General features: G+C 39.3%; 4 protein-coding genes across 4 annotated transcripts; 2 read left to right on the top strand and 2 right to left on the bottom strand.

The window, feature by feature from the left end:
- Positions 1–23,085: 23,085 nt before the first annotated feature.
- PPID (peptidylprolyl isomerase D) lies at positions 23,086–39,093 on the top strand. Its single transcript, XM_074147912.1, is given in 14 exon segments — positions 23,086–23,199; positions 23,201–23,269; positions 23,271–23,383; positions 23,385–23,457; positions 23,459–23,681; positions 25,592–25,732; positions 26,183–26,289; positions 30,305–30,493; positions 31,258–31,380; positions 32,984–33,090; positions 35,677–35,818; positions 38,120–38,206; positions 38,298–38,340; positions 38,863–39,093. Coding segments are annotated over 14 exon segments (1,620 nt in total). The 3' UTR covers positions 38,952–39,093.
- On the bottom strand, positions 38,388–59,855 carry ETFDH (electron transfer flavoprotein dehydrogenase). Its single transcript, XM_074147910.1, has 13 exons — positions 59,746–59,855; positions 57,547–57,693; positions 56,519–56,748; positions 55,532–55,613; positions 55,136–55,254; positions 54,746–54,823; positions 51,913–52,059; positions 49,976–50,116; positions 47,847–47,990; positions 42,956–43,124; positions 40,925–41,107; positions 40,352–40,573; positions 38,388–40,049 (listed from the first exon to the last, which is right to left on the bottom strand). Exons 1-13 carry the CDS (start codon positions 59,777–59,779, stop codon positions 39,886–39,888), a joined length of 1,860 nt encoding a protein of 619 aa, XP_074004011.1. The 5' UTR covers positions 59,780–59,855; the 3' UTR covers positions 38,388–39,885.
- Positions 59,856–60,123: 268 nt separating this feature from the next.
- C5H4orf46 (chromosome 5 C4orf46 homolog) lies at positions 60,124–62,950 on the top strand. The gene is made up of 2 exons (XM_074148089.1): positions 60,124–60,296; positions 60,401–62,950. The coding sequence occupies exons 1-2, from the start codon at positions 60,141–60,143 to the stop codon at positions 60,554–60,556; spliced, it is 312 nt and encodes a 103-aa protein (XP_074004190.1). The 5' UTR covers positions 60,124–60,140; the 3' UTR covers positions 60,557–62,950.
- A 553-nt stretch (positions 62,951–63,503) lies between these two features.
- On the bottom strand, positions 63,504–107,020 carry RXFP1 (relaxin family peptide receptor 1). Its single transcript, XM_074147584.1, has 18 exons — positions 106,975–107,020; positions 94,816–94,971; positions 81,973–82,077; positions 81,065–81,170; positions 79,743–79,814; positions 78,567–78,638; positions 77,312–77,383; positions 76,407–76,478; positions 74,975–75,049; positions 74,621–74,692; positions 73,604–73,675; positions 72,784–72,855; positions 71,473–71,544; positions 69,009–69,080; positions 68,551–68,780; positions 66,852–67,262; positions 66,136–66,354; positions 63,504–63,805 (listed from the first exon to the last, which is right to left on the bottom strand). The coding sequence occupies exons 1-18, from the start codon at positions 107,018–107,020 to the stop codon at positions 63,504–63,506; spliced, it is 2,298 nt and encodes a 765-aa protein (XP_074003685.1).
- Positions 107,021–109,454: the final 2,434 nt, after the last annotated feature.

Raw genomic sequence — 109,454 nt, 5'->3', positions numbered from 1 at the left:
AGCTGGCAATTATGTAGTCACAAGACTGAACCATATGGCCTCTTAAAAAAAAAAAAAGCATAGTTGCTTTTGCAGTGACTCGCCCTTAGTTGCAAGGCTGTTCTAACACTGGCTACAACACCCAGTTAATGGCTCTCATGTGAGCAAGTGTCATCTGACAACCCCTAGCAACCTCATATAGCTTAGAAGCACATAAGAATCTGTCATCTTTGCCATATGGTTATCAGTTTAAAAAAAAAGACCAACACCAAGAAACACACTGGACATTCTGCACTGTAATGCTTTGACTTTTAAGGACAAACAGTGCACTTGGCCAAGAATCTGAAAGTACAATTTTGAAAAGCTTTTTTAAAAAAGTAGAAGGGAAAACAACCACTAAAATAAGTTTGTCACAGAGACCAGGCTGGTTGATGAGAATTTATAGTCATGTGCCTATTAAAACAATTCAATGTCAATACTGATGACAAAATTTCTAATAAAATACTTCTGACCAAGAAAAGTTAAGTTTTTAAACAGAACAAAGCAACCTGATGTTTCTGTTCAGACTCGGGTAATTCCACTGCAGAACAAAGTCCTCTTCCCCATGCCTGCTTTAAAAAAGTTATCCATACACGTCTGCTCATAATTCATGTCTTACATAGCTTTCTTCCCACCCATCAGTAAAATTTTAGACATTTTATATGACAGCAATAGTGGTATTGCCCTCCAGATTAAAAAAGGGAAAATAATTTCACTAATGGTCACCCAAAAATACAGCAGAGTTAGAAAACACAGTAAGATTTCAAAACTTAGTGCTACGTGCTACCTGCTAACTACCACAGCACCCTTCTTCAAGGATTTTGTAATATCAGTAAAACCCAACCTCTAAACACTGGACAAAAGTCAAGCAGAAAACTAGAGTGTGGTTAGATTGAACAACTTGCTCAGTTGCAGAAGGAAGCCTATAGCAATAAAAAAAAAAAAAAGCTCAGTTTCCATTCCCAGAGTAGTGACAAGTACTAGATCACAATCACTCTTCCTCCCAAGCAATAGGAAACAAATGAAAAAGCTTTGGCCTATTCTCAAGCTATCCAAACGATCTAGGAGAGAGTGACTCCTAGCCCTCACCTCATTGAGGAGAACAACTTCAAACATCAGTGCTCCTAGTCGTCTTTGAAGTGTAAATGAAACAAGCAACTAATGGCCAGGTTTCTACACTTAGACTAAGATCAGCAATTGATAACCTTCACTTCTGTTCTATCTTTTCCCCCCAACAAAAACAAAAAAGTTCTGAAACATTCAGTTAAATGACCACAATATTGGATTCATGTCAGAGACCAGAACTAGGAACTCCTGTAAGCTCAGTAAACAGATGTGCTTCACAACACTACCTCATGGGTAGATGAGGTCATCTGTAGAATACTAGAAACCCCAAAATACCTCAGGAATTACCACCAAAACCTCACAGAACAGTTCCTGAACTGGGGGGGAAGGGGGGGCGGCGCAAATGCACACATTTCTCTCCTTCCCTCTGAGTCCAAGGAGCAAATAATACAGAAAAAGGAAGAAAGTGTCCTGTTCTCCAGATATAATCCTCTGGGAAGCAGAGTTTAATGACTTTTTCTAGGCTGTGTGACAGCATATCACCTGCTCTGTTTGTAGGTCATTTCCTGTCCTTCATCTCCACTGCAAGACAATTGCCTAAATGATTTCAACTCAAGGTAATACTTTAGCAAGAAATTTTGGGTGGGGGAAAAAAGAAATATATATGATGGAGTGATCTAATTAAGAATAATTTTCTGTATGTTACAGTTGCCCACTGAAACTTAAGCACTGTTTTCAAATCTAACAGAATATTTGCAGAGCCCCCCCACAAGGTTTTATTTTCTAAACAGCTACTAGAAGCAGGCTAGAGTAGTGTAGGAAAACAGAAAATTTGAATCATACCTGCTGTTTCAATAAGCATTTGTTTTTGCAAAACATACACTTAGCAAAATTGATACACAAAAAATGCCTATGACCCAGACATTCAGGATGAGTGCCAAAACACGTTTAAAGGTGAAGTGGAATCTATTTTGGATTGCTTAATAATGAATTTCCCTCTTTTAGTCTGTTGAATAGCTTATATAGAAGATGTGGGTTCTCTTCTTTCCTCCCAATTCTAAGTATTTACCCTGCATTGCTCCTCCTCTTTTTAAAACCTTGGATATGCAAGAATTGTGCTGATGCCACACCGCATTCTTTTTCCACAATGATTTAAAGTAGTCCTAACATGGTAAAGCTCTATTAACCTCAGATGAACCACCTTGTTCAAGCATGATACATAGTTACTAGTTTCACACAAGTCTGGCAGGATACATTGCAGATTAGTCATGCAACAAGTGAAGGAACATGTTATTTGCAGCACTTCTCTCAGTTTATATTTTCCTGTGGAATGAGATCTGGTGGAGACAAATAAAGTTCTCTGTATTAGATCACTGTACAGAAAGAGATAACTGTCTTTAAAAAAAAAAGTAGTATGTTACTGGATGAAAAGCAAAACAACATTGGATACATTTGCTCACTGAAAGGTTAGAATTCCGCAGATTCCCTGCTTAGAGAAGGAGAATATACTGAATTTTTTCAAAGTTGAAAGCATTTTTCATCATCTTTGTTGCTAGAAAGCAATACCATCACACACGTGCACAAAAAAAAATGATCACAAAACACACACACACCTGATAGAGGCTAACAGACAGATCTATACAAGTTAAAGTCACCTTAAATTGCACACATCAGCTTTTTACAAACACCAGGAACAGCCGATTAAACCAGTGTTTCACAACTCAGCCAACTTTCATAAGTTTGGATTCACTGTTCATTGTCTTATCTACAAGCCAGAAGTTTGGGAGCTAGGTTTCATACAGTGTCTCAGTGGTAATGTAAACCACACAAAAACCTAACCAAACAAAAAACCCAACAACAACGTGTTTGTAGTCCCATAAACAGCACAGAGAGCTCTCTCAGTTGCTAGCCCCAGCAATGGAATTCCTCATTACCAAAAAAATAAAAGAGCTCAAGACTTGCAATTGCATGTTTTACCATTAAGAAAAGTGTGTTTATTTTTGTTAAACTAGGACTTTAAAACAAAGAAAGGTAAAGTATGCAATAAGGTTAGCAACCTAGATCCATCACCTAAGTCCTCTCCTCAGTCCAGAAAGCCTTGCTTAGTCTTAATCAACTGTCCCCCTTCCATCCCCACTCTCCCCCCAACCCCCATAGTTTTTAACAGCTAGGAGAGCTCAGTTGATCTAAATTAAAACTATTTTACAGAAGTTGTTTCATAGTAATAATCTTTATCATTTCAAAGAACTGAAGGTTTACTTGTTAACAGTGTTTCGGGTTTGGGGTGTGTTGTGTTTTTTTTCTTCTCCTGTTTATCTTTTTAAAGGCCTCTCCAGTAACCAACTTCCAGCTTTCACTGGAGCCAAACAGGTTGAGCCAAACGGCAGCAGCCGGCCGGGAGCAAGCGGTGCTGGGTCCAAGTGTCTCAGCCGGGGCACAGGCTGCCCAGCCGGCCAGGCCACCCCACCTCCTCCGGCATGCAGCACCGGCTCCGGGCTAACGCATCATTCCCATGTCACTTGTTCCAGCGGCGCCATGTGACTGGGCCAGCGTCCAGGAACACAGTTACTAAATACAGACACCGCCAAGGCACGTCCGAGAACTGCCTCTGCCAGAAAACGAGATGAATAGAAATCTCTTATCCTACCAGCTTTACTGCCTCTGCCTTTCCCCACCTTCCCTTCAACAGAAGGCAGAGCTCCACATTGGCACAGCTGAAGGAGAATTTTAAGCAATAACGCAAGGCAGAATCTGGTACTTCTAACACTGTACCAGCTCTTGTTGCATTTCAATGCTGAATGAAAGTACTGACAGATCTCAAACGCTAATATCTCCTACGTAAATGAGCAGACCAGCACCGACATCACCGCCACACCTTAGGGACAGTACCCTAAGGCATGGGTTTGGTTGCCTGATCTTTCCTGTTCCTTCTCCCCCTTCTCTATAAGCCCTATTTTTTAAACTTATTTTTGTGTATGCAGCTTTAAAGTCTCTGTTCAAAGGAGTAGTTTTAGAATATGAAAATAAAAAACATGACTAAACCAATATTATTTATTAGAAATAAGTAAACACATACTAATGCCAGCTGATACAGAGATATGAACATTTGATGTTCAACACTCACCACCCTCCCTTGATTTTTTCTAGTTAGCTGAAAAATACTGCTGTTGCTAACACATACAAACACCAAAGTAACTAAACACACCTGCATATAAGCAGAAACAATTTCTTTACAAGTTTCCTCCACTCCTGCTATGAAAATGCTACATTCACAAGAGGGCTTTATAAACTTCAGAGGACACGGCATTCTCTCTCAGACTTTACAGCCAAAGTAGTTTAGGGTATTCGCTCCAGGGATGTGGAAAGCATTCCAAATCCCCTCCTCGTCCTTGTTCTGAACACACACTCCCACCACACAAGAGAATGCTCTCACGCAGGGATAGAGGCAACTGCTACCCAGGGACTCCATGCCCTTCTTCCAAGGGACATTTCTTCATAAGGGGTCAGTTTTAACTAACCCAAAAATGCATATTCAGCAGCATAATTTCACTAAAAAAAATAAAATTAAGTTACCTGGTTCTAGGTGCATCCTCCCAAATTCATAATATATGGAATCGAAGTTATCATGTGTGGCTCTCTAGCAGTGTTGAGAGCTGAAGCTGCTCAAGTTTTTTGATCAACTAACAACCATTTACAGGAGGCTCACAGATATTATGTTAAACTGTTGTAATAGCAAGATAGTTTTTGATTCTTTAAAAATAGAGATTGTAACTGAAAAGTTAGTCTTCAATAATCAGGAAGGGAATGAAAAAACTAAGTATGCTGAATATTTATGAAAATTTACTGATTTATCCAACTGGTAAGGATATAGGAAAGAACACATACACGAGAAGCCATGCTTGATCACCCAAAAGTTGCTGTAGCATGAACAGCTAAGTCCATCGCCTCTGTCTAGATGAATGCCAGGAAATCCTGACTTAGATTGAATGAAGTGATAACATGGACGGATATAACGTCAGCTCCGGCATTTTTCACTGGTTATAGCCAAAAATATGTTTTGCTCCTCTTGTTGTTGTTATGATAATTTGTCTATTCCATCCAAAACACTTTCCTTAACCCTCTCTTGTAGACAGCATGGAAGGTAGCTTTCCAGTAACTAGCATTGAATCTTGAAGGCTTACATGCATTTATTTTCAAGTTTCACTGGAAAGAGAAGGAGGAGACACATCTTAGGACCCTGTGCAGAAGATCAGGGTAATTAAATCACTCATACCATAATACCTTCTCAATGAAAAACACTACACACAAAACCAAACAAACAAACCACAGTCCTGCAGGTGACTGGCACAGGCAAACCTAACCTTGCTGCAAGACACTATGCAAGAAAGGTATGTTGTGTTTACCACCAATTGCGTAGGACTTTGAATGTATAAGTAGTCATTAAGTTATGAAATAGCCTCCTCCTTAAAGCAGGCCAACCGCTCTAACTACTCACATAGGATCCTAAACATTTTCTCAAAAAAATACTGGTATTGTACTAGACTTAAAAGTTTATACTGCCAGGTTTATACATGATTTCAGTTGACTGCACCCAGTAACATGCTAAAATTTGGCTGCCAAGTAGCAGTCTGTCAATCATGAAATATCACAACAAAAAAACTAAGAGTCACAGAAAAAGGATGAACTGCAACCTTGTCATGCAACAGGAAAATGCTTCACACATTGAAGATTCAGTGATAGGAACAAACTAAAATTTCAGTCAGCAATCTTACAGAGCAATTATCTATTTAGACAAACTTGAAATATTTCTCCTCGTGAGAATGTAAGGATTGGTCAAGCTCCTTCAGTGTTTCCCAGTAAAATACTGTATAAGAAAGTTCTTTATAATGGACCTGACTTTCTCCCAAGATGAAGGCTACCAGAGCAGAGTCACTAGCAGACTTCTTAACAATTACAGATTCAGGACAACTTCATTAAAAAACAAAAGTCTCACTTTCTTTTCTAGTCAAAACAGGGCCCAAGGATACAACTCTAATGAAGTCTATACTCTCGCCAACTTTTAGTGCTTCAGTAATGAAAAGGAAACACCACTGCTTCAATCAGATTTCCAGTTCACATGTCAACACCACATTTCAATACAAATATACAATTATTTCTTTAAGCAGTAAACAAAGTTTAATTCAGAGGTTCAAGTCATCTTTTACATTCCACACAGGTGTATTTTGCTTAAAAAGACAGAAATCAGGCAGATGTAGTATCAATGTCAAGAGCTTCATTGGTTTGACTAATTGTTTTGAAAAACCCATGTTCACTACAAATACAGTGTTCTTTTCTCATTTGCCCCCCCACTGCATAGCTACCCCTGGACCCATTATCCAGTCCAGCTATACATCGGCATTTTACAGTTACCAAGTGCCACCATAACTTGGAATCACATGTGAAATTATTTTAGCGCTTAGTAAGCGTGTTATATATCCACAGCCAGATGTCATAAATATCTTTATAATCAGAGAGGGTTAGTTTTTCCAACTCTTTACTTTGATGTGATTGAGAAACTCTTTTAACAGTTGGTAAGGCAGAGGCTGGCACACCTGAAGCTGGCTACCATGTGAGAGCAACCTTCCTCCAGGCTAAAAGCCAAGATCAACTAAGAGCTCATATGCATGTCACTACAGTTGTCTGCCAAGTGAACTGAAGTGGTTACCAGTTCCCAGCTCTTTATTCCAGTCTTCTCAATACAGATGAGGACTGGAACATATAAGCCCTCTGTAACCATTTCTGCATGAAGTCTGACAGCTTAACACAAGCTACTGCAAGAGATGTTTATATCATTGACCTTTACACAGTCATGACCAAGGAGGGCTCCAGCACTCTCTATTCTATCAACAGTAGCGTGGAAGTGACAAATGGCCATCAATTTCAGCACATCATGGGAGAATCCAATAGCATCTTGTACCACTGCAGCCATTTGCCAAGAGCAGAGCCTTAACACACATGGACTTACCCCACTGTGGACAAAGTGGTTTCTGCACCTAACTCGCTTCTTCCTTGTGTCTGCACTGGAGGTCACCAACCTTCCTTTCCAGCAGCTTAACAGGTCTCTGCCCAGCTTGTTTAACCCAGTCATGTTAAACAAGCCAGAACTTCAGAAACAAAAGGCCCATGACCTTTCCTATAGCAGGATTTGTCTTAAAAAGCACAACCCATTTTAGAGTGCAAGTTAGAGCACAGAGTGTTAAATGTGAAGATTCTAGGTAATTTTGTGGGAATGTGTAAGGAAAAAGCAAGGAAAGATGACAGATATAATCATTCAGGTTATCAGCAATAGTTGGGCCAAGCTCACATGCCCACATAGAAAAACAGAAGACAGACACAAAAATTTGGCTGAACATAAACTAATTCCTTTGAGTTGTAGAGTTTAAAAAAAAATATCCATAACTGTCTATTCCAGGCCACAGAGGACTTTAACATTACATTATACTAAATTGTGCAAAACTATTCACATTCAGTGAAAGAATAAAAATTTAAGAATAACCTGTTTAGAACTATGTATTCAACAGTTTGTAGATCATTCTCTCTGGGGTTTCCTTCAAAAACAGCATCTGATGTACTCTGCTCAGATTTTCAGTACCCCTGAAGCTCTGCATTCACATATCCAGGCCCAAAAGTTGAGCAATTTCAGACATCGGATAATCTACAGATCCGGAATTCAGTGCAGAGACACCACACACACCCCCCCCCCCAGAACCAGAGCACTGAGTTCATTTGAGCCACTGTTTTCTTTTATGAAAATCAGTAAAATTAATGACAATAAAAGCTAAGAGCTATTATGCAAGAAACTTCTTGACTTCATTATAAAATATAAAGTACTATACTACAGTAAAGTGTTCAGGTTTCCAATTTGAAGGTGCTAATACCAAATGGAGCCTGTTAGCACCTCCATTAGAAAAGTAAATAAATATTGTCAGATTGTTTACTTAATACAGCTAATTTCATTAGCATGCATGAAACTCCACTGAGCACCTTAGAGGAGAGAAGCTGAAGAGTATTGCACTGAGGTGAGAACATGCTGCAGAGAAAGCTCCACACTGATGCAGTAACTGCATCACACAGCTCAGGTTTCACTTCAGCACGGTCTATGGAAGGAAAATCATGAGTCAGTTTTAGCAGCAGCACGTGTGATGTAAAACCTACATGCCAATTTATCAGTGCAATGCTAAGAATCTCACTAATATCCAGGAAGCATACTGACTGGCAAAACAGAGAGACATTTTGGCTGTTGCTCATGTAAAAGCCCCAAACTTGCCCTAACTGAAGTGGGGAAGGCACCAGCACTCCAACTGAAACCTCTAAGCTAGTCCTCTCGGTGCCTCAGCCAAATGCTTTGCCTTGCAGTCTGAGCTGAGGTTTGTCTTGTGACCTTGGTCTTGTATATAAAAACATGACATTGCTACAGTATTCAAGTGACAAACGCATACAAATAGGGCAAACAGAGCAAGGCAAGAAAGGCAGCAAGCACTGTTAAGACAAAAAGGAAAGCAGAATGGAGAAGAACCTGAAGATTAAAAAGTGGAGGCAGAGCACAGGCAGAGGAGATGATTCACAACAAGCAAAGTTGCACAACCACGTCCATGCCTGTTAGTCAGATCAGCAGCATCTGACACTATCACAGGAAATGCATGCAAAGGTGCAGACACTTTTGCTGTCTTCACACAAAAAGCACCCAAAAGACGACCCAAATCTTTTTCTCGCCTGTTAACCACCATCCTACAGAACTGCGTTCCTTATCTTTTGACTAACAAGTGTACCCATGGAAACCTTCACATAGCAAATACCGATCATTAGGATAGCATAAGAACATTCTTCTTATAAGACTTTGTCCAAGCAGCATGCAAGACAACGGTGTGCTCTTAATCAAGGGTGTCCTTAGTAGAAAGAACTGTTGACAAATATAAAACACAACACACACCTCTAAAACAGAGTCTTCTCTTCAGAAGCCAGCCTTGAATGTCACTAAGGTTGCAGGTGAAATCACATGATCCTTAATGTCAGAATGAATATCTAAAGGAACAGGTATGTCACCAGGGTTTGTAACACATATAGTCAGTATTAATCCAGAGAATTCTCTTTGCAAAAGAGGTCCTCAGCAGCTTCAATATTACTGAAATCCCAGAATAAGAAATAAATTGCTTTTATGTAAACAATTACTCCATTTTCTGCTGCCTCTGACCCTAGCTATTTTATCACATGATTCTCTCTGGGCTTTCAGTCTGCTGCTACTCGCTGTTCAAACCAAAGCTACAGCGAAAGGCCACTACCATGCACTGGAACATCTACATGCCACATTGTCAAAGTGGGATGACAGGACGACTAATGATCATAAAATTTTTGTCAAACCTCTTCCAGCTTCCCTTCCTCTCAAGTTTAATAAAGCTATTCTGCTACTTCAACTAAGTTTACGTAAGAAGAGTTACAAAGTTTATGTACATAAAGTTTACATGAAGCCAGCCTCTACAGGCAATAAAGCTCTGCATCAGCTTTTAAAAAGTTTCTCTACAAATTCAGCTTTTATGAATCAATGTTTTTCAGCCCCAAGCAGCCCCACATTTTTCAGCCCCAAGCAGCCCTGTTCTCACTCACATCAATCCATTTACATCAGACGTTCCCCTACAGCATGAGCATCATAGCTTTAGATTGTAGTGTATTCTGCTTTACATTGTGGTACCAACACAGGGAGGTAGCTCCAAAACTTTCTGCACCAATTATTCCCCAAATCACTTTCTACATAGGATGTGGCAGAGTACTCACCTACCCAGTTTTGGACATGTAAACAGTAGAAATAATGAAAAAATAAAGAATAAAGCACCTACTATCCACCTGAACATGAATATAAGAGTCAGGTATGTAGAAAACACATTACTAGCTGGTTATGCCACATGGATAAGTTACTTGTAAATCAGAAATAAGACAAGCCAGTGGCAAAACCGATTTGATCAGTCAGGCAAGAATGCATCTTTTCATGGACTTAAATGAAATAACCAAGGCACATATCTGTCTCTCAAAACATCAGTTGCTTATGCATTTCCACACTGTTTTTTAGCCACCGGGAAGTTGGGGGTGTCTCCTTGCAACTTTAAGAGAGAACAAGAGTTAATGTCAGAGCAAAACTAGAGGAAACCAAGAGGTTGTTCAGTGACAGAAGTGTGTAGGGGAGGGGAAATCAAACAATTTACAAGGAAGAACGGCCTTGGCTCCTGCAAAGCTCAAAAGCCAGAGGACTTAGGGTTGGTTTGTTTTCCTTCAAAACAGCCCCAGGCTAGAAGTGTGGTTTCCACGTCAAAACACCATACTTTCAATCACTTCCTAAGCTGTTTTCTTGAGTGAGACCATAATAAATCTCTTTCTGTAGAACTTGCTCTTTAGCCTTTCCTCAGTAATGAAAGTTAATGACAGAGCAGAGGTATAATACTGCACCTTAAGGCTCACCTTCAGCTGTCTGTGAAGAGGTAGGTGGCTTAAACTTGCTGTCTAACCTTCCCTTCCCCCTATGCTCAGATCTGGCCCTGGGCTGCATTGCCCTTTCTACAGCATATAAAATAGTGATTTTCTTTCAAATGCTTTTTAAAGGGTTTACAAACAGATGTTTAATCATATTTCCATATGTAAAAATGTACATGGGTACTCAGTAGCATTACTGCTGTGTGGATGCCTACAAAGCTGCAAGAAGAGAAACCAAATTAGGCTACAAGAATTCACTGAGGTGTATTTCATTTTAACAAAAATATAACAAATTGACATGCAAGCAGACTCAAAGCTCACTACCACTTTCTTTCCTTATTCAGAAGGTGGAACATTGCCAGGCTGGTAATAAATGCTGTGAAATAATGCTTAGCAAGTAGGATCTCACCAAGCATTTCAGTGCTATGACCAGAGGAATTACTAGTATCAGCTGCCAAACAAATGATCTCATACCAAAGCTAACAAACTGTTACCAGATAGATATCCTGCAGTTACAACATGACATCCGCTCCATTATAGACACCAGAAGGAGCAGCTGATACTTAAAGCTGAAGAAACAGTCCATTTGCAAGTTTCAGACACAGCCAAAATAACACAATCTTTTTTTTATAGAATCCACATAAAATGAAATTATTCCCTGTTTTACAACATTCCTTCACTAAACATACCAATATCAAAGAAATTTGATCAGAGGTTGCAATGCAGACATTCCACATTCAGCAGAGAAAGAACAGTCTTCCAAAAACTCCAGGGCATTTCTTTTCATTCTTACATCCCTGGATACAGGTACTTCATTTAAAAAAAAAGACAAACACAACAAACTAACAAAGACTGAAACTAGTAGACTGAAACTAGTATGAACTTAGCCCTCAGTTTATGGACAATACCAATCTTTCATGTTGAAAAGTACAGCAAAAAACACTGATGTGAAATCTCATTCTATCATCAGGTGAACACAGTTACAGAGGAACTGCTATAAATTCAACTACAATCAAACTATCTGCAACCCATACTCATTTCCTTAAAGTCATACCCCAATACATGCTTAGCACTTGAGATGTTCTAGCCTTCAGATACTACATGCTTATAAAATACTCTACTTAATCCCCAAAATTTAAAATTTGCGGGGAGTAGGATACTTCGGTTTTGCAGTAATAGTCACCATTCTGCTGAGCACATGACCCTGGTGGCACTCCAAAAATCTGTACAAACTACTCTAAATCAATCTTTAAGGGAAATAACACTTGATACGGAAATAAGAAATATTAGGGGAATTTAGCCACATAAATACACATTTCTCACACACAAAGTAATTAGGATTTCCTCAGTCTTCGAAGCTAAAAAGAAATATATTAAATTACAGTCACTCAAGTGTCTCTTGAAAGGTATGCGCATGTGTATGTACATACATATATTTTCATGCATGCACTAAACACATACACACAAACACACATACAGATATTTTTAGTTAATGGAAGCAAAGAGCAGTGGTAATAGAAACCAGAAGCTGAAGATCTGTGTACAAAACTGCTTAGAACAAATACAGTATCATGTCACTAATACCCATCTGTTCTCCAGCTGGTTTTATAATTTCTCTTTTTAAAAAAAAAAAAAGAATTAGCATATTCTACAATTCTAACTACTACCCTTCTACCACTTCATACTTCCATTATCTTGAAGGGAGGCACAGGGCAGTAGAAAGTCCTACTATCCTAATAGCTCTATATTAACACCTACACCTCATGTTTACTTTCTCCTCACCCAGCAGCTAAGGGTTGTATGAACACGTAGCGCAGCCCAAGAGGACTGGACCAAAGAGTGAATTAGTTGGCACTAAGGACCTGACACCCACACTATATGTGTTCTGGGGTTTTATTTTTCACCAGCTGTACCCTGGTCCCAGGGACTGCATGTCCATTAGTGGTTGGAGCACACTTTCTAATTTTATTCAATCCAACAGGAATCCAGTTTACGCACAGAAGCCACTTGGTTATGTGAGCCAAAGTGCAGTAAGCGCAGACAACTGAGAGGTTTTCTTTAAAAGAGCGCTCCTCTTGATCCAAATTAAGATGTTAATGCTCATGCATCCAAGAAACCATTTCCTGTGGCTCCACATTCAGCTACAGGCACCATGTCTCTTCTTCTCTGAAGCTCTACAAGTTCATTCTAGTAAGCAGCACAGACCTTGTAGCTTGCTGTCTTCTTCAGAGCCCATGAGAGGAAGCAGCACCAACATTTGGTAAAGATGTAGCTCCCATTAATGGAAAGGAGGCAACAAAACAAGCACACGCAGTACTTGATACAGGCAATCTCAAGCCTGGTTGACAGCCCTCTGCAACAGAGCTTCTCGGGGTGTTCCTGGGAAGACTAGAAAGCGCAAAGCCTCCTAACAACATACTTGAAAAAAGGTGTCAAATTAAGTTAATTTGAGGATATATTACCTACTAAAGAGATTTTTGGTGATTCTGCTATTGTTCTGGGTAAGGTATATGAAGACAGACTTTCAAGACTTTCATAATGATTCAAAGTCCAAGCACACAAACTGTTATTGGTCTCTTAGGGCCACTTAAGAAAGCTATACAGGGCAAGACATACTGAACATGGAGGGACCTCACTAACCAAAACATGAAGAGGTAATAAAAATAACTGAAATCCTTAAAAATATAGGCTTGCCATTAGAACAGAAAATGATCCTGCCACTTTGCCTCTAACAGTGGCCAGCAGCATATGCTTAACACAGAAGCTACCAAAGGATTAAATCTTCCCTTTTACTTAGGTCCAATCACTTCTCTCCATTCCAACAGAGATTACTGTTCAACAGAAAGTCCATTAGAAGTGTTGTAGTAGGGCTTCTAAGACCCAGTAAGTAAGCTCCTGCAGGTCATCAACAGATCACTAGGAAGAAAGAAAAAGCAATGCAGCACATGTAGAAGTCATAAGAAAGAAGCTTAATGCACTATTAACAGGTGAAGAAAACCTCACATGCAAAATGCTTCACATAAACTTATTAACCTTAAATTCACCAAAAACTAATCAGATAGCAAGGGAATGGGGGAAAAAATAGGGGATAAGAAGTGATGGGTACCTACAATAGTATTTTAATGATAACAAGTTTTGTTTGAAGTGTCACATCATTTAAATGTTCTTCAAACTGACAACTGAGTGTCTCTTACCTAAGGAATAGGAAGAAAGAGAAAGCAAATACAAGCCCTAACCTCATAAAATACTCCAGATGGAGCAATCTTACGGATTTTAATGGGAGACACACTGTGCAAGGAATCTGCCTTCGTGAAGACTCTTGGTGAATCCAATATCCTTAAAACTAGAACTAACAGCATTGGTCCCTGATACAGACTACTTGGTAGGACTTTAAGTACAAGGCAAAACAATAGAGTTAGTCAGGAATCGTCACTCGGTTTAAATGTGGAAAATATATTTGTTTCCTTTCAAATTAAATGACATTTCACTCATAAGGTGAATAAATGCTATAAAAAGTAAACAGCAAGTATAGCATACAGACTTTACAGCCTCCCAAAATTCATCAATCCTGTTCTCTGGTATGAATGCAACATCAGTACTGTGTCCTGCCACTGTCAAAGGAACCACCTTATAACCCAAATATCCTAATGCCATTTTTATGTTACTCCATTTTTCACCATGATCTTGCATCTTTGGCCACACATATGGCCACAACCCACAGAGACCACCTTTGAAATCATAATAGCTGTATAATTATGATCTTTCCTACTTGGCACTACAGCACTTTGTGGATCAAGATATTTTCCACCCCTCTCCCTTACCATTCTTAGCAGCCTCAGCAGTGAAAGCCCATATTCCAATTAAATCCTGTATATTAGCTGATCACAAGACTAGCCAACTCATGCTGAGCAGAAAAAGAGACACAGAGCTTACCGGACACACATGTGACAGTCACTGTGCTCACCAGGACCGGTTTGGTCTTGTGAGCGGAACAGATGCTAAAAGTAACAAAGCTCCAAACCACCAGCCTGAGCAGAATGCTGTCCCCGAGGGTTTAGAAAACAGTAACAATTCAATATCAGACAGGGATTACATATTCAAGTCCTGAAGTAGCAATAGCTACCAAACCCCACCGTTAAGGATTTGGGATATCACAAACGGAGCGAGCAGCAAAAAGTACCTGACGCTCAGGGGGTCACCAGACCACGCACGTGTATTTAGGTCACAACGATTAAGCCATTTTTTGATTTTCCCGTGTCGGCTGAACACGAGTTACCACAGCAATCACCGGCGAGCGCAGGGACTGGGAAGGCCCGGCTCCTCTCCCCCAGCGCTGCCGGGGGGCGGCCGCCGAGAGCCCCACCGATCCCCAGCGTGCCGCTCCCAACTCGGGTAGAAAATGGCTGAGACCCCTAATGGCTGAGAGGGGAGACGGGGGAAGAGCTCCCCCTGCGCGGCGGTGCCTCCCCGCGGGCCGCTCCTCCCGGCCCCTGCGGGAACTCGGCCGACGGGGAGCGCCCCGGCGGGCTGCGGCACACCTGCGCCCCAGCCCCTCCGTCGGCGGCAGCGGTGTCCTCCTTCCCTGCCGGGCTCCCCGCCACCTCGCCCGCTGCCCGGCCGCCCCTCTTGTGGATCCGGCTGCGGCGAGCCCGGACCCGCCCTGCCGCCGCCGCCACTCACCTGAAGGCGGGCCCCTCCCCCGGAGCCCGGCCGTGGGGGGCCGCCGCGCTGCCGCCCCTTTTGTTGAAGAGCTTCTGGAGCAGGGTGGGGGCCATGCTGCCGCCCTGCCGCTGCTGCCCCGCCGCCGCCCTGCCCGGCGGCAGCCCCGCCGCGCCTCTCGCAGCGGCTCAGCGGGCGGCGAGCGGCGGCGGCGGCGGCCGCCGCGGCAGCATCCTCCCCGCCGCCGCGGAGCCGCCCAGCATTGCGCGGAGGCGAGGGGAGGGGAGAGCCGGACCGCTCAGCCGCGCCACTCCTGGTGGCCGCCCGTCACCTGACCGAGGGGCCGAGCCCGCCCGGCGCCACTGGCAGCCGCCTGCCTGCCTCCCGCCGGACGGTGCACGGCGCGGCACAGCGGGGCGCGCCGCCAGCAGCCGGGCGTCGGGAACGGAGACGCGAACGCGCCGCGCCCCTCCGGCCTTCCCTATTGGCTGGGGCCGTGCCCTCCGGTCCCGCCCCAGCACGTGGTAAAGGCGCCGGAGGCAAGCTTAAAGTGGCAGGCGCCCTTCCTCGCGCCGGGCGGTGGCGGTTGGGGGCGGTGGCGGCGGGAGAGAGGGGGGGCGCGTGCCGCCTGAGGCAGCCGGGTGGGCCCGCACGTCCGTCTGTGCACATAGGTTACCCGTATTTTATATCTACATGGTAATAACGACCCGTCCGGAAAGTTTTAATCGGATTCTTTTTCTTCTCGTCCTGGTTTCCTGGTAGTGGAGGGACAGAGCACCGGCAGGGAGCTGGGAAAGTCCTGTGATTCCCTCCAGGAATCTGAACTTGGATTTCAGTCCCTGACCATCAAGCGAGAACATTTTTGCAGGAAGGTGGCTCTGCTGGGACGGGGCCTATTTTCACTCATTTCTCTTTAATCGATCTATTTCATTCAACAAATAATTAGATAATGCTGCAGTACCTGGGGGTCGTTTGGAGGTTTCTGTTTCTTTAATTTGGGAGAAAGGGTTGTTTGTGTGGTTTTGCCCACCACCGATGACACCACCACGCACCCACCACGAGAACTCAGCTTCAAATGCCCCTTTTTAACCAGCTAAGTAGCTGCAGAGCGTGGTGCAGCAAAAGAAACCCCAACCATAAACACAATAGCTTCCTGCTCTTTTCAGGAAACTTGGAGACAAGACATGGAGAATGGCGATCATTGCAATAGTTGTAATGGATCAGTACAATAGTTGGTTGCAAACTCAGCATGCTGTAGTGGCAGAAGAGGTAAAGGACATGCTAGTGCTTCAGAGACATCTTTTCAGTGGCTGGAGAAGATGAATTCTCTTTAAAATAAAAATCAAGAGATGGCTTGTCTCCTAGCCTGACAGTCTGATCAGCTGCTTCCTCTGTAACATTGGATTGAATCTTGTAATGCCTGGCTGACCCTGTCTGGAGGCCCGTTCTCAGAAGGGATCACCATTTTGAAGGCTCTCAGCCACTTCCTCTGTGAGACTGAATACCCAGCGTAAATCTTTCAGCTTGAATGTTCTTACTGCTTTTGATTCTTTACTTCCACCATCATCACCAGATGACCCCAGTCATTAAGGTCAATCCACTCGACCAAAGCTGAAGGACAGAAAAGTGAGGGGACAATGATGACACTACACAGAAAGGGAAGTGAATAGCAGGGTGTGGCTGGACAAGATGAAAGACATCATGGCTGACATAGTAATCAATGTGAATGACAATCTAGGCATCCAGCTCCAGAAATAAGCACTGGACGGTATTTCTCACAGAACAGTCTTGAGAAACTTAAAAGTTGCAAACACTATGGCTGCCACTCTGTGGCTACATCTGCCTTAGCAAGTAGCGCTGGCCAGTGGGGGCAGAATCATAGACTCTTGCCACACAGAGCCCGATGTCCACATCAGGAACATTTTACAGGGTTTTATTTTGGACTAGATGTAATCTGGTCCTGTCACAGAATCATATAATAGTTTAGGTTGGAAGAGACCTTAAAGATCACCTAGTTCCAATCCCCCTGCCATGGGCAGGGACACCTATTAGACCAGGTTGCCCGGTCTTGAACACTTCCCCTCCAGGGAAGGGGCATCCACAGCTTCTCTGGGCAACCTGTTCCAGTGTCTCACCACCCTCACAGTAAAGAATTTCTTCCTAATATCAAATCTAAATCTCCCCTCTTTCAGTTTAAAACCGTTACCCCTCATCCTATCGCTACACTCCCTGATAAAGAGTCCCTCCCCATCTCTCCTGTAGGCCACCTTTAGGCACTGGAAGGCTGCTATAAGGTCTCCCTGGAGCCTTCTCTTCTCCAGGCTGAGCAACCCCAACTCTCTTGGCCTGTTTGCAGAATAAGTGTCAGTGGTTGGAGCACACTGAATGTGTTTCTGAAAAACATCTGGTTTAGTATCATCTGAAAATGATCCACTTTGTATGCCCAGATGCCACTCCAAAATGTGAAGCAAGACAATGTTAGTGAGGACAACTGGGAGACCAACTTCAAAAATGCACTTCTGATCCAAGCAAAAATGGCCGTGACAATGCACCCTACATGTTGGCTGATGCTCAGTGCAGTATTAGTTCTCAGTATTTTCTGTTAATGTGTGTGATGGCCACTATGGTCTGAAATTGATAACAAAACATTCAGACACTACTGTTCTGAAGGTTATTTCTGGAAAAAAAAATAATGGGGATAACACAGCGGAATCAGCAAAGGACTATGAAATAACTTTCACAGTCAGTACACACTGTGCAACCCCAGAGTTTGGCTATAAAGAACACCTGGCAAAGCAAATGCGATGATTTTTCACTAACCCATGAGTGCAAAATATGTGCAGATGTAAAGAAAAGAGCCATACCACCTGTCAAGCAAAGACCATTCACAGCAAGATAGTGTTTCTACAGCCCTCACTCTTCTAGGAAATATAGACATATGAGAATCAAAACCTTTTTCGTAATATTCAGACTAAAGGTCAGAGTCTTTATGTGGAGGGAAAGAATGTAATTGATGAAACTTCAGACAGAGAAAGAACCAGATTCTCAAAGTAGAAATGTATGGGACTTTCTAACAAAGTTGTCAATACATAAAAATGATTATTCAAATCCTGGAATACCTGAATGCTTGGATAAGTATTTCTGTGTTTCATAAATCTCTCTGAAGGTTTTCTCCCGAAAATGCAGGAACTAGGTTTTATAGCCAGGACAGGCTGGGTTAAAAGCCAAGTCTCCTAAGTCAGACGTAGCTTCCCTGTAACTTAGACCTGGATGAAACTTTGAGTTCCATTACAGTTGCTTCCCTTCCACCCTGCTCAGTCCTGAACACACAAATCCAAAATGCTCCTAAACCTCTGTTGTCAGAACTAGGTTTTGGAAGCCAGAGCCCAGAAAAGGTAAGCTCTGAAGATTTAACAGAAAGTTTGTTAATCAAGGATGTTCATTAATGACTTACTGTTTTGAGTGTGGTGATGCATGCTGTGTAAGTTACACAAACATGGATATGTCTTGCCACACTTCCCAATGCATCAGCAACAGTTTGGATTCTGTAAAATAAATAAAATCTGATTACTATTGCCACTTCAAACGTGCCAAGTAAAATGGGATATCAAGACATGCCTAGAATTACTCAATCTCCATATTGTTATTATTATTTAGCACAATAGGTCTAAATTACACTTCACAGAGAATTTTAAAACCTATTATAAAATGTATTCCACTTTGCAAGCAGGGACAAAAACTGAGAGCAATGGAGAGTTTGGGACTGCAGCCCCCTGCAAACCAGCTTACTCATCCTTCACTGAACGGAGCATTACCTAACTTGTGCTGTTGCTGCAGCAGCTTTTCCCAACCCGTGAACAGTGCCACAAAGGTGCTGCCTTAATATAGATAAGTAGTTTCACTGTCTTTTTAGATAGAAGATACAGTCAGTTGAAAACAAAAGACAGTTTAAAGGGAAACTTTAATTGTTTCAAAATCACTGGGAAGTACTGATATATGTAATGAAACATTTGATTTTTAACAGTCTTTCATGTTAAAAATAAGAGAGAAAGGCCAGATAAGGGGTGTCTTCTTTTAATCACCATAATATAAATACCAAGTAATATGGTTAGAATTGGATTGTCTGAAGGTAATAGCTATTTACAATGTTCTGAAGTCACTACTTTTAACTTATGTATGTTGCCCAATTTCCTAAAGTAAAGGTACGCTACTTTTCCTCCAGAAGACCCCAAAGACATACATACTTGTAAATGTTCAAATGCTTGTTTAGAACCTGGTTTGGTTCCTCTCTACAACAGAGTTGTTAGCATTGGGAGATCGTATTTCTAACCCTCCTGCCTGGGACTCCATCCAAAGCCTAGCTGGAAATCCTCATGTCCCAGATTTTCCATGGTGAAATCTGTTGGGGTGGCGGCACTCTTGTCTTTAAATCCATGCTGATGTAGTTCACCTTGGAGTCCATCCTACCCACATTAGATGCAGACCAAAATGGCTTTTTACATAACAAAGAATACAGTCATCATAATTGATATTTTAATGATAAACAGCATTATACATTTATATGACATTGCAGTAATATACAGGCCATACATTTGTATCAAAAGTGAGGGCAGGAATTTAACAACAAAACTGACATCCCATATCAGCATTGTGGCAACAGCAGCCAGAGGCTACCTAACAATTTGGGTCTGTCCTTCTTGCTAGCCATGGCTTGCAGTGTTATCAGGAGTCATAGGCACTCTCTGCCGTGCTTCCTCATGTCCCGAAGTCCTAAATGCTACACTGGTTATTTGTCTCTAAAACATGTTCTAAGCAGAGCTAAAATATATAGCTAAAAAGTCTGCTTTTTCTTGCTTGGTTCTTAACTAAATCACTTCTTTAGGGATCAGCGTATCTGAAAATTGGCGATGAGTAAATGCATGACTTTTCTTTCAGTTTCTGACATATTATGTCAGCTCTGTGTAGACAATTTTCTTTTTAAAACATCCTGAGACAAGAACATATGGTTCTTTCATTGTTTAATATTGCATTTTAATTCAGCTTAGAGGAATCGGCTCAGAGTCAGTAACTGCTCAGTATGGCTTTAATCTGGGACCTCTGTATTCAGATTTATGCAGAAAAAGACTTGGTGCAGATGGGGAACAATAAGCCTGATGATGAGAAAACAGATTTATTTCTCTCTCTCCTGTCTCATGTCTCTCTTGTGAAGGTGACATGCTTGACATGCGAGGTCACATGGGAAGAGCACATGATGCATCCTGTGTGTCACACAGCAACAGGAATGGCTGAGCGGCTGCTCTATTTCACAGCAAGCAGTGAAAGCATCCTTACCAAGGCTGTTACGGAGAAATTGCATATTGGAAGCTTCTTGATAGCTGTTCTGAAAAGCTGGTGAGGTATGTGTTTCAGTCACTTGTCATCTAAATCCCATCAATAGTCCACTGGACCATATTCTGAAGCTACAATTCAGTCCAGTGAAAACCCCACAAACATACAATTACTCCTATACAAACTAAAATGGCTTTTAATATGCTCAGACAAGGCAGCTCTGCACTGAGCCAAAGTACTCACCTTCTGGAGGAATGAACATGTTTAAGCTTCTGTTTTCTTCACACTGTCAAATACGGATTTGGAGGTTAAAAAAAGAGTGAGAAAATTAAACAAAAAGCAAAAAATCCTAGTCTAAAAATGTAGATATTTGCCCATCTTACACAATTAAATAATATTTATTTTCTAAATTATTCTTTTGTGAATGCCATTTGACAGGCTAGAATGATTATGAAATAAATTTGCTTATCATGTCTTCCATCAGAGTACAAGTTTTAGAACGATATATGCACTTCTGTGCATTTATCAATAATAGCTTCTTTAGTCAGAGAGGGAAGGTGAAACTGAAGATTTTATAACTGGCTGGACATAGAAGATCCACATCCCTTTCTCTGACGATCTTTGAGTTCAATTAGGCTGGAGTGTCATACTCCTGCAAGCATTATGTACTTAGTGGAGTGGAGACCTGTACTTGAAGCCAAAGGCTTCAAGTTTTTAGCACGCCCAACACATGTTTATCTAATCATAATACTCAAACTAATTCTACTGGGTAGCCAAAGCTGTATGTGCAGAAAAATAAATATCTGAATTAAAACCTTTAACAGACAATTCACACACAGTTATAGTGCCTATTTTCAATGTACTGCTTTACAATTATTTGCTACGTAAACTATTTGAAGTGTCCAAATATAAGATATATTTTGGTGATGGGAAATATTTTTAAATTACAAGATCACAAAGCATTAGAGGATCAAAAAGGCAAATTTACTGCTTGAAAACAGAGATTTTAGAGGACTTTATAAAGTAAGTCTGACTGAAAGAGATTATTTATGTGTCAATTTAGTGTGTAACAATATACTAATTTGAACATAAAATCACTCAGTAAATTCTTGACAGTAGTCATACTATACATGTTTTTTACAATCTGTCAATGACTACAAACAAATCTGTATAGTAATTACACTACTGCAGTGCTTGGGAGATACACATACAGCTCACATATCTTCCAGAATCTCCTACTGGCACTGAGGAAGTTACTTGATTTCTCTCTTGTTCAGCTCACATCTCCAAATTAGCACAGGGATTGCCTCTTCCTTTGTACCTCTAAAGTACCTTGCACATAGAGACTTCCGAGCAACTACTGTGATACGAATTACTAATCTAGAATCTAGACTATTCCAACTTGGCCAGGAAAAACACTGCAGGGACTGCGTAAGTCTGCTCCTGGAAGTATGAATCACTGCTTCTCTCTGAGAGGAAGCTGCCAACAGTTCTTGCGGGGGACACACACCAACAAAACACACTTTACTCTGATGTCTGCTAAAGAAATCTCTTCTAGAGTGTACTCAACTTGGCTAGAAACTGCCTCACTGAGATCACTTCTCCTACAACCACTGCACCTCACCTATGCTCGGCGTAATTATAAAAGTATCTCCACCAGTGACCATGGCCAGATGCCTGGTGACTTACAGATGACTCAAAGCTCTGGTGGCCTCTGACATTGTGGAGCATGTGAAATCCCTGACACAGCTGCGTGACCTGGCTCAGAGAAAGAAATGCCTTAGCATGGTTCCACAGATTCCTCGCTGAGTGTTCCCAGATGGTAAGAGATGGATTTTCCTCCTGTTAAGGGTTCCCAGATGTAACATGCAACAGCACTCAGTGCTGATCACCTTTTCTATCCAACATCTGTACAGAGGCTGTGGGAATGATCACGATGCACTATATGGACTGCAGTGTTATTAATATCAATGCTACTTTATCTTTTCCTCCAGTCTGGGAGTTACAACTGCCCTCTGACACATTGAGAACATACTGAAAGATGAAAACCCAGCTTGATGAAGCTCAAGTCCAAACATATAAAGGTGACATGAATAAGAGGAAAAAGCCTTTGGAAGATACAATGAATCAAAGAATGAATGTAGCTGTTTCTGGGATGAATTAGACAAATCCAGGGAATAGAGAGGCTCATTTAGACCAGTAGCATTCCCACATGGATTGTTAAGTAGTCAAGAGTCAGAGCCCAGTGCTCTTTCTGCCCCTCCTGCTGTTGCCTCAACACACACCTTGCCTTCACAATGCCAGTGAGCACGGGATGTGTCCATGTTGCCCCTTCATCTGCTTGCATCTTGAGAAGCCCCGACAAAGTTTGTTGATGGTTTTCACATCCCTTGGTCCACACAAGAGGCTGAAAGAGATTGTTTGCCTTGGAGCATTTACTGCAATATTCATACTTGGGGAAGAAACATTTTGCTTTCTGACCTTAAGACCGGAATTTTTCAGTGTTTCTAAACATTTATGTGGCAATAGTAACTTTTGACAATTTGCCCGTTTTTCAGTGCTCACAGCTTTTCAGAAAGCCTGCATTTCTCTCATAAAACTACAAACCCAGGCAAAATCAAAAATCCCTCTCTCCTTAACCGCCTTTCCAGGCCTCTGCGTGTGTACACACCCTCAAGAAAGAAACCTTTTTTCTTTGCAGATTACCTCCAAGTCATTTAAGGCTGCCTCGAGGCCGCACGCAGAGCCAGGCCTTCCCCGCAGCCATTTGCGGGGGCCCAGCTCCGTCCTGCGGCACCCCGCGCTCTGCCGGCCGAGGCGCCCAGCCTAGCACGGCCCCGGCGGCCCGCCCCGCCATTAATTCGGGGGCCGGTTTCTTCCCCCCCTCCGCGCCCCGTCAGACGCGGCCCGCTCCGCCACCCGCCCACCCCCGGCGGTGGGAGGAGCGGGGAGCGGCCCCGACCCCGCGGCGGCCGGAATCGCGGGCGACCGAGCAGGCGGAGCCACCGCGGCGGCGCGCAGCTGCGATATGTCGCACCCGTCCCCTCTCGCCCGGCCCAGCAAGCCCTGCAACCCCCGCGCCTTCTTCGATGTGGACATCGGGGGCGAGCGAGGTGGGGAGGGGGCGGGAAGGGGCCCTGGCGGCGGGGACCTGGGCGAGACCCGCGCGGTGGGGCCGGGACCGGGGGAACCAGGGCAGCCCCGTGCGGGATGCACCGGGCCCGGGCCGGGCCGGGCCGTGCGGCGGGGAGCGGGCGGGCGGGAGCGGCGCGGCTCATGCCCGGGCCGGGCCGCGCGGTGGAATGTTCTCGACGGGGAGGGAGCGTTGGGCTCCGGTGGCGCCGCGCCGGGCGCTGTCCCCGCGGGCTGCCAGCACCCACACCGAGGAAGGGGACGGGGAGAAACACGGCCCCGCCGCGAACAGGCCTCCTCGGGGGCGGGAGGGGCCTTCCCACCGGGCCCTCCGCCTCCCCTCAGAGGTTTTCCCGCCGGGCTGAACAGGCCCGAGGAAACGGAGAAGGCGGCAACATGGCTGCATCGGCGCCCCGTTCACTGTGGGTTCCCAGCTGAGGGAGGTATCCGTGGGTGATGCTGGGGAGCATCACCGCCATCAGTGAGCCCAGCGACGTGTCCCCACGCAGCCTCGCCGTACCGAGCGCGGCCGACCGGCACAGTGCCCCGCACCGCGTGTGTCCCCGGGGTGGCTGTGGCGGCGGCTGCGCCTGCACGCGTGCTGTCGGTGTGTCCAGCTCGGCCCCGATCGCAGCGACCCGCTGGTCGGGCTGCGGCTCCCGCCTTCACACCGGCCTGGGGTCGTGCCACAGCGTCGCCGGGCCTCGCCGGGCGGCCGGCCTGGGGTGCAGTAGGCGGTGGTGGTCTGCCCGGGGAAAAGCTCAGGCAAACCAGCCGTCCCGTCCCAAACTTGGCATCGCCAGTGTTGCCAGAGGTCATTCAAAAATCTGGGGAAACGGTCAAAGTGGAAACAAGTAAACAACAACAGGGAAGCTGGAGTGGTATTTGGAAGCATAGGTTTTCAAAATTTCCATAGACGTTGCCTTTTTGTTAGGGTATTGCCTCTCATTTATTCATTCTGCTACTCAGAAGAATAAAAGAAGAATGTCTGTAAGATGATTTGCTTTTTATTGACTTTCAGTTGTCTAATTTGTTTTCGTTCCTGTATTAATTAGAATTAATATATTTACATTTAGCTTCCGGTAGGGTTATGTTAACTAATTGACTGTGAGGCTGATGAAAAACAGGAGCATCAGCTGGTGGCTGAGATGGTGGTGAGAAATAGCTCTCCGAGAAGCCAGTTTCTGAAAAGACGAGAGTTTGACACAGAATCCATTTATCGACTATTACAGGATCTGTTAGCTATTCAGGTTTCACTTCTCTAGCTAAAACACGTACACTTTTTGTTTTAACAATTGTTTGTAGCGTGTGTAACTCTTAAATAGACTTTATTTAGATGCACATTAAGTGTTACTGTGTCTTAGTAAAATTGGGGTTTAAGAAAACGAGGAGTAAGGTTGGTGTACATATTTGGCATAAGCTTTTTGATCAAATAAAAGTTTCCACAAAAGAGCTTTTTTTTAATTGTGTATATTTTTGATTGAGCAAGCTACATGTGTATGTTAAAATAGACATGAAATAAATATGCATTTTATTGCATATTATATGCCACATATTTGGCTTTAATATATGTGTGTGTGATTTCCCACACAGTTTTTTTGGCAGAAAATGCATTTGGCGGTTTTGGTGGTTTTTTGGCCGAATCTGTCTTTATTCTCCCCAAGTTATTCTTGATAGTGGAATTAATTGTTGGTAATAACCTTGCTTAAAACCTAATATAACTCTGCCAGCAATTGCCATGGAACAACCCTAAAATGTAAATTTAATAGTAACCTAAATAAAAATAATTAAATCTGAAACATTAATTTCATTTGCCCTCTAATGCTTGATACATCAACCATGCCAAGGACAGGACTTAAAAATAGGTCTCATTCTCTCTTTGTCATTTCAGTTGGACGTATTGTCTTCGAATTATTTGCTGATGTTGTACCTAAAACTGCTGAAAATTTCCGTGCGTTATGTACAGGAGAAAAAGGAACAGGGCCTACTACTGGAAAACCTCTCCATTATAAAGGATGTCCTTTCCACCGAAGTAAGTTCTATGAAATCCTCTGTTTTCTTGCTGGCAACAGAAGTCTTCCATTATCAGTATTTGAAATATTGTTAAATAATGTTTTGGAGCACTTGTTTAAGAAACGACTGCAAGTAAGTTTTTGACTATTTGATCCTCCTGATGACTAGATGCTTTTACTATGCGTTGACAATAGTAAATTATAAATTTACTTGTAAGTTAGTAATAGTAAAACTAGTTTACTATGAGTTGTGAATAGGTTGAAATTGATGTCAGGTAAAGGATTAAATATCAAGTGATGCCCACTTAACTGAAAAAGAGTACTGAGGGGAGACTGGATAAATAAAAGGTAGGTTTCAGTTTTATTTAGGTGCAGGTGCTGGTGACAGGGATTGCTCTTTATCTCTGAATGGTTTTTCTTTATGCCTTTCCTGCCTTGCCGCTGTAGTTTATAATTATTTTCTTTTACAGTTATTAAGGAATTCATGATCCAGGGTGGAGATTTCTCAAACCAAAATGGCACAGGTGGAGAAAGTATATATGGTGAAAAATTTGAAGATGAAAACTTTCATTATAAGGTACTTTATTGGAGATACTAATTGTATTCAGTTTTTGAGGTTTCAGTGATTTTTATTTTTCTTCAAGTTCAGAATTAACCCTCTTTAGTTCAAGGTTAAGATATTTTTAAGCATTGGAAAGAATGCGGCAAGAAAGTCCCAAACTAGTTTGTACTTAAAGTCTTCGTTAAATACAGAACAAATACATGTGTGAATACACACAAAGGGAAGTCAACCTCATTAAGACAAAGACAACCATAGTTTAAGTTTTCTTTTTAATTGCATCATCAGAAGTTCATTTTAAACAATTTTTTAGTTCTCATTGAAGTAGGGCTACTATTTTAAGAGTGGCAGATTTTGTCACTTTGAAGCATATATAGTATGTTAGCATTAAATGGATTTTATGCTTTTTTTTTTTTTTTATGTACTAACAACATTCATAAGATTAGATGTGAGAGATAACTTTCTGATTTAAGAAGTGTGGAACCCATGGTAAATTGAACAATTAATCTAAGGGAAAATTTAGAAGAAAGCATTTTCCCCACTACAGTTATTTTCAATGACATGAGAAGAAAAAGGCTGTTTATGAATGGCTTTTTTTTCACCAAAAATGTTGGAAGAATGTGCTGTGAACAAAGCAAGCTTTTGAATATGCAAGGTCTCGATTTGAGGATGTTATTTTAAGAGATGCTGGCTTTGATGGCAGAAATTCCTACCCCTCCCATTACTTACTCCCACTCCTGTATCAGAGCTCACTATTTCATTACTAGCAACCATTTGTGCAGTCCCACAAGCAGTTTTGTCAGCCCAGTTGCAGAAGAGAGGAGGGAGCTGTGCTGCGAGAATAGGAAATTCTAAAACAGTCTTTGTCCTCGAAATCAACATCTAGTGACACCAGGAAGACTGCAGGTGCATGTACTTTACACACACAACTTAACAAGTACAATTTTTGAAAAACAGTTTTCTCAGGATGTGTCCTGTGTCTTCTCTTATTTCTTTTGCAAAGGCATAACCTTTAAAATGTCTGTTACCATTCTTCAGGCTTCTCTTTATCATCAAAATCAAATGCAGCTGATGTCTCTAGGGTCTGTCTTTTGACATAAGATTGACTTCTCTTTTATGCTTTTGAAGAAGAAATGTTTGCCTTCTGTATTTTCAAATTTTTTTTTAAGCATTTTAGTTCTACCTTTCTTTAAAAATGGGTATTCCAGAAAGGGAAGAAGACTGTTTTTCACCATACTGTACAGCAGGTCTGTGTATCTTAAGCCTACAATTTATACAGTATTTGAAGATCTCCAAATTTAAGTACTACCTGTGCAGTGTGACTTACATTTTTTGGCTAGCAGACTTAGCTACTCTGGAGAAGAGTGGCAACAGCAGTAATTGTTCCGAGTGCTCATTTATGTGCTCAGCTGTACATAAAGGACTGTGACTGGAAGAAAACCCCTGTGCTTGAGCTGTCAGTAATCACATCTTGAACTTGGGTGGGACTACTACCTGGAAACAACACAAATAACATGTTCTGCAAGTATCCCGTGCGACAGCTGTAGGTGTAACAATTCTCAGCACCGGCATCGACCATTTTCATATTGTGTTACTATGTGATAGCATATGAATCGCTCCTCAACAACACTCACTAAAAAACTTACCGACATCTTTGTCCTGTGGTTAAAACAAAGCCCAAACTGCAATTATGCTTGCCTCCAAACAGTATTTTAGGAAAATAAAATATGGCAATCCTCCACTAATCAGGCGTTGCAGTCCATGATCAAGTTCGGAGCAATAACTGGAAATGTAGCTCCAGCATTCATCGTAGCGTTAATGACAGTTGTGAGAGATGTTCCCCGAAGTCTGGCACTTGCTATGGTGGTGCCTGTTTGCATGGTTTCCTGTAAATTGCAATAAACTGCAAGATTTTGTCCGTAGTCAGTTTATGATGTCAGATCAATCCCAATAGGCTTTTTTTGGTGTCACTTCTGCAGCTAATGGCTGCGCTGTTGTGGAACACCCAACTTACACAGTCCTCAAGTAGTGTTGTTACCATGGCGTAGTGTTGCATGCCTTGAATCTGTCAAAAAATCTGATTATGTCTGGACTTTTTTACTCGCTTTGTAAGTTTACAAAATGACAAGCAGAAACCATCATGGGAAAGACACTCAATCTATCTGCAGTATTTTTCCAAACACTCACAGCAAGAAAATGCATGAGTGTCAACAGTTCCGTTCATAAATAGGGACTGTCAGCATGGGACTAATGTTGAGAAGTGGTCCCAAATGAATCGGGGTTGCATGTGAGTATCAGAGCCACCAGACTGCTGTCTGTAACTTTCCAACTTGTCCTCCAAATCTTTACAGACAATAGGTAAACTTGCAGGTGTAAGGCAACACCAGAGCTTATTGTTACTTGGCTCTTTGTTTACAAACCATTGCTGTTTAGCATTAGTTGTAACCTGAAAAAAAAAAAAAAAAAAAAAAAAGTAAGATTTACGGGTCTTATTCTGCCTCTTGAGCAGTGAGTCAGTGACCTGCCTCACATGTTATTTGCAAAAGTCTCCTATGGGGGAACCCTTTCTGATTAACTTGTCAGCAATTACGACACCTGCATTCCTGCAGGCTTGCTACCAGATGCCTTTTCTTGCTGTAGAACACAGGATTCCTCTCTGTTGCTTGCCATCTCTGGTTCCCAGGATGAGTTTCAAGATTAGAAGAGACAAAGATTATTATTATTCCGGTAGCCTTCTGCTGGCTTGGTGCAATTCTAGCTCTCAGCTGTACAACCTTTTCCCAGAGTTCCTGAGCCAAATCCTGTTTGAGACTCATTGTGCCTTATGACCAAATGAACACCTCGGGCAAGGAGTTCTCCCTACCACCATGGAGATCCAAACACTGCGTGGGAAAACAGTTTTCAAAACAACGTTCTTCAAAGTGGCAGAGACAATAGGGACAAAACAGAGGCTTAAATACAGCTGTCTCATACTGTTGTCTCAAACTAATCAGCCTCCCGTTGAGCTCAAGGTCTACTTCACAGCAATTTCTGCTTTCATCTCCTCTGCGCTGCTATACTTTTTTTTTTTCATCCTCCGCTTCTCCCCACAGTATCAAGTTTCTTAGGAATACCACAGTTTGCATGCTTCAGTCATACCATGTCTTGGTGTAACATACTGACTTGGGTTAAACAGAGTTCCTTGCACTTAATAACCAGATCAACCTGGGGAGAGTAATTTCTTAATGACTGTGTCATGCCAGTTTAACAACAAGAGTTCACAACATATACGAGAAGTACATTTTTGCAGTAAGTGAAAATGAAATAATCTGTGTGATGGAGCAAGATAATTCTTATTTCAAAGAAGGAAAAAGTACTTACGGGAAACGAGATAAACAGTACCTTCTCATGTTGTGCCATTTAGTAAATTTTTTTTAGTTTGTAGCCTGGTAGCATAAGCCAAGACAATTAGATGGTTAAAAATCCCAACAGAATAAAAACTGTCTCTCTAGAAAAGTGAAGGAGTTAAAAAGAAAACCACCAACCTTTAAATAATAAAGACCACAGTCCCCTAAACCCCATAGTTCTATGACATACTTTGTGTGAGTAGCCCTTATAAAATAAACAATACATACCCATCTTGACAGCTTAACATTAAAGTTGGTTTAAGTGATGTTTTGCTTTGTTAATCTTGAGGCCAGTGGTCCTGAACAATCCAGTGAGGAACTCCAAAGTTCTCTCAGGTGATCTGTCTAAAGTCAGCAGCTGTGCAGGGGATTGAGTGTACAAGAAGCAGACAGAAGTTACAGCATCGAGTCCCATGTGTGGCTCTGCTTGCTAGCCTGCTAGGTGGCAAGTAAAGATGCAGAGCTGGGCAATTTTCCCTCCTCAGTCACAATGCATAGAATTAGTTGCCATCTGTATGTAACTGGTTTACCGAATTGTCATTATGGCTGTCCTTGCTATATATATTAATAGCCTTACCGAATCTTATGTACGGGTTTTATAACAGACCTTTTATACGTTGGTTGTGATCTTTTTTTCCCCAATGCAGCATGATAAACCAGGGCTGCTGAGCATGGCCAATGCAGGACCTGGTACTAATGGCTCTCAGTTCTTTATTACAACGGTGCCTACTTCTCACCTGGATGGCAAACATGTGGTGTTTGGCCAAGTGATCAAAGGAATGGGTGTAGTTAAAATATTAGAAAACGTTGAAGTAAATGGAGAAAATCCTGCTAAGGTAAGCAAAATCCAAAGCACTTAGGACTTATGTTTATTCTTCCATTATATTGTGTATATTCATTTCTTCTAAACGCTTGGTATAATGTTTAGAACTATTAAATGTTAACCGGTTATTTTTACTAGCAGTGTTAATTTCCATTTTACTATCCTTCTTAAGAGGCTTTTGTTCTTTTGCTGTAAATTTCCACAAATGATTTATGCAACACAGCTGTGAGGGTAGAAGCCTTTCTCAGGGTGAAGGTGGAACTGCACAGCTAGAAGTGTAGGATGAGTGATGAAATTAAAAGGTGGAATTCACAATCCTACCTAAGTGATAGGTAATTATTATGAATTTTATGTCAGAAGTTGTATTTCTGGAAAAGCAATTGATGTGTAGGTCACGTCAGTTTGTGGTGGTTTGAAAAATTAATACCTCTGTAACTTTAAAAGACTTACCAGTTTGAGAAAGAACCATCTTCTCTAATGGAGTAGAAATTCCATGTTTTGGCAGCTCAGCTTGCTGCCAGTTCCTCTTCCAGCCTTTCCATGGAGCATGGGTATCGTGTTCTTGGAATGCTGCTCCTCTGAAGGCAACACTTTCTGTGATAAAAACCTTTTGATGAAGATAGGCTAATGATGTGATGGGTTTCTGAAATCAATGTACCCAAACAAGAGATGAAAAAGCATCTTTACTGAATTTCGAAGAGCACTCAGAAGTTGTGGCTTTTTTGGGGGGAAATTGTCTTAATAAGCAATACTGCTATTTACATTTTATTTTTTCAGTTGTGCGTCATTGCAGAATGTGGAGAGCTAAAGGACGGAGATGACTGGGGCATTGTTCCCCAGGATGGATCTGGAGATGCTCATCCAGATTTTCCTGACGATTCAGATATAGACCTGAAAGATGTAAGTATTTTTCTTTTAAGGTATTTTACAGAATGCAAGACTTGTAGGTAATCTGAGTTACATGGTGTCTATGATGATGTTCACTAAGCCTTTTTTCTTAAGAATTGATCAAGGTCCTGATCAAATGGTGACATCCAATTTTAGGAAAGAGAATGCTGTGGGAAGGGATTGCTGTCTCTTTTTTCAGTGCTAATTGCAGCTGATGTTTTTTTTCCCCCAGTAACTAAAAATGAAAATACTTATAATTATTACACTTAATTTCTTTCTGTTCTGTTTCTTTTTTTATGTTGTAGTGACAAATTGCGATTACTAGAACTCCATCCTGCAGATGGCTAACAATGTTGCATGTTTTCTGTGCAACTTTTTAAATATCCACCCTTAAAAAGATTTTTTCTCACTAACTAGAAATAATAAAAGATCAACCTTTTAAAAAGATTTTTACTACCTCAGAGCTAGTCGTTCTCAATTCCCAGTAGTAGTTTGCTTTTCAAGTTGTTCAGACTGAAGGAAGACCTTTTGTTGAGAATTAGGGAGCAGACTGGTGAAAGCAGCTCTTCTGCGGGTTTTACTTTATTGTAAAGTGAAATAGACAAATAGTGTAAGTCAAACAGTGTTTTGTGAAAGGGGAAAAAAAGGGGGCTGCATGTATAGATTCCAAATACAAAATTAGAAATAGACTAGTAAAAAAAATTTACAGCTAGAAATCTGAAACTCCTCGTGTCTGGCTATTGAGAAGCACTTCAGCTTGTGAAAATGTTTTTGGATAGCATTTGATGTGGTTCAGAACTGAAGCTGGCAGGTGCTTGCCTCCTTTAACCTTAAACTTGTTCATATAAACTAACTACAGAAACCGTGGTGGCATTGGTGTCAAGCTGTGATCAGTTTTTTTCAAGGTCATTAATTCTAGTTTTACAAATGGCAATATATACATTTGACAGAGCTTGAGCTTAAGACAGCTGTGGTATAGACAGCAGTAATTATAAACTACTTATTGCCAGTGGAAAAGTAACTTAACACTTGAAATGTATGCCAGTCTGGAAACAGAAATGATGGATTTGATAAAGACAGGCAGTTATTCTTTTTTTTCCTTCCATAGAAGTTTTAAGTGTTTTGAGAGAAGGAGAATTGTGTTGGTACGACTTCTAGTTTGAGAGCGTGCAGAGTTCCGGTGACTAATAGCATTTTGAGAAGCAGAAGACAAAATTGCCTCAGGAATAAGGCAGTCTTGGTTGAATGCTTTGATTGTTAACATGTCTTTTCTATGAATAATGGTCAACACCTTTATATATAGCTCTGTGTGGGTAGCAGCATTTAGGGGAAGGAGTTGAACTGCTGTGTCGTCTCTGTTATTTTCTCACCCTTTATACTGTAGAAAACTCATTAGGAAATTCATCTTTCAGATTATCGTGTTACATAAAGTAGAAAATACTATAGGAATGGTTTGAAGCTAGTATTTGTCTAAAATCGGAATATTTTTATTTTGAGATTTTATAATAATCTTTGAAAGAGGATGGACATGGGATCCTACTGTTAAAACATTAAATAATTCAAGACTTATTTCCTAAGTACATTCATACTTTATATTTTCCATCTATTTTATTAGGTTGACAAGATTGTGGCCATAGCAGAAGACATAAAGAATATAGGAAATACTTTCTTCAAATCGCAAAATTGGGCAGTGGCAGCTAAAAAATATAGTAAAAGTTTACGGTAAGGCTATCATCATTCAATCAGGTAGTTCCTATAACCCAAATTAATACTGCTATCAAGCAATGATATGTGTATTTAAGAAGTGCCGGTTGCTGTGCTCGTTACTTTTTCTTCCTTTTTTAAAAAAAGAGCCTTCTGAATCTCAAAAATACCTGGTTGATTTTTAGCTACTTATTCAGGTAGGTCTTGTACTGATTGCTAGGTAAGAGCTATAGGCAGGAAGTATTGTTTAAAACAGACTAAATTTACTTTTTTAATACTCTTGCTGTGCTGGTGCATAACTGGGAAGAAAAGCACAATAGTATAGTCAGGGTAGTTAATGGACAGGAAAGGAGGGATTTCTCTGATTTCTGAAAACAAGTAGGTTTAGGAAATTGTTACGTTCAAGAGAGAGCACCCCCAAATGTGACCCTTATTAATTTTTTTTTTGAGGCTCCATACCATCATCCTGACTCCATGTATAATTCGGACTTACCTTTAAAATCATTGTCGTTCTGCTTTTGTTTCTATACTGCTCCTCTGCTCCTTTCTTCTTTTCATGCTTTTTGCTTTATGTATATGAGCTTCTTGTGAAAAAATAAGTTATACTGACCTTTATCATGGCCTTCTTATTGATCACTGGTTAACTAGTGGTAATTATAATGAAAGAAAAATAATTCAGGCGTATTTAATGCTTCAGCTGACTGGGTTTCAAACAAATCATGTGTTTTTGAAGCATAAAAATGAATCCTTTAATTACAAGTGTCAATCCAAGATAGAACATCTCCCCCTGCCCTCAAAAAGCCTGTCATAGACCCAACAGAAACCCTGAACTAAACAGGATTTCTATGTAAACCTTTTAGAAATCATACAGAAAAAAGGCTGGGATGGCTGGAATGGATCTTTAAGGAGCTTTGTGTTGTATCTGTCCACTTCCTCACCCCATTCTTAGGTAAATACCAGGTATAATTATGCCATCCCTTGCAATCAGTTGTCTTGCTTACTCTTAAGCACACCCAATGAAGGCTTTTCCAGTTTGAGCAGGTGGCTTCTATTTGGTGCTTATTTGTCCTTGTGGATGGAAAGGACAGTAACTTTTCTAGACTAAACAAATCTGATCATTCCAGCTGTTCTTTATAGGTCATACTTTTGTGGACATGTCCTGTTGTTGTATCTTAAAATCTAATACTTTGTGTGGGGTGGTGTACTTCAGCTGGCACTTTGCCAGGACTAGTAGGAACAGAATAGTTCTTATCATCTCCCATGTCTTATGTACAGCTCACCTAGCAAACCCTCTGGCGATGTTGGTTTTTTCTTTTTACAAACCATAACCATTATAACCTTCTGTTCTTTTTCTTGTCTTATTGCTGCTTAACCGTTTTTTTTAATATGTAAGAATTGACACCTTTTTGTCAAAAAATTTATTACGTCCTACTATCTCTCTTGATATTCATCTTACTGGTTTCTTTGACTTGGAAGCTCTAATTTTATTTCCAGAGTGGTTGCAGTCTTTAATGTTTTGGTGTGATTTATAAATATTAGTAGTGTATTCTGTTTGTTTTGAACACAGTTTTGTATTATAACTCTCCTTACCTTTTTACCGAATTCTCTCTCTTCTGGTCCTTGTTTTTTGCATGATGCCCAGCAAGTGGAAGACTCACTGTGACTGTCTAATTTACTTATAAAATATTGCTTTTTTTTTTTTCTGTGGTCCAAAGTTGTATACAAACCATGCAACACTCAAAAGACAAGGCATGCAAAAATTGAATTTACATAGGCACTGATCTGCAAAGACTGCATCGATCATGGCATGCTTAAAATGTATGCAAACACATGGTTTTTATTTTTTAAATAAGAACACAAAAGTTGTATCAAGTAGGCCAGTAAAAGTGTTAGAACTTATATATCCACAACAGACCTTTGCCCTTGAAATAAAAAGTGACAGCATTAGCACATTGTAAATGAAGAAGAATGAGATACAGCTTGCCTATCAATTTGCCTGTGAAATAGAGATGCAGTAAACAACGTGGCTTAGCCCTGAGCCAGTGTCAGTTTTGAACTTCAAGAAGAAAGTCATGAAGACATGAAGGAAGACAGTGGAAAAGAAGTGGGAGTTACTAATGCTCATACAGTGCCCTTCTTTACAAAGTGAAGTTAGCTTCAACTTTTAGCCATAAATGCCTAAATTAATTAAAATATTACTGAGGGAACTGAAGAAGAGTTGAAGGTTCCCATGAATGAGGAAGCTGCAGTGGTGGTGTTGACTTTTTGCCACTTATGAACAACATTTTTTGAGAATAAAGTCATTGAGAGAAATCCTAATGCTTTCATGCCATACAGAATAGTCTTAAGAAAAATAATGCTGTTAGTACAGTGGAGGGAAAAGAGTTACAGGAAGACATTTGCCAGTGAGTTCATCTTTTTTTTTTCAGGGTAGATCTTAAATATTTAGTTTAATAAATATTTGTAATAGTGGAATTGAAGCTGCTTTAAAAATACCAGTTTGGCGAGGCCAGTTCACACCTATCTGTGGAAAGATAGCTGAGGGAGAACAGAATGGAAGTTGCAACACTAATACATGCTCTTCATAAATCTGTTTTTCTGCAGGTATGTAGAAGCTTCTGAAGCAGTGGCAGAGGAGGCAGACAAACCAAAGTTAAAGACTGTTGCTTTGACCTGCGTTTTAAACATCGGCGCTTGTAAACTAAAACTGTCAGATTGGCAGGGAGCTATTGAATGTTGTTCAGAGGTAAATTTACTGTTCAGTATTTTGATTAACAATTGGCCTATACAGAAAATGGAGACTGAAATGACACGTTTTAAGAGTTTTCTGACAAGCTTATGATTTGAAAGTAAGCCAAGTAGAAGGCTGATTGTGAAGTTATTACTAACTTTCCAGTATGTTATGTGGCTTTTTAAAAAAGATTTTGGAATTGAAATGACTGATTGGAAACAAACAAAAGAGGGCTGTTGCTTATTGCCAGAAAAAGCGCACACTGTCACCATCAGTTTTGTTTCCTAAGAGCAGAGCTAATTTTTCTATTACAAAGAGTTAAATGGTCTTCAGTGAAAGAGGAATGCTTTTTGCTGGCAGAGTGGTATGAGCAAAATCTTTTACTTGCTTTTAGGTTTGATGGTCTTGTATTTTATTCACTGAAGTGACTTTTCTGACTAAAGCCCTTTCAGGTAGGCTTAGTGGTGAAATGAAACCGGTGAACAGGAAGAAAGGAGGAAGGAAACAGTAGATACAGAAATACTGAAAAATAATAGAACTGAAGAAAAAAAAAAAGGAACAGTGATATAGACATACTGACAGAATTTAGTACTGTTGAGGAAACTTTAAATAACTCAGTAAAACTCTGAGATTTTGAAGGAAACAGAGTAAAGAACGCTCTTACCTGTCCACAGAGGATCCTGAGCAGCATCTCCTAGGGCTTCATGCTGAAAGCAGGAGTCTTGGCTAATCTGTGTGTGAGGGAGAAGTCTTTGGAGAGCTGGGTTGCTTTCTAGCCTGCTGACAGCATTACCACGTGGAAAACTTCCATAAACCTATCTTCAGGACGGACGAATGGGGGATGGGGCGAGAAAAAAAATACACAAAACCTGTGTAATGTGATATCTGTCATCTAGAAAAAGGTAAAAATGGAAGCACCATTTGATTTAAGTGTTACAGATATAAATTATTAATCATAATACTTGCCATTGAGGAAAAAAAAACTTTTTTTTACCTTTAAGATTACAGAATTGTTAGGTAAAGGCAACTCCATAGCTGTAACAGACTTTGGTAATTAGTTAGCTTATGCCTCATCACAAGTGTTAAACAGAGTATCAGTGCTTTAATCAGAACACCAGTTTCCTAAGATTAACTAGTAGAGTTCAAGGTAAATGCTAATGAGAAACAATTACTTTTATGATTTCCTAAGGCCAAAGGTGTTTTAAATTAACAATCTGTTGTTCATGCATTATTTGGTGCAAATAAGGGACTAGAATGGCTGAACCTGTTCAGACAAACATTGCTTTAAAATAGCTGTAAGCACGATGGTTGAGCCAAAACCAAGGAATGAGACCTGTGCGTACACAGTACAGACCTGATTTTCTAATTCCTGACACAGAAGAGGCTCCAGGCTTTAGAGCAGACAGATCAGAACGAGTGCCCAGAGTAAGACTTCCATTGTATGAACAGCCAAAACTGAAATGATTTAAAAAAATCTGGGTGCATTGTCTGATGTCTATAATTCTTAATGAATTAAAGTTAATAAATGAAATTAATAAAGCCACACATTCATTCAAAGATATTTAATCACTCAAAAACTGTATTCTTTATAATAATTGAAAAAAAAAAAAGGGCATGCTATAGAATTATCATCTGCAGTAAGAAAAAAGAATGTGATCTTCGCAGGCAAGAAAACAACACCTAGCCAGCCAAATTAACTGAGGTACTTTGAATAATTTAAGTAATCAAATAGCGGAACAGTCTCTTTGCCCAGTCTCTTTGTAATTCCTATTTTGATGCTGGCATATACATGTTAGTGAACCCATTCAGCTCAAAAAAGGCATAATGACTGGAACTTGGCAAGGTTCCCAAAGCCTGAGCTGCGTTGCCTGCATGTATCTTTCTAGCCTTCAGTGAAAAAAGCTTTACAGGAAATCTGCGTGTTTTCTTTATGATGCCATTTGAGGGTTTTTTTTTGGTGAAGGAGCTGCATTATAGAGTTGTACTATGAGAATCAAGGTTAGGATAATTTGAAGTGCAGCACCACCTCTGCCTTGACAGAGAGATATGTACACACACACACAGAGGTTCCATTTTATCCTCATACATGCTCATCCTTCACAAAAGACCACTTCTGGTGCAGTGGCATTAAAACTGATTAGCTAGCTATTCAGTGTGCTACAGTACACCATTCCTTTTTTACACAGTTAATGTTTTGACAGCTTACCCTCAAACCAACTGGGGAGATTGTCTGCTGGTGTGAACTGTGCCATTTGTGGAGATGGGAGGCTGTGAAGTATGTGAAATGTTAATGTGACAATTTTATTACATTTACAGGCTCTTAAAATAGATCCAGCAAATACTAAAGCTCTCTACAGACGGGCTCAAGGATGGCAGGGAATAAAAGATCTCGATCAGGCATTGGTAATGATCACAATATTTAATTTTTTTTTTTTTTTTAAAGAAATCTTAACATTTAATCAGAAGATTAACTTATATTTCTCTTTCATTTAAGGCTGATCTTAAAAAGGCTCATGAAATAGCCCCTGAAGACAAAGGTAAAATAAAGCTGTTTCTTTATAAATTCCTTTTTTTTTTTTTTTTTAGAATGTAACAAAGTAACCAGGGTAGTATTTAGTAGGAAATCTTACCAGTGTGATGCCTAAAATGCTGGCTTCTAACAGCTTAAATGCTGATGTGCAGAGCCCACTAAGGTGGAAAACCCATTTTTATACAGCAGTGATGCTTCTGCTCTGCTGGGAAACCTGCTTATGTAGGTCAACAGCATGCCTCTTGAACCATCTCCCTACCTCACAGGGGTCTTTCTTACTAACTTTAATTTCCTGGTGCAATTGGGTAACTCATAAATGCTGTGGTGGCACCAATACTATGCTTGCTACACCCTCCTCTACCTGGCTAAGGGACAAGGGTTTGTTGCTGCTAGTGTCTGACCTAAGAGAAGATTAAACGCAGTTCTATTAAGTGAAATAAGTTGCAGCAGTGTGACCTGGTCTTGACATATTAGGAGAGCTACCGTAAAGAGATTACTTACCTGTATCATGGATTTTCTTTCTACGCAGCTATCCAGACGGAAACACTCAAAATCAAGCAGAAGATAAAAGCCCAAAAGGAGAAAGAGAAGGCAGCTTACGCTAAAATGTTTGCTTGATTTTTTTTTTCTAAACTTTTAAATCTATGCACTAACTCATGCAAAAGGATAAATGGAGCTGCTTCTTTCATTTGCCCTGTACTGCAGTTTTCAGTGTTTACAACTCAAAAGTCTAATAATAAAGACAAACTGTTCAAAGGTGATGCGCTTTTCTTTTTTTAAGCTGTAATAACTTGTGCTTTGTCACTCAGGTGTGTTTCTAACGAGTAAATCAGTAGGGGTTGTGTTTTTGCAGCTTAATAATTGGTGCTTCCTAAGAAGCTTGGTTTAACACTAAGACAATTCAGGCAGTTTTTATTAGAGTTTTTATTAGAGCAGGCCTGATTTCTCGTAAGGAATAAAAATGTTGGTAGACATACAACGAAGGTGTATTACACTTTTTTTAACCACTTCACAGGTTGTACTGCAGATGGGCTCCCTATTATCATCAGGAAAAAAAAAATCTTAACTGTAAATTTGATGTAAAATGCGTAACACTTAAAAGCAGTGACAATTTTCTAGACTGATGTATTTTCCCTACTGCAAGGTAGGATTACATCTAGCAAATCACTCCAGATAGAGAGAGAAAAATCCTTTTTTTAAGGGTAGCTACTAAATTCTTCCACCATACCCACAGTTCTGGATATGGCTCGTGTTATCACTGAACTTCAGCAATAAATCCAGGATCCAAAGTTCCTTTGTCAGTCCTCAGAAGAACTTTATTCTGCCTGCCACACAACTCCTGTAAAGAAGTTCTATTTAAATAAGGCAAGGGTTTAACCAGAAGGCACCAACTTTCCATTTAATGCAACAGTCATACCTAAAATTCAGAACGGCACATTAGCCTCAAACTCTTTAACATTCGAGTCAGTGCTGTACTGTAATGACAATGCAGCATAAAATACTCCAACGTTTTGGTTGGCAATCAGAAGTCACTGAATAATTTCCCGCCAATTTACATCCCATTATAAGCTGGTCCTCCTCCACCTTCAGGCACTACCCAGTTAATGTTCTGACTTGGGTCTTTAATATCACAGGTTTTGCAGTGGACACAGTTCTGAGCGTTTATCTGCAGTCTTGATCCATCTCCTGCTTCCAGAGGAATATATTCATAAACTCCTGCGAAGAGCAAAAGAGAGCTATCACTCCACCGAACAGTTTTTCCCTCTGCACGTATGCTCAACTACTTACCAGCACGTGTAACGAGGGCAGTGTATTACCAGTGTGATTTTACTGCCTGCTTCCGTGCTTGTCATGAAAGTACTGAACATAATATATTTTAAGACCTGCACTTGAACCCTCTTCTAGGCGGAAGATTGGATGGAATGCCTGAAGTAAATAGTAGACCAGGTGGACTCCTCTTAAAGTTCTAAGACTTCCGTCGTGCAAAAACAGCTCAGACACACATTTTTATTACCTACCTGCTGGACAAAATCTTTGTTCCGGTCCATCGAATACAGCCAAATTCCTGCTCACGGGGATGCTGTCATCTTTGAGAGTTAAGTGAGCAGGCTGGTCGTGTTCATGGTTTGTACCACTTAAAGCCACAGATGACAACAGATCAAAACTGATTTTTCCGTCAGGCTTTGGGTATTCAATAGGTGTGCAATCTTTGGCTGGCTTGAGCTGAGCAAAATCTGGTCCTAAATAAATTTTTAATAAATAAGTTTCAGTATAGAATTACTATAATTTACACTTATTCACAAACAATTTAATTAAGATATTTTAACTTCCCTTGTCATCAGAATAAAGTATTTATTAAAAAGTAGCTTTTTCCATGACAGGAAAATTATGCTAAGTATAACAGTGTATTAATGTCTTCATTTACAGTATATGCTAGGTAACAGGCAAGGTCTGCTTTGCTGCCTTATCATCGATTTCTTTTTTACACTATGTGGCCTCGCCTCTTGACCAGATGTGCTCCAGCTTCAACTAAGACCAGAAAAGGTTGACATACACATTTAGGATCTTATTTGAGGAGATAATGAAATTACCTGGATGTTTTAGTGTCCATGGTTCCATTCCTCTCAGTATCCAGTAAAATATACCTGTGTAAATCATTCCTCCGTACACACCAAGTATGCTATGGCAGGAGGGTCGGATGTTTCTAACCGCATACAGCTCTTTCCAGACCCAGGACTTTTTCAGGTTCTCTTCATATTCTTGCACATCAAGTCCTAAGGCAGTACATTACTTGTTAGGTACCTACAGTACATAAAGACTATCCTTGAAATAAAAAATAATTGCTGAATAAAGGCAACTGGTAGCAACGAAGGCAGCAAAATGAGAATTTCAGAATAACAAGCTAGGAATACACTACACAACATATTTCAGCCCCTTGAAGAGATGTGTTTTGTTGGCAGTTACCGGCAGTTATCTACTGCTCCTTTGTAGCTTCTATTAAATGACCCACAAGCAGCATTAAATTGCCTCAAACCTCGGCAAAATATAAACATAACCGGCCAGGTGGCTACACTGACACCTCTATGGGAAAACAGCTACTCGCTCGTGAAATCCAAGAATCGACCGGGAGAGTTCACCTGTGATCCAACAGCCAGGTTTGTAATTTTAATGTTATCAAGTTCAAAACTTTTTCCTTTACAAGTTACGCAACCGCAAGCATTCTGATTTCAGTAACTACGACTATGGCCCAATGGACGATGCCAGTGCTAGAGAACAAGTTCTCTCCCCTTGTAATCAGCAAGTTAATGAGATCTATTAGACTACAGACTTTTGATTTAAACCCTTTGATCGTATTCTTTACGAATACTAGACATTGCACACGACATATGACACATCTACTGCAGTGTAGTTAAAGTCGAGTAATTATCTTAGAAAAAAACCAGGTTTTTTCAAATGAAAATTTTCGGAGAGCTTCCCCTTTATCATTCTCCATTACTACTGTATAGGAAGAGATGTTCTAAATACTAAGTTTTAAGCCTTGTCTACACATGAAAACATACTTCAGTCCGTATTTTCTGTCTCATAAGGCTCTGAAAAAAGTTCATTATCTATGCACAGAGAAGAAAAGTGGGCTGTAATAGTCTACTGTCTTGACAAAACTGGAAACAGCTTATAAAACCTGTCTGTAATCTAGCAAGAGCGGCACACTGCCCAGTTAAGAGGGTTTATTGTTTCAGGTGGGTTCTAAGCATTTTAATGCATTACACTAGTTGAAGTTTAAAAAAAAAAAAAGCTTCAAAATTTGAAGTTCAGCAAACCCTCTGTGGTAATGTGTACTGCATGTTTCAGCTGAACGAGACCTCACTAGGACTGAATACAGGACTAGAGAAATTTCTCAAATAATAACCATGTGTCCATCTCCAGAATGACTGAAATTCTAATTGGCTTCTCCCTCTCTGTACAGTCTTTGTTAACAGATGTAAGGGAACAACCAAGACTTAAATGAATCGCTACGATGTGGTCAGGATCCAGGGATTACTATAATTTGCTTGCATTACACTTAATGGGAAATTCACATAGTCTCAAACGGAGAAGACTGTAAAATTATAAGACAGAAAAAGAGGACTGAAGGAAAAAAAGTATCCTAGCAATTAACAAAATGCTGCAGAGCAAACTTGAAAAATATCACCGTTTTGCTTACATTTAATGTGTTCTTTTTAATTGTTTTCTCTCTGATTCTGTACTCTTTCAGTAACATCTTCTAAATCATAAAGTTCTCATTTTCATCATATTTGTAGGAAGAAAATGTGCTATTCTTCTCTACTTACAGAATAAGTGCAAGCTTAGTTTTCAGATGCTCGTTAGAGGCATATTTTTCTTTTAGCAGTAGTATCAATACTTAAGAATAACTAAGCAAAACTTATTCTTTCTTAAATCATTTAACAGTATAAATCATAAATAAAGAATAGGTATCTTTTCAAATCACCACACTCGTTTCATGATTTATTTGCATTCCCAACTAATTCCTTCAGAGACATTCAGTTACTGCTGAGCTGTTGGTGGTTCCAATTGAACACAAGGTAATTACAAATCAACGTACAAGTTACAGGGTACTGTCTTACCTATTGTCTTTGACTGAAGATTTTCATTGATTAGTTGGCTAAAGATGGCTTCTGAGGCCAACATGCCACTTTTCATTGCGGTATGTGTCCCTTTGATCTTGGGAACATTCATGAGTCCAGGACTGCAACCAATTAATAATCCACCTGGGAAGGTGAGTTTGGGTATCGACTGAAAAAGAAACAGGAAGAAAGGTGGTTTGTTTGTTAGCTTTTGTGCTTTTTTAAAGTGAAAATAACATTCTGGAAATAAAACTGGCATGAAGCTTGAGTGTCCTTTACATTTTTAGACCTGCATGTGCACTATCTAAAAATACACCAGGGTCACTTCCCTGTTTTTTTTTTTTGCATAGTAAGCAAATACAAATACAGCCATTGTACTGCAGCTGAGTATAAAATAACGACAAGACAACATTTTCCTTATACCCCCTTTCCAGTTGCTTTGTCTGCAACTGTGGTATGTCACACACCAATACCGTTTTCCTCCTCCAAGCTTAAGTGAATTCTTTTATTTTTAAAAAAAGACATTTGTGTTCCTGTTTTCCACTCAGGAGTTATATGTTTCTCATCTCAGAGTTTATTATCAGTGCTTTTTTCCTCAAGTCTTTTCTGTCAAACTACGTGGTGCCCTCCTTGTCTCCCTCCAGGTCTCACTTATTTTAGAAGTTGATCAGCAGCCAACAAGTGTATTTTTGGTGCAAAATTGTTGTCTTACTCCCATTCTGTAAGAAGCACAATGTCATGGAGGGCAGTCAAGTCACAAACCTAAGACAGCCAGATGATCTGCAAACATTCAATCTATAATATTAATGTACTATGTTATATGCCTATGGATATATGGAATGTATCTAACTATGGAATACTTCAACTATCAAGACAGTTACTCTCACCCTAATCCAATGAGATTAAGATTTTAGACAGAGAACATCTTCAAAACATGGACTGACTGCAGCACTTTGAGCAGAAAGCTGTGACCAAGTCCCAGGTCTGACATTGCTGAAGGCAAGTTATGAACATAGCGTTCCTCCAAAAGTCTTTAGTACTGAGCAGTGCTTGTGAATCTGGCATCCTGCTTTTATTAAAGCTGCCTGAAAGAATTCAGTTTTTAATAGCATAAGTAATTTGACCTCAAACAAGTAGTTTTATTTAATGAAAAATATATATTAAAAAGTATCCTTTGGAATTCAAGATGATCCAAAACAAACATTTTGTTTCTTCTGCTTCTTCACTTGTTGTCTGTTTACTGTTCACCCAGGGCTGGCCATTTTTGAATATTCATATAGTAGTCCCTAAAAAAAGTTGTACTACACAGCATTTCCCCTGTGTTTTGGGCACTTTGTTTAATCACAGACTTAGTGATTCAGTTCATAAGAAAGGTAATTTAGGCTGAAAACAGAATTACAATTTATAACCTACTTTTCAGTGACCAGAAGTCGTAAGTTCAGCTATATAACAGTATTTCAAAGGAATTAATGTCCTTTCCTTTTCACAGGACGTTTGGCTGAAAACAGTTATTCTGTCATATCTACTAGGATGCAATGACGCAGCACTGACATAGGCATAAGGACATGGACCTGTTGGAGCAAGTCCAGAGGAGGGCCACAAGGATGATCAGAGGGATGGAGCACCTCTCCTATGAGGACAGGCTGAGAGAGTTGGGATTGCTCAGCCTGGAGAAGAGAAGGCTCCAGGGAGACCTTATAGCAGCCTTCCAGTACCTAAAAGGGGCCTACAGGAGAGATGGGGAGGGACTCTTTATCAGGGAGTGTAGTGACAGGACATGGGGTAACTGTTTTAAACTGAAAGAGGGTAGATTTAGATTAGATCTTAGCAAGAAATTCTTTACTGTGAGGGTGGTGAGGCACTGCAACAGGTTGCCCAGGGAAGTTGTGGATGCCCCATCCCTGGAGGGGAAGTGTTCAAGGCCAGGCTGGATGGGGCTTTGAGTAACCTGGTCTAGTGGGAGGTGTCCCTGCCCATGGCAGGGGCTTGGAACTTGATGACCTTTAAGGTCCCTTCCAACCCAAACCATTCTATGGTTCTATGACAGAAAGATTTCTTGACTAACGCTTCGAATTACATAAGAAGATGGTGATCAGGTATTTTTCTTCTGCAACAACTGTTTCACTTAATAGGTACTTAGTGACCAACATACTGTCAAAGTATGTCACATTAGTCATATAACACAAAAGGTTACGCATACTGCAGCTTTGTTAGTAATTCTCATTATTAGTACTGTGGCGCTTGGTGCCTGTTTTCACAGTCAGTTTACTGAGTTGAAGGAACACATCATGCCAACATGGCACAAGCCCTCGCTGCCCCTGAGATACAGGGTGAAATCCTTTCAGCCTTGAGCACCTGAAGAACCCACCACACTCCTGGCAACAGACAGAACAAGGCTGGTTTGGAGGAGGGAAGAAGGGGAGACTCCTGCTCCCTGCAGAGTCCTCCCCCACAGCAGACAGGGAACCCCACATTCTCCTCCCCTTTGCTCAGCTCAGGGTTGGAAATCTGTTAAGTGAGTCTAGTGTTTGATGCTTGCATGGGTCATCGATGTGAAGGTTTCTTTCCCCTGATATTCTTAATATACATTGCCCAAGAACAGCAACACTTTCTGGTTTGGTTTTTTTCTTTTCCACAAAACTCTTACATCTTTTCAAAGTTTTTGATAAAATGGAGACAAAACAGAGGTTGCATGGGAATTTTTTAAAATTGTTTGATTTTGCAATTTTAATAAAAAAAAGAAATAACAGCTATGTAGATGTAGTCTATTCAACTCTGTCCTGTCCCGTCCCCCCACGTATCCCAAAAAGATATGAAATCCGGGCAACATTCAAGAGCTTTCTCTTTCACCAACTTGGCATCACTGTATGTTAAAGACTAAAGAACACAGAATCACAGAATGGTTTGGGTTAGAAGGGACCTTAAAGGTCATCGAGTTCCAAGCCCCCTGCCACGGGCAGGGACACCTCCCACTAGACCAGGTTGCTCAAAACCCCACCTAGCCTGGCCTTGGGCAACTTGGTCATAAGGTTATCTATAACAGGCAAAAAAAGTTTAGATTGATGGTAATTTTAAACACCTATTTGATGCAATACTGTCACCAAAATGAAAACTGGTGCTACAGAACGACTTACATAAGAAAATATTCCTGGACTCCAGTGATGCAAATGAGTCAGACTGCTACAGTTATTAATCAAAGCAACACATGCAAAAGAAGAGCTAAATCTTCCTAAGTGACTCATGAATAAAGCTTTTTTTTTTTTTTACTGAAAGCATGTATTAAAAAAAGCCATTTAAAAGTGTGACTTCATGATTAACTAGACAATTCTACCTACAGGAAATGAAAAACCCCCACCAACTAATAAACCCCATGGTTTTATGTTAAGAACAGTGCAAACTAAGTGACATGTTTTAAGTCCAGCAAAGAAGTCCAAAGACTACGCAGAGATGCGCAAGAGCTGTAGTCCTACTGTCTGCGTAACTTAGCACAAACAACGTCTGTAAGTGACTTAAAAAATACCATGTTCTTTCAGCCATATGTTTCAAGCAGAATAAGGAGTATGCAACTGAAGTCACAATCTGGCTGCTTCATCAAAGCCAGAAATACAATAATGACTATCTGTGATAGAGAAACCAGTGCATGGGGTGGAAAGAGAAGCCCCTCTTATGTAAAAGTCTAGATTGAAACATCTTGGCATTTTGTATCTTATCTGAGTTAATAATGGACTGACAATGGCTTCTGAAATAAGCTAGTAACACAGGTGTGTTACAACATAATATGACATACTCCCACTTGAGAGTGGACAAAGGGATCAACCCGCAGACTGATTAAACGTGTATCACATGCATAACCAAGAAGCTGCTTCATGAACCTTTTTCCCAGGCACACACACTGGTGTCAAAACTTAAGTGCACAGGACTGTGACAAGAGTTACGCTGCTGCTGAAATTCTACTTGTATTGCAAAAGCTGCACAAAGCCACATTTACCCCAAAGAAGAGGTTCAAAAAAGAAAGACAAAGTAGTCAAACAGCAGAGTGGAATGGCTCCACATGCAGGTTCTGGATCATGAACACTCAGGCTAGTTTTAAGTTCCAAACTGAAAGGAACATCTAGAAGATGGATCTGGGAGTCCAGGACACACAGCCACGTCCCGTGTTTCAATATTCCCACGAGAAGCCAACAGGTTGAAAGGACTTTAGTTGTTAAATATAAATTCTAAACTATTTCTCCTGCAAATCGTTCCAACCCTTTCAACTGACCTTAAGTCCTGATTAATACATTTTTAAAATTTCACCTTTTGGACTCTTTAAGGGAACAAAATGAACAAGCTATTCCATCTCCCAAGAAAGTAGAAATTCAAAGGTGTGCATTAAAGATACTGAAGGTATCTGTACTTGAGGAGGTGAAGACTTTTATCTGCCAAGCTACGTAACAATTTCAGCACCATCACTGACTTAAGGGTCAAGCACTGGAAAGAAGTTCCCTCTGCTAGGATAAACAAGTAATTTGGAAAATATGCCACCTTGCCCCAAAACCCACAAATAAAGCCCTTTGAGTGGTCCTACCTTCTCTTCCCCAGGGTTCCAGGCACAAAAAAGAATTATCTGTACCTTCTTTGCTGAACACATTTGATTGCAATCTAAACTCTACTTTGTATTTCATTTAGAAAGTAAAGTGACTAGGTTTTTAGTATGACAGAGTCTAAGTCTAGCAAATCTCGGCAGCCAGTATCCAGCAAGACAACAAGGCTTTTCCGTCCAGCAAAACTTCTGGCTTTATTCATCTTTGTTATAGTTCAATTGTTTCCCAACAACATGCAACTTGAATCTACAGCACTAAAAACATGGCTATAGAGAACTCAAAATAAAAAAACTTCATGAAAAAGTTACCTGGAAACCACCTTCATTCAATGCTCTGGCACCATACGCAATCCGTGTTCCACCCTCCAAAGTAGGCTGTACGCTAGGATGGTGCTTCCACCTCTGAAACTCCCTAAATGGATTCAAATAGGGATTTTGATAATCTAAACCAACCTTTGGAAAAAAAAAAAAAGTTGCAACATTAATGAAAATAAAAGTATGGAATTTCAACAAAAGTTTGAAAAGAAAACAATCACACATTACCACATCAGCTCTTTAAATCTATTTTATACTCAACCAACCTCAGGATCTTTCTACTTGGAGAAACTACTGCCAAAAATACATTCTATTAACAGTATAGTAGAAGCAAATCTGAGAATTTGCTGCTATAATACTCTTCTCTGCCCTACCTGGAACCTGAAGCATGGAAAACATTCAATTGCACTGTAACCATCTTCCATCTGTCTTTGAAATAAAATAGTGAAATTAATTAAGTATGGTTTAATGGGCACAATAAGCAAGAAAACTTGTTTTAAATTTGTGTTTCAAAACCTCTTTGCCCTAGAAAAGCTTGAAGAAGAGGTAAACAATTATTTCTAGATAATTATGTCCTTGTGCTTGTGTATTTTTAACAATTCTTCACTTCTTTAGCAGAGTGAATTATCATTTCCAATTAGGTGAGCCATTGTAATAAAGCACAGGGGAGCAATGATGAAAGCAGAAAATGGGCGAAAATGACTTTGCCAAATGGCTGGATGCCTAGGATTCTTATCTTATTTGAGAGTTTGCTGAAAGATATACTCTGCATTTCCCATCTTTAATATACTCTTAAAAGGACCTATACTGACCAATTTTCTGTTTGGGAAAAGGGTTATTTCTGGTTCCTATAAGCTTTATTTGAGACAAATAGCAAAATAAATCATGAGTCAGCAACAAACAGTACTTTGATTTCTCTGGCAGCTCACTGCTTTTTGACCACTGCTTGCATCTACTATCTTTGCTGGATAATGAATGATATTCAAAACAAGTGCAAGATAATCCTACTACAAGAATCAGCTCAGACTGACATGGGTGTAAAGTTCAAAGACAAAAAAGTGCTTGTATGTTCACACAAAAGCTGATTTTCTCCTATCTAAACTGGAGATAATATAAACATTACTGACTACCATCCTCTGTAAGAATCAAAGTCCTCTACCCTTCTAAAAACAGAATTTGAATGTCTACCGTCCATACTTATTAATTCCAATATTGGAAACCTGCACAGGACAAGTATGCATGTCTGAGAAAATCTAACAAGTTTTTTCAATGTTTCTTACAAAACAGCTAAACAAAAACACAGCTTTCACCACACACACTCTGGAATCCTTCTGAAATCTAACAGCCCAAAGGGTCACCTCAGTCCCATGCTGCTAAAAGTCCAGATTGCGTCCCTGACTCTTACAACTTTTCTGTATAAAGCACATGCACAGGATAAATAGCGCATGCTTCATTTAGGACTGTAGGTGCTAGAAAAACATTCTCTACCTTTGCTCTTTGCACCACTGGCTGGCAGAACGACACAGTTTCTCCCTAGTGATCTCAATGCTTCCGATAAAGAGGCAGTAAGAAGGAAGAAGCTGCCGGTCCAATTCAGAAAGACAGTTGCTAAAGAGGGCAAGTCAAATAGGGGCGTAGAATGATGAGAACAAACTGAAGATCTCAGAAATGGAAGGGATGCTACTTGTGGAACCACAGAGTGCTTCTACTTCATATGCTTCTCTCAAAAAGTCCATATGTACCCAAGGTTGTCACACGAATGAGGAAACTGAATTGTACAAAGTATATGTGATTTAGGTATTTCCTAACCTGCAAAAGTTTTGTGAGCACAGTTTTGATTAACCATGTGGTGTTCACTTGGCTAAAATTTGTTTGGTTTGCAAGAAGATGTATGTGCAAGTTTTCCATTTTGTTTTTAATAAAAGACACTGGATTAAAGGCAGATCAATATGACAAATTAACCTTCTCTAATATGAGAATAAACATACTTAAGACTGAGAAAATACTAAATTTGGTCTGCTGCTATTCTTGTTTCTTCATCTTCACATTAAAACAGAGAAAACAAATCGCATAAATATGAAGGCCAAGCAACAAACAAGCATGAGAAAACCAACTTCACTTACCACAAATCCAAGAGCAACTAAAGGTTCACCCTCATTTAAATGGTAAAGAAAGGATCCTCCATATGTATGTCTGTCTAAAGGCCAGCCTACAGTATGTTCTACTCTTCCTGGTTTCCATTTCTTTTCATCGATAGTCCATAACTGAAATGAAGATCAGAAAAAAAATTACTTTCTATTGCAAAGTAATGGCCTTTCAATAATATAATAAAAGACAAACACACAATTAAATACACAAGAAAGTTAATTTACTGCTACAACCAATGCATAAACTCATACAGCAAAATATCAGGTAATAAGTAGAAATACTTGTTTTGGATTACCATTTAAGAATTTCCTAATACTTCTCTTTCTTGAAATGTTGTGCATCAGAAAACACGACTGAGACTCCAGCATTATGCCCAAAACTTTCATTCAACCACATATTAGTGACTTTGATAGATACCTCTGCTAAGGAATGCAATGCTTACTCTTTTCTTTAAAAGCTTTATGTTTTCATATGAATCACTGCAACTTCTTCACAAGTGTTTCAATGTCAATCTTAACAATATGTCTGAGATGATCCAAACATTTGCTGTCAAACAGGTTGTCCTCTCTCTGCTCTGTCCTACACATCTCCAGTACTCATGTGACCCATGGTGAATTCACAGAAACGCTTTCATGTTTCCCCTAGCCTGTCAATTTTCTGCTCATTTCACAAAACATCTCTTCACCATGGAGTTATGTGCCAGGTGCAGTCTAATGACAGAGGGCAGTCGAGCACCCTTAGATCAGCTCAAGCATGGAGGGCACATCTATGTTAATGTTCCAGCTTTGATGAAGAAGCACGTTGTTGAGTGGGACTCCTGATTGCTCCCACTTACCGTGCTTTGGGTTCACATCGTACAGCAGCCATGGAAGGCACAAACTGGATTCCTTTCACATGAAACTAAACTGTAAGACAAGCTCCAGAAGCCGATCTAAAGCATTCCAGTCACAAAAGTGCACTCAGTCCATGGGACTAAACCAAAGCTAGTACAAAGTAAAAATAACCCTGAAATGTGCATAGTATGCATATCAGCTCATCAGGACCAACTATTTCACTTTACAGATCCATTCCTATTGGACTGTACCATTTGCTAAAGCAGACCCAGTCTCATCTGGAAGCAATGGAACTCTACAGCAAACCCCTGCTTTAATGACAATTTAGGTATTAGAAATTGTAACTAAGACTATATCATATATAGGAACATCTACAGAGTGGTTAGTCTGTGCAGAAGTGTAAACTGAGTATTTAACAAATATTTTGTAGCTGGAAGCACATGCTTAAAGTATTAAGTAAAGAGTATGCTATAGTCAAACTCTGAACATATTATAAATAATACAGCTCTTTCATGAATGATATTTTCCAAGTACAAAATATTTCAAAAAGGAAATCTGATCCTTATCCCAATTTTATAAGAAGGTACTTTAGGGGAAAAAAAGGTCATCCAGGGGTTTCAGAGAGCATGAACTGCCATTTTCTCTTTTCTCTCTCTCTCTCTCTCTCCCCCTTATGAATATATAGAAAATCCATAGAAAGCCCCTCCTCCCCTCCGCAGGTAGTGAAGCCCCTTAAAATTTGGCAGCATGAATCCCTCTCTCATTTAGTAAAAGTACTAAAAACAAATTTCAGAAATAAATGTAATTTGAAATCAAACTAAGATGATAACAAAGTGAATTCACAGGTAACTCTAGTAATAACACAGATATAAGAGAAGAAGCAGCTGAAACAAAACAGTCACAACATTCAGGGAGCATCTTCTCTGATCAGCTTCAGAACAGCAAAGATTCTGAAGTCTGAAAGCATAACTCAAAATCTATCATTCTAATGTCTTACATAAATTAGCTTGAAGGCAAACAGAAACTACCTTACAGATTCACAGTACTTTCCTTAATTGTTAAAATTAAGCAGTTGATACCTCTTTCAGTCCAATGCCATAGCTCTGGGGTTGACATTTCTCCCTTAGATTGTATTTTTTGTACAGCTGTTTGGCTAGATGCCCATGACAACCTTCAGCGAAGACTGTGACTTTAGCATGGAGTTCTAAGCCTCTTTCAAAGGTAGCCTGCAAAAGTAGAACATTTCATCAGCACTTAGATCTGTGCCACACCAAACTCATAGCAAGAAATTGGGGGGTAATAAAGTGATTTTACACTACTCTATGGCACTGTCCAGAACCTGCAAACCATTGCAAGGTATGGCTCTAGTCCAGTTGTCTTTTCCACCCAACCACAATGCACCCCTGGCAAATCTTGTAAGGGGTTCCAGTAGAGCAGCACTACAGTGAACTGCCAGTCATTACTGAAAAAGAGAATCTTTTCCAGATCGAAGATATTTACATCGCATCTGCTTGTTCATGTGCTGCAAAGGAACCCTGACAGGACAAAGAATCTTAAGCAAAAATTAGAGTGAAGTTGTAGGTTATGAAGTCACATTCAGTAAAATATTGTGTGCAGCCCCCCTCCCCCCATATGACAGACACACCAGATCAGAAAAACCCGCATCACCCCTGCCACCAAGAGAGCCCACTACCTCTGAATAAAGTTACTATAACATTACACCAATCTAACTTGTTAAAACGTACAGTAAAAGTAAACTAACATTAAGTATGATTATAAAAAAAAAAATTCTCATTAAAAAATTCCAACAATAAAATTGAGAATAAGATAAGTGGAGCCAACATACTCACATATGAGCATATCAACTGCATATTTAAGTGCATTGGATGAGAGTATTACTATACTGTATTTGCAATGTTGCAATGTATTTGCAAGATTCTAAATATACATAATCTTGCAGGGAAAAAAAGAAAATGCTTGATTTGAGACAAAGTTTAATGTTGAAAAAGATAATGAAAACAGTTTTGGATTAAGATATCCAGCAGTACCCAATAAAACCATCCAAAGGTAATCCAGCATATGTCCAGGAGAAGCTTATTGCTTTGGCTTTAAATTGTCTCTCAGGTGAAATCTTTTAACTCACTGGTTGGAAACCTCTGAAAAAGGCTAGCAAATAAAAATGTTCCAGCTGGGAATTACCTTTAAATAGGAGCTACAAGATTTTGCCAATTTTTTTGTGTATTCTTTGAATTTCTAAATGTCAACATGAAAATTAATCTTACAAATTACTAAGAGACTTACAGGGACAACTTATTACTTGATCTAAGGATTAAAAATACATACTGTCTAATTTGAAGTAGATTCATATAAAATAAATCAGTTACTACAACTCCATGTTGTAAATGTCAGAAATTCATTAATTTGAAATGTTTCAGTAATGAGACAGTTGCTTTTCACCGTTAACATCCTTCTCCAGCATCTACACAAGAATCAATGTGCAACTTTTTACTACGTAATTTTACCATTGACATTTTTGTTTGATTGGTGCTGACTGCAAGGTGAAACTCTATTGATTAACCACAGTCTATTTGATTAAGCTCTGTACAAACACATTGAAGATATTCTTGCCTTGAAGGTTATACAAACTATGTTTATTTACCTGAACTTTTACATTCTGGAGGTATTATCAGCTGACCTAACTGTTTGTTAAAAATTTTTGAATACTCAAAAAGTTTGCAGTAGTGGCACAATAATTATGTACATTAAAGAAGGCAATAGACACATTCTTCCAGAATAAATGAAAAAAAGTAAAAATCTAGGTTTTGAGGATGCTTAAAAAAAAAAAAAACAACAAAAAACCAAAAGACATAGTTCCTTCCCACTTTAAAACAAAACTAACCTAAACCCCCAATTAATCTTCATTACCGTACCACGCTGTACGCGTGACTTGCGCCTCCTACTGGACAAAATGCATATCTGAAAACAGGAGCCTGTGTGTCCCCTACGGGGCACAGACAACACTGTATTGTAAATATATTACTTTTTCCTGCCATCACTTCCTCCTCTATTGACTATATTCTCTCAAAACAAGAATGAATCTTTTCTTCTCATCCCCTGCCTTAAATGGGAAAAAAAGCCCACACTTTCATGTGAAAGTAAACACCTCTTCAAAACTCTACGTAACTAGTAAGAAACCTTATAAAAGAAAGTAAATCTTAAGAAAAAACTTGTACCCATAACTTATGTAGCCAAATAATTCCCTGTAAAGTTCCTCTGAGTTATTCTGAGGTGCCAAATTCTCCATACATATTGCACAGTGAAGCGACACGCTTACCACAGGTTCTAGATTCCACTAAAAATCAGCCAAAGTCCGACACTTAGTGCAGGGAGTCACCTTCTGGATACAGAAATGTGACCAACCAGCAAAAAGGTACAAAGATTCAATGTGTACCTTGCCCCAACAAGGTAGACAGACTGTCAACAAATGTGACTGCAGTTGTCAATATCAAAGAAAACAGATCAGCCAGAAGCACACTCTCTTGCATGTTGCTAGTTACCAGCTGGACAACAGCTTCCTATTTCACCTTCTCACCTTTTTTCTAGGAGTTCCTGGAAACCTTTCCTTTGTTTCTGGATTTTACACATGCCAAAGCACCCTTGCAATATTTCCTTAAGTCACCCTCAAACAAACCTCCTTCCTGCAAAGGCTTTTTCTACTAATCTCAGAAGAAGTTCACAACGTTCTGAGACCAGAGCTTTCACAGGTAATCCATTTTATATACAGAGAGAGAAGACAGGTACTGAATTTTACACTTTTTCTCAGGCTGCAGCAAGACTACTGACAGCAGTAGAAGCAGATATACCACAATTTCCATAATTAGACCTCTAGTTATGGGGAAGAGAGCTACTTACTTTAGGTGCTCCATCCTTTTGGATGCCTACATCATTAGTTGCTATCCCTTTCACGCTACCATCTTCATGAAAAAGAACCTTTGGAAATATTTAAACAAACAATTGAAACATTTTAATGATCTGTCATTTGAATCCATTCATAAAAAGTGTTAATGCAGAACTTCTAAGCACTACGCCTTTAATGGTCAAACTTGAAAATTATGTATTTATTAGCATACTGTATGATTCACTTGCACTTTGCTGGATCTGGGCCAGGGAATTTAGACAATGAAACAATTTCCACAATACGCTTCTTTTAAGAGGAATGTTGTGAATGTACAAGTAAACTGGGAGTTGAGTGAATAGGGGGTCAAAAAAACCTTCTCATATACACATTGATGTGATTATTACCTCAGCTGCTGCATAGCCTGGATAAATTTCAACACCCAAAGCTTCTGCTTGTTCGCCAAGCCAACTCACAAAGTGGCCCAGACGTACAATGTAATTTCCATGATTAACCATTGGAAGTCCTAAGCAAAAAAAGACACATACACAGAAAAAGCAGAACACTAAGCAAAATAACAACAATTCTATACATCAGATGTCATATCTTCTTCTACAACTACTATCTTCACAGTCATGTCACATGTTATTATAGCCATCACCTACAGGGACCCTATCACTGGAAGCGACTACATTCTCCATACACTTGCTATACTACATTGAATCAAATCAATTGTTTCATTCATGGAAAAGCTGAAAAAGACACTGAGAAAGATGACTTTTTACCACTTCACCAAACTTTACCTGGAAGAATTGGCACTGGAATTCTAGATTTCTTTGTTAAAATTCCAAACTTGTCTTCAGTTACAGGAGTATTAAGCGGAGCCTACATAAAAAAAGAAAATAGAAACAGTACAGAAAGTTATGTTTTTCTTGCCAATCCAACAAAACCAACAACAAATAAAATAAAATAAAACAATAAAACTGGCAGTCAATTGAAAGTTTAATAAAGCACTTCTATAGGAAAGTATCATAAGTACTTTATGAGGCAGTCATCAGGCAAGAATCAACACAACTATTGAGGTAAAAAAAAAAATGGAACAGAGCCTTGCAAATCACTTCTATACTTTGTACTATATCAGTATTCTAGACCTTTCTAAAGAAAGTAGCTCAACACGCATATTTATCCTGGTAAGACAAAACAACTAGTCAGTGGCGCACTTGCAGCTCCCAGATGACAGCTGGCTGCAAGTCAGATGGCTGTTCTGGCAGAGATGGCAGCTCATGTCTTGCTCTGTCCTAAAAGCATCTTAGGCCTCTGTTACACCACTATGTCCGCACAGAAATCAGCATACTGTGCACCTTTTCCTGAGACTATGAAAAAACTATTGTACAGAAGCCCCAAGTCTGGCATTGCTAAGAATCGACCACCTTATTGCTTGTGCATAGGAGCTGGATTCTGCACAAATGCAGTAAGCGCAGTGCATCCCGGGAGGCACCAGGCACACCGCACCTCTGCAGTAAGACTACTATATAAAAGAGCAAAGGCCACAGCATACCTGCGTAGACGTAAAACTTCAGCATTGTCAAACTAGGAAAAAGACTAAAAAGAAGGTAGGGTTTTTTTTGTTGGTTTGATAGATCAACACATTTTAAAAAGGTACTAAGTACCCATTTTAAAAAGGTACTAAGTACCCATTTTAAAAAGGTACTAAGTCGTATCAGAATGAGTCAGATACGGAGTTCATTACAAGCTACGATTAACTGCAGCGTTTATATGCTCATACATACCCCCCGCTCCTTCCAGTCTGGAAAGAGCTCTTCTAAGGACCTTGGCTCAAGACAAGCACCAGAGAGCGTATGCGCACCAATTTGAGAAGCCTTTTCCACCAGACAAACACGTATTTCTTTGCTGTGCTCAGCGGCTAACTGTTTGAGTCGAATAGCTGCAGAAAGACCCGCAGGGCCTCCTCCAACAACAACAACATCAGCTTCCTCCGCAAATCTTTCCATGTTCACCCCTTTAATAGAAAAAAAAGATAGTAACATAAGTCAATGTCCAATTTCCCCCAGCCTCTCTCTCACTAAACCTTATTCTGCGATACTGGCTACTGGGTATCCCAGAAGCGTTACTTGGCATAAAAGGAGGCTAAATATTCAACGGAATCCCTACTTGGAAGACTGCAGAAGGACATTAGTATGACAATGTAAAATTAACTCTTTTTAAATTGTAACGAGATATACTATAAAAACATATACTTGGTCTCTATGCACCATAAGTAAACATCGTCTGAGAATGTTAAGTTGGCTAGCTATATCAAAGGTACTCAGCGAAACCCTACATAGGGGAGAAAGAGAAGAAAAAAGATGCTTAGTCATATCACATGACTTTATTTTACACTGATTAATCAGTATCTTTTCTAGAATTGAAGCCATTAAAATTGCTGAATGTAGAGACTGGGATGCCCAGAGATATATATTAATCTTATTTTCTCACAAACTCTCATGGTAAGAACAACTGAAAAAATCCAACAGATATATACCTGACAGAATTAAATCTTGTTGTGATAACTAAAGCAAAAGCTGCTTATAAATTTTCTTTAAAGAACTAGGATCAAGTTAAATCTGATCCTGTTATACAGCACTAAAGACACTCATTGTGAGATAGCAACCACAACAATTCGTTTGGAATATTAGTATTGTATTTAAGAGTACAGAACTTCTGTAAAAAGAAGAAAACAGCAACACATTTCAGTGTCTTTAAAACTGAGCAATAATAACAATAAAGAAACATTGAAAGAATACATTTTTTCACTTACCTTCCCATCGTTTGTCTTTGTCCCGAGGATGAATTGTATAATGCGTAGTTATGCGAGGCACAGAGGCAGTAGATGCACATCTTGCAATATGCAGTGATGGAAGGCAGTCTCTCTTTATCAACTTCAGAGCATGAAAGCACTGACGTACTGTAAAAACAAGAAACAAATTTGTCAAATGAGTAATTTTCCAAATTTTTCGACTTTTCAGACATGAGTGGCACAACAAATTTGACAGCACCCCCCAAGCCTACCAGGTGATGTCAGGATGAGGAATCATAAACACAGATTTTTAAATTTTCAAGTTAGGAATGCACTGTATAATTTTATATCAGAAAAAAAAAAAAAAAAAAAGGAGTAAAGCCCTTGCCCTGTAGCATTCTTCACATAATACCACCCACTTCTGCGAGCTGACATAGGATAACGTGTGTACACAGGTGAAACACATTTTAAATTCCCATTTCACTTCGAACTTCAAAAGATTTAGTTCAGACTTCATTTAAAGTTACCAAACAACGTAGAGATGGGACATGCAAGTTCATCCCTTCTGACATCTCAACGCATTTTGAGGCACAATTTGGGCTACTGATAGTAGACAGTTCATCTAAAGTAAATGTCATGGTCCGCTATAAAAGCTCAGACTCAAAACCAAGTATACATTAGTCAAAGGTAGGAACAGGAGATACAGTGAATCTCTACCTTTGCTGCAGATACATTAATTGTTGCAAGAACAAATTAGAATTTCTTTTTAAGCAAATGGACCAAATGGAATTTTAAAATTATCAAAATAAGACTCTTCAAAAGGGCTATTACATGTCACATCCTTGTTCTAATTTTCCTCTTTCACAAAAAAAAAATATGAAGATGTGTGCAATTTATACTCAGAAAACTAGTATGGTTAGCACCAAAACTAGTTATAGTTAAAAGGTCTGTCAACTAATGCACCATGACAGGTATTTTTCCTTCCTTTAAGGATTCCCTTTCTCTAATTTCAGGGATGAAGGAGGAGAATACTGTATTTAAAACAGAGTATTTCTGCAAAACTCATAAGCAAAATCACCAACATTCTAGGACTGAAATGTTTTATTGAGAATGGTGATTGGCAAGACCAGCACAAACACTCTCCATTATAACTCCACACAGTGACAGTCAGGATACTGGTCTCTATGTGCAAGGTAATAAGTATTATCTACGTCGGTTTCTTAGCAGGAATTTTGTATTTAACTGACATAACATAAAAGCTATTATCATACCATCTCATGACTCTTAATGATCCTTTACCTGCAACGAGACAGGATCTGAGAAAAAGCAATGTATCTTATAAGCATAACAACTACACCTATATGTCTACATTTAAACGTAACACCCAAACTTAATTTTTGAGATATTTTTATTTGAGCAGACCTGATGGTACTATGAGTTACACAGTATAGTTAAAACATGTCAATTAGCTCACACACACAGAAAAGAAGCGATATTCAGCTCAGAATACATGAAATAACGACAAAGGTAGGTCCAAGCCCTGGACAGGTAGGTTCTTCCCAGGGAGGGAACTGAGCTTGTGCTACCACGCTGCTGAGAGAGAGCTTGGTGACCTGAAGTTCAACGTTTGCACGAAGCAAGCAATCTTTAAGAAACTTTACTCTTCCGCAGCTCTTCAACAACTGCTGCCAGCACGCTCGCTGGCATTACCATTACTTCGTCAGTAAGGGCACGGGTACAATCGCTTTATTTTTATCCTTTGAAACGGGTGACACCTAGCATCACTCCAAAAAATATTACATTTTCGACGCACCCCGTTACAGACAGGTAAGAGGCACCGATAACCCGCGGCTGGGACCCGGCCGGCGCTCACGCCGCTCCGCCCCCGCCCCGGGAGCACCTTCAGGCGCACGGACGGAGGCCTCTGGGCTGGGACGGGGGGCCCCGGCCGCGCCGCCGCTGACACCCACTGCGGGGCATGGCCCCCGCCCACAGGATCCCCCACTTCGCCCACAGGATCATCCTCCCCACGCCCGGTCCCGGTCCCGGTCCCGGTCCCGACCCCGCTGCCGCCCGGACGCGCCCCAGCCGCGACCTTTGCTCTCCCTCGGCACCGCGCCAGCCGCCGGCCCAGCCCGTCCCCGCCCCGCCGAGCGGCGGCCGCCCCAGCCCCAGCCCCTCGGGACGCCCAGCCGCCCCCGGGGCGAGCCGCCGCGTTACCTCGGCTGGAGGACGGGCAGCGACACAGCAGCATGGCGACGGCAGCAGCGGCCCCACGACCCCCCTCAGCGCACTCCGCTCCCCGCGACCGCCCCCCGACCAGACCGCGCCTGCGCACTCGAGTGCCGGCGAGGGGCCGGGCCCGCCCCGTCCCACCGGCGGGACTACCGCTCCCAGAGCTCCCGGCGGCACGACCCGCCCCGGCTTCCACGGCGGCGCGAACCGGTTCGCTCGTCTGACATCTGAAGGGGCGAGGCCCGGAGGAAGCGGGACGGCGGCGGGAGAAGAACTACCGCTCCCGGCGTGCAGCGCGGCGGCCCCGTCCCGCCCCTCACCGGTGGAAGCCGGGGCGCCGGGGGCGGGCTGGGGGGCGGGGCCGGCGAGAGGAGCGGGAGATGGCTGAGGCGGGGCCGCCGCCGCTGCTCGCAGCTGCACCCGGGGGATCGCCTGCCGCCGAGCCCCGGAGGACCAGCGAGGGGTCGCGGCAGCCGGAGCTGCCGGCCGGCGACACGCGGGAGCTGCTGGAGGAGGTGGAGATGCAGATCGGCGACGTGAGTGCCGGCGGGCGGGAGTCCCCTGAGGGAGGGCGCCTGCGGGGGCAGGGTGCCGGGCGGGCAGGCACCGGCGACTCCCAACCTCTCTGCCGTTCCTGCAGGCCGCCTTCTCGCTGGCGAAGATCCTGGAGGCGACGTCTGCCGTGTCGGCCCAGGTGGAGGAGCTGGCTACCAAGTGCTCGGAGAACGCCCGGTTCCTCAGAACATGGCGGGACCTGCTGAGGGAGGGGTACGAGTCCCTGAAGCCCAGCGGCTGAGCCGGGTCGCGCCGCGCTGCCCGCTGCTGACGGGCTGCGGTCCGGCGGTTTTGCCGTTGTTTTGTGTTGGGTTTTTTGTTGTTGTTTTTTTTTTTAAGCGACCTTTTTTAGGGAGTTCACGTGGATTTTTTGTTTTCCCTCGGCAGCTCCCCTCGGAGTTCTTTCAGAAATACTTGATGACTCGTGTGGATGTTGTATGTAAGTCACTGAGTGAAATAACTTTGTTTAGGGAATCAGTTGTGACTTTTAGCCTCTTCCACTGCAGCTCAAGCGATCTCATACACGAAATACTCTCATACTCTCCCCCCCCGCTTTTTTTTTTTTTTTTTTTTTTTTTGCTGATGTGGTGGATGCAAAGTTATTATGTGTGGTACGCCCAGAACTCATTACTGGTGGGGAAGTGGTGTCCTGCCAGGAGGTATTGTCAGCCCTCCTTTTTAAGAGCTGTCACCAGCAGAAACCCTGCCAACTCCAGAAAAACTTGCTGAACTAACTTCAGGTTTTCTCTATGCACGCTTTTTCTTCATGTTGAGGATGGGGTAATATACCAAGTTGTGGCTTGCTTACGAGCTTTAAATAAGCCCCATATCCCAAACCTTACTATTTTTAGCAGTATTGCAATATATTTCTATAAAGCTGCAGACTTTTTGCAAGATGTTTGATTACTGCAAACAATTTTACACTATCTTGTGTTGTAATAAAGTGCCTTATGATGGATCATATATCTCTGCATGATAGAAACTTAATAGCGTTGTTTACTGATAGGATGGATTATTTTGAACTATACGTAAAGGCTTCCGTCAGCTAGAAGAGAATCTGTGAAATGTATTCTCCCATCTCTTGGGAGGGATGTTAGAGCTTTTTCAGTATTTGGTCCTATTTTATATCTTTGCCTTAAGCAATTACTAGTTAATTGGTCTCAAGCTTACTGTTAACATAACCTTCTGGTCTGAAAGATCGCTAATCTGTAATAAATAGCTGTACTGAAACTCCTGTACCTTTACCAGAGCAATGTGAAAAAAGTAACGCTAAAATGCAATGGGAGGCTGCAGGAGAACATAGCTGTACCATGATTTATTAGTCAGACTGTTTTTATTGGTAGAAGGACTTTTTTAAAAGACAAACTGTAGTTTTCTTATCAAAACAATAAAGATGTTACCAAAAAAAATCTGACATAATGAATATTCTGGTGTTAATCATAGAAAAAAAGATTATATTGAATATATCCATAATCAACTTCAGTGAAAGACAGAAGTAATGGTAAGGACAGGCATCCTTGCATATCTCCTCAAAAGCAGTTACAGTCATTGTGAGGGCTTGGCCCCTCACAGTACACAAGTTCTATTAAATTGAGGTTCTAATTGCCGCAGTTAAAGGCAATCCACTTGGCAGGATTTCACTTAGCTGTTTTTAATCCCACAACCCAAAATGTTGCTAATTGATTTTGAAAAGAAGTCGTTTTGTTCAGCAGATAATCTTTTATTTCAATAAAACATACAGTAGTGGAAACAAGATGCTTAACAATCTTCAATTTCAAGATAATCCAAAGTTCTGTAAACAGTTGAAGTGTGAGTCACACTTTTTTAATTCTACTTCTTACACTGTTAAGAAGTTAAGTGCAAACATTGGAAGTGTCTTTTAACTTCATTTTAAAAAGCTTCAAATCATCAATGCAAAAGAAGGATTTCTTTTACCTTTGTGGACTCCTAGGCTATCGCTCTGTGAGCACAGTACTGAAAGAACTAGAGAAGCTGTAGTAATTCATGATGGAAAAGATTCTCTTTGGTAAGTGTATGTGAAGGAAGTACCTTTAGAAGATTGTTTCAGATGAGATTTTTTTTTTTTTTTAACCCTTGTAACACTGGGAAGTAAAATAATGCCCTAAAAGTGCTGAGTGGCTGTGCTCCTTAAATTATTTTAACTGTAGTGCATCCAGTCAGATGCACAAGATGATTAAAATGTAGGTGTCATGACATCTACTAAGTCTTCTATTTGGTCGTCTCCCATTATTCCACATACAGAGATACACACCCTAAGACTGAAATGTTCTGAATTCTGCAAGCTGTGGGGAGCTACTTATGGTAGCCCAGTAAGAAACAGTCAGGAAAAGAGCAGCATCAAGTTGGGATACTTAGTCCGGTTTTTCCGGGGAAGGATGCTCTTCTGAAGGAGGAAACTTCCAGCAGGTACAGCTGGGGGACACTCAGTTTTTTGAGGAAAAAACCTTCCCTTCTCCCCCCCCCCCGCAGTTCTGGTTCTATCTGAATAGAACAATCATCACAATTTCAGGATTGTCTTTACATGAGTGGAATTGTTGGTAATTTTTTAAAAGGAATAAAATTTTCACTTGTTTGGCTTTGACAAATATAATAAACTGGTCTAATTGTGAAATTTAAATATTTTTCTTAAGTCTCTTACTCCCTAAAGACTTTAAGAGCTGCTGCAGCCTAAATAGAGCCAGTCAGAAATTTTAAGGAGGGGAAAAAAAAATTCTTAATGAGGACACCAATCAAGTCTTTAAAAAAATTCAACTGTTGAAATAGAGAATTTAAAAAAAAAAAAAAATTTAATTAAAATAATCCTTTTTCCCCCCAAAGACAGATGATTTTGAAACATTCTGCTTTCTGGGTGAGGTATTTTAAATAACAATTCATTTTTTTTCCACACTCCTAGCTTCTGGGTGGAAAAAAATCAAACAACTGACTTCTCATCATGATCTAGGATAAGTTGTCAAAATGTCAGGTACCGTCGTGAGTTGGTAAAATTATTATTGTGTCAGTTCTACCTGCAAACAGACACGCTGCTCCCTCTTCTTCCTGCTTTGGTTCAGGTGAGCCCAGGCGTCATACGTACCTCCCTCATTTTTCCTCATTGCTGTAAAGCAGTAAGCCCACAGGTGTGAAGCTAACAGTGCAGATGTCACCGTGAAGATTCAAAATGTATTTATTTACGTGTATGAGTTTAGTCTTGTTGACTGTGTAGTCACCGAAGCGTCAGAGGAGTCTGTACAAAGCACAGGCTTCGTTAGCTTTGGTGCGATTTCATGCATTGGCCACATCTCTACCCAAATGAATGACGGACCGTACATTTTCCGATTGCCTTTACCTCTTTTGGATCTTCTTTGTCTGTAATTATACCAAACCTGATGAATCATTTCTTTGAAAGGTCGTGTAGTCAGAGTGTAGAGAAGAGGATTCAAAGCACTATTTATTGGCAATATAAAAATCACCACCCAAGAAGTTATGGTACCTTAGGAAGGGAAAAAGAAAGGCAGCTGTAACATCCATTCCAGCCTTTGTACCCGTTAATTAATACAAGCACTTGATGCCTGTGCAGCCCAGCTTCCTGGCGAGAGGGGGGTCAGGCACTCCTAGGCTGAGTTCATGTCACAGCAGGGGCTTTTCTTTTTCTTCTCACTGTTATGCTTGCACTGCTCTGGTAGCCCCCACTCTGTTTCCAGGACTCCCTGCAAAACTAGACATTTTTCACTCTCCCAGTAGTTCCATTTATCCCTCTTACTTTGCTGCACCATAGCTCTCTATTAGCCCTGGCACGCTTCTTGTTCTGGCCGAGTCCCATTTCTTTCCCCCAAAACTTTTTGTTTCTGCTTTGCTCCCTGTCTCTTCCTGTGACTAGTGACATCCAATCCTAATGATGTCCCTGATGTCCTGTCTTCCTGCAGAGCGATATCCTCCAGTCCCTGTATCCCCTCAGAGGCTGGTTTTCTCCTCTGCACAAAGAATTCAGAGAAGGGAGAGGATTAAAGTGCTGAAAGATGTTAGCGGGTGCCCTCTGTTGCACTGTTTGATTTCTAAAACATAGTACTGTTCCAAGCCACAGAAAAAGCTTAATTCTCTCTCCCCTTCCCCACGGTTTTTCTGGCTTTACGACTTTTGTTGTAATACCAATACATTCCTGCTGGTGCCTGTAACATTGGCTACAGTTTGGGAAACAAGCAGATGCTTAGTTCCAAAGTTGTCACAGTGTATCCCCAAGGAAAAATAAATGCTATCAGATGGGGCTTAAAACTCTCCGTGATGACATAGACAGTGAGACCAAGTGCACCCTCAGCAAGTGTCCCGACAACACCAAGCTCTGAGTGGTGCAGTCAACACGCTGAGGGAGGGGATGCCATCCAGAAGGATCTGGACAAGCTCAAGAAGTGGGCCTGTGTGAACCTCCTGAGGTTCAACAAGGCCAAGTGCAAGGTCCTGCACCTGGGTTGGGGCAACCCTCGGTATCAATACAGGCTGAGGAATGAAGAGATTGAGAGCAGCCCTGAGAAGGAGGACATGGGGGTACTGGTAGATAAAAAGCTGGACATGAGCCAACAATGTGCATTCACAGACCAGAAAGCCAACTATATCCTGGGCTGCGTTGAAAGAAGCATGGCCAGCAGGGCAAGGGAGGTGATTCTACCCTTCCACTCTGCTCTGGTGAAATCCCACCTGCAGTACTGTGTCCAGCTCTGGAGCAGAAGAAGGACGTGGACCTGTTGGATTGGGTCCAGAGGAGGGCCACGAAGATGATCAAGAGGGATGGAGCACCTCTCCTATGAGGACAGGCTGAGAGAGTTGGGGTTGTTCAGCCTGGAGAAAAGAAGGCTCTGGGGAGACCTTATTGTGGCCTTCCAGTACTTAAAGGGCGCTTATAAGAAAGATGGGGACAAACTTTAGCAGGGCCTGTTGTGATAGGACAAGGTAATGGTTTTAAACTAGAAGAGGGAAGACTTAGACTAGGTCTCAGGAAGAGGTTTTTTACACTGAGGGTGGTGAAACACTGGCACAGGTTGCCCAGAGAGGTGGTAGATGCCCCATCCCTGGAAATACTCCAAGTCAGGTTGGATGGGGCTCTGAGCAACCTGATCTAGTTGAAGATGTTCCTGCTTATTGCAGGGGGATTGGACTAGATGACCTTTTAAGGTCCCTTCCAACCCAAACTATTCTATGATTCTGTAATGTATTTAACTTTATGAAATGAGTAATTACTGTTTAATCAGGTTTATCTAATGCAGAACATTCATTTGCTGAATAAAAAATAAGGTGCAATTTTTAGTCTTTTAGGCTGTTTCCATATGCTGATATTTCATAGCGTAAAGAAGGTAAGCACAGCTTTACCTAACTTGATGTATTGAACTGTTAGTCCATAAAATACAGTTATTTCAGGGTAAGAATTGTATTATTAAATCAAGGTAGGGAACATTGTATTGTCCTGAGCCATATTTAGGCAACAAAACCAACAAAACTGAAGATGAGAAAAGCCAATGCAATTCAGCCTTGGTTTTCAAATACATTTTGTACATTTTATAGATATTCTATGGAGACAGACTTTAACAATTCGAATTTTGAGGTTTGTTTTGGCAGACTAAAAGGTGACCACTCTTTGATTATAGTGATATAGCTCAATGCAGTAGTAAAACTATATAGTTCATTATGTTGTGTGAACATATATATAGATATGTAACATAAAGTTCGTTATACTAACATAGTTCAATATATTCAATTCTTTTTCTTCTAAAGTACAAACAACGCTCTTCATACACACACAGTTGAAACAGCGTCACAAAAGAAAGGACATACCTGGTATTTCTACTTGGAGTAGAGAAAGGAGTTTCAAAATAAAAATGGGTATCCAACATAGTGCATCAGTAAACACAATGAAGAAAAAACGTTTAGCAAGGATCATCTCTTTTTTAATATGATTCCGAATTTCAGTAGCCGTAATAGCTGTTTGGTGAACACTGTAGAACATACTCCCATAGGAAAACACAATGATGATAAAGGCTGCCAAGTTTACACCTGTTTAAGAAGTTGAAATGCGTTATAATTTAAGAGCATAATGGCAATTTCACATCACGTATTTGCAGGCTGGGTAGTAAAAAAACATGTTTCATCTAAACTGCTGGTCCCATAGAATTAAGCGGCCCGAAGATCTGAGTCTGTATTCACCTGAACACTGAATTTTCTCCTCTACTCAGTTATTTATTTAATTCTGTGTCACCTGATAAATGGCTGCCATATGATCCAAACCATGTAGTTCTCCTCTGGCCTTACCAGAGGAGAAAGTCTGTTCATTCAGGAACTTAATGGTCATTAGTTTCATTTTACTTTTTCAGCCCTTCGTGCATCCAATATAGTGAAATATTCAGGCTGGAAAAAGTCTGTAAGTGCTTACTACTGGAGCATCTAAATATGAGGTGTGAATATCACAGCAAAACTATCTTATTTGTGTTAATTTGTTGAAAATTAAGTTCATTTGGAGCTCTAATTGTATATAAAGAAGAAATGCAACTTACCTAAAAAAATTACAACAGAATAAATCTGACTTCCTGAACTTTCTGTTTGTTCTGAGTGAAGAGGAAAACAGACGCCGTTGGTGCCATAGTAGTTCCTGAAAAATTCCTTATTGCTCAGTGGGATAAAAGCAACAGCAAACCCAATTATCCAGATAAGAACCAAAATGGAAATTGTCCTGCATTTTCTGGGCTTCAAACACCTAAAAGGATAAACTATGCAGATGTATTTTTCCAAAGTCAGGTAAGTCAACAGTAAGACTGACACCTCTGTTGACAGAATAGCCAGCGATCCCACCAATTGACAATGAATACTGTCCATCCACAACTGAGCGTGCTTGTTGTATTCTCCACGATATTTAAGATCAAAAGCTCCAATCACAAATAAATATATTCCCATCAGACAGTCAGCACCTGTGGGCACAGTGCTTAACATCATTATTCACACATCTGAATTTCCCATTCTCTGTGTATACGTATATTGGAAAACAGACATACGCACGTATATATGAGTACATATTAAAAGCCAGCTAACATATAGATATAAAAATCAATAATATAGTTGGAATGATAGAATACTATTGTGAATTACAATTAAGGCAGTATAATTCAGTGCCATTCCTTTTTTTTTTTTTTTAAATTTTTAGTTGGACTGATGACCTATGGTTCATACTTGTTTGCAACCTGCTTTTTTGAAGTTCAGATAAAATTGGTTTGCAAATAGAAAAATATATGGCTTCATTTATAGCAATACCCTTGCAACCCTTTTTTTCATTACGTCTTACTCCTTTTGACATTGACATTTAGCTTGAGATAATTTGTCTTGTGTAAGGCCTCTCTGCTGGATTCAAAGCTTGGTTTTGGTTTGCTCACCTTACGCTAATTCAAAACTGGGGTGCACAGTCTTCTAAGACTGGTAAGGGCAGAGGAACTGGCAACACAGAGCTGAAGGTTTCTCAGGTATTTTGGCTAGAAGTTCTGTGTGGTGGTGTTCAGATCGTTCCCATGGTTAAACAACAAAGTTTCAAAATCACTGTCATGCTGCCTTTAGAAACATTGCAGTAATTTTAAACACTGTTGACAATTACCTTTCAAAATGCAACTAATAGCACCTGTGAAATGCTCGTAGACTCTCCTGTATTGAGACAGGGCTCTTGAGATTATGGTGACTCTGCTGCCAACTACTTAACCCATAAACCTGTCTTGTCTTTAGGACTAAAATAAAAGAGACCCTAATTCTTAACATTGGGGAACTGGGAATGATTGATTGATTTTCTATGTTTGCATAAGTAACCTTTTTCTTGTGCGAAAAATAGAGTATCTGTGTTGAACACAGTGTTCACATGTGTAAATCGTTATTTATTCAAAAATGCATAGTAAAATTTAAGTTTATGGGCCTTTGAAAAATTTGGAATTTTATTTCTCCTTGCTGACGAGAGTGTGACGCAATACCCACAGCATTAAAATCGAACATGAAACCTTTGGAATTTATCAGCTGCCTGTTGGTACAGAACAAAAGCAGCATCCAACGAGACCTCCTGATGTATAAGGTAGACAGCATTTTGTATCGTCGTTTGCAACAACATGAAAATTCAGTTAATCCAATGCTGGAAATATGTCACTATATTATAACAACAAATATTATATACGCTATGAGCAGACTAAAACAACATTCTTTTACTTTTATGCATGGATTACTCACAGCAGAGAGACATTATTGAGATGGCGTGAAGCTTATTCTCTGATCTGATGTAAGGCCTCATGCAGATAACAAAAATATTTCCAAAGCAGGTGATGGCAGATACCACCCAGACAAACACTCTCTGGATGATGCTAGCTAAAAGATTCTCAAGGGATGAAATCCCATCAGTATTGGGCTTGCAGCTGCGCACATGAGGGGCATATCCACAGTACTGGAATTTCTTAAAATATCTGGTTGTGAAAAAGAAAAACAGATAAGAAATAGTTCTAGTTTGGTTACCAGAATATCAAAACTGTCTAGTTACTACTCAGAAAACATATTCTGAAAGAAGAAAACTTAATTCAAAACTGTCAAAATCTGACAACTGTGCACATGCTGCTTTTCATACACTTTTGTTTTCAATTATCCAGTATTCTGTAAATTGTAAAATTCAGACCAAAGAAAGCAAATCTACTTACATGTGGGAAAGGTTTCTCAGGGGCTCAAACATTCTTCTGTGGATGTTTGCAATTTCAATGCCCTCCAAGCTGCTGTAAACAATATACTCTCAATAAAAAGGCCATAGAAACTCAGTAGTAAATGAACAAATTTTATGAGCATTTAATTGTGCTTCTATGAATATAGGAAGCTAGAGATGAACTTTAACTGCACGTAATCTGTCATCTCTTTGAAACTTGAACAGAAAGTCTGTGTAAAAGCTAAACTGTAATAAAATAAATTGCAGTTAATTCTAATAAACTTGCTGTTCTTCCAAAATCACAAAGGTGGCTCTTTTAGTGCTCCCAGCAGTTCAATCTCTGATTATTGTGTTACCCTTCCAAAGTATTGTTCTACTGATGTTCTTTCATCATCTCAGAAAATAATAACTTGTTCCAATAGTAATATTTTACATGTCTCTTTTGTCTTTTATCCCAGGGAGTGCTTTACTACACAAACAAACCACTGCAGGAATTCAGTCCTCATTGTGTGAAGAGCAGCAGGAAGCTGGGACACAGAACATGGCATGTAAGGGAAAACGCTGGGTTTCTTGTAACACATAAATGGGATTTCTTATTTTAAGGCTTATTTTTTAATATATAGAAAATGGCAGTATTGTTCCCCCCTGAAGTGCTAGATCAGTAAAGTGAAACTGTGTAAGTTGTTCTTTTAGAACTCCTGTATTTTTCCAGTCCATCTCATCCAGTGGTTAAATGTGCAACTGGTCAGAGGTCTTTAGTTCTCCTTGTGGGAAGCCTTATTTGAATTCACTGTTTAATGCTTGGAATGCAATATTCATGTGAATTCTGAGCACATTTAGGCAAAAGTGGAGAAAAGTACTAGGCTTACTGGTTAGTTGCTGTGAGCTGGCGGGCACTTTTGGTAGGAGACAAGAAAAAAGCCCCCAATATGGAAGTGTACTAGTTTTATTTAAGCACTGTAATAAATCTTAGGATGGTCTTTCTCCAGCCATTCTTACTATTTCAAACTAGCAAAGATGGAACTGGTGTTCTACAAACTGGTGAAATATACAGTTTCCTATAGATCTGTCTCAAGACTTAACAACTTAACTTAAAAACATAGAAGGTCACGGTCACTGAATTGCATGGGTTCTTTGATGTTAAATAATGGATAAAGTATATGCTGTAGCCTGACTGTTAGGGAGGTAATTAGTTATTCTTTTCTGTGTTCAGCTGCTTATTTTCATGAAACTTGTACAGATTTAGTATTTAGTTGAATTTGGCCGCTAGATTCCAACTCACTGGGAGGAAGCTGGGCTGATCAACAGAGGCATATGCACTGCTGGCTACAGCTCAGGGGTCAAATCATAAATTCCTATTACACTCCTATCCAAGGAAACATCTCTTTTTCTATTTCCACAACCATTTTTAGCAGGGCCTGTTGCTATAGGAGAGGGGGCAATGGCTTTAAACTAAAAGAGGGAAGAATTAGTCTAGATATAAGGAAGAAATTTTTTGCACTGAGGGTGATGAAACACTGGCACAGGTTGCCCAGAGAGGTGGCAGATGCTCCATCCCCGCAAACATTCAAGGTCAGGTTGGACGGGGCTCTGAGCAACCTGATCTAGTTGAAGATGTCCCTGCTCACTGCAGGTGGGTTGAACTAAATGACCTTTAAAGGTCCCTTCCAACCCAAACTATTCTATGATTCTATGATTTTGAAATGGTGACCAACAAGAGCCAATGCTGTGCTCTACCAAGCTGGTCATTGCAGACCTGCAGTGTCCTGTGAAGATGTACTTAAAGATGTACTGCAGGATAATTTGCAGAGATTGTCACTGCACTATCACAGTTTTAGGAAGAGCTCTGCTGGCAGAATTCAAGTTGGAGCTCCTGTGTTATTGCACCCACAAAAACTTCCCCTAAACTCTTCAAAAACGTTTATAGAAGTCCCACCTCCCTCTGAGATGGCAGCTTAATTGTACTTGGTTTATAGTGTTCTTTTCATGGTGCTAGCAGTAAATTCTGTAAGAAGGGAAATATGACCCAAACTTGTACATGTACCAAATTTATTTATAATTCTTGTCTTTACATGTCCTGATGGTACTGGCTAATGTCATTAATAGCCCAAACTGGACTTTGCATGACCCTTAAGCCCTGTGAATAAATTGTGCAAGGTCAAACGAGAGTTACACTAATCTTGTTCTGTAGTAGCAGAAAAGACAATGTCCTCCTCCTCTAAGCTGAATTTATGATCTCTTTTTGTTGGAAAAGAATCCGTTATGAAACTGGTATTGTCAGGAAGGAAAGTTTGAGTATTGCTAGTAATTATTTTCCAGGCTTAAATTGTTGAGGATCATCAAGAAAACTATGAACTATTTCAAGGGCAATTTCTTATAAAACCTATTCTGGATCATGTCCTTCTGAAGGAGATGTGCATAATCACAAAGAAAATATAGCTAAAATACAAAAACTTGATACTTACAGGGATTTAAGTTTAATTAGAAAATCAAACTGGTCTATTTGTATTTTCTTGATTGGATTGTAAGAAAGGTTCCTGTAAATACAACACAGACATAAGTAACTTTGAACATCTTCCTTACAGCTTGTTGTAAAAATAAAATCAAACTACAAAACCCATTTGCTTTTCCAGTCGTGTAGGGAGGACAATTGGCAGTTCCAACTGCAAATGGTAACATTCATTTAGTGTTATCCAGCTTGGTAAGCCAGTGGAAAGAGTAGTCAGATGCTTCACAGGCATGCTATTGCCACGTGTACACACACAACCCCCCCCACAGCCCCAGCCACCCACCCCTGCCTCCCCCAACCTGATGCTTAAAGGTTTTGACTATAGAAAAATTTAGTTATTAAACTTCCCAGACTTGTCTTTCCAGTAAAAGAACCTAGCTGAACTGCATGCATTTAGAAATAAATTACAATTGATTTTGCTATTTGCTGAAATCTATTTTTTGTAATCATTTGTGTGAGTTTAAGAAGAGAGAGAGGCAGTGGAATGTAAAAATAGATGTTAGCATTAGATGCTTTCACTCTGTGCAACAGTGTTTCTAGGTACCCCCTTTTTCTTCTCCCTTTCCTTATGTTTTCATTTTGATATTGTAACTAAAATGGTCAAACTCAATAAATGCAACTCTACACACTTGATTGCCCCAGTGTATTTTGATGGATCCCAAGGATGCTGGAAAAGCACAAAAATAAGTTATTTCACATACTACATCCTCTCCTTCAGAGAGGTCTTCAATTTTGTGACTAGTGCGTCTTTCAGATTACGTGAGAAAGATTGGGACTTTCCAGCAGCAGCATTTGAGAATTTGCCCATATATGCGTCATGGGAAAAAGAGAGAATGTCTTTCTGGTTTTGTGATACCTAATGCTTTTTTGGAACTCTTTCACAAGAAAAAAGCAGTTTCAAACAAGGCATCTGTATGATGCTCTTATGCATGTTTATTATCTATTTTTAGTTCCAAACCCTGATATCACATTAAACATTCCCATCAAATCATTAATTTCTCATTATATAGCTAGCATAGCTCATTTTGTATATACAAAAGATCTAGAGAATGTAGAATTTGAACTTGACACCTTTTGGGACATGACAATACACATCTTCTACAAAACTGTTCTGTTATATAGAATTACTTTTGGGGTAAGTATTTTTTAGGCAGGGCTTAAATGGTGCATACAAATATGCTGTTTTCTTTCCCAGTATTCATGACTGAAACCATCATATCAAATGAGTAATATACAGTAATATACCATAATAATCAAGAATCCTTACAGTTGTGAAAGCTCCTTTAGATCCTTAAATATATATGGAGAAAGTGATTCAATCTTGTTGCTAGCCAAATCTCTGCAGAAAGAGACACAGGTAGGATACAGTAAGTTCTAAGTAGGGTCAGTAATTTTACCAAATAATTTTGCAATTTCAAGACAGTTTTATTCTGTTTGCCAAATATTATTTATTATATAGGGTATCGGAAACTTTTACTTTGAAAGAATGCTGTTAAAGCTAGGTGGGAAGCTAGATCCACCAGATTTCTCTTTGTCTAGTTAGTTCAGATGAGTCAGTTAGAGATGTAGTTTATTATTATTGTATTTACATCAAAAAGAAAGTAGAATACCCTTAACTTGAGTTGTAGGAGCTTGGAAATAAATTAAATTTACTGTTTCACGATGGGAATTTTCTCACACGGGCTAGCCAGCACTACATCTTTCCCTTAGTTTTTCTCTTTAGCTATGTGTTTACTTTCACTTAACAGATTTTAATAGCTGTGGACAGAGGAGTAAAAATCTCAGTCTGACTGAAACTGGCAAACCAGTCTAAAAGATACTGTGGTGGTCTAAGGTTAATTAGTATGATTCTACTCAGGGAACATAAGGATCTTTTGAGCAAAATCCCCAATATCCTTGATGTTCATAGAATATGAATTATTATATTGACTATTTCTTCCCTGCTAAATATACAGAATAAAATCCTGAAGATGGGTGCTATCTCCAGACATGTTATATGAAACCGAATTTATGATAAATAATGTTTGTAATATAAATTATAAAACTTTGTGACTTGTTAATAGAAGTAAGAGAAGAAATTAACTCACAATTCATCTAACATCTGGAGAGAAGAAAAGCTGTTTTCATTTAAAGAGCTGATTTTATTTCGTCTCATCACCCTGAAAGAATAAAACAAAACTTACGTTGCTGCTTCTTGACATCTATTTGGTTTTGGAGAAAACTTTTTATAAACTTTTAAAATTCTCTCTTCTCTGCATCTTCAAATGTCTGCCTAATTCAGTTAACAAGCTAATCAGATGTAGAAGCTTACCGTTTTACCATTTGATAAATAACTTTTATTGCCTATGCACGTATGTGTTTGTGTGTGTGTATATATATATCCACACACCTATAGGAGGCTGGTATAAATTGGCTGAGGGCAGGAGGAAGATTAAGTGGACTGGAAGGCTTGCGACCTAGTCACATCTTGGACACAGGCACATGGCCATGCAAATTTTCCTTCACCCCTATTTTATCTGCCACTGAGCTTGCTACTTAAATGAACAACCTGGATTTTAAAAGCAAAGAGAAAGCTGAGAATATGGGTACTGCACAAGCGTTAAAAATTGAAGGCGACAGGTACAGTGGACCCTGCTAATCTAGCAAAAGGTTGAAGGGATTTTCTGAAGATGATTACAACACCATTGTAATCAGTCAAACTTTGGGGAAAATTCTAAAACTGATGAGCCAGTCAACCCACCAACCAACCAATCTCGTTAAAATGAAGAAACAAGCTACATATGTTGTATGTTTTCTGCTTTTCATTATGAGATTTTTGCCTCCTTTTCCAAGTAAAAAGTCAGAATGAAAATGTCTAAATCTTATTATCAGTCAAAATCACTTCAGTGAAGTTTAGTTGCATATATTAATGCTGAACTTTGCTATAAATGTAAACAGTGGTTATTCTATATGGCGCTCATTTGAAACCGAACATTTTAATTTAATCTCCTGAAATCTAAATAACCATGATAGTCAGGAAACTTTAGTATTAGCTGTAACAAATCACTTGACTGTTCAACAGAAGCATATCTCACGCCGGCTGGCTAGCACATCCTATTACTTACAGTACAGTTAGAGTGTGGCAGGAGATGAAAGTGACATTTCTTACATGATGGATATGGTTGCCTTCAAGGTCTCTGGAATATAAAAACAAAACATCAATCACTGAAAATAAATTCAGGCAGTTATTCGAAGATAATTAAAGAAAAATACTACCAGAACTTCATGATTGCACAAAAGGGAGTGGGAACCAGACATATAGTATTTCTGCACACCTAATAGATGCCTTCAGGTCATCAGCCCTGCAGTGACCCAGCAGGCACTCTGTAGGATTCAGTGTCCCATTAGAAAAAGTGGTGTGGAAAAGCCGTACAAAGACAACAAAATAATATTTTTATAGTGACATAAGGTAGACTTACAGCCAGTTTAGTCGTGGCATATATTGGCACAGAGGTTTTTCAGGCAAACGAGCAAGAGAATTATTCATCATCTCTCTGAAAAAAAGAATAGTAGAACTATTTATATTTGCCAAAAATTATGTTACAGAAAAAAACCCTTGTCTTTTATATTTGTGCTTTTGAAAAAAAGGCAGTCAAAGCTTTAATCGTTTCTCATAGTCTTGGAGGTAGAATTTTTTTCTTAAACTTCCACATATTTTCCTTGTGGCATTCTGAGGAGCAGTGTTTTGTCCTTAACTTGTTAATTACCAGGTAAAGGAAAGATGTTCACTTCAATGCTTTTAAAATAAAACATAACAACTCAATATAAATGTTTTGACTGTTCTGTCACAACAGGTAACTTCTATTTACGACAGAGGAAAGGGGAGATGGAGGGAGGTTTCCCTCTGAGCTGCAGAGGTAGGGGGACTCTCACCTTTGGGGCTGGAGAGGGCAGCGGCAGGTTACAGAGAGGGTCTCAGGGACAGAGACTGGGCTGCTGCTGGGGGCAGGAGCTTTGGGACCCCTGCCTCCTGCACTGGGGCTCTGGAGGACATCTGCCACCTATTACTGCAGCTGCCGTGTCCTTTCTCTCTCAAGGACGCTTCTTTTTACCATTTCCCCCCATTTTTCTCCCTATACTTTTCCAGACACCGCATGTCTGTTGCTGCCAAATCCTCCTACGCCAGCACATCACACCTGGGGGTAAGAAAAAGCTACAGGTGTACTGCTGGCACTCTGTGCTGAGCAAGCACAGCCATTATAAAAAGATTCTTATGTATATATTTGCCCTTTCTGTTCTGTTCTTTTAAATAACTGTTGTGGTTTAGGCTGGGCTGGCCACTAAACACATGACAGAAGGCAAAGGAAGAGAGAATAAAGGAGAAAGATTTATGAGTTGGAAACCTCCCCCTAAAGCAGCTTTAATGACATACTAACAATAAAAAGTTAATAATATTAATAAGAAAATAATGAAATATATAAAAATATATACAAAGCCAATATCGAGCCACCAGGATGAAGATCACATCACTGGCAAGCACTGGGACTCAGCAGCAGGTGGGCACTGGATTCAAGAATTGGGTTTGGGATCAAAGGCCGAAGACCAGACAAGAGCCGCCTCAGACGCCAGCTACTGAAGAAGAGGCTTGACCGCTTGATCCTTCAGCTTTATACTGAGCATGATGCAGATAGGATGGAATACCGTGTTGAACGGTTTTGGGTCACCTGTCCTGTCCACTCCTCCCCACAGGTGTGACCCTGCTACACACTTCTGCTTCCAACCCTCCAACGGGGCAATTAACAAAGTGAGCGGACCTTGGGTGTAATAGCAATAAGTATACTGGAAAGAAAATTGGTTTCGTTCTACCTCAAACCATGACAATAATGCTTTTGGTTCTTATTCCATACTTACAGAAGAATAAGTGACTTGAGTCCATAAAATGTTAATGGAGAGATTCGATTTATCCTGTTATTTTCAATTATCCTATGAATTACAGCAAAGCATGTATCAGATTGATAATTGACTGCAGTCTTAAATTGAACAGATGAAAAAAAACAACAAACACAATCAAAGTGGTTTTCTTCAAATGCCCAAACTACTTAAAAAATTAATTCACTATTCCGTAACAGGTCAGGGTATACATTGAATTAATTTCCTTTCAGAAGACTTTCATTTTTAAAGAAATAAATTTTAGCTCAGAGAAAGTAATTGTTTTCAATTTAAAAAAAAATATTTTCTTGCCAGTTTTCAAAATTCTTTGATCAAGAATTTGAATTAATTCCCTGTGAAAACAAAGTAGCACCACATAATGGTGTTCCACAGCAATCCTTCAGTTCAAAACACAGAGAAATATGTTAGGTATATTATTAATTGCTTATTTTTAATAACTTTACTCAGTCAAAACAGTATTTAAATTTCATCTGTCTGGAAAGCAGTAATAAACAAATATTTCAGGTTATGACAGTCATTTTGTCTGGAATATTTCAAGAACTATTTACTGCCCCCAAAAAATCTTTCTACTGTTTTATAATATCTGAGTTATTGAATATATTAATTTGTAACAAACAATTACTAATAAACATTATTTAGTATTGTAAAAGTCATCAGTCATTGGAACCATTAAGGCCCCAAGAACAAATTTCTGCTCTTACCAAAGTCAATCAGATTTTTACCTTGCACAGTGCAACAGGAGTTCCTTAGTTATTATCTAGTATAAAGTATCGCTCTGCACAAAAATGAAAGCAATCCAAATATTTCTTTGTCTTGCTTCATTTAGTCCTTAAGAAAATAAACATACAAATAAGAAAACAACATACAGCCATTCAAGCCTGTGTAGATCTTCAAAGACACCAGGCTTCAAACTGGTTATCTTGTTGTTGCTCAGGTATCTGAAACAAGACCAAGATAAGATAAATGAATAGAATGACTAACTAGCATCAGATGCATGAAAATGAGTTCTGAGATTTTTCCTTTATAATTTACCAGAACACTGCTAAATTTTTTCATAATTATGATTTTTGATTAGGGTAATTTTTCATGCTTTGCTTTGAAAAATATCCAACTAAGTAAGCAAAAAGCCCCTTATACATGATTCCAGTCTCTTTCTCCCCAAGAAAGCCCATTTTTTTTGTGACAGAAGGAAACGTGCAGGCTTGTGTCTTTCATAGAAATGCCAGAGCAGGGCAGGACTCTCTGTAGTGAGGACTTACAGAACAATTATGGTGAACATTTTGTCTTATCTGTAGGAAAACACAACAGGCTACATATTTTCACTGTGTCGTATTTTAGGCCCTTCCCAGTTTCCTTCTGTGGAGTGATTCGTTCCACGAATGTTCCCAGGATCCCGTTCAGTCTCTGCTAAGGATGTCGGTCACATGTAGATACCAGAATCATGGAAAAAGCAAGCCTGATAAATGAAGTGAGGGGCTGTACTATAAATGGTCTGGGAAGGCAATAACAGCAGCTGTAATAACAGATAATCAACCACACTCATGTGACGGAAAAAGAAGAGGTACAACATTGTAAAAAAAATTTCCTTTCAAAAACACTGCAGAGATGAAAAGCTGAACTGAACAACACGATTTATGTATCGTCTCTTTCACCAAGTGTTTTCCTCAGAAGTTAGAAACACCTTTCAAAAAGCTGCTGCAAAATAAGGGAAAGAGTGTTCTTCTCATTACACATACTGGTTACTTTTCCTTGCTTCTGTAAATCAAAATATAACATTAAAGAGTTTTGATTCATCACAAACTATTGCTTTTGGTTTATTTTCTTTTTCATTCTTTCTGACTTTATGCAGGTAACTACCATACTGTCTCCTTCTTCTACTCTGCAGGTTTGGGGAACAGGAATATGGAGCCCACTCGTATTTTGAAAGTATTGTCCTGTCAGATAAACTTGCACAGATAACTCTTAATCTGTGTTTGCTTTCTCAATCCAATTGTTGAGTTCAAGATTTGGACCATTTTTGCAGCTTCCTAACACTGAATCAAATAAGAGCAAGACGTCCATAGCGACTCTCAGAGCAATTCCCCTCGCTCTTTACTTCAGTATTCAAAAAGCAATACTTACAGTTTTGTCAAGTTGTATAAACCTTTGAAAGCATGTTCAGATACAGCTCTGATTTTATTATTCTGAAGGTACCTAAGAAGATACAACTGTTAATTCTCTAAACATGCAAATTCAAAGCTAGTGTAAATAACCAATTAAAATCTTTCAATGAAACTGAATGCATGTGTGATACTTGAAAAGACACTGTCAAACTTTGTACATCTTAAATTTGACAATACAGTCAGTAAAGCGTCCAGATACATTTCTGTTAAAAAGCATAAGAAATCTGACATTGGCTTTTACAAAATGGGTTTGCACCAAACACTACTCAAAAGCTTTCTGAAAATGTACAGTTATCAATCAGAAATGTGCGAAATTTAATATTAAGTAATCATAATTAATTAACATTAAATAATATCAATACATATTAACGATTATTTCTTTTGATGAGAAGGTATCTTTCAATACTTTAAGAATGGCACTTAACTCGTTGAACACAAGGTGGCGCTGCAGTACAGCGCAGTTTCCAGAGAAGTTACAGCCCAGTAAGTTTTCTAGACTACGAGCACCTCGAATTGGTGACATAAGAGCCCCGCTCTAGACTGTTGCATTTAATTGTTAATTTCCCTAATTCTATATAGAGAAAACCTGTTAAAGGTTATGATTTTTGAACAACATATATGCTACACATCACAAAACATATCACAGTATTGCACTTCTGTAACAATTTGACTAGTTAGGGCATTGTGAAATTAGTACCAGACGTAATTAGGAGTAAAACCAAATGCCATGTAAGTAAGCTCCCCATGATAATAGAAGATTGAGTTTCTAAATTTTTGTTCTGCAGAATAAATGGATTAAGTTAATTTCTTTTGGAATATTACTGTTCATTGTAAATATAACTTCCTTCAGATATGATGAAAGTTCAGCAATTTGTTGGTATAAAATAGTCAATGCAAAAAAAGCCTAGATATGCAGAAACTATGGTTTTGCAAAAATGGAGATGTCAAATCAAGCTATTTGAGCCAAACAGGTTACACAATTAGATGAAGTACTGAAGGGTAAGACAAAACAGAATTTTGAGTATAACCCGCAGGTTGTCACTTAGATGTTAAGCTCTGTGTGTGCATATGTGAGAGGGAGAAGGTAAATATTTAAGGCACTGAATAGATATTTTAAGTGGAAATGCTCCCTTACAGATTCTTAAGGTCTTGGTATTTCTTGAAAATGTCAGCAGAAAGTTTCCTTAGTAGATTCCTCTGAAGAGACCTGTAGGAATGAATGCACACAGTAAAATTACTCTCCCAGCTTCCTACAGTACTGCCACTTTCGTTATTCAATAAGGACAGCTTTCACAGTGTTAAATAATAAAAGCAACATGAAACCATCTGAATATGTTACCTCTACTTGCCTCAATATTTGTATATATTTAAGCCAAATACTTTATCATCAAAGAATATTCTTCCATGTCCCCAGGGCAACTAACAAAATAATAAATAGATAAGTTAAGAAAATACGAGTATAAACTAAATCACAGATTTATTTCAAACTTCAAATGCATATAGAGTTTATTTCCTGGTTGCATGTGTCCATATGTCCCCATCTCCATTGGGCACCGACTGAAGTGTCCTGTCAAGAATAGAAATTGTGCAGGTTGGATTAAAGCAAAGCCTGGCCTGAAAGCCGGCTGAACCGACTCACTGTTTTTTTCTACAGCTAGAACTGAGGCATTGTTTTTGAAGTCTTTGTTGACCCCGAGCCAACAGCCAGTTTAAATACATATTTGACATTCCACATCAGTCTTTGTTATGAAGTATTGCGGTATTTGAACACGGACCCAGTAAGAAGAACCTCGGAGCCGAACAGAAAGGTTCGTACCCCTGCTCTATGGAGTAGATCCTCAGGTAAGGACATGTGATGCTACCCTCTGCTCACCACACAGAAAATGGCCTCTCAAACAGTGATGTGCAAACTAAAAGCAATATCAACCATTCCCTGATCTCTTCTAAAAGTTTGACTTACACATACGTAATGTGACCCAGCCCAGATTAAATCCTTTTAAATAATGGCATATTCAGAGACATCGAATGAGAACTAAAAAGATTTGCTCAAGCAGGTAGTTCCATTGAGTTCAAGGTTATTGGCTTTATTGCCAGGAATATAGACTAGAAATATTGGCAGAATCACAGAATAATAAAAAGGTCCTGAGCATTGTGTCTTAAAAAGAAACATTTCCTTTGAAGATTTCTTTAGATTTCCTGAAACTGTTGCTAGCTCAAGTCACTGTTACAAACATGAAACAATCACTTCACAGAGTTTTTTAATTCCTTTTCTCTCCTTTCATGCAGTGAAAATCTGTACTTAAAACATTAAAGGACTTGTCAGCAGAGAGACACTTTGCTTTCACAACCACCTTCTGAGCCAACCGGTCATAATTATAAGGCTGTAATTGTGAAAAGGTTGTAGGATTGACAGTCAAACCTGAACAGAACAAGAGACCACTTCTCTGCTCTACTTACATTATGGTTATGTTTGGAGAGACCGACGGGACAGCACGCAGCTTGGCAGCATCGCAGAAGATCTCCAGCCCTTGGCAGGTGCACTCTGCTGGCACAGCACCAGCCACTGCGTGAGAGCAAGAACGTGGTTGTGCCAAAAGGTGGGATGGGTGGTGCGGTAGGACAGGGAGAAAAGAAATACCGTATAAAAGTGAGCACAAAGTCAGATATACCAGGCTGTGTTAAACAGAAATTAAGGCATGTGTTTTTACGTAATTGATTTAGACTTGGGATGAACCTAACAATAAAGTGACACAAAACGTTATGTTACCTGCTGACCTCTGTGAAAGAGCTTGTAGAAGCTCTTGATTTTAGGCTTGCTGTACAGGAATCTGGAATGGTAGCAAGCAGTTTTTCATATTTTTTGTGGTGCTTTTTTAGATTACTCAGTCCTCTTATATTTACTAGAATAAGCACAATTCTGTCTAGGTGAAAATGGGGTAAAAATGGGTCAGGAATTCTTTGCTCCCTTTTCCACATCTCTCTGCTTTAAGTTAGTCAGTCAGAAAATCTGTACAAAGGGACAAATATGCCCAGAATCATTTGATGTATGAAGAAGTGAATTTGGAGGAATGCTGCCTTCATTTCACTCTGAAAGATGTGTGTTTCATGGTCTTTCCAGCTGCATTAATATATTCAGATAAACATTTATATTGCCTTCCTAATTGGCATATGTTTGACCCTTGGCCTACAGGAAATGAATCACTCTTAATGGAACTGAAATTATCTTCAATGTATTTGTTCATATGAGATATTAATTCTGTTTTACTATCAATGAAACTGAACTACATTTCTCTTTCTGATATTTGCTATATACTTTCTAGGTATCATCTGTAATAACCACACAAATAATATCAGTAATTACTCACAGCACTCCGGTGTCTTTGCCTGAAATGCATACAGAGATTTCAGTTTATTGTATTTGTCCTTTGTATAATGTTTATCAAATTGCAGAGACCATCCATTGTTGTCTTCTAATAAAATAAAACACAAATAGAAGACAGGTTAGACTAGAAATAGAAAGTATAAAAACCCTCGCTAAATTTAGTTGCATCAAGTTTTACTAAATAACAGGTTTTTTCCAGAACGTTTCATAGATTATTAGGTGATCTTATCTTTATACAGCTGCCTAATCACATATACATACAGACATTATGAGCTGAATAGTAGGAACAGCTTATTCTGCCTTCAACAACAACATTCTCTGTGACAGTTGCACCAAAAAAGCACAATGTTTCGCTTCAGAACATTTTGGTTTTGTAGGACTCTAAAAACAAGAGACAACCATATTTTCCCATCTCCTTAAACATGCAGGTTTGTCCAGGAAAGCTCAAATGATTGCTACGACTCCAAGCACTTCTTTCAGAGAGCTCTCTCACACTATCACAGCCTCTAATTTCTTTCCTGAAAATCTAGAGGAAGACCAAATGAACACCGCTTTTCAAGAGAATAGGTGATGTGATGTAACATAGCCAAGTCAGTACATTTGAGATAAGCTTAATATGCATCTTCTTAAACAAAGCATTATTCCATATTACCAATCTGGTCACTGTGCATAGATGTACTGGAAGAGAGTGGTTTATGGCCATAAAGGTGAAAATTGAAGAGCAGATCTTTCAGTTCCTTCCCACAAATGGGCATTTCCGGATACAGTGGTGCTGGAAATAACTACAGACCTGTTTCTTGGAAGCCTGTCATCTGTAAACTAACTGATCAAGTAACCACTTCCAAAACACAGCAGGAATACTCAGCACCAGGAAAAAAAGTAAAAAAAAAAAGAAAAAAGAAAAAAGAAAAAAAAAAGAAAAAGAAAAAAAAAAAATGAGTTTGCCTTTAAAAGCTGTGATCTGATTCTAGTTTAATTAGAGTCTGACCTCTCTTCAGCTTTGACAACACCCACATCCTTTTAGTTTAAAACATCTCATGTAATGAATATGCACCAGTCGCAGAAATACTCCTTAGGATGGCACTCGCTAGCTGGTGAGTCAAAGCATCAGTGATAATTGAAAGCATTTCTTTGTAATGATACCTGCTGTCAAACCACGTTTATATCAGAACTCCGAGGATGGCTCTGCTTTGTTAGTCATTACAGTCTCAGTTTCTCTTTTATGATGTGCTAGCCACAATCTTTCCCCCTGCAGTTTCACATGGAAATTGTTTAGTTAAATACAATTCCTCACAGACATGCCTCTCTAAATCTTTATATTCAAGTAAGCATTACTACTATATCTATTGGCTTCAAAATAGGCAGGGAGAAATAAAATATATTTACTTCTTTGCAACTTTTACCATTCTGAAATGATGTCTCATTTTTCACGTCCCGTTGCAACTCAGTTGTTTTCTCAGCCAGGTATGGAAACTGCCTTGAAAGCATCTCCTGAAGCCTGCATGGGAGCGTCAGCAGATGGAGCTGTTCTGAGAGATGCCTGCCTCTTAGTTGCCTGAGCTGCAAAGATGTACTGGACATGCTAATTAACAGATATTATGAAACGCTAACTGACTTCAGGCAAACTATCTTTTATCTAGTTGTTCATTTGTTACGCATAAATTGAAAAGATAAAGGATTCAAAGTAACCCAAAGTCTCTCTTTTCAGGAATTGCCCCATTAAGAGACAAGACGGACTTGAAAAGTGCCTTCTTCGCTCAAAAATTAATGTGAATTAATTTATGGCCTGCAAGAATGCCAGCTTCCCACTCAGAGAAGGTTTTTAAGCACATTTAAATAACTTCCTCAAGAGCACCTGGTATGCTCTGATCCATTAGCAGTTTTGCCAGTTTAAGTCATTAAGCTGATATTCAGAATCTGCCTAATGCATTTTGGACAAAATGAAGGATGTTGGCAAACCTGCAGAAATATTGCTGCTGCCTGTTTTAAATGCTCAGCAGAAGCTCAGTTTTAGGACTACCTGCAACAGGGAATCTGTAACTGATGAAGCGATGAGAACAGATCCTTTGCCAAGTTGTGAGTGCCTTATAAACCTGCTGCTGTGATGAGGTTCCTCCTGTCACTGAATATTTCACTGGAGCACATCCATTGGCTTTCATTTGCAAGACTGGATTCAGAAACTGGGACCTGAAGAAACTAGTGGGAATACAATGTATGTGGAGAAGGCGAGATTTAGGGAGAATGGAGTCTTTCATTGAGGGTTTTTAAACAGAGATTTGTAAAGATGTATTAAAAGTGAGATTATTTTTGGAGTATAATTCTACCAAATAAATATTTTGCAGTCAGAAAGACAGTCTCAAAACATTTCTGGACTTTCCAATTCATAATTACGTTCATAGGAAGTTTTAGACAACTTGCAGATTCTGAGTACATAGTTAAAAGCCGTAAATTCTAATCCTCCTGCAAGCCAATGACTAGATAAGGTATAATTTTCCTGCATTTCCCTGCTTCTGACACTGAAGAGTGGATAGATGAGATTTTATTCCACCTTTTAGTATTTTTAAAATGCTTTGCTATATGACAAAGCATGTACAACAGGTGACACTACATCACTGCAGTTCACATCTGCAGAGAAAAAGGATGAGCAGGGCCCCCTACACTACTGGGAACAAGGGAGCAGTTCACTACGAAGGGGAACTTCACCAGTGTTTTCAAGGAAGTTGAGAGGCAGCTGTGTATTTTTGGGTGGCCATAAAAGAAAAGGGGAAAAAAAGCACAGAGAAGGGAGAACATGGATTACTTTGTACTGGAAGCATTCCAGTTGGCTGGAATTTCTGGTCAGTTCATTTTAAACAATGGTCTTTTCTCATGACATTGATTTTCCTGCCTTCTACTAGAAGTACAAAGACATATCTGAATATAATGAAAGAAGTTATTCAAAATTTTCTGACCTTAAAAATGTTTGCTTTGGGCCAAGCTTTGTGCCCAAGCCTTGGACAGTCTTTATTTTATACAAACTGTTTTGTCAAATCCCAGAAGACTGCATTGTGCAAATAACTATATTTAGTACGTCTGTTCGGTGAAGCACTCAATGCCAGAACCGTAAATCACTTTGTGATCGTTTAGAGTTTATATGGTAGGTTTGTGACCTGTTTACCTCTGTCGAGACAAGGTTCTCCAAACACTTTAAGGAATGACTGGTAATAGTACTGGTCTTGAAATCCCAAATCTTTCATTTGGGGGAGTACAGCTCAGATGAGAAATTGCTTTTTCCCAAGCCAGTTCTAAAATAGATTATGTTGGCTGAACTTCTGTAAAAAATGAAATCTGAGAAAACAAGGCATCAGCAAATCTTCCCCTACACAGGATAAGTGAAATAAGTAACTGTAAACTGGATTTATCTGACTACAGATTAGTACACTGTTCCTTGCTAAAAGTTGTCAATTACCATTTCAGATGGGAAAGGAATAAGAAAGAGTATGTTAACCCCGACAAACTACAGATTTAAATAATCCTTTCAATGACAGATCCAAGAAAATATCACATTTGCTCAATTAAAGACACTTCTCTTATTTAGTATGAAGCTTATGAACAGGACGTTATTGATACGACTTTCCCGTTCTCTCAGCCGTGTCTTCACGGGATATTATGCAGATAAACACTATTTGTGAAATGTATAAGCACTCTAAAGAGACACTGTGTTACCCTTTGATTTTGCCTTTGCTGTTGGTAGTCATAACCTGTGAACATATTTCTTTCCGCCAGTTGTTCAAATATACTTTTTCTTGCTGTGAGAAATGACTTCAGGCTTTTCACAAAGATATCTTTCAGTGCAACAAGAAACACCTGTGCCCTCCGGACAAGAAGCAATTCTGTTAGAAATGTTTACAGATGAAGGAATATAATTGGCCTTTTCTACGGTGTTGGGCCATACTGATACAGTCTAATAACTTACAGTAAGGCCAAAACCACGCTGAGATTTTACAAAGTGGAGTGTTGCAGTGCCCGGAGCATTCGACGCTGGGAGTGAATTTCACAGCCCTACTTTAGATACCCAAGTGGAAAAAATGAAGAACCTAAAACTGGACACCTGCCAGTCAAGGCAAAGGCAATTTACCCCACACCAGGCTGTGTGTCACTGCACATTGACTGCATTCTGTACCTGCTGATTAATTGAAATGTAGCTTGCCTACTTATACGTGACAATGCAATCACAGAAAACCAGACAGAACTAAATCAATTCAAATAAGGTTTACATTTCTTTGGATGAGACAGATTACATGCTTACACAAGTTTGTTCTTGATTTTAAAACAATTTAGTAATCCAGTGCAACTTTTAAGAAATTAGGCAGGCTCCAATTTCCAGAAGATAAACATCTTAATATTGTAGCTTTATTCCTGTAGAACACTTACATAGGGGAGTCTTCTAGTTTATATAACAGTATTTTTAGTCTATATAGATGAATCCAATTTTCTATTCTGTTCCTCTTGAAGTACTTACAATTTTTAAAATGTGTGACAGAATAGATTAAAATAAGCTAATAGCATGAATACATCTATAATACCTTGTGTTACTTGACATTCCCTTAGCAGTAAGCCACTGCTGTAGACAACAGAAAAGGCAAGTCTAGTGAAATGTAAAAGTTCCTCTTAGTTATCAACAATATTTAAAGATCTCAATAATGAAATTTATTAAAAGCCTCCACAACTGCAACAAAACTATTTCATTTGCTGATATTTGCACATCAGTGTAAACCTGATTATCTCAGTGCCAGATACTGTGGATGAATGGCAATGGCAGTGCCAATAAAATTTGGCAGTATAGAAAAAATGTCCATGTGAATCTTGGAAACCTGATCTTTTACCAAATATTTGCTACATTTTGAGCATGCTGCTGATTTCCAAGTGGTTTTATTTCGCTTCATAAAAAAAATTTGCTATTTAGGAATCAAAACTGAATGGTGTCTCATACATTTAGCTTTCACATTTTAAGTATGATGGAAAAAAATGGCAGGAAAAGATGTAACTGACTATAACATTATTAATTATTAGTATTAATTTGAAATATAAAGTCGCCAAGCTCTTCTGTAACGTGCTGAGGCAAAAACGGAAAACTCAGACTCTCTGAAATTTCTCATCCCTTATGAGCAATCTTGTAATATTAAAACATATATCTTTTGTATAGTTGTTTTGAAGCATCCCATAGAAATTTAGATTTCTGCTATGGAAATCTAGAAGATGATTTAATGAATCTACTGGACTGCAATAATTCTCTATGCAGTTTATAGACCTTCAAAGAAACTCATATGAAAACAGCATGACATCTATATAGATTGTTATTACTTTCATCCTGTTGAATTTTATAGGCCCTTTTAAAAAAGAAGTAGTATGTTATAACTTATTAAATAAGGCAATCCAGTCACCCAATGACTGTGTGGCACACAGTAACAGATGAGTCCTGTGCTTTTAGAGGTAAATAGGTGCAAGACTTCAAACAGACACTCCCCGCCTCGGTTCTTTCAGAAACTGCTGTGAATTCCAGCCTATGAGCTAGAGAAAGCTTGATGAACATCTATAAGTGAACTTTACAGCTGGGGAGCTGAATGCTGTCTTTTGTTCGGAGACCTCTTAGGCCTGGGAGGAACACAATGGTAAATACATTTAGCCAGTGAAGAACTCCTCCAGAGAGTCAGAAACATCTTAAATTAAATCTGCATGCCTGTTCTTGCTTCACTGGACTGGAAAAATGTGGCTATGATACTGTGATTAAAATACAAATACAGACATACTACAACCATTGCCTAACTGCCAAAAAACAGTTTTGCAGAACTATCAGCAGGATTGTCTAGAAGCCAAATTTCTAAACACTGAGGAAACTTGTGCTCTCAAAATAGCTCAAGCTACTTTGTTCCATTAACTACTCTACATAATTAAAGACCTTGCTTGTGAAAAAAGACAAAATGAAACACCCTAGAATGGTGTACCTTCCATTCTTCCTTCATTATTGCTATTAGAGTAGAGTGGTAGTCAAATATGTAATAGTAGTTGCTGGGTTTTTTAATGCCCCGTTCACAGTGAAACAACGCGATATACAGAGGTGCAAGGGATTAGGCCCAATGTACACAATTTTCATTTTGAAATTAATAAGAATTCTGGTGTTTGCACTTTTAACAATTATTATGTTAAAATATTTTTTTATTCTAAATATGATTTATACCTGTGTTATTTGCACATAACCGTTTCCTCTGTAGATTTACTAGTAATAATCAAGAACCCATTTCCAAAACCAGTTCTGAGATGGAGCAAAGAGCTATTCAGTAGTATGAAATGACAGGAACCCGAATTTTAAATAAAGCATAAACCATATCCACTTGGTTCCCAATTAAGTTTAAGAAAAGAAGAATTAAGGCATTCATTTATGAGAGTTAGATATTACAGACTGCATGGGAAAATACTGCATTTTGTATCTCCTGGTTTTTGTGACAAGTTGCGGGAGATTAGAACCTAGATTTCTTCATCTAGAGGAACAACAACAACAAAAAATCTCTGCTAGCACAATGCTTCCAAACCATCTTATTCAGTACTATTTAGGAAGGCTAACATATGAGTCACAAACATTGCTTTTTTGAAACATCTGAGCTTTTCATTAGTTTCCTAATTTAGGTAAGTTATGGTTCTTTGATCACTGGAGACAGTGAGAGCCTTCTCATTGATTTTAGTGGAGTCAGTCCAGGTCAGTTCTCACCAGGCTCGGCTTTGCTTCATACAATGTATTGTGGTCAAAAGCCCAGGTGGTGTGACTGAAGATTTTATATCAGTCTTATTGTTTGCATTTTAGGTTAGAACAGAACACCATAAATCCAATAACTACATAGATTTTTACTGCATGTTTGGGTACTATCAAACCTTGCTGGAAGTTAGGAAAAACTTTAAAATCTGAAAGCAGGACTATTTATAAAGAAATAAGTGCACCTGATTTTCAGAACCTGTAGCTACAGGATGCTGACACGTAGTGCTAAAAGTATCAGAGACAAAGCAGTAGGGCTCAATTTTAGACTTCAAGACGTATCACAAAATACACTTTCAAATTGATCAGGTAGGAGGTAGGGTCCAGAGTTCCCCCTGAAAGGAGAAAAGCTCAGTACCTTTTGAGATCTGATTATGTTTCTATTTTCCTCCTTTTACAACTTTGTACCAAACTAAATTTAAGCGCTGATGGGTGGTTTTGGAACAAGAAACTTGAGGTAAGATACACTGCAATTTACTGGGAGGCTTCTCCCCAAGAATTGGAGTCATATTAGCATCACAGCTAATTTTCAGTCAAGAAGAACAAATCATGCTGACTACTCAGCAGAATGGCTGGAATATTGGAGTTAATTGCAACAAAGATCTTAGAAGATCACACAGGAAAACCAAATATTCAGTCTCTCAGTGATTTAAAATTTAACTGCACTGAGAATTTTTGCAGCACTTTGTAATTACCATGATACAACTACAAAATGAAACTGACCCAGTGATGTATCTAGAAGAGATAATTACACAAAAATTGTTAGGCAGATAACATCATACTTTTATCATTGAACCTAATAGTATGAAAGCTTTATTCAGAGAAAGCTGACCCTTATCTAGAACAAAAGTTTGCTCACTCAGCCTTCTAAGTAGATGGCATATCAGAGAACTTTAAAATTGAAAATGTAAAGTGCTTATATGTAAGTTTTAAAATTTAAATACTTAATTAGGGAACAGACTAAGGACTTTTTTTTTTTGTCTAAAGCTACTCAGAGAGTTGGTATTTTGAAAAAAAAAAAATCCATAGATGATTACTGACAATGTTGTTTGTCTGCTGTCCAAATTTGTAGAGTACATTTATCTTATGATTTAACTTTTCATGTTTTTGCAATTTGTCACGTCAGAATTTGTTCATCTAAACAAACGTGCACTTTAATATAATAAAACACATGTGAACTCAGTGAAAAGCTGTCACAGATACTGTTGTTCTATTATTTTTGTTCTGCATTAATCATTGTTTTTATTTACTGTTAGCTTAAATTTTGTTTTGTTTATCATTAAGCATCATTGTCAAAGCAGAGATTCCAAAATGTTTCTTTCCCTGAATATGTGCTTGGGAATATCTACTTGGCACTTTTACTATTCCACTGGGCTTCAAAGGGCTTTGCCTAGATATCGTTTAGAGTACATTAACACTAATGTTGCAGCAGTAATGTCTTCTATGTAATAAATATTCATGTTTTAGAAACAATTCCCGTGTTAACATTGCCATAGCATTAGGTGAGCAGAGTTTGTGATTATGCCTCATACTTATCCTTCCCACTCATGTTTAAAAAAGCAATGAATTAAAAAATATTCTAACCTCCCTTCTGTAAACATCAAGTAGCTACAGAATCAAATCTTACACCTGTAAATAAACAGGAAAACGTCTTCCCTGGAAAATTAGGCTGAAGCCATTATGTTTGAACTCAAACGTAGTCTCAGTAGGACAAAAAACTATCAAACTCCCTCTGTTTTGCCAACTTGAACTTTAGTCAAGCTTGGGCACAGAAGGATGCTGGATTTGCTATATTTTTTTTTCCACGTATTTTGAGTTTTGCTAACAGATACAAAAATAACTCCAATGAAATGTGATACAGGCTAAACTGATTAACAATGTACTTGGCCTTTTCAAGAACTCAGTGTTTCAGAAAGGATGAGCACAGAGCAGAACAGCAGAGAAAAACTTACTGCTATGCTCAAGCCTAAAAAAGGAAAGTCCTCAAAACCATAAGCTTTTATGACAAATTATGAAACTTTAATGTTTTTTATTTAAAAATACCATATTCGTGACGAATTTGCAGAGACACCCACTTCTACTTGATATGTTCTCAAGTTCAAAAGGTATGATTGTATTTTCTATGCACATTAAAAGTTATTGAGTTCAAAAAGAGCTTCCCGTCACTTCGGGCATGATAAATTGCCAGCTGCCTCCTCTTACTGCAGTTTACTACATTGCCTCAAGCCCTTCCCCATCAGGATATCACACACAGTATTTTATTGGTTTTGGAAACTCAAGTAGGTGAGAAAGGCATGTGAGTTTTCAAAGATGAGTACTTTCACTCTGCTGTAACATATCAACTACAATTCACCCCTTTCCAGAAGTGGAAAAAATGCTGAAGGTGAGCTGACCCATGGGATGTCCACACCCTGAGATTAAGCATGAACACAGCAGTCTGAGACCAAGAGTATGTTCCCAAGTCTGCCTACAGTCCTATTTTCAAGTCATTTAACTTCTCTGGACCTTAGATTTATGTCTATTATTTGGACATAGCATGGTGGAACAGAAAGAAGAAGCAGATTTGAAGGTGGTACCAGGAAGACAATCTTTATGTGCCTGGGTTGGATGTGAACGGTGACTACAGCACATCTGAAAACACATCTCTCTGAGGATTCAGTTTAGTGTGAAATATTTATCATCATGTTTTGCTGTTACAGGGCATGCATGGCACAAAACAGGACTAATATTGCAAATAATCTTAAAGATTACAACAATAAATATCTCTATAGGAATGAAGAGGGAAAGGAGAGAACTCATTAAAAGAGGAAAGGGACAGAATTGCTACAAGATAGTGAGAGTGACTAGTTTCAGTATTTTCAGGGGCTCCTATCTTGTTGGTCTCTTTTGCACTGATGCCTTTTACTTTTTGTTTCAAAGGCATTTAATTACTTTTACAAAGTAACTCTCTTGGAAGAGCTAGATGTGCTTTTACGCTCATTGCTTCTCTGCTTTTTTCATTCACTGATGTTTCTTAAAAGTGCTATTTCAGTAATTGCAGTTGCTGTTAATATTCACCATACTTAGGGGCTTGTATTGAACATATTGAACAGCTGGACTTTGGATTTTCTTATGTTTAAAGTACCTGGGGTTTTGGTGGTTGGTTTTTTTGTGTTTGGTTTTTTTTTTTTCTTTTTTTTTTCTTCCCCCTCCCCCCCCCCCCGCCCCGAACAGCAGCAGTATGGTTTTCAAAATAAGTATTTCGTGTTGGGTTGATTTTTTTTTCCCCTCTTCTTCTTCATCAGTATCATAATTTTCACAGAAAAAACCACTGTCCATGACAGATTTTTGCGTTGTGTTTCCTTATGTCAATATACTGACTTGTACATAAGATATATGCAAGTCTTCACTACAACATTCTTCTGTAAGCATAAGATAGTGCTTTACCACTACTGAAGAAATCATTAGTAGAGCAGTTGCTTTATTTGGCTGTGTTTGAGATACATGCATTAAAAAAAAAAAAAACAAACAAAAAACCCCCAACCCCCCCCCCCCCTCCCAAAACTCCAAAAAAGTATGTCTTAATTCCTTTGAGGTTCTACAATGATTTTTTCCCTTCCCACACTTGTTGGGTTGAATGTTGTAGACTGGCCATCTCAAAGCTCTTATTCAAATTTATGCGAGATGAAAGTGTACAAGAATTTAGAAGTTGAGCTACTTAGAGTATCTTGTCGATAAGATTAAAATTTCTGATGTTACTGCATGAAACAATTACTACACTGGAATAATTTCATTTTGAATTGCTTTTCTGTAACCAGGAGCAATGACTTTAACTGAAAAGTAGGTTGTAAATGTGAAAAATGGGTAGAAGGAACCAGATATAACTGCTGGCATACGGCAGGCATACTGAAGTCGTCCTGGGAAACTGCAGCAAAGAAAGTAGGTTTCTTTGTCTTGGGAGCTATTCAGTGAGGCTTCCTTTCTTGGATTTTAAGCAAGATGAATTGTAACAACACAGAGGTATCCCATAAAGACCCCCACACTTACTACAGTGTAGGGGCATTGCAGAAAATCCCATCAGGATGTTCCATATTCTCAGGCAAGGAAGCGACCCTTCCTTTATTTGAACAACAACGTTTGACTGCAACAACAATTTTTGAGAAACCGTAATTGCTGAATATGACCTTAATGCATTTTACATGACATAGATTTCTAAATGAGACTATCAGGCCAAGATATGAGAAAAACACTAATAGCGTAGGTTTCCTAGTAAGCCAATACAATAACTCTTTATCCTTTGTAATTTAGGTTTTCAGAAATTGAAGCTAACTCATTCTTGAATTACTATACCCAGAAGAGGATTTAATATCGCAGCTGAATTGTCTTGCAGGCTATACTGTCTTGTATATCCCATTACAAAACTGTGTATGCCCTAATTGCCATTTGATCAAGCTGCACAGTTTAGCAAGTCCTTGCACATAGACTTTCTGGTACTATACAGAACTGAAACATGGATAACCCAACTGTTTACGGTGCTTGGACTTCTCAAATATAAGAGGGCTCCGCAGTCAGCAATTTCTACCACTGTAGGGCAGGACAATTACAGAAGAAGAATAGAACAAGAGCCAATTTTGTTCAGGATTTTGATTACTGGCATCAGACACTGTGCTTATGGCATCAGTAAATGACATAAAACTAGAAAATGCTTCAGGTCCATTAGATGTGATTAGAATTAAAAGTGACTTTCATATGGAGTAAACCACTGAAATTCAATAGGTGTAAGAATAAGATACTGCACATAGGTACAAAAGTCAGCTCCACAGAGACACAGTGAGAACAACTATCTTCAAAACCTCCCTGACTTTGCTGAGAACGCTTGTGAAAAACTACCATATTTTCTTTGAAATTTCTTTCAGAAAATTTCTTTTGGTATATATAGCTTGAAAGTTTCACTTCATATTCTAATTCTTTCCCCGATGACCCTGAGATCCGATGGCAGCATGCCTGGCTGGAGCAGGCAGACTATTCACCTGCTTGGCTCTGGGGAGCTGGAGGCAGCGTGTGGGGCAGGGAGCCATGCGTCTGGCTGCCCTCCATGGCTACGGGCAGGCTACTAAGGAATAGGAAGTCTAGCTTCCCTGTCTGCCATGGATCAGCAGCTCTGGAGAGTAGCTCTGAAACTATCCAGGCTGTTGGTAAGCTGACAATACCAGTAAATAAAGTGTGCTAGGGCCGAATTTCTCTCCCTGCAGTCACAGCTCACAAGAAAATGGCTAAGATCTCTTCTCACAAGATAATAGGGAGGCCTTTCCCAGACTATCCCAGGTTTGTGCCACCCTCTGAGCTGTGTCCAGGCACTGCATGAGAGGTGCTGCTCAGCACAGATTAAAGCTGTGATGAGGCCATGCTCACAAACAAGCAGCATGGACAGGTAAGTGCCAGTGCAAAGCCCATGCCCTTGTGCCACTCGGTTTGCAGCTGGGGTAAAGCCTGAAAACCAAGTCAAGTTCACGGCAGTACCACCCAGTGGGGCCAGGAGTGACAAGGATCACAACAGCAGGCAGCAGTGGCCTCACGGTGTGTGTTCCCTCAGACTTTGACATTTCCAAACCCTGAAGCTTGGTAGCAATACAGCTCATACAGCACACTCATACAGTCATGGTTATTCTCCCGAGTTAGGACATAAAAGATTTCTGAAAGGACTTGAGAATTCTTCTTAATTGCATTTCCCAACCAACTTAAAAAGTCACATTAACCTTAATATAAACTCTGTTAGCGCATATGTCTACCTTTCCTCAGCAGAGATTTTTGCTAGGTCACGTCCGTCCGTATGTACACATCAAAATGATACATGCAAACAAGTTCAAAGCAGGGATAAACTCAGATAAACTGATACCATACACAAACAAAACTGTGGTCCTTTCTTACCAGCAAACCCAAATACCTGCCGAATCCTCTGCAAAACATTTAACTTCCTTCTTGCAAACACTCTGCAACTCTCTGCTCAGTGTGAGCAGTGCATGGGTTTCAGTAACACGGAGAAATGGCTCAGCCACGTACCACAGTTGTCTTCGTCGGCCCGATTCCCGCAGTCATCCTCACCATTACAGTGAAGCTGTTGGGGCAAACACTTTGTGATATTGCCACACGGAAAGTAGCCCAGGGGACACCTGACCTCAACTCCGGAAACATGATCTTCCAAAGAGTCACGGATGACTAGATAGAAACAAAAAGAATATTCTTACTTTAACGTATGCTCTTGATGTTTAAAGATCATTGAGATTATGCTTTTATAAGTACTTATTTGCATTTGAATGTGAATATGAAGTGATAAATACATATTAGTTTGTTGGACATGCAATTATAATAGTATATTAAATTAACTTGGCAAGAAACATTTATATCATCAGCTAATTAAAATTTGCTTTGATATAAAGCAACCAGGTAATTCCTCCCCACACATCCTAGGAATAAGATGGAAATGCTAATCATGCAAGACAAATGACCTAAAGCCACTATTTAAAAGGATTGTTTCGCTTTGCGCTAGAAATTAATTTATTATAGCAATATACCAGATAAGATATGCAGATACGGATTATATTAATTTGTACTGAAATTTTAGACCCAAATAGATAAGTCTTCTTTATACAAAGTCAGAATGACATATTTTTAAATGTATTGCAATTTTAAAGCAATTAATAGATGTAAACTGATCAAGGATCAAAGAACAAGGAAAGCAAGATCAAATCTGTGACACCGTTTTGCTGAAGAATGACTAAGGAGACATAAAGATGCCATTACAAATCCTTTGGAAGAGTTCTCAGCCTGGTCCAAAAATGTGGATGGATTGTTCAGAATCTATCAGTCTGAAATTTAGATACACAGATGCTGTTCTGCTAAGCCCATGCTTAATAGGAAGTAATTTCACAGAATACAGGGACTTCATCCAAGCAGTACTGAGGGAAAAGGTAGCAGGAAGCCTATGAAGGACAGCCAGAGCAGCTGGAGGACTCTACCTATCCTCTGTTCCTCAGCTGTCTGTGCTACAGCAGCTCCATTTACCCACACTTGCAGATGCGTGATGCCTTACAAGTCCCTCCAGTGCACCTGAGGAACAGATTCTGCCAACCACCGCTTCTTCCAGGGTAAGTGAAACTGATCTACTGCTTTTGTAACAGGTTGCAGCGTTCCAGCTCAGATTTCCTGTTGTACAAGATCAACTTCTTCCCAGGAGCATACAATGGAGAGAGTTCTAAATTACTCTACGATGCAATTTGTTCAGTTTCCAACTGGAAACAGAGAAAAGTATCATCAGCACAGAATATTACCTAGTGCTCTTCACACTCCCAAAGCTTCAGTGAAGTGCCATTCTGCAAGGGCCTGCTAATTTAATTTTTGAAGTACTTTCAAAAAGGAATGTCACTTCCTCAATATAGCTAGCATTTGACTTAGTGGATGCAGTCACAAAAAAAAAGATATAAATTCCAATACAAATGGTATTTTAAGTTTCATTGCTGCCTTAGAGCACTTGAAATACTCTGTACAAAATTCATTAACTTTGATGTGATGCTTGTTCAGGCAGTATATTCACATGTTAAACCCTTGAATACATTTACAGCTCTTGAAAATTGAAATGCAGGAGCAACATCTGGAGGAAATTCTGGGATAAACATTCTGTTACTTCCATATGCACAGAATTGTCTTTGCTGTCAGAAGCGTCCTGCATAGAAAGTCACATATTCCAGCTAACAATCACCATATAATTTTGAAAAGTTGATTTGCTTTTATCTGTAACTGTATAACCTATGCACTTTCTCAAAGAGACTTTTCCTTTAGGTCCCTATCCCTCCACCATATAGATACCAAAAGTAAGGCTGTATTCCAGTCCTAGGATGAATTCACTCTTGCATACTCATAAACCTCTCTGCCGTTCTGTGCCTGTATTCAGAACATTATGTTTAATCTGCAATTATGTTGCACCCAAAAGCAAGTAGCAATAAATAAATATATCAATCTTACACAGGCTTATGGTATAGCATTAAGCAATCAGCATATGTGTAGTACTTAGTGTCTAATGTGTCTTGCTGTAAAAAGAAATCACAGCCAACTGAGGCTCCCTTCAGTGCAGTTATCTAACAGTCTGAGCAACTACTGAGACACCTGGTAAAAGAACAACAATATGGAAAAATCAAACATGGATTTTTGGAATGGAAAACAACCAACCAACCCCTTGTATTTTGTCAAGCTGTTTTCCCTATGCATTGGAGACATATTCAGACTGAGCTGAACTTTGTGCTTAAAGGGGCTAATCTCCAAGCAGTTCAAATTCCAAATGATGGTGTTTATCTTCTCACAGTACCATTCAATGGGTTTTCATTGCATTTCCAGAAACTATTATTAATTACTCAAATAGAATTAATCCCTGAACTAATCAATGAATTTACTTTCTGTCATGGTTTAGAAGTCATTCTTTGTAAAAGAGTACGTAGTTCCTCACTGTGTTTAGTGTTTTGAATTCTCTGTACATGTATAGCCTTGATGATATCTATTCTAAATATCCGTGTTACTAATTTTTTGCTATGTCAGATTTCTGGCATGTAAATATCTGTCTGGGAAAGAAGATAACAAGGTATCAACACTTAGCAACTTCATCCTAGTCAAATCATTGAAAGCACTGGTCTTTGTCCATTGACTTGTTAACATCACTTTGTTTATGCAGAAAAGGACAGAAGTTTGGACCCTGCAGATTGCAGGAGATTTATGAATGGAAAACCCCACACCCCTCTGAGGAGACACTTGGCAAAGCTGACTAAGGTAGTGTTAGGTCCCGGTCTGATTGGTCCAGGAGATAAAACAGTAAAATCCATTGTAAAATGCTAGATAATATTCAAACATTTCTCTTTTGGATTAAAGGAAATTAAAATGATGTCTTTTATGCAAGGAAAATGAGTAAAGATAGCACAGCAACAACAGCAACAAAATCCCATGCTTCTTATTTTGCAAATACAAACTGTACTGACACTGGAGTTTATCACGCCAAGATAATGGCCTATCATGCTATCTTTGTCATGCAGTATTAAAGGTGTCAACTTTTCTACCTGCTATTGATTTTCCACTATGAAAAAATTGAACCATTCTTCCAGTATCTTGTTTCATTGTCCATTTTTCAGCAGCTAAACCTCCTGATAGAATAGCTCTTAATAATATTGATTAATGAATATGTCATTATGTCATGTCACTGGCTGATTCATGTTGGTGTTAAATCAAGAAAAAAAAAAATGTTATTTTGTACTCCTTTCATTAATCCATAGGTTATATCTCTGTTCCTTATGGATATCAAGCTTCGAAGGTACCTCTATTGTGTGGCAAAATCACAAACAAGCATCTTTCTGACAAGATGTTTGCTGTCTCAATACAGAATAATGTTCTACCCATGTTCATAATTCTGCAAATTAAATATATCTGACTATTATGTACTCCATCCCTCCATTTTTCTCAAACAAGAATCCACGTCATAGACCTTTTAAGCTTGTCCAGATCTGCAGCTTTGAGGCACTTACGGCCAAGGCAGACATCTGTGATCTTTCCTCTAGCTTGAAGAAAGTGGATAACTCCTTTCCTGTTAGTCTTGAAAATATAAGATTTGTTTACCACTATTATCCTTTTTTAAAGGAACTAGCAAGAGTTTGGTTGTCATCTAGTATAAGATGGTAAGGCTCTTTCCTCTGTTGCACGGATGCAGTATCACTGCGGAAAGAACACAGCAGCCTCTCTTTAAGCTCTCACAAAAAGAAATCAAAAGGAGGAACACATTTGGGAAAGCCAAGAACAAGATATTCCTAGGAGACCATGGCTTTACTCCCAGCTAAATTGATTCACCAAGCTCGCTATTTTTGTGTATTCTTTGAAAAATGGCAAAAGCTTTTGAAAACAGATACTGGGTCACAAATACCTTTTGAGAAACCAAACAAGGGACATGTGCACTAGAAGAACATGAACGGAACACAGTTACTTCTAGCTTCTGTAAGACAAGTGAATGTGACTCGATAATGGAAACAATACTGGGCTGATTAGACAGAATCATAAGCAGTTATACTAATCAAAGCGGCATGACTCACTGTTTGGTACTTTCTAGTATCATCAATCTCAATTTTATTGCATATGGGTTCAGATAAGGGCATATAGAATCATGGAATCATTTAAGTTGGAAAAGACCTTTAAGATCATCAAGTCTGACTGTTAACCCAGCACTGCCAAGTCCACCACTAAGACATGACCCCAAGAACAAGGTATTAGAAAGCAGCCCTGAGGAAAGGGACTTGGGGGTGCTGATTGACGAGAAGCTGGACATGAGCAGGCAATGTGCTCTCGCAGCCCAGAAGGCCAATCACATCCTGGGCTGCATCAAAAGAAGTGTTGCCAGCAGATCCAGAGAGGTGATTCTGCCACTTTGCTCTGGTGAGACCTCACCTGGAGTACTGTGTGCAGGCCTGGAGCCCTCAATATAGAAAGGACATGGACCTGATGGAGTGGGTCCAGAGGAGGGCCACCAAAATGATCGGGGGGCTGGAGCACCTCTCCTATGAGGACAGGCTGAGGGAGCTGGGGTTGTTTAGCTTGGAGAAAAGGAGGCTCCGGGGAGACCTCATAGCTGCCTTCCAGTACCTGAGGGGGGCCTACAGGAAGGCTGGGAAGGGTCTGTTTACAAAGGCCTGCAGTGACAGGACGAGGGGCAATGGTTTTAAGTTGGAGAAGGGGAGATTTAGATTGGATATTAGGAAAAAATTCTTTACCATGAGGGTGGTGGAACACTGGAACAGGTTGCCCAGGGAGGTGGTTGAGGCCCCTTCCCTTGAGATATTCAAGGTGAAGCTCGACGAGGCCCTGGGCAACCTGATCTAGTTGGGGGTGTCCCTGATGACTGCGGGGAGGTCGGACTAGATGACCTTTGGAGGTCCCTTCCGGCCTGGACCAATCTATGAATCTATGAACTACATTTAAACGTCTTAAATACTTCCAGGGATAGTGACTCAACCACTTCCCTGGGCAGCCTGTTCCAATGCTTGGTAACACTTTTGGTGGAAAAACTTTTCCTAATATCCAATCTAAACCCACCCTGGAGCAACTTGAAGCTGTTTTCTCTTGTCCTATCACTTGTTACTTGGGAGAAGAGAACAACACCCACCTTACATTGTTACAACCTCTATTCAGGTAGTCCTGTAGAACAGAAAAATGCTTTTGTATTTTCAAAAATTTGAATCGCATGAAAACCCATCATTGTGAGTAAAAAATGACTCTCAAATTCCAAATAGACCAATATATTTTTCCTTCCTTTCAAATAAGTTATCAATTTGAAAGTACTGAGGCTGAAGAAATCCAGCTATTTTTAAAAAGGAGTCCTTAGTTGACAAGGACTGACAACTGATCATGATATTGAAGAATCCACCCTGTGCTTACTATGATGGAAAGTTATTTTACCTACAAAAGCACATTTTTTTTCCAACGAGACCAATGTAAATTCATCAAATGGTGGGGCTTTTTCCTCCTCCCACCCATAACCTATTTTGGTTGCTATACTTTTAGACACAGCAGGAAATGGGCAAGGAGCAAGAGAGGATTGAACATTTTCTTTTGAAATGTTTTTTTTTTTTTGAAACAGAATATTTTATTCAACTAGAACAGAAAGAGTCAACAAAGAAAACATTAAAGTTGAAATCGATTTTGCCTGTCATTTTTGTGCTAGCCTGAATACTTCAAGATGACAATAGATTAAAAAATTTCTCTTCTGCTGAAAGTTATTTGAAGACCATCTGAACTGGCTTTGAAAAACCTTTAGTGTGGTATAGAGGAAGAGACCTCATAGGCCTATAACCTTTATTTTCAAAGATAAACCATCAGAAAAAGACTATGAAACAAGTTTATAACTACAAATTCCTTCAACTTAAAAGGTGGTTAATTAATGTTTGAGAAAGAACGTAATGACAAGTGGTTGATCAACTCTGATTAGAGGCATTTGAATCACCAAATGACAGAAAAAAATAGGAAGATATGACATCTTAAAAAGATCTTATTTTTTTAAAAATAATTTGTTTGAATTTGTCCATTACAATAATATCTAGAAGCGAATGATATTTAGTTCTGTCTTACATTAATTTTCCTGGGTTTATTCTCAATTATTCGTTTTTTTCCCAGTAAACACGAGAATTTTTGAGCAATTTATGAGAGAGACTAAGATGAAGTTGTATTTCAGGATAGAAATATGAAGTTAACTTTTGCATGCTTTTATTTAACTCATTACTGTTTTATAAGTGGGATGCATTTTTTTTTCAGCATGCGATTTTATACTCTCCTAAACCTGATGCTTCTTTTAGAAAAAGCTTTATAATGATTTCTGTGAATATGTAATGAGAATCCCATACTATTAAAAACATCTTTATTAAGATTTACACACTCTCCATAACTAACGTATTGAAAACAGATTCTAGTTTCATACAACAATAAAAAACAGTTTCTGCACTCTAACCTGCTGTTAATGTACACATTTGGGGTAACCCCTTTGGACAAAACTTGTAGACTAAAATAGACCTTGCTCTAGTGGCGACAGATACTTTAGCATTAATCCTTGAGGGAAACCATCAGTGGCTTAAAAGGTTTAAACATCTGCACAGAATCCCCACAGGAGCATAATTATACTGTTATCACTACATTGTCTTTTCTGTAATTTTCTCCTCTCCTCCTTTGCTAATTGTTCAGCTCTAATGTCTCTAGCATTTTCTAAATATCTCTATAGCATATGCATCGTGTTTGTAATTTTAAGTTCTATTGGGTGTAAGTGACACAGTGCCATTTATTCAGAATGCCAACTGGTTCTAAAACACTACCAATTTTTTATATCTTGGCTGTTGCTCTTGCAAACAGAATTACATTTTCAGTTTTATTGCATTACATTTATCTTTAGTAGACCATATTAGATGCCATTCTAAGAATATGTAGTACTTGAACTACGGACATAAAATTTCTGACTGACTATATAAAATGTTTGTGTTCATTAAACACAATATAGTGCAAAGAATTTTAGCACAAAAGATGCATGTGTTGTAACTGCCTATATTGCATGCCAATCTGGCCATTGTCTTGGATTTTAATTTCATATGGTATCTTTATGTTTTGTTGTAGGTTTCACAATGCTTTCATTTCAGAAGCATTTTCCAAAGCAGAAAATTTGTACTATCTTTTGGAAAATATAGACTCCAATCTCATAACATTACTAAAGTTAGTTATCAGTTATGCCACAGATAATTCAATCTAATTAATCTGGCTATAGTGCTGGAAGATCCTCTTTGTATAACTGCCAGATAAATATGCTCCAGGGTCAGACACTGCCAGTAGAGCAATTCAGACTGGCCACATGGCACCTTGCCAGAGGATTTGGCTCTTATACCTTTTATTAATTTGCCATTTTGTTCCACTTACACAGAACTAAGAATAAAAAGATTCTGATGCAAAAAAAAAAAAAGAGCTGAAAGAGATTATATTATTTGGAAAAACCCCAATGTGAAGTTCAAGGAATTTTATCTGGAAACTCAAATTTTGTAGGGCATTCCCAGAGGATGAGGGTTCAGTGCAATGTCTAACAAAGAATCAAATTAATGAACAGAGCCAAACCTTTCTGTCACTCCCTTTCCCTTTTCTTCCTCTTCCCAAATACACAGAATTTAAATGATCTCTGGCTATTATTTCTGTTTAGAAATAAGTTCTAAACTAATAAGTTCCCCATTTTCTGACATGATTTCCAATGGAAAATGCATTAAGGTAAGATATTCTTTGCCCTACTGTTGTTTTCCATTGGTGTAACTCCTTTGATTTCACTAATCTCTTTTTCACACTAGTGCAATATCAAGTCTAAAGCTGGACACATGAAACACTAGGGTCTTGTTTGGGTGGCATTAGATATAGAACAAAAATGAAAGCACCATTGTAGATGTGTTAAATACACTGTACTAGTCAATACCTCCCACCTGAATGGCCCAGAAAAGGTAATGATGAACCATCAAAATCAAGGAAAACTCCCCTCCCAGGAGCTGATTCTTCCTCCCAACCACTGAGGAGTGTGCTTGGGCACTCATTTCTTTTTCCTCCTTTGAAGCACCATATTTGTAAGAGTTAATGATTTAAAAACACGTATATATATATATAAAAAAAATAATATCTAAAGTTTCACACTAGGAACAGCATTTTTGATGTTTTGTAATCCCAGGAAAAACGTTTCCTACTTAGCAGTATTTGCCATGTATCTTACACACCACCCCCCTCCCGTCTCATAACATGCTTAGTAGTAAGCTAATGAAGTTGTAGGGTTTTTTTAAATCTGAGTAATCAAATAATTTAAAATTTACTTTAGCCAAGGATCAAGAGGATCAAGAACAGTGGGTTATCAATAAATTATTGTCCATCAAGCAACAATCATTCACCTCATCTGGATAACCAGTATTTTGAATTTAAATACATAATGATAGTAATTAGATATTACTGTAAACAAGTTCATTTCAGACTTGTTGCTTTGCACAAGTTAATCCAGTCAGCCACATGTAAAGCAAGCATTAGTGAAACACCGATTAATGAAAACTAAATTATTAAATTAACAAACAACAGACATTCGTAATGTCTCTCTTCAGTTTCCACAAAGAAAAGGCAGATTTAAGTGACTTTCATGACACAACACCATATACAGGAGAGGAGTTTGTGTACACATGCGTTCATGCACGGCAATAAAAAGAAATCCAGGAGATGAGACAAGAAAGTACTTGTAGCAAAGCCCTAAGACAAAGCTGCAATGTAAAAGGGAATGAAATTAGAAAGCCAACAAACAGGGAAATTACCTACTGATATTCTAATTGTATCATGTTCTGAGAATACATTATTTGTAAATGAGCAGAAGAGCAAAGAATTATGTGAGTATCATTAACTTCTCATAACAGAAAATAATCTAAAAGATCATAGCACTTTGCCTAACTTTTCTTAGGTAGAAAAGGGCAAAACTGTCTCTTTTCTCCCCCACCACCCCCACAGAAAAATCGCATGGCTTAGCTCTAACTTCTTGCATACCAACTTTGGTATGCTTTTGTGATGAGGGGGGGAGGGGAGAGGGGAAAGACAGTTAGAATGAACGTCTTAAAGCACTGATGACAGTAAAATAGATTTGAGAGATCCAGCCCAACTACAGGCTGAGGAAAAGAACCTGAAGGGGGGTAGTGGGAGATTTTATTTTGTCTATCTTCTTTTGCTCTTTAATCTCTTATTTTGCTACAAGGTCACTTAAACTAAGCAAGCTGCACATCAGCCACAATTTCAGAAGCCTCAATATTTTCCCTCTTGTCCCAAGTAACACAATCTTAAATAAATCTTTGTAAAATACTCTCAGGTAATCTTTTTCTATCTAGGACTCCAGGGAGAGAAATGGAAAAAAGTGTTTTAGGATCCTTACAGAAAGTATTTGAAACATGAAACATGATCTGGGTGTTTTGCTGTTGTTTTTTTGGTTTGGGTTTTTTTTTTTAATTCCTTGTGCCTTTAATAAAGTCTAAAAGGATTTTAATGATAGTTCTTACAATGGAACTAAGCCAGCATAATTTAAAATGAAGCTCTGAAGCATGCTTAAGATTAATTTTTAACAATAAAAATATATTATTTCTTGGTGAGCCCGAGACAGGATTATCTGATACATTTTATTTATTCACATACTTTTGTGAATAGTTATAGATGGTTCTTAGTAAGAATTTAAATTTAATATAGAACCAAAAGTTCAGATTTGGGAGGTTGCTGTGTCCTATAAATCTATGAGATTCCACCCTCCTGAAGTATTATAAAAATGGAATCCTTTGTTGTGCTGTTTTGAAGTCAAATAATTTGAAAGTATTTTAGAGAACTCACAGGGCTGTTTTGTAAAAAAAAAATAATAAAAAAATTCAGACACTGTGTTTAAATAAATACACTATTATTGGATTGTGACTCATGAATATTCGGTTCAATTTAAAAATCACAAGTTTTCCAATCTCTACTATATTTTACCATGAGTAAACATAACTCACTGCTATAAATTGTGACACTCCAGTTAAATTGCCATAAACCAGAAATTATCTCAAGCTAATCGGATTTCTGACTTTCTTAAAGTGAATAATGTTAGCTGGCTGAACCATGATCAGAGACATCTGGCTTCTTTTTTTAAAGGAGATATAAAAACGTGCATGCCGATTAAGATTCATCGATTTTAAAATTATAACTTTTAGATTTTACACAATTATTAACGAATGTAAAGAAATGTTGCATTAGCAGCACATAGGTGTAAGTTATCTGGATATTAATTTTTCCTCAACCAAGTTAAAAAAGATAACAAGAAACTACGTTCAAAAAGTTTGTCTCCATTTTAGATGCAGTTTGGCTAAACAATACATTTTCACGGATTACCAATGGATTTCACCTCTGCATAGGCTATAGCTCCTCATTCTCTTCCTTTTGATCCCACTCCAGCTAAATCAACACGTGATGATGCCCGTTCCTGACACTGAGTGTTTTCTCGCTGCCAGCACAAATGAAAGCATGCTCTGTGAAACAACGCTTAAATTAGTAGTGCTATCACAATCTGTCTGTAGCACAGCACGAGAGGCAGGACAGAGGGCTGGGAGGAGGAGAGGGTTGCTCCAACAGTGATCTGCTGCACCACCTTGGTCCTGCGACACCTTTCTGTCAGGTCTCCGTTCACCCCGCATCTGACTTCCCAACTCAGACGGAGGGTTTCCCAGAGCAAGCTACGCAGAAGAGTGCCTAGAAAAAGGCAGTGGGGGTCACAAGAGGCTGTTGTAATAGCTGCACCATGACATTAGAGCGCCGACTGGGAAGAGGCAGTATTGGTACACAGCTGTTACCAGACATCATAATCTATGTTTTTCTTTTTTTTTTTTATAAATAGATTGAATAATGCAATTATTCAATCCCAGTATCCCAGTACTTAAAGCAACTGTTGACATAACCGATCAGCAAAATTAAATCCTTTGTGACTTGGTATTATTTAAAAATATCTGTTAAATTCTCCAAAACTGTGCATCCATAGATGAGCAGAAAACCAATGTGATTAGAAGATGATGTGAAAGCAGTGGACACGTAAATGGAAGATTTAAAAAAGAAAACATGAAAATAAAATCAAATAGTGATAAAATCCAAAAATGTATAGGTAGACATGCTAGAGAAATAATCAGTACTTATTTAAAAACAGCTTTTTTTTTTTTTTTTTCTTCTAAAACATATTTGGAAGAAGAAAAACTTCACACGACATAAAAATCTTAGGAGTGTCAAAAAGCCCAGCTATTCAATATCCATTTCTGATATATATTTGGAAGGAAGAAAGTGACTATATTTTTTCTGCTTGGTGCTTAAAAACTGTACCGAAGATTAGGCAGAATTTTTAAAGAAATTATTTTCAAACCAGCCATAGGAGGAATTTGAAAGGAATTATTTGAGAAACACTTTGAAACTAATGTTATTATACCACAGGTTTTGAAATATGAAGGAAATGCCAAAAGAACTAGAGGCTTGCAAGTGTTATTTGAATACTAGAAAAGAAAGACAGTTTCTGAAAAATCAGTGTTTATAGTTCCTAAGTAAAACAACATAACAGTTAATTCAAGTCTTCACATGGAATTGGAGACCAGGAAACAATGTCAGGAAGTGTATTGCCATGGTAGATAGGCCTTCTTGAATAAACCTCTAAAAACACAGATCACCTTTGTCAACTGCATTACTATTAACTGCTTCAGACTAATCATTTACATGGTTTTTAAATGCACTAACCTAGTCCTTTTTTTTTTTTTTTTTTCTCTCCATACAGTGTAAACTTTGGCTTTAACTGTGTTGTGGCCAGATTTTAAGTTTCATGAAAGTTTCTCTTCTTAGCTGATTCTGAAGAGGAGCTGGTCTATTGCTATCTCACCTATTTTTAGCCTTATTTTTTTAATTGCAAGTGAAAAAGAAAGTAAAGTGAAACAGAAAACCATACATATTTCTATGTAAAAGCAACACCACCACCTTTCCAAGCACTGTGCCTTTTCCCCCACATTCAACACAACACTGACAATCATGTTTGTGATGGAAAAAAGACTCTTCTCCCAGGTCAAGCAAGCACTTTTATTTTCTCTGCAGAACAGAGGAGAAAGAGGCAATGTTCACCTGCATTGACAGGCCTATGTACATCTTTGAGTCTCTGTCCGGCCATGCGACCTCTGCCGTTCTCAGCACTGTAGCAGCACTTGCTCTCCTCTGGAGGAAACACTTTACCAAGAATAAACATTTTGACCAAATAAAGCCTTGGGATTGCTACAGGGTACACGAGTGGAACACAGTGACCTGTGGTATACAGGACTGGGTGATTTAATGTCCTCTCTGGATAAACTCTACTAAGTGATTTCATGTGCACCAGTCTTGCAGGATTGGTGCAGTCACCGCTGGACTCTCCTCCCAACTGCCCGACCACCCTCTTCCCCTGACATCAGGTCTATGGCTTCCAGGGCCAGCTCTCCCCAACAGGCCACAGCTGATGGCTCCAGAGACTCTTTCAAATCCATGTTTTCCCATCAGTCCTTCCCCCAGGTACTTGTATCTTGCCTTATCACACAAGTCAACTGCATGCTGGATGCCTCACGAGCATCGAGGACAGCAGAGCAGGTAGTACATAATAGTGTGTACAACTCCTTTGAATACACAAAGTCACTTCTTTATATCATACGTTGTCTTCTTGTCTTGGCTATGACAATTTCCAAATGATTTCTTGTTTTTTTCCTATGATAGGAACCATCTGCAAACATCATTTATTAGCAGCATACGTTCAAAGTTTGTCATGTATCTTTAAATTTCATATATTTTTGCAAACGCACCTCCATATAATAATACAGACATTTCACCTGCACTTTGATTGGTCTTCTAATGGATTGCTGGCACCCTGCTGTTTAGTCTACCACCTAACCACCTATAAGCTACAATATTAAATTCCTCATTAGTTCCATCATACAGCTGCAATAAACAAACTTCCCTTTTTTAAATCCTCACAGATTGCTTAGATTACGGTTTAGAATATGGCATTATTGCTTAGATGGGGAGCTAAGACGTTAACATACATGTGGCAGGTGTTAGTGCTAATGTTAGGTTCCTGCTTTTAGATCAGCTTCACAGATTACTAAAAGCACAGCTTTCACAGATTTCAGTGGCAGCTGTGAAATGGACACTGCCACATCAGGATTATCAAGCCAAAAACCTAGAAAACCTGCCATATAATTATTATCCATTTATGATACATTTAGAGCACCACTGTCTGGGGCAAGAAGTGGGAAGAGAAATCAGTTTTCCACAGCAGAGTTCAGTTGCCTTCATCACATGGCCATCATTTTGTACTCCCCAGCTGCATTCACATTTTATCTTTATCTTCTACAGCAAATTAATAAGGGGTAACACAGGCAGCATAGTTCACTGTATGTTTCTGATTCATTCTTTGAATACCATACAGAAAGCACAAGTTCTTGTGGATCCATAGCATGAAGAAAACGTAGTATGAGCACATAGGACAAATTAAGATTGTATCTTGATTCCTAAGCACCGAGTTTGCAAAATTAATCATGTTCTTTGATATAGGTAGCATCTTAAAATATTAAAAGAGAAAATCAATTATCTTCTGATGTTTCATAACATGACACCCTGTGGCATCACCGGTTCAGAACCTTTCTCTCTCCAGACCTTTGGCGTTTGAAAGGGTGGGGTGGTCCGATAGCATTAATTACCAGCCTCTGAGCAGAGGTGTTACACAGCAGGAGACAGTAAGAAACAGGACAACCTTGAGCTTCCTTCCAGCTTAGTAGCACAGTCCTCACCCCACTAAGCACAGCTGCTTTTTCTACTCAGTCTCATTTTCTCTTTGCCCTGGCTGCTTACCTCCCTTCCATCCTTTCTAGCCTAGTCCTTACCTGCTTCCCATCCTCTTGTGACCTTCTGTCTGCACAGGGTGCTAGTTCTGGTCTCACCATCCTCTGACTTTACTCTTCAGACACTCCCATCTCTCAGAACTCCTTTCTCCTTTAATTAATTCATTGCTGCTTGCTGGCTCCCTCTCACACATCCCTTTCCGCAGTCTCTACCCTCCCAGAATAATAGCCTTTCCGATTTCCATTTTCCTTTTCTAAGCGGCGTTAGCCTTTTCTCTCACCACTCTGTTCCTTTGTGTCACCCTCCTGTCCATTTAGCCTCTACTTTCAGTCCCCTCGGTCAGTCCTTCCCAATACATTTTCACCTCTCTTTTTCACAACCAACCACAATGACTTCCTGATCTTCTCAGCTTCCTACAGCTCCCTACCTTGAAGCCCTCATTTGTCTTATTTGATGGCTTCAAGGTATAGGAATTATGGCAACACTCAACAAGATTATTGGTAATACTTTCTCTGATGAGTTTCACGCTGCTCTAGCTCCCAGGAACACCCATTAGAGGAGGTTAATTTTTACACTACTGCAATTAGACTTGTATAGGCTCATTAGCTCTAGTGGGATGGCCCGTCAGAGGGCTACCTCTCAGACACAGCGATTTTGTAGAGGAATACTTCAGAAGCCCTTATCCATTTAAGAAGAGGCACTGCTTAGTGTAGGATTCCCAGAATTGTTCAACATAG

The sequence above is a fragment of the Numenius arquata genome, chromosome 5 (assembly GCF_964106895.1).
Source record: "Numenius arquata chromosome 5, bNumArq3.hap1.1, whole genome shotgun sequence".
Classification (NCBI taxonomy): Eukaryota; Metazoa; Chordata; class Aves; order Charadriiformes; family Scolopacidae; genus Numenius; species Numenius arquata.
Note: the sequence above shows the minus strand (reverse complement) of the source record. Positions and strands in the feature narration are given on the sequence as shown.

Bases quoted from the DNA above. Each gene is read 5' to 3' on its own strand.
- ETFDH (XM_074147910.1), bottom strand. From the start codon at position 59,779: ATGCTGCTGTGTCGCTGCCCGTCCTCCAGCCGAG. The intron at 47,991-49,975 runs GTAAGTGAAGTT...TTTTTTCCAAAG, and splicing joins TAGTTGCTCTTGGATTTGTG to GTTGGTTTAGATTATCAAAA. The intron at 43,125-47,846 runs GTAACTTTTTCA...TTTCTTTTTCAG, and splicing joins TGAATGAAGGTGGTTTCCAG to TCGATACCCAAACTCACCTT.
- C5H4orf46 (XM_074148089.1), top strand. From the start codon at position 60,141: ATGGCTGAGGCGGGGCCGCCGCCGCTGCTCGCAGCTGCACCCGGGGGA. The intron at 60,297-60,400 runs GTGAGTGCCGGC...CCGTTCCTGCAG, and splicing joins TGGAGATGCAGATCGGCGAC to GCCGCCTTCTCGCTGGCGAA.
- RXFP1 (XM_074147584.1), bottom strand. From the start codon at position 107,020: ATGGCCGGACAGAGACTCAAAGATGTACATAGGCCTGTCAATGCAG. The intron at 78,639-79,742 runs GTAAGGGAGCAT...GTATCTTCTTAG, and splicing joins TACCAAGACCTTAAGAATCT to GTACCTTCAGAATAATAAAA. The intron at 72,856-73,603 runs GTGAGTTAATTT...CTCTTTCTGCAG, and splicing joins CTCCAGATGTTAGATGAATT to AGATTTGGCTAGCAACAAGA.